This window comes from Pristis pectinata, chromosome 31 (genome assembly GCF_009764475.1).
Source record: "Pristis pectinata isolate sPriPec2 chromosome 31, sPriPec2.1.pri, whole genome shotgun sequence".
NCBI classification, from domain to species: Eukaryota; Metazoa; Chordata; class Chondrichthyes; order Rhinopristiformes; family Pristidae; genus Pristis; species Pristis pectinata.
This window is the reverse complement of record NC_067435.1, coordinates 7,815,818-7,959,996: the sequence shown is the minus strand read 5'-3', so window position 1 is coordinate 7,959,996 and position 144,179 is coordinate 7,815,818. Positions and strand designations below refer to the sequence as shown.

The window sequence follows — 144,179 nt, the reverse complement described above, 5'->3', positions numbered from 1 at the left end:
ACCGGAAGTTGGAGAAATCGACGTTCATGCCATCAGGTTGGAGACTACCACGATGGAATATGAAGTGCTGTTCCTCTAATCTGTGTCTGGCCTCCACTTGGCAGTAGAGGAGGCCGTGGACAGACATGTCGGTGTGAGAATAGGAAGTGGAATTAAAATGGCTGGCCACCAGGAGATCCCAGCTCATACGGCAGACGGAACGAAGCGATTCCCCTAGTCTGCGTCAGGTATCACCGGGAGCACCGGATGAAATAAACGGCACTGTTGGATTGTTGACTGGAGTTTTTTCTGCTGCTTTTTGTCCACAAGAACCTCGCACCTTTAAGTACTGTGACCAGGTGCCATGTTTCCTACCATATACCAAGGCTGGGGTGGCCACGGACCCCCATCACAGGCAGCTGAGCTCTGCCACAGTCCCAGCTGGTGAGCGAGATGATGCTGTCTGATCTGTAGAGGATGCTGAACAGATGTATTAAAATTGTACCAGGGATGAAAGGGTTCATTTTCATAAAGTAGTGGTCAGTTTGGAGATGAAATGAACACCAATCTGACCACAGCCAATTGAACCCAAACCAATCTTGAGGACTTATAGTTTACTAGATACTCAGAAGCAACGCATATGGTCAGTCGCACTGGGCTGACGTCAGGTAGCCCAGTAACACTGAGGGAGTGGAGGGACAGGAATTAATTCCCTTGAAACAGAAAATGTAAGCCAACATTTTCTGCTTCAAGGGAACATTTTCTGCAATGGTGCTCAAAATCTTAAAGGGCTGTGATTGAGGAAATAAAGAGAAACCATTTCTTTGTGATTGAAGATCAGAAACCAAGGAATTATCATGAACAACCAGCCTCCCCTCCATTGACTCTGTCTTCACCTTCCAGTTCCTTGGGAAAACATCCAACTTAACCAAGGACCCCTCCTACCCCAGTCATTCTCTCTTCTCCCCCCCTCCCATCAGGCAGAAGAATCAAGCTTGAGAACACACCACTGGACTCAAGGACAGCTTCTATCCCGCTGTTATAAGACTCTTGACTGGACCTCATATATGATAAAGGTGATCTCTCCTGATCTCTCAATCTACCTCATCACGGTCCTCGCACCTTACTGGTCTACCTGCACTGTACTTTCTCTGTAACTGTAACACTATATTCTGCATCCTGTGTTTTTTTTCTTTGTACTACCTCAATGTACTTACCTACAGAATGATCTGTCTTGGTGGCACGTGAACAAAAGTTTTTCACTGCATCTTGGTACATGTGACAATAATAAACCAATTACCAATTACTGGATTGCGTCAAAAAAATTAGGCATATTTTTCAAGACAAGTGTTTGTAAGATGGAATGTGCTGTCAGAAAAGGCATTGGATGCAAATTCAGAGGTAAATTTCAAAAGGGAATTTCAATGGAAAGTAAGGTTGCTGCCTCTCAGACCCAGAGATTCAATCCTGATCTATGGTCCTGTCTGCGTGGAGTTTCCATGTTCTCCCTGTGACCATTCCCCTCCACCCCCCCCCACCACCCCCCCCCCGGGTGCTCTGGATTCCCCCCACATCCCAAAGACATGCGGGTTGGTAGGTTAACTGGCCACAGTAAATTGCCCCTAGTGCGTAGGTGAATGGTAGAATCTGGGGGGATGGAGTTAATGAGAATATGGGGAGAATAAAAAAAAGCAAGACTAATACAGGATTAGTATAACTGGTTAATGATTGGTGCAGACCTAGTGTGGGTAAATGGGATTAATATAGATGCAATGAAGTTGTCATGAGCCTGGTGAGCTGCAGGTCCTGTTTCTGTGCTCTCTGACTCCATTACTCCATAATTCCATGAGTCCAGCTGGAATAAGTACGTCTGAGCATTTCTGCCGCACTCTGGTTTGACAGGTCAAAGTCAAAGACGAGTTTATTGTCATATGCACAAGTACATGTATGCCCAGGTGCAATGAAAGACTTATTTACAGCAGCATTACAGAAACATAGCATCAGAAAAGCAGCATTCACAAGAAAAACATAATTAGACATAAACACAATTTTTACACAAAAGGACACAATTAGAAAAAAATCCATTTTAGTGCAAATTGATCAAAATGGTCAGTGTTGCTAAACTGCAGTGATTAGGGTTGTGCAGGTTGGTTCAAGAACCGAATGGTTGAAGGGAAGTAGCTGTTCTTGAACCTGGTGGTGTGGGACTTCAGGCTTCTGTACCTCCTGCCCGATGGTAGCTACGAGAAGATGGCATGGCCTGGATGGTGGGGGTCTTTGATGATGGATGTTGCCTTCTTGCATGAGCAAATGTCTGAGGCTGAATTGCAAACACTTCCAGATATTATTAAAATGCACAGCAAGGTCCCAAAGCGGCAATTTAGCTCAGAAGATCTGTCCTGTAATGTTAGTCAGAAAGTTTGGAAGAAATCTCTACTTCTCTTTGAAATAGTGCTGTCAGATCTTTTATATCCAGGTGACAGGGCAGCCTTGTGCCTTGGATTGTTAGTTGCTTTTTGACTCTTCTCCATTCATTACAGGGCTGTTGGTACCATTGGGAAACCAGACAGATATGCTGGCTTCCTGCTGTGACATAAGTTTCTGTGACCGTAAACTGCATCAGAACTGGTTATTCTTTAGGTCACCAGCATCAACTCTGGTTCTTTCTCCCTATCTACTGACTGACCAGTTGAGTCTTTGCACTACTTTCAGCTTTTGATTCAGAGGTTTATAATATTTACTGGTGAGATGTGGATGTCACAGATATGGCCAGCATTTATCGCTCATCCCTAATTGCCCCTTGAGAAAAAGGTGGTGAATCCCTTTGGTCTGTTTGGTGAAAGTACTTCTATAGTGATAGTAGGTAGCTTTTAATATTTAATATACCCTGTGGGTCAGTTTCATTAACTGTTTATTAGGTGAACCAAAGCTTTATTGCACTGAGCTAAATTTTGATGGTGATTAAGTCTGCATCCACACTGTCAGTTTTGTTCAAGCTGCCTGAACAGAAAGTTAGTTGTCTATCAGAGCTCTGCAACTTCGCCTTATTCCTTCCGTCCTCAAACCTTTTTGCCTTCTTTAAGAGGTTATTATCTCTTGCCCGAAGATTGATTCATGTGGCCTCTGATCGATAATGGTCCTGTGCCTTTAATGCAACAGGTAACATATTGTGAATGGGACATTGTGTAGGCAGAAGGGATTATGTTAGTTAGGCATTTAATTACTAGTTTAATTAGTTCGGCACAACATCGTGGGCCGAAGGGCCTGATTCCTGTGCTGTAGTGTTCAATGTTCTAAATATGACTATTGTAGCATGCAACAAATACCACAAAACTGCCTTAAGTATATCAAATAAATTTGAATTCTTATTATGGTGAATAGGCAGCACCAGAGATCTGGGTTCAATCCTGACCTCAGCTGCTGTCTGCATGGAGTTTGCACATTCTTCCTGTGCCAGTTTGGGCTTCCTTCGGGTGCTCCAGTTTCCTGCCACATCCTAAAGATGTGCGGGTTGGTAGGTTAATTGGCTACTGTAAATTGCCTCTGATGTGTAGGTGAGAGGTAGAATCTGGGGGCAGTTGATGAGAATGTGGGGAGAATAAAAAATGTGATTAATGTAGAATTAATGTAGATGGGTGATTGATGGTTGGTATAGACTAGCTGGGCCGAAGGGCCTGTTTCTGTGCTCTCGCTGACTCTCTGAAAATGCCTGTGCTATATTTCTGTAAAGGGCCTTAGAATGTTGGACATCTCCAATTAATTCCTCTCCCAGGGCTGGTACTATGGTCTTCTTCTACTTTGAATGGTTGCCTGCACCTCAAACTCCTCCACCTCTAACTTCACTTGAACACTCAAGTCTAGTTGTCCCACTATGCACCTTCCAGATCTCCCACAGCTACACCCACCAGGTACTCCTTGACTAGATTGATGCTAGGACTGTGAGGCCGTCTAAGGATTGATTAAGAATGGTCCACACTCACTGGAGTTTAGAAAGAAGGCACTCTCATTGAGACCAACACAGGCATGGACAAGAGCAGATGCTGAAAGAACCTTTCTTTGGACTGGATAGCGTTGAAATGGAGTGTGGAGTCTCAGGATTTATGACTGAATTTAGGTTATTTTTACTCAAATTGTAAAGTTGTAAACCTTTGGAATTATCTAACTTTGGGGTATGGATGCTCAGTTACTGATTGTATTCAGTGCTGGGATCAATAGGTTTTTGGAATCAGGAAATGTGGGAATTAGGTGGGAAAATGGATGAGGCACAGCTTCAGCCAGGATCTATGAATTAGTAATTGGTTTATTATTGTCATATGTACTGAGATACAGTGAAAAGCTTTTGCTTGTGTGCCATCCAGACAGGTCATTCCATACGTAAGTACACTGAAGTAGTACAAAAGGAAACAAAACAGAATATAGTGCTACAAGTACAGAGAAAGCACAGTACAGGTAGACAAATAAAGTGCAAGGGCCATGACGAGGTAGATTGAGAGATCAAGAGTTCATCTTCAGCGTACAAGAGGTCCATTCAATAATCTTATAACAGTGGGATAGAAACTGGGGTGGGCGATCAAGATCTAGAGGACATAGGTTTAGGGGAAGATTTCATAGGAATCTGAGGGGCAACTTTGTCATCCAGAGTGTGGTCAGTATATGGAATGAGCTGCTAGAGGAAGTGGTTGAGACACCTTTAAAATACACATAGGAAGGATTGAGAGAGAGAGAGAGAGAGAGAGAGAGAGAGAGAGAGAGTCTGTTTGCATGTCTGTGTGTGTGTATTTGTTCAGGTGTGACTGTGTGTATATGTGTGTGTATGCTTATATCTGCCTCTGTGTGTGTATGCACGTGTGTATGTTGATGTGAGTGTGTGTATGTTTAAGTGTGAGTGTGTGTGTGTGTGTGTGTGTATATGTGTGTGTGTTTGTATGTTGATGTGAGTGTGTGTGTATGTGTGTATGATTATGTGTGTGTATAAGTGTGTGTGTTTGTATGTTGGGGTGTGTGTGTGTTTGTATGTTGACATGTGTGTAAGCGTGTGTGTTTGTATGTTGGTGTGTGTGTATGTGTGTGTATGTTGGTGTGAGTGTGTGTGTGTCTGCACGTCTCTGTGTGTGTGGAGGATGGAGGGTGTAGAGATGTGTGTTTCCCAGACACACTGAGCTGCACTGTTCCTCCCCACACAACTTCCAGCTGTTGTTTTCCCTCACACTGTAAAGAGGCTACCGGGGAGGAGGTCATTTAGCACTGCTCTTCATCAGCTGTTGAGCTGCTGCTTTAGCGTGTGGTCATGCTAAATTCTGTGGCACTAATCTTCACATACTTTTGTCCAATGTTGTGAATGTTTCACGAGGGAGATGAGACTTAGTTATAATGCACCATACAGCACACCCAAAGAGGATGAACTCCAATCTCTTTTCACCCTATCAATTCCCCTTTGTTTTTTGAAATCAATTAAATCGTTACTTAGTCCATTATAAACAGTTAGCGCATTGCTCAGTCCCAATTACTTCTTAAATCTCTAAACGCCCTACAGATTGACAGTAAGTGAGGTGCTTCATAGTAAAGCTCTGATAATCTGGCACACCACCCTTTGATAGCAGTGCATTTTCCAAATGCTGTTACTTCTTATTAATATTTTTAATTCATTTTTCAGATATTATACAGCATTATAATAAATTTTCTAATGAACCAGCTAAGTATGGGAACCAGGGCCCTGGTGAGTGGGAAGGGAGCGCAGCAATCATTCATGAAGAGGCCGTTGCTGAATCACCGGGATTTCCAAATAGCCCTATAATGGATTATTGGAGTTTTATTGTCATTCCATTGTAAAATGAGTACCGTTGCCTAGGTGCCCTCTGGTGGGAACCAGGAATAGGGTTGTGAACTAATAATTCCTGTGCAATTGCAGCCTCTGCTGGCCAAAGTATGAAATAACAAGGTATCTGATGTTCATGTGTTACTCGACTCTGAATCAGATTTATTATCATTGACTTATATGACATGAAATTTGTTGTTCTGTGGCATCAGTACAGCACAAAAACATAAAATTACCTTAAATTACAAAAAAATAAATAAATAATGCAATAAAAAAAGAATAACGAGGTAGTGTTCATGGGTTCACGGACCGTTCAGAAATCTGATGGCGGAGGGGAAGAAGCTGTTCCTGAATAGTTGAGTGCGGGTCTTCAAGCTCCTGTACCTCCTCCCCGGTGATAGTAACGAGAAGCAGGCATGTCCCGGATGGTGACGGTCCTTAGTGAGGGAGGCCGCCTTCTTGAGGCACTGTAAAAACAAAGATCGTGATTCATGGAAATGGACAATCAATGTTTTTTAGGACATGCTAGGAAATGTTGTGGAGTAGCTGCACCTTTCAAACACAAATGAGGTAGATCCAGCAAAGCCTAAAGTAATCCTTTACACGTTGGACAGACCTGTAACGTCAGCTATCCATTTCCCTCCACAGATGCTGCCTAATCCACTGAGTTCCTCCAGCGTTTTATGTGTTGCTCCTTTACACATGGGTCCTTTTTAGAAGGACAGTGAAGGATTAGAGATCAGACTGAGATCTTCAGTTTGCTGTTTAGAAAATAATCTGATGTGATGTTTAGCATACCATCTATCTCGGGACAGGGTCGGAAGATTCCTGAATCGATATCAATCTGGGCTAGGGTAATGGATTTGATAAAGGGTCTTTGATCTGAAACATTAACTCTGTTTCTCTTTCCATAGATGCTGCCAGACCTGCTGAGTGTTTCCAGCATTTTCTGTTTTTAATTTGCCAAGAGTTAGTTGATAGTAATCAGCTTCGACACACCAATGTCCGGCCATTTCGGGACATGTTGCTTCAGCTCTGGAGTGACACATAGGTCAGTAAACAGAAATGTTCTTCCCTGGATAGTACTAGTGATCCATTTGGGGATCTTACACCTGTTTGATTGTTACCAGCTTCTTTTTTCTTTAAATTCATGAATTTCTTTAACTAAATTCTCCAGTGAGTTTTAAACTTGTGTTAGGATTATTAGTGCAAAAAACTGGATTTCAAGTCCAGTAACTTTCACAGCACAACATTCTCCCCAACTTATTGGATTGTTCCATCCCTTGACGTCACTATTTACCACAAATTGAGGAATTGAATTTCCTCCACAAGACACTGCCTTGTTACTAAGAGTAAAGGACCTCCCATCATTTCATTCAAGGCATCTACACTTTAATCCTCTTCTTCATTTTCAAATGCTGACAGAACTTGTCATATATTTCCAGTGGTCTGTGCTAATTATTGACTGTCTGTTGCCCTGCACCACTGATAAACTTTGGCTCTCATTATCTTGGGATCAATAAGTGACAGAAAAATGTCCCTGCAGAAAAGTTTAAAGTCGAGTTTATTGTCATGTGCACAAGTACATGTATGCATAGTTGCAATGAAAAACTTACTTGCAGCAGGATCGCAGGCATATAGCATCGTATAAGCAGCATTCACAAAAAAGAAATAAATTGAACATAAAAATTTTTACAAAAAGGTCCATTTTAGTGCAAAGTTGTCAATGTGATCATAGTGATGTGAAATTCTACTGATTAGGGTTTTGTCGGTTGGTTCAAGAACTGAACGGTTGAAGGGAAGTTGCTGTTCTTGAACCTGGTGGTGTGGGACTTCAGGCTTCTGTACCTCCTGCCCGATGGTAGCTGAGAGAAGATGGCATCATCCGGATGCTGGGGATCTTTGATGATGGATGTTGCCTTCTTGAGAATGTGGTTGGTACGGGTCAGAACAAAATTCAAAAGCCAAAGATCAGTTTTGAGGATATCCTATATTGCACCTCTTTTAGGCTGCACCAGTTAAGGTGAAATATATGTTCCTTAATAGTGCCCGAGTACAGATCCCTGACTGCATACTATTATAATGTTATAATGACACAGAAGGAGGCCATTTGGGTCAATGCTGGTTCCCAGGGGAGAAACCCCTTCATTCATCCTCTCCTTGTTTCCTTGTACTCGGACAACATTTTCTCTCAAAACTGTCCTTTGTTTATTTTTGGCCCACACCAAGCAGTAATTCACCTCGATAACTAACCTACCATTCATCCCCACCCCAGGCACTGCACATCTCCACTCCAACACTAACATACCTTCAACTTCTTCCTGTGCCACAGATCCTCAAGTCAACTCAAGTTTATTGTCATGTGCACAAGTACAGCGAGGTACAGGTACAAAGAAAAACATGCTTACAGCAGCATCACAGGCATATAGGTACAGGCAACATAGACTATAAATTATACATAAAAAACATACCATACAGTGAAAATAATATGCAAAAGCAAGACCTTAGTGCAAAGAAAAACAAAGACACACTGGAAAACAAGTCCATGGTAGTGCGAGAGGTGGTCTGCAGTGTTCCATTGCTGAAGATATGGTTAAGGTTGTGCAGGTTGGTTCAAGAACCTGATGATTGTAGGATCCTCTTTGCATTCTGGCCTCTTGGACTCATCTAATTGTCACTATTCCATAATGTTGGACATTTCACTACATAAAATGGAATACATAAATTGTATGCAATTCTGGTCACCTCACTATAGGAAGGATGTCGAGGCTTTAGAGAGGGTGCAGAGGAGGTTTACTAGGATGCTGCCTGGATTAGAGGGCATGGGCTATCAGGAGAGGCTGGACAAACTTGGGCTCTTTTCTCTGGAGTGTTGGAGGCTGAGGGGTGATCTGTTGGAAGTGTATAAAATTATGAGGGGCATAAATAGGGTGGACAAGCAATATCTTTTTCCCATTATTGACCGATCCAATACCAGAGGGCATGAATTTAAGGTGAGAGGGGATAGGTTCAGAACAGACATGAGGGGTATGTTTTTACTGAATGACGGATGCCTGATAGGGTGGTGGAGGCAAATTCATTGGGGGCTTTTAAGAGGGGCTTGGATGGGCACATGAATGAGAGGAAAATAGAGGGATATGGACATTCTGTAGGCAGGAGGGAATAGCTGTGTCAGCACAACATTGTGGGCTGAAGGGTCTGTTCTGTGCTGTACTGTTATACGTTCTATGTTAAATACTGGTGGAAATCAGTATTTGTATAATACTGATAGTATTGCAGTATAATAAATGCTGATCTTGCCAGTGATGTCCAAATATGGATTATAAAAAGTGATAGATTAATTTTAGTTAAATATACCAATAATACATCAGTGGGTGGAGAGTTTGGGCAGAAAACCTTTGATAACCTTCAGTTAAGTGCATGGTAGTGTTTCAGTATTGGAGACTTTCTTTTGGATAAAACTTTTAAGCCAAGGCCCTGTCTACTCTCCTGGATGAGTGTACAGATCTCATTGCTCTATTTTGAAGAAGCAGAGGTGATCTCTCCCTGGTGCCTGCGCCAATATTCGTCACTCATCCAACGTCACTAGAACAAACTTCATTTGCTCATTGATCTCAGAGTTTGTGAAGTGGCTGCTATCTTTGAGTTGCTATGGCAACTCTTCAAAAGTAGCTCTTTGGGTTAAAGCACGTTGACCCATGCAGGCCAACATGAAAGGTGCTATATGGAAGCAATTCCTTTCTTAGCTCATGATCAAGAATCACACGTGACCAGTGGACACTGTGGAGAGGATGTTCACACACCACCAGCACGTGTGTCTCTTCAGATGAGATGGGAAGAAAGACTTAACCTGATTTGTCTTTGCTCTGTATCCTTACATCCTCTGAAAAATCAAATTGCAATCTTGGCTAAATCACTTACAGGTGAGAGGACAGGAAGGATCCCACCTTACACTAACATTATCCTCATCCAAAATCCACTGTCTGTCAGAAATCCCCAGATAATAACGTTGCATGAAAATAACTGGTTAAATTGGGATTGATGGGATTGCATTAAACGCCCAATAGATTCAGTGGGATGAATGAGCTCCTTCAAGGTCATAGGTAAATTTGAATAAAGTTAAGGAGGTTCAGCGTGTCACCAAACACTCTAACAGATTTCTACAGATGCACTGTTGAAAGTATCCTGACTGGTTGCATCATGGCCTGGTACAGTAATTTGAATGCACAGGAATGAAAGAATCTGTAGAGTAGAGGAATGCCAAAACATCACAGGCATAACCCTGCCCACCACTGAAAGTATCTACATGAGGTGCTGCCTCAAGAAGGCAACATCTATCATCAAAGATCCCCACTATCTGGGCCATGCCCTGTTCTCACAGCTACCATCGGGCAAGAGGTACAGAAGCCTGAAGTCCCACACCATCAGCTTCAGGAACAGCTACTTCCCTTCAACCATTCGGTTCTTGAACCAACTTGCACAATCCTAATCACGACCTCAGTAGTCACGACCTTTTTTTTCTCTAATTGTGTTCTTTCTTGTATACTTTTGTATAATTTATGTTCAATTTATGATGTTCTTGTGAATGTTGCATCTCTCACGCTATGTGCCTGTGATGCAGCTGGAAGTTTTTCATTGCACCTGTGCACACATGTACTTGTGCATATAACAATAAACTCAACTTTGACTTTTGACTTTGAAGAGACTCCACTCAGGATAATTTGCTTATTGTGGAAGCAGAAGGCACTCAGATCAGGTTTTTCAGCCTGTAAGGTGATATCAACTCTACAAAAACTAGCACACATGGGATCCCTTTTAGCTGAAGACATACTTTATCCACTGATACGAAAACATGAGGTCAGCACTCAGCTATGTAATGTTTCACTTTTAAATTTCCCACCCTCTCTATCTGCCTTCACCTCCCGTTCCTAAAACCCTCAGGACTCTCCACTCTCTTCCTATTCTAGTGTAGTTCACATCTCCAAATTGATCCAACATTGGTGTCTTCAGTTGCCTGCAGCCGTGGCTCTGGACATCTCTTGTTCTTTGAGGCTCCTAAAATCTACACTTTTAACCAAGCTTTTGCTCTGCTGCTCTGATATATAACATAGAGCACAGAACAGTGCAGCTCAGGAACAGGCCCTTCATGTCTGTGCCAAGCACAATGCTAAATTAAACTAATCCCTTCTGCCTGCCATATCCCTCCATTCCCTGCGTATTCACATGCCTACCTCGCCAACCAAGATGCTTGTCCAATTTGCCTGCCTTTGGCCTAAATCCCTCTAAACATTTCCTATCATAGAACATAGAACATAGAACACTACAGCACAGTACAGGCCCTTCGGCCCACAATGTTGTGCCGACATTTTATCCTGCTCTAAGATCTATCTAACCCTTCCCTCTCACATAGCTCCCCATTTTTCTATCATTCATGTGTCTATCTAAGTCTCCTAAATGTCCCTAATGTATCTGCCCCCACAACCTCTACCAGCAGTGTGTTCCACGCACCCGCCACTCTCTGTGTAAAAAACTTACCCCTGACATCCCCCTTATACCTTCCTCCAATCACCTTAAAATTATGTCCCCTCATGTCAGCCATTGTCGCCCTGGGAAAGTCTGTGACTGTCCACTCGATCTATGCCTCTTATCATCTTGTACACCTCTATCAAGTCACCTCTCATCCTCCTTCTCTCCAAAGAGAAAAGCCCCAGCTCACTCAGCCTATCCTCATAAGACATGCCAATCCAGGTAAATCTCTTCTGCACCCTCTCTAAAGCTTCCACATCCTTCCAATAATGAGGCGACCAGAACTAAACACAATACTCCAAGTGTGGTCTATCCATGTACCTCTCCAAGTTTTTCAATGTTGTTATTGTACCTGCCTCAACCACTTCCTCTGGCAGCTCGTTCCATATACAGACCACCCTCTATGTGAAGAAGTTGCCCCTCAAGTCCCTTGTAAATCTCTGCCCTCAAACCTATGCCCGCTAGTTTGTGATTCCCTTTACCTGGGAAAAAGAAAGTGTGCATTCACCCTGTCTATGCCCCTCATGATTTTATACACCTCCATAAGGTCACCCCTCAGTCTCCTACGCTCCAAAGAATAAAGTCCTAGCCTGCCCAACCTCTCCCTATAACTCAGGCCCTTGAGTCATAGAACCATAGAACAATACAGCACAATACAGGCCCTTCAGCCCACCATGTTGTGCCGATCTTTAAACTATCTAACCCCTTCCTCCCACATATCCCCCTATTTTAAATTCCTCCATATGCTTATCTAATAATCTCTTGAACTTGACCAGTGTACCTGCCTCCACCACTACCCCAGGCAGCGCATTCCATGCACCAACCACTCTCTGGGTGAAAAACCTCCCTCTGATATCTCCCTTGAACCTCCCACCCATTACTTTAAAGCCATGCCCTCTTGTATTGAGCATTGGTGCCCTGGGAAAGAGGCGCTGGCTGTCTACTCTATCTATTCCTCTTAATATTTTGTATACCTCTATCATGTCTGTCCTGGCAACATTCTTGTAAATCTTCTTTGCACTCTCTCCAGCTTAATGACTACAGTGGACCTGGAAAATAACTAATAAACAGATCAGTAGATGAACAGTGGCAGATATTCAAACAGCTGGTCCATAGCATTCAGCAGGAACTTATCCTAATTAGAAAGAGGGAGTCCCTGAGAAAGAGCTACAATCTGTGGTTAATAAAGGAGGTGAGGGATAAAGTTAAATTAAAATTAGTAGGGCAAACAAAGTGTCAAGGGCTGGTGGTAGACCAGAGCACTGAAAATATTTTTGGGATTCAGCAGCAAAAGACTAAAAAGCTCAAAAGAAAGGAGAAAATTGATTTTGAGAGAAACGTGCCTGTTATATCAAAACAAACAGTAAGAGTTTCTACGGATATGTAAACAGGAAGGGGGCAGCTAAGGTTGATCTGTGAACTCTAGAAAACAATGCTGGTGAATTAATAACAGGAAGTAAAGAACAGAGCTTACGTTAAATCAGTTTTTTTCCACCAGACTTCACCATGGAGGACTCTGCAAATATCCCCGAGATAACAGATGGGCTGATTTCAAATAACATGGAGCAACTTGTAAAGATCCCAATAACAATGGATAAAGAATTAGAAAAAGTCATGGGCTAAAGCAGACAAATCACTGGGACACAGTGGCCCACACCCAAGGGGTTTAAAGGAAGTGGCTGCAGAGATAGTGGACCCTTTGGTTGAAATGTTTGAAAACTTGCTAAATTCTGTCCGGGTGGCAGAAGATTGAAAAACAGCCAATGTGAGTCCCTTGTTCAAAAAGGGAGGAATTCAGAAGAAGGGGAACTATAGGCCAGTCAGTTTAACGTCTATTGTTGGGAAGGTGCTGGAGTCAGAAGTCAAAGAGGAAATAACTAATAATTTAAGAAATCTGAATATATTCAAACGTAGTTATGAAACTAACTCGCGTTTTTCAAATTTGCTCAAATTCTTTGATGATGTTGTTAGAGGGGATCCTGTTGATGTGCTGTGTTTGGATTTCCAAAAGACATTTGACAAGGTGCCACATAAGAGGCTGGTGCATAAATTAAAAGCCCATGTATTGGAGGAAGTGCATTAGTTGAAAAATTAGTTGCATGGGTTGAAAAATGGCTGTAAAATAGGAAACAGAGAGTTGGAATAAAAGGGTCCTTTTCAGGCTGGAGGGATGTAACTAGTGGAGTATCCCAGGGATTAGTTCTTGATCCTTAATTATTTACTATTTACATTAAAGAACTAAAGGAGGCAATGGATCTTGCGGCTACCATCAGGCAGGAGGTACAGAAGCCTGAAGTCCCACACCACCAGGTTCAGGAGCAGTTACTTCCCTTCAACCATTTGGTTCTTGAACCAACCATCACAACCCTAATCACTACAGTTTAGCAACACTAAGACCACTTTGAACAAAAATGGACTTTGTTTTCTTTTTGTTCTAATTGTGTTCTTGTAAAAATTGTGTGTATGTTTATCTTTTACTTGTGAATGCTGCTTATATGAGGCTATGTGCCTGTGATGTTGCTGCAAGTAAGTATCTCATTGCACCTGTGCACACATGGACTTGTGCAGATGACAATAAACTCAAATTTGACTTTGAATACAGTTTGCTGATGATACAAAAATGGGTGGAAGGGCATGTGACGAGGACATTGACTCTGCAACGGGATATAGATAGATATAGTGACTGGGTGCAAACCCGGCAAACAGAAGTTAATGTGGGGAAGTGTGAGGTCGTGCACTTTGGTAACATGAATCAAAAGCTAGATTATCTGAATGGAGAGAGGTAGAAAATGAGCAAAGTTCAGCAGGGCCTGGGTGTTCTACTGCATGAAACACAAGTGGTTAGCAGGCAGGTGCAAGTAGTCAAGAAGGCAAGCAGTATGTTGGTCTTTTTTTGCAAATGGATTGGAGTTTAAGAATGGGAAGGCTTTGGTACAGTTGCACAGGGCATTGGTGAGGCCACACCCAGAGTCCTGCATCCAGTTTGGTAGCTTTAGAGGCAGTCCAAAGGATAATCACCAGGATAATTCTTGGGAATGAAGGGGTTGCCCAATCAAGAGAGGCTAGACAGTTTGTGCCTGTGTTTAGGGCAGGCATGGTAGGGTAGCAGTGCCAGTGACCCAGGTTCAATTCCAGCCACTGTAAGGAGTTTGTACATTCTCTTTATGTCTGCATGGGTTTCTTCCAGGTGCTCCAGTTTCCTCCCACATTCCAAAGACATACAGGTTAGGAAGTTGTGGGTATGCTATGTTGGCACCAGAAGCATGGCAACACTTGCAGGCTGCCCCCGGAACACTATGTAAAAGATGTATTTCATGTGTTTTGATGTACGTGACTAAAAGATATCTTAAGACCCTAAGGGGGCTTGGCAGGGTAGATGCTGAGATGTTTTCACTTGTGGGAGAGACACAAACATGGACATAGCTACAAAATAAGGGGCTGGTTATTTAAAACAAGAGTACACAGAAATTTCCTCTCTCAATGGATGATGAATCTCTAAAATTCCCTAACCTCAATGTGGCAGAGGCCAGATCATTACATATAGTCAAGGTGGAGATAAATTTAAATGAGTGAGGAATTGAGTATGGGGAACTGGCACAACAGAGTTGATTACTCCATAGATCAGCTATGATCATATAGTGGGGCACTCAAGGGTCTGAATGATCTGTTCTTTTGTATTAATACCACAACACCACCCCTCAAACCATATGTTCTAGGCCAGGGACACAGACTAGGTCTGGGTGAGAATTAGCTGTTTTGGAAGTAATTGGTTTATTGTCATATGTGCCAAAGAACAGTGAAAACTGTTTTGCATGTCATCCATACAGGTCATTTTAAAACATAAGCACATTGAGGGAAAAGCAGTAACCGAATGCAGAAGTGATACATTTGCAGGAAAAGAGTGCAGCACAACTGGATAATAGGGTGTAAGGGCCACAATGAGGTAGATTGTGATAGAGTTCATCTTTCTTAGTGTTTATATTTCCAGGGTGCACAAGTCAGGCCAACTATGTACAAGTGTTTGGCCTTGCAGACTCCTTGACACTAGTTTCAAAACTTAAAGTAACTTGCTACACCAAAAAACCCACATGCTCAAAAATTATGCAATATTTGTAACCATGGTAACATGTTGCAGCAAATTGCACCAAGTAGCCAACATAATACTTAGTGCAGCAGTTCCAGAGCTGCTTTCACTTATTGAGCTCTGACTTGTATTGGTCCTGTACCTTTATTTGAAATGCCAGGGCACTACACCAGTTGCAAGTATTTTAGATATGTATTACTTAATGCAGGAAAAACAAGCCACAGTGCAGAAGCAAGCCTAAGAATTAAATACTCAAGAAATAACTAGTAATTCAGTCTAATTTGTAGTATGACAATTCTTGAAAAACAGGTGATTGGGAAAAGGAAGTTAATTTTAATTTTTCAGGGATCTGGAAGGCCAGTTTTTAAAACTTGTTCCTATTTCCTTTAAGAAATTTGAGCCATCACTTTGAACCACTGCAACGGAGTTCCTGATTTGGACCAAGTGAGAGAGCAGTAACATTTCCAAGCCAGGATTGCTTCAGCTGATGTCTCTGACAACAGCACTCCTGCTTGGGGAGTGTCATTGCCCATTCATGGAGTTACTCACTATTGATACTGATGATGAGCATGGTAGTTGAGTTTCAGAATTGACCAACCCAACAGGAGCAGGTGGAAAACCCAAGTAATTATGTGGCATTATTAGAAATGGGAAACCAGGAAACTGCCAGCTCACATTGGGTTATCAACAGCACTTAATCATTAGATGACCATTTCAGGTTTGACGGTGACAAATGGGAAGAAATCTTGCTGTTGCTAAATTAGCCCAAGGTAGCCATGATCAATTAAGGAAGGTACTGCCATTGCAGAGTTACAAGTGCAATGCTAACAGCTTGACAAATGGTTGCAACATGGAAAATATTTCACAAGTCAACCACCAACAGTCATTGTAGAGAAACTGGTGTATATTGGTGTCACTGTCAAACCTGAAATTCTAGGAATGATTAGGCACATTGACAAGTGCTCTTCATAACTACCCTTATAGGGTTGGTCTCAGGAAGGAGACCAAGAGCAGGGTTACCCTTGCAACAGTGTTCACAAAATCATGAAGTCTAGAGCCAAATTAAAAATCGGAGGTCCACATATGCAGATTTATTGATCACATTTCACAGCAATTCATAGTCCTGAGGACCAGCCCAACCCGAGTCCCAAAGCCCAACAGAGTCCTGACCCAAGAAACAATGTTCCATCCCAGTGATGGAGTCATAAGACCTGGCCTGATAAGCCCAACCCACAGGAGCCAAGTCCTGACCCAAGGAGATTGACTGAGGCCCAACCCAACACAAGGCTGAGTCCCAGGGTCTGACCTGGCATGAGGCCCGACCAGCAGAGTCCTCTGGATTGGAAGCCTGACCCTCTGGAGCACCCAAGGCAGAGTCCTGATGAGATGGACTGACCCCATGATCTACCTTGTGACCTTGCACCTTACTGTCTACCTGCACTGCACTCTGTAGCTGTGACACTTGTCTGTACTGTTATTGTTTTTACTTGTCTTACATACTGATTGTACAAGTCAATTCATTACACAGTGCAGTTACATTGAGGTAGTACAAGTGTTCCACTGTACTTTGGTACAAGTGACAATAATAAACCAATACATTAATCTATTTAATGGAATTACCAATGGAAAACCACTTGAACAGAAGCTTACTAGCTAGGCATGATTTCCTTCCATCTTTCAGGCAGTGAATGCCAGCAGCTTGGTCTCAAGTAAAACTGCATACAAATCAACTTTCAATCTTGTTTTATTCTGGCACAGTAAAAAAACATTTACAAGAGTTTGACTGGACCTTGCTACTTGCAGCACAGATGGACAAATACCAGTGATCCTGTGAGATAATCTTTACATTAACAAAATAACATTCAGTGCTCAGATCTGATCCAAAATGTGGGAGCCTAGGCCTGTTTCTCAAAGAACTTTTTGCTGCCCTCCACATCAGGCTTGATGGTATCACTACCAGGCTTCCATCCTGCAGGGCAAACTGGGAGAGAAAGTGGATGTTAGTTTCATACAATACACAATGTGCTTGGTATTTGTTCAGGATGAACACTGGACTAACAGTCATTTGACAGGTTACTATCTGCATTTCCAGGAACTCCTGGTGGCCATCTAGATCTAAGGACATATATTGGTGATGTTGAAGTCTTTGAGATCACCATGTTAAAGGCTGGGATAATGCAGTGGCATTTTGAACAGACTTGAAGGCAGATAATCTAATTAAAATGCCCAAATAGGTTTAAATGGTTTTTAAGAGCTAAAGTTTGCTCAGCAATTGAGCTTTAGGGTAACATGAACTAGCTAAAAGCTGGCACTGCAGAGAAGCTACAGGTCAAAACAAGTTGGAGGCAAAGTGACAGCAAACAGGCTGTTCCCAGGTTATGCAAGGGTTCTGTTTCAAGTTAGCAAGTAGATTTCTCTACAGTAATCCATATTGTATTGCTCAACATACATTTGCTACAATTCTTTTCCATTGAATAATCACCCCAACCCTACCCATAACTAATGGAATATACATTATCTAGTCATTAATGAATACCAGAAACATTACTAACTTGAATAATGCATGGGAGAATTTGCATGAAGGCAGATTTCTACAGGTCAGGTTATTCATAACCTGAGAAGCCCCTGAAGTAAAATTACATTGTTAATCCACCCCAGCAGCATTGTATTACCTTCTCCATGTTTGTCAGTGAATTGGAAGGCTTGCACCAGCCTAAGTGTCTCATCCACAGATCGACCAACTGGAAGATCATTGATTGTGATCTGACGCAGGATTCCTTTGTCATCAATAATAAATAGACCTCTAATACAAAGAGAAACATGTATTAAAGTCCAGTGGATACAGGGAATGATGGTAGGAAGCCAAATTAAGTTGAACAGCAAGTTGAAACATCTGGTTGAACACAAACCCAATTCTATAGTTTGAGACAAGACCAGATTGACCAGTCAGGGGTTCAATCCTGACTGCTGTGTACAGTTTGCACTCAGATAATTTCTGGGTACACCCACTTCCTCATGCCAAAAACCTGTGGGCTAATAGGTTAGTGGCCACTAAAGGCAATTTAGTGGCCATGATTGGTAGAATCTGGGTGTTTGAGAACTTTGGAAATAATGTAAATTGATGCTTGGTTACAGATTTAGTTTCCTCCCATGAGAGGAAGACATGCTGGTTAGTAGGTTAACTGATCACTGTAGACCATAGAGGAGTAGAATCTGAGAGTTGATGGCAGTGTACAGAGTAGGTAACAGAGTGGGATTACTGAGCTGGCAATAACCTCAATGGGCCAAATTGAATACTGTATGGAAATATGGAATAGTCTTAAGATTATGAACAGTCCTGTTGCACAAGATGGACTAATGTCAATCTACCTTATGGCCTTGCATCTTCTGTCTGCCTGTACTGTACCTGGAACACTATTCTGCATTATGGTTTTCCCCTGTACTGCCTCAATTACTAGTGATGAAATCTACAGATGGCATGCAAAGCAAAGTTTGGTACATATAAACCAGTCATTTCACAAGCATTGTATGCAGTTTACAGTCACCCATGCAGGTGGCTAGAGGCTCAGCTCAAGACCTAATCTCATGTTGCTGAATCAATGCATACAGCAGGGGTGGAGTCAAGGCCATGGATTCTATCCAAGTTTTTTTTTTACACTGACCTGTAAGATATTCCTTCATCTTCCTTTAGGACACCATAGTCTTTGGAGATGGAATGTGTCAAGTCAGCAACCAGTGGAACTTTCATGTGGCCAAGACCACCTTGTTTACGAGGAGTGTTGATCCTGAAAATACACATTTAAAACAATAGCTTTGAAAATTTGATGGCAATGAAATGTGAGTATCCAAGTTATAAATACACCATTTCCCCCCCAAGTTTCCTAGAATAAGATTGTCTGCATGCAGAATGGTTTTCATTTTGCAAGTTATAGATAACATTCTTACTGGAACAAGTTAAACCAGTAGAGTGGCTATTTGTGTAAACAGCTTGTCACTGATTAAATCAACTTGACTCAAGTAAACTAGTCAGCTGCAGCTGAAAACTTGGCCCCTTCAGCCCAGAGCCTGAGGAAGTACCATTCTTGCACTAATCCTACCCCAACTCATTTTATTCTCCCTATATGCCCATCAAATCCCCTGCAGATTCAAACTACTTAACTAGGTGCAATTCTTGCATCAATTAACCTACCAACCTGCACATCTTTGGTGCAGTGGGAGGAAACTGGAGCACCTGGGGAAACCCACAGCTCCAGCTGTACTACCCAGTCACTCAAAATAGTCACATCATGGGGCAAGAGTTCAACTCTGAACTAGAAAGCCAACAAACTTGTTTCTGGTTTGGCTTTAGGAAGTTTAATTTGAGAGTCAGGAGCACCTTTACCCATGTTAGGAGCTCATTGCTACTTGAGTGTCCCTTTAAGATGCCTGAATAGTGGTGTGTGGGGTTTTATCCGACTACTGCAAGTGACAAAAACAACTGCAACTGGAAGTGCTGGCAATTGCAGAGGGAGAGTTGGTAACAGACTGCTGTTATGTCTAAGTGACAGACTATTGTTGAGGGTCACTATACAAATCCATATGGATTTGGAGCAATCTGGAGTCTGTCATTAACCTGTACTGGAAAGCAGGTATCTGGGCAGCCACCTATCAAGTGCCCTCAGTGTGGCAGATACTTCAGAACAAAGCAACAGTTCTTTGGTGATTGAGGTGTCATATGGGTTCCATCATGGAACTTGTGGATTTTGTAAACTCCTATATTCTCTACATTGTGGTTTCAGAAGCCCTTGCTCATTCTACTTTACCATTTGCTGAACTGAACTTAGAACTGATCCTAGACTTGGGGTTTGGGAACTTGCCACACACACTTCAGGTTTATTTTGGGATCAATGTTTAATATCTAATGTTTTTATTTCTTATTACTAGTTAATAAATAGATTTTAACACTTACACATAGCTCATCATGTTTCTATTGTTGGTGCATAACACCCACAATTGGAAAACCTGGGGCAAGAAGTGGGATCAAGTTCCAGCATTTCATACAAGCCATTTTCCAATGTTAAACAAGGCAAAGGTAGCCCAAAGTTCCTGCTTACACTCAAATACATCAAAATGGAGGAAGCCTTACCAGGCTAAGTGACTGAAATGGGAATCTGTGGAGGCACCAATAACTTCACAGTTGATCTTGCGAAACTCATCTGCTCTGTCACTGAATGCAATGATCTCAGTAGGGCAGACAAAGGTGAAATCCAGTGGATAGAAAAACACCACAATGTACTTTCCTGGAATCAAGAGGTAGTTAGCATTAAACATGATCCCTCTACCCACTGGTCACTGATAGAAAGACTGAAGTCCAGAAGAAAAACAGACGAGTTGGAGAAAAATCATCCCATTCAAGGGATGAGTTTGCCTTGTACATGCAAAGGATCTAAAATTACATGCAATTAGATGAGTTACATTGCTAAAGAACAATTTGGGATTGTACCAGATGTCCAGGAACAAATGAGATCATTTTGGCACAATTCATTAGATTGTCATTCTATCAAAAATGAGTACTTGAATCACCTAGGCATTGAAGGCTGCAGCCAAGTACTGGAAGATGGGATTAATGTGGATGGTGTCTACTGGTCAGTGGATGTGGGCCACAGTGGCTCCATGCTGTATGACTGAAATGTCACTACTGGTTCAATGAAACTATGAACCCAAGATTTTCTAAAACTCAAATGTTACTTCCTATGTTGGCCAACCCAAGCACTTTGATGCCAAGACTCTCCTCTTCCACTACACCCCCCCCCCCAAAGACTATTTTAATAATAGTTTACTAGCTATCATAAAGGGCAGAGATTGGAGAGTTAAACTGGATTGTGGAAGCACTGAATACTTTGCAACAACTGAGATGGCCTTGGGAATTCAGGCCAACTGCATGTTATGAGATGTGAATTTCAGACACTATTCCTGTAATTTAGTAATTTTATGTCCACATTGTACTGTAGCCCCAAAACAACTTTCACATTTAATAAATCTGATGATAGTTTTTAACCTCTACATTGAGTGAAACTACATTTAATTCTCAACTCCTCAGCTATAGGCTGCATCACCAGCAATAGTTTCTTTTACCATATGTAAACTGACCTAGTGGAGAAAAATCTGTCACCATTACTTTCCATCACCTTTACTTCATTGCAAAATGTAGCATGAAAATGTCTGCACTGGATGTTTCCACAGCTATCCACCTCCAAATTGAGCACTTAGTCAATATCAGCACACATGCAGATGTTTTCCCCAAACTCAGTCCTTGATCAAGCAGTTTCTTAACCAACTCCACACATCCTTGGCAAGTCATACAGAAGCAGGCTGCCCACAATGATGTCATGATCTGCACTGGTCATTAAATCTGATTTGGTGCCACCCCTGCCTCAGCCAAAATCCTCAAGCAAGTTGTTTCCCTAATGCATTATTGGCATCCATTCTACTCAATCTTCATCTGAGAGCTCCAATTAAACAATCAACCTGCTACCTTTCTTGTTAGTTTGTGGATGCATGCCCTTAATGGGGCATGGTGCTGGTCAGGTCTGGCCTAAAAACAAGATCCAACTAGTTCCACTTTCTATTTGCTCCACCATGTCCAGCCTCCAGAGGTCTGCTCATGAAAACCCCCAAACATGTGAATCAGCAAACCTGATACCCAACCTCAGTTGTGTCCCATTGGCAATGAAGCTCTACAATCAATGTCACCCAGCATCCTCATTGCTTGACTTGTCCCTGGGCCCCAAAAGGTGTTCTGCATCTTAACTCTTTCCAGTTCTGGTTAAGCAAAGGCTTCCAGGGAGCAGTAGTCACTGAACCAGTGATTAGGTGTTAATCCCCACCTCTGACATCTGTGTCAAGTCAGCATAATCTTAGAGTTTCCTCAGATGCTCTAGTTGCCTCCCATATCCCAGATTGCAGGTTGATAGGTCAATTGCCTCCAGAATCTATACAAGTGGTAGAAACAAGGAAAAACAAGGTGAAATGGAGAGAATAAATGATTAGTGTAATGGGTGCTCAATTGGCAGATTTAATGGACCAGCAGCCTGCTTCAAAGTGCACATCTGTCTTCAAATAGTGAAACAACTTCCTGCCAGAGGAAGTAGCTTCCTTTAAACAGATTTCACTTTTTGCAAAACAAGAGACTATCACAAATGATTCTGTCATGCATGGAGACAAGACAGCAGATGTCAAAAACAAAGTGCTGGAGGAACTCAGCAGGCCAGGCAGCATCTGCTGAGGGAAATGGACAGTTGATGTTTTGGTTGAGACCATCTGGACCAGCATTTTTTGATCATGCATGTCAAATAAGCTGTTTTAGACATTGTCAGCAAGGCTTGTGCATGGGAAATCTTATGATTCAAGGAAACCACCAAGCTTATTTTGTATCCACTGGCTAGCTCACCCTAGATCCCATGTGATCCAACCTTCTGGACCATCTTACCATGCTAGACCTTGCCAAAAGCCCTGCTAGTCAACATCACTCTGCCCTCAATCACCTCTTCAAAAACATTTTTCTTTGAAGAGGTGAGCAAGGGACCAAGGGCAGGGCGGTAGATGTCGTCTACGTGGTCTTCAGCATTGCTTTTGACAACATGTACAAGCAAGCTGGTCCAGGAGTGTCAATCACATGGAATCCACGTTGAACAAGCCAATTGGATACAAAATTGGCTTGGAAAGAGTTGGGAGGGTTATAGTGAAGGGTAGATTTTTGCCAGATTGCAGACCTTGACTAACAGCATATGGGTCTCCTGTTTTATAATATTGATTTGGATGAGAATGTAGGTGGTATGATTAGCAAGTTTGCAGATTGTCCATCAATTTTGATGGACAGTCAGGGTTGTCCAAGGTTACCAACAGGATCTAGATCAACTGGGGAAGTGGACCAAGAATGGCAGATGGAATTTAACTGATGTGTGAAGTGAATCATTTTGGGAGCTTAAGCCAGGGCAGGATATAGTGAATGACAGGGCTCTGGGGAGTGTTGTAGAACAGAGACCCAAAGGTACAACTACATAGTGGTAACACAGGTAGATAAGGTGGTCAAGAAATATGGCATGCTTACCTTTATAGGATGGTGCATTGAGCACAGGAGCTGGAGGCATCATGTTACAGCTATACAAGCTGTTGATGAGACCTCACCCAGAATACTGGGTGCTTTTCTGATTACCATACTATAGGAAAGATGTGATTAAGCTAGAGGATGCAGAAAAGATTCACAAGGATACTGCTGAGGACTGAGGGCTTGAGTTACAAGGGAATATAGGCTGGGACCATTTTCCTGGAGCAAAGGCAACCAAGGGTGACTTTATAAACCTTTATGAAGTTGAGGGGCATAGGCAAGATATTGTTTCAGTTCCACCCACCCTCAGGGTACAAGAGTCCAAAACTGGAGGGCATAGGTTTAAGGCAAGGGGAAATTTAAAGCAAGTTTTTCCATAAAGCATGGTGGATATAGAATGAGCTGCCAGAGGAAATTTCAGAAGCAGATACAATTACAACATTTAAAAGACCAAGGGGTACATGGATAGGAAAAGGTTTAGAGGGATATGCAAGGAAATAGGACTAGCTCAGGGAGACAACTTGGACAAGTTGGGTCAAAGAACCCTTCATTCTGTGCAACTCTACAACATTAACTGTACCAACAGAAATCACTGCATCCCAAGAAGTTACTTTTAGCCAAAGGACTAAATGCTTCAGCTTAGGCAGCTACTTATTTAACAAGTTTGAAGACTTTGCTGGCATTTTCCTGAGCACTCAGCCCCTGGGCCACTCCCTTCAGCCATCAGTCCAACTCACAGCTGCCCCTCATTCCCATGTTCCTTATCGATTACAAATTCAGGAAGTGCTCTACTTGTATAGAGCATACACTGCCACAGTAATAGAGAAAAACCTACAAGGATCCAACCCGAGCAGATGTTTTTTGGGCTAGCAAATCCTGATAGTCAGGTCCCATGGCCAGGATCTGTGCTACATTAGCAATCATAGTCTGAGATTTCATTGAAAAACACCAGTGTGACAACTTTACCAACTAATCCATCAGCTTTGCTATTGAGGGTTTTCAATTGGATGCTCAGCAAGGGCAAGGAAAAAAAGTAGGAAGTGCATTGGAGCATTGACTAAGTGCTATCCTGTTCAAAGAACTGAGAATAGTTGAGTAATCTTCACCTCACTGTGACCCACACCAACACAAACTGCCCAAAATCTTGTTAAAGCAGCAAGAGCAGTTAATAGCATGACTGGATTTAAACTGCAGTTTGACAAGTCCATGCTCACTGCAAAGTATAGACAAGGCAAAACTGGAAATTTTGAACCAAATAGTAGAACATTTAAGGTTTATGAAAGGAAGAAACCTTAAACTACCTTACCTTTGTAACTGGACAGAGTCAAATCCTTGAATTCCCCATTAGGCATCACAGCCTTGGCTGTGAAATCAGGTGCAGGATGACCAATTTTAGCATTTCCTGCTGCCATCTTGAACAGGTGCTGTACAAAAATAGAGGCCAATATTAAGACAAATTAAAAGCAACTTTTGAATTACACTATGGACTGTTTCAAGTGACACCTTGGACTTGCACTTGTTTGTATTGTAGCTGGAATAAGAACATTCCAGAAAGCTGGGGCCAAAACTCAGGTTGAGTCACAACATCCAATACTAATTTTGCAACATCTGCAGTCAGGATCTGAAGTTGGACTAGCACTTTTGTTTATGCAGAATATTACCTGCATCAATTCCCAGTTTTGTTTAATCACAACCAAGGGGCATACATCAAATCAACTGTTGAGTATCAACACAAGTTGAGTATGACCCTTGCCAGAAGGGAAGTGTACTGGAAGCTGTATAATATACACATTGAGGTTAACTGCCATTTACAAGCTTTGTAAAAGGCAGTGAGTTATTTAGATATACAAATTGATAAGCAAAAACTAATTATATCCCATCAACACTAGAACTTGGCTTGTCACCACATTTAACATGAAGATTGAAAACTGGGAGAGTCATGCTAGGTTCAGTTAAACAGTTTCCAGTTCAGGTTTCAACATAACCACAAATTTATGAAAACAGATTTAAATCTTGGCACTCCTTTAGATAAAAAGTTCCATAATTAACCCATCAGTAGCAATAAGGAATACCAATTTAAAAATCTCTGGGGAGGAAGCTACAGCTGCTAGAGTCAAAACAAAATCAATTGCTGGATGCAGACCAAACCTTCAGGTTAGGCAATTGTCATGCAAATCCAGACAGGGGTACCAGTAATGCCATGCAGTTGAGAAAGGGCAGAATTCAAAAGCTTCATTTCCTTGTAATTAAGCCAAAAAACTGTTATGTTAAAAGGAACAACTTGCCTTTACTAATCAGAGGTCATTACCATTTAAATTTCCCATGGTAGATTGCAGCTAGATACATCTATAGCTGTTCATACCTAAATTCAGATTATGGATTAGTATTGATTTTATGGGTGCAGTTCCTATGGAGGAAGATTACTTGTTGACAATTGCAAAAAGGGCAAATTTCCACCCCTCACACAAACACTACTGAGTGACTTTGAAGAGGTGGGTGCTAAAGTGCATGGGAGTCATAAATCCACTGGGATAGAATAGATTTCCTTGACTTGTGTACACTACCAACTGAAGTCCATCATTCCGAGAACACGCCAGAGATTAAGCCTCCAACGCTCCATAAAACGAAGTCCAACCTAACACAAGGGTTACACTATGCCTCATGAAGTTAGACAAGCATCCAGCAAGGGCCGGGCTCGAAGAGCAAAACTTATCCCCGAAGTACTTGATCCGATACAATTTAGCAATAATTAAGTGTTGCAAGGTAAGTAGGGAATTCAGACCCAGCTAGAAACACAATGACACTTCAATGCGATAGATACACTTGAATAGGTTACGGATTAAAGTTGTTACAAGATCTGCAGTGAATGAATTCTTGAAGTACACAGGCTCAGGTTCTAAATATTAGAACCCAGCTACCCTACTTTTGTTAGAATTGCCAGCAAACCAGCCAACGTAAAGTCAAAAATAATTCTTTAGCAGAAGATTAACGGCACACGTGGTATGCCCTTTGTCACGACTCCATTTGAACGAGGATACAATGCACCAAAACAACCGCGGCAGGACGTTCAAGGGCAATCACATCAATAAAAAAATCGTGCAAATATTACGACAAATGCAAACCAACATAACTGACTTGTTTTAAAAAATGCAAAACGTAAAAAATAAACAGCAAAGCAGGATACACAACCTTAGATCAGCGCTTGCAGGGGACCGTACAAACCGACCACCACTTGCTCCGGCAGCCAATACCCCGCTGCCTCGCCCCCCTCCTCTTATTTATAGTCAGACCAAAGATCGCGAGAGTGAGACTCCCGCGGCGCCTGGCTCCAGGATGACTCAGCAGACAAAAAAAGGTCCCGCTCTTAAAGGGACAGGCAGAGAGCAGATGTCAGCATGACTTGGGAGTTTCATCTTCAAGTTGACGCAGCTGGTGATTTGCAGGGAGGAGGACGAGGAATGAATTGACTGAGGGCGGACAGGTTGGTGATGAGTGAGAAAGATGGGGGAGAGAGAGAGAGAATTGGTAGATAGAGTGAGTGTGAGAGAGATTGGTGAAGAGAGTGCTGGAGATTGGAGCAAAGAGAGAACATAAGAAGCAGGGATAAGCCATCACCCTCTTTGAACCTGTTCTGCCATTCACCAAGGTCAAGTTCAAGCTCATTTATTGTCATGGGCACGCATACCCAGGGTATAAATGCCATGAAAATTAGCTTTTTGCAGTACAGTACATTTCAAACATAAATTACATAAACTTAAATAAACATTAATTATGCATAACACACAATAAACAACAAAAAAAACATTTGTGCAAGTTGAGGGAAATATAGTCTGAGGTAGCATTAGGGTTTTTTTCAGATCAGTTCAAGAACCTGATGGCAGTGAGGTAGAAGCTGTTGTTGAACCTTGAGGTGTGGGTCTTCGTGCTCCTGTACCTCCTGCCTGATGGCAGCATTGAGAAGAGGACGTGGCTTGGATGGTGGGGGTCCTTAATGATGAATGTTGCCTTCCTGAGACATCACCACTTGTGGATGTCCTTGAGGTTGGGGAGAGTTGTTCTTAACACTGGTGCCCCACAAGGCTGTGCCCTCAGCCCTCTACTCCCTATACACTCATGACTGTGTGGCCAGATTCTGCTCTAACTCCATCTACAAGTTTGCAGATGATACCACCGTTGTAGGCCGTATCCCAAACAGCAATGAGTCGGAGTACAGGAAGGAGATAGAGAGCTTAGTGGAATGGTGTCATGACAACAACCTTTCCCTCAATGTCAGAACAAAACAAAAGAGCTGGTCATTGACTTCAGGAAAGGGGGCGGTGTACATGCACCTGTCTACATCAACGGTGCTGAGGTCGAGAGGGTTGAGAGCTTCAAGTTCCTGGGAATGAACATCACTAATAGCCTGTCCTGGTCAAATCACGTAGACGCCGCAGCCAAGAAAGCTCACCAGCGCCTCTACTTCCTCAGGAGGCTAAAGAAATTTGGTTTGTCCCCTTTGACTCTCACCAACTTTTACCGATGCACCATAGAAAGCATCCTATCTGGATGTATCACGGCTTGGTATGGCAACTGCTCTGCCCAGGACCGCAAGAAACTGCAGAGAGTTGTGGACACAGCCTAGTGCATCAGGGACACCAGCCTCCCCTCCATGGACTCTGTCTTTACCTCTCATTGTCTTGGTGAAGCAGCCAGCATAATCAAAGACCCCATCCGCCCGGGACATTCTCTTTTTTCTCCTCTTCCATCAGGTAGAAGATACAGGAGACTGAGGGCATGTACCACCAGACTTAAGGATAGCTTCTACCCCACTGTGATAAGACTATTGAATGGTTCCCTTATACGATGAGATGGACTATGACCTCACGATCTACCTTATTGTGACCTTGCACCTTATTGCACTGTACTTTCTCTGTAGCTGTGACACTTTACTCTGTACTGTTATTGATTTTACCTGTACGACATCAATGCACTCTGTACTAACTCAATGTAACTGCACTGTGTAATGAATTGGCCTGTACGATTGGTTTGTAAGACAAGCTTTTCACTGTACCTCAGTACAAGTGACAATAATAAACCAATACCAATACCAATACCATGATGGAATTGGTTGTCAACTACTCTTTGTGGTCTCTTGCATTCCTGTGCATTGGAGTTCCCCTATCAGACCATGTATGATTTCTCTCCTCCTCATTTTCCAATCTATGGATCTCTGTAATGAATGAACTCAGTGACTGAGCACCTACAGCTCACTGGGATAGAGAACACCAAAGGTTCACCATCTTCTTAGTGTAGTAATTTTTCATCATCTCAGATTTAAACAGCCTAGCCTTCATTCTGAAATTGTGCACCCTAAGTCCTAGATTTCTCGGTCAAGGGAAACATCCTTGGTAGCATAGTGATTAGCATAATGCTTTACAACGCCAGTGACCCGTGTTCCAATCCGGCCACTGTCTGTGAGGAGTTTGTACATTCTCCCCGTGTCTGTGTGGGTTTCCTCCGGGTGCTCCAGTTTCCTCCCACATTCCAAAGACGTACAGGTTAGGAAGTTGTGGGCATGCTATGTTGGCGCCAGAAGCGTGGCGACACTTGCGGACTGCCCCCCAAATCACTACGCAAAAGATGTATTTCACTGTGTGTTTCGATGTACATGTGACTAATAAAGAGATCTCATCTGCATCTAGCCTGTCAAATGCTCTAACCTTTTGTGTAAGTTTTGATGAGATCACCTCTCATTCTTCTAAACTCTAGAGCATACAGTCCTAGTCTCCCCACTCTCTGCTCATGCTGCACCCCCCCCATCCCTGGAACCTGTCCAGTGAATCTTTACTGGCAAGTACAGACTTTTATGGGTAAGGAGAACTAAACTGTACACAATACCTCGCGTGTAGTCTCACCAAGGCTTCATACTATTTGCAGTAAGACATAGAGTATAGAAGTTTGGATGTTATGTTGCAATTGTACAAGACATTGGTGATGCCACATTTGGAGTATTGTGTTCTGTTGTGGTCACCCTTCAATAGGAAAGATGCCAATAAGCTGCAAAGACTCCAAAAGAGATTTACAAGGATGTTGCCGGGACTCGAGAGGCTGAATATTGGAGAGGGGTTGAGCAGGTTGGCACTTTATTCATTGGAGCATAGGAAAATCAGGGGTGATCTTATAGGGGTGTATAAAATCATGTGGGTCATAGATAGGGTGAACGCACACGGTCTTTTCCCCAGGGCTGGGGACTCAAGAATTAGAGGACATAGGTTTAAAGTGAGAGAGAGGAGAGATTTAATAGGAACCTAATGGGCATCTTTTCACCCAGAGGGTGGTCCATATGTGGAATGAGCTGCCAGAGGAAGTGGTTGAGGCAGGTACATTAACAACATTTAAAAGGAACTTGGATGGGTACATGGATCGGAAAGACCTAGAGGGATATGGGCCAAATACGGGCAAATGGGACTAGCTTAGATGGGCATTTGGGTCAGCATGAACCAGTTGGGCAGAAGGGCCTGCTTCCGTACTCCATGACTCTATAAGTCTTCCATTCTCCTATAACCGAACCTTTTCACTATCAAGGCTAACATTCAACTGGCCTCCTAACTGCCTGCTGCACTTGCATGTTGGCCTTCAGTGACATATACAAACACACCCAGTTTCCTTTGAACCCCAACACTATCCAATTTCTCACCATACAACAAATAGAGTAAACCTCTGATAATCCAGTATTTGATTGTTCAGAATTCCAGACGATTTGGCATCTGGCTCACTCATTAGGTCGAGATCAGGATTATTATCACTGCACTGTACTGCTGCCACAAAAACAACAAATTTCATGTAATATAAGTCAAAGATAAAATTACCATATATTAAATAAATAAATAGTGCAAAAGTGAAAGGAATAACGAGGCAGTGTTCATGGTCATGGACCATTCAGAAATCTGACGGCGGAGGGAAAGAAGCTGTTCCCGAAACACTGAGTGTGGGTCTTCAGGCTCCTGTACCTCCTCCCTGATGGTGGTAATGAAAAGGAGGCATGTGCCGGATGGTGACGGTCCTTAGTGATATATGCCGCCTTCTTGAAGCATTGCCTCCTGAAGATGTCCTTGATGGTGGGGAGGGTTGTGCCCGTGATGGAGCTGGCTGAATCTACAACTCCCTGCAGCCTTTTGCGATCCTGTGCATTGGAGCATCCATACCAGGCTGTGATGCAACCAGAATGCTCTCCACCATGCATCTACAGAAATTTGCAAGAGTCTTGGGTGATATACTGAATCTCCTCAAACTCCTAACGAAGTAGAGCCACTGGCATGCCTTCTTCATGATTGCATCAATGTGTTGGGCCCAGGGTAGGTCCTTCGAGATGTTGACACCCAGGAACTTGAAGCTGTTCATCCTTTCCACCGTCAAAGTGCAAGTGGGGTGTGCAACTAGAGGCAGGGGTCTGTGTGTGGCCAGGGCTGGGGTCTGGAATGTGGATCAGTTCAGGAAAACACTGGGTTGGGAACATGGGTAGGTTTGCAACCGGAGCCTGAAATGCTGTAACTTGCAGACTGAAACTCACCAGGCTCTGTTTCCCATTCCCTTTAAATTCATCAGGTTTACTGAAAAATTTATCCTATTGTAAAATAAATGAAAGTGTGTTTGGATATTAACAGAACATCCAATAGTCCATAAAATCTGCTAGTCCGGCACCACCAAAGTGGCGAAGGTGCTGAATTATCTGACTGTACTTTTCTGTTATGTTCACCAAAGTGAATGACTTCACATTTTCCTACGTTATGTTCGTGCCCAGTTGTTCATCTTATTCATATTTCCCTGAAGCCGCTTTATACCCTCCTCCATACTCCCATGCTGCCAAGTTTAGAATCATTAGCAGACTCAGAAATACGACATTTTGCCCCCTCAGCCAAGTAGCTGATATAGCTAGTGAACAGCTGAGGCCCAATCACTAGACTATGGAGATCGTGATTGTGATCTTCCAAAATTCCATAGATGCTAGAATAGTTCCCACCGACTGAAAGGATGCAAACTAAATCCCACTGTTTAAGATAGGAGGGAGAAAGAAATTGGGGAATTAGAGCCTTGTCAACTTAACATCAATAGTAGGGAATATGTTGAAATATGTTATAAGAAATGGTAACAGAGCACTAGGGAAATAATAATAGTCAAAGTCGAGTTTATTGTCATATGCACAAGTACATGTATGCACAGGGGAAATAAAAACCTACTTGCAGCAGCATCACAGGCACATTGCAGCATATAAGCAGCATTCACAAGAAAAATGTAAATTAAACATAAATTAAACACAATTTTTACAAGAATAAAAACACAATTAGAACAAAAAAACAAAGTCTATTCTAGTGCAAAGTGATCAGAGTGGTCATAGTGTTGCTAAACTGTAGTGGTAATTAAGGTTTTGCCAGTTGGTTCAAGAACCAATAATAGGATTGGTCAGAATCAACAATAGATTTATGAAAGGGAAACCACGTTTGACAGATATGCTTTTTTTTAAAATAAAAGCGGAAAATGCTGTAAATACTTAGCAAGTCATGCCACGTGTGTGGGAAGAGAAACAGAATTAACATTTCAGGTCAATGACCCTTTGATTTTGAAGCTAGCAGGTTACATCAGGGTGAACCAGTTGACTTGGGGACTTGGACTTTGATAAGATGTCACAGAAGGGAACATTATTCAGAGTCAGGGTGCAGTGATCCCCTGTAGTTGAGCTGCAATATGTGAACAATGCATGTATTTGTTCATCGTTGTAGGCCAAGCTGCAGATTATTGTTGAGAAACAAAGGACTGCAGATGCTGGAATCTAGATGAAAAAACAGCAAGATGCTGGAGGAACTCAGCAAGCCAGGCAGCATCCGTGGAGAAAAGGAGGCGGTCAACGTTTCGGGTCAGGACCCTTCTTCAGGACTGAAAATAGGAAAAGGGGAAGCCCGATATATAGGAGGGAAAACCAGAGCAGTGATAGGTGGACAGAAGAGGGGAGGCGGGGTGGGCACAAGGTGGTGATGGATAGATGCAGTTAAGAGATAGTGATGGGCAGGTGCGGGGGAGGAGGGGAGAGCAGATCCACCGGGGGATGGGTCAAAGGTATGGAGGCAGGCAGCATGGGGAGAGGGGAGGAGAGAAAGCAGAGAGAAAGAAAATGGCGAGGAGACTAAAGAGAGATGGGCTGGGAAAAGGAAGAAAAGGCAAGTGGGGGGCGGTTGGCTTACTTAAAGTCGGAGAATTTGATGTACACGTCTATGTTCAACCTGCTCCCCCACCTGCCTTTTCTTCTTTTTCCCAACCTATATCTCATTTTTTTTGGAACATAGAACATAGACCAATTACAGCACAATTCAGGCCCTTCGGCCCACAAAGCTGTACCGAACGTGTCCCTACCCTAGAAATTACTAGGCTTACCCATAGCCCTCTATTTTACTCAGCTCCATATACCTATCTAACAGTCTCTTGAAAGACCTTATCGTATCAGCCTCCACCACCGTTTCCGGCAGCCCTCTCCTTGCCATTTTATTCTCTCTCCTTTCCCTCTCCTCCCCTCCCCCTGTACCACCTGCCTCCATACCTTTGACCCATCCCCCGGTAGATCGGCTCTCCCCTCCTCCCCTGCACCTGCCTATCACTATCTTTTACCTGCATCTACCTATCACCACCTTGTGCCCACCCCACCTCCCCTCTTTTGTCCACCTATCACTGCTCTGCTTTTCCCTCCTATATACTGGGCTTCCCCTTTTCCTATCTTCAGTCCTGAAGAAGGGTCCTGACTCGAAACGTTGACCGCCTGCTTTTCTCCACGGATGCTGCCTGCCTGCTGAGTTCCTCCAGCATCTTGTTGCAGGTTGTTGTGGACTCACTTCCGGAAGCAAATGAGAGGACAGGCCTTGGTTCAACATTTGCAAGACAGAAGTCCTCTACCAACCTCTGCCCAGTACACCATACTGCCCCCCCCCCCAACAAGTTCTCCACAAGACCCTGGAAAATGTGGACCACTTTTTGTATTTTGGGAGCCACCTCTCAGTGAAGGCATAAAGACATTCAGCACCATCAGTACAGTCTTTGGACGATTGAGGAATAAAAAGTTGTAATAGAAGAGCTAGACATCAGATCTCACACAAAACTCATGGTTTACCAGGGAGTAGTGATCCCTGCCCCTCCTAAATATTTTTGCAGCCTGGACTGCCTAAAGCAGGCACTCGAGGCACTATTATGAGTATTTGTTTATTTTAACAGGGACTGTATATTATCCTGCATTTCTGACGGTCATTAACCAGATACCAGCTCACCTGCTGGGTGTGTCCAGCATTTTCTGTTTTCATTACTTTTAGTAGTATGAATTTCTGTCGTTTGGTATGCAGATTCTCAAGAAAAGCCTGTTTTAATGTTGTTTTGCCACCTAAGTAACTGTGATCTTAAATTATTTGAATTGTGCTGAACAAACAAATATTTGCCAGAGCATTGGTGGAAGCAAAGCACGTACCTCTTTTGGAAAAGAGAAATAATCTGTTTGCAGTGGCTGTGTGGTGTGTGTGTTCTATAAAGATATGCTCAAATTTGGCTGAGGGTTGCATTTTCTCCAACCATGATCAAATAGCCTAACATGCCCTAAGACTAAGACCAGAATACGAAGCCAAGCAACAAACAATCTGCTGGAAGAACTCAGCAGGTCAAGCAGCATCTGTGGGAGGAAAGGAATGTTGATGTTTCGGGTCGAAACCCTGCATCAGGACCCTGCTCCTGGTCCAGATTCCAGCATCTGTTGTCTCTTATGTCTCCAATATGAAGCCAAGCCTCGACTAAGGTAGTGTCTTGTTGCCTGTGTCACTGGTATCATGCATTACTCAGTTTTTGAAGTGTATTAGTAGTGTGCCCGCTACTCTAAGACAGTCCTTAAACTCAACCTTTGACTGTAGCCCACCCAGTTAAACTTTGGAGCAACAAAAAAACTGCAGGAGGAACTCAGTCCAGTCCAGATGAAGGGTCTCGAACTGAAACGTCAACTGTCCATTTCCCTCCACGGATTCTGCCTGACCCACTGAGCTCCTCCAACACTTTGTTGCTCCAGAGTCCAGCATCTGCAGTCTCTTGTGTCTCTGTTAAACATTTGGTTGAGTATTCACTCTTGTCCTCAACTGCAAAGTGCCCTGGGGAAGGTTTGGTTTGTTAAAGACACCATAAAAATGTCTTAGTGGTTTCACAGGGGAATTAGCTAAATACAGAAAAGTGATGGAAATATCATTACAGTCGTGGCCAGATTCTGCTCTAACTCCATCTACAAGTTTGCAGGTGACACCACCGTAGTGGGCCAAATCTCAAATAACGATGAGTCGGTGTAAAGAAAGGAGATAGAGAGCCCAGTGACATGGTGTCATGACAACAGCTTTTCCCTCACTCCCAGCAAAACAAAATAGCAGGTCATTGACTACAGGAAGGGGGATGGTGCACATGCTCCAGTTATATCAACAGCGCTGAAGTCGAGAGGATTGAGAGCTTCAAGTTCTGAGGCATGTCCCCATTGACCCTATCCAAGTTTTATAGATGCACCATAGAAAACATCCTATCCAAATGCATCACGGCTTGGTATGGCAACTGCTCTGCCTGAGACCACAAGAAATGCAGTAAGTTGCGGACGCAGCTCAGCACATCACGAAAACCAGCCCCCCCTCCATAGCCTCTGTCTACATTTCTTGCTGCCTCGGTAAAGCAGCCAGCATTATCAAAGATCTCACTCACCTCAGACGTTCTCTCTTCTCCCCCCTCCCATTGGGCAGAAGATACAAAAGCCTGAAAGCATGTACCACCAGCCTCAAGAACAGCTTCTATCCTACTGGTATAAGACTATTCAATGGTCCCCTTGTACAATAAGATGTACTCTTGACCTCACAATCTACCTTATGATGGCTTTGCACATTGTTGTCTTTCTGCACTGCACTTTCTCTGTGATGAAATGATCTGTATTGATGGCATGCAAAACAAAGTTTTTCACTGTACCTAGTAATAAACCAATTTACCCATTTAATTTACCAGTTTTGAAATCATTACTTACAGTTTGCCAATGCTGTCTTTTTCAACAACTAATAAGTCTAATTGGCAGTTAAGGAATGTAGGGAATTTGCACACAACAATCAGAGGGAGGGTCTTCTGAATTACTGGCTGAAACCAAAAGGGATTGCAGGGCTGAAGGTCCAAGTTGTCAGAAATGGAATGAGTAAATCCAGTACCCACTTCACCTTATGGATCCCTGCAGGCACAAGGCCAGACCAAGACTGGGTCTGATCCCCATCCCGAAAGGTGGAATGTCTGCATCATCCCATATCCTGCAGTTTCTTCGAACCATTTTGTTTCATAAGAAATAAAATGACAGCTTACAAGAGGCTATAATAGGAACCATTTGTTAACCGAACTTCAGAGGCAAGTGGTGTGCCTTAAGTTTGTTACAGAGCCCAAAGTGTATTTGCAAAAATTTCCTCAGGCACCTCTACATAGAAGTTTGTAATTCTAAAGAAAAACCTATATCGCCACTTGTAGTGTCTCATAGATAAGAGTATTGATGCATTCTTGACTTGTTGTGATAAGCAGCTACAGTGCGTTACTGACAGTTACAGGAGAACTCCCTAGGGTGTGCTTGTGATTTTGGTTAATATTTCACTACGAATGCTTCTTTTGAAAACAGCTGGAAAATTGCTAGTCTTTTAGTATGGGCTTTTGCTTCTCCTTGCATTACTCATTTAATTTGTTTAATCGCACATAGTTTTCATAAAAGAGGATGTCGACAAACTGTGTTTAGTGGGAAGTTGCCACATGTGTGACTTGAGTTCCACTCTGGCGATGAGACTATGGTGACGATTTTGTTCCTGGAAAAAGATTAAACAGAGGATTTGCCAAGTCTGTATAGACAATGGGATACTTGAGATGCTCTAGATGGTACAGAGTGTTGCAGTCATTCACCAGGATTGGCAGCACATAATACTTTGGATATTGGATATACATTCAACCTAATGTTTGATTTGACTTTAATAGGGATACAATGGTGGGCCAAAGTGGTATCACGCACTGCCACTCAATATGCAAGGGGCAGCAAAGACACCTGGCAAATTCATTGGTATTGCACCCAGCGGGGAATAATTATCATTCTACTATGGTTTAGGTTCATCTTGAGTTGAATTATTAAAGCAGCATTGGGGCCATGATATCGAAGCAGATGTTGACATATTCTGGATGTGTGATGTGGGCAGACAATGGAATACAGAAACTGATAAAGTGGAAAGAAGGAGACTAAAGTGGATTAGAGGGATCAAAGAAATGACCAGTGTGTCTCTGCAGTCTTCTCAGTATGGTAAGTGGGAGATAATTGTTAGAAGAGGTGTCAAAACCTACTCAGTGATACCTGAGGGATGGTCTGGTCTTGCTCAATGCTGACAGGGTAAAGGGTACTTCTGATGCACATTGTGCAGTTGAATTAATGCATTTGCAATCTGTTCCCAGTGCTTATATTTGGGCCACATATCAATTGTGGAGGATTTCATGTGTCCGAGGAGGCACTGCATGGTCTTCCTCCAGGGTTACTCTGAGCACAAAGCCTGGAGGGGTCAAAGTTGAGTTTATTGTCATATGCACAAGCACATGTGTGCACAGGTGCAATGAAAAACTTCTTGCAGCAGCATCACAGGCACATAAGCATCATATAAGCAGCATTCACAAGAAAACCACAAACTAAACATAAATTATACACAGTTAGAACTAAAAAAAACAAAGTCCATTTTTGTGCAAAGCGGTCATAGTGTTGCTAAACTATAGTGATTATGGTTATACAGGTTGATTCAAGAACCAAGTAGTTGAAGGGAAGTAGCTGGTCTTGAACCTGGTGGTGTGGAACTTAAAGCTTCTGTACCTCCTGCCCGATGATAGCTGTGAGAAGATGGCATGGCCCGGATGGTGGGGATCTTTGATAGATTTTGTGCTCTTGAGGCAGCGCTTCCTGAAGATACTTCTGATGGTGGGGAGGGATATGCCCATGAGGTATTGGGCAGGTTTCCAGATCATTGCAGAAACATACCCTGTTTTGGCTAGGATGAGAATCAGATTAGTAGGAATAACCACTCCACCCATCCCTCTATGCACTGGGTGACTGAAGACGGGGCATGTAGGCACAAAAGGAGAAAGCTGTTGAGCATGAGGAGTAGCACTAACCAGTAACTCTATCAAAGAGCTAGCACATGCATGTGGACCAAAGGCATCCTTTTGATCTGTATCATTCTGTGTTTGTATGATGTAGCTAAACATTGAGGCATTATAGCCTGGGCTACAATGGGACAGGCTTATTAAAAAGAATGATTAATTGTAATGAACTTTGTTTTATGTAAGAAGAAACAGCATCCAAATACTCCTTGAAATAAATGTTGTTTAATCATGTGCCTAATGTTTAAATTTATTCAATTTCATAATAAAACTGGCATTGAAATTCAAATTTTTTCGTGAAAATTCAAAAGATTTTCACTGTGTTTAATTCAGTTCTCAGTTTTGTTGCAACCAGAAAGGAATGAATAAACAATGGCTTGCATTTACATAGCCTCTCTAATGTCCGTGAATAGCACAGAACCCCTTCACAAAGGTATAATAACAAAAGTGAATGCCAAGCAAACTAACCCAAAGAAGTGCACTGTACAGTGGTACAGGGTGATTTGGAGTGGGGGATGGGTTTAAGGAGGAAATCCACAGTATAGGGTGTAGATAATTGAAGACACCATCATAAAAGCTGAAGTAAAGATAACAGGAGAGGCGCAAGAGATCAGAATGGAAGTGGAGTTCGGAGAGTTCTGTAGATCTGGAGGAGTTCCAGAGAAAGAGAGGAGAGAGGCCATTAAAGGACTTAAACATGAGGATAAGAAACTTAAGGTGGAGACAGGAGGAGAGAGAATAGAGATCAGCATGGCTGAGCAGAATGGTGCAGGAGAGGACACGGGTAGCAGAGACTTGGTTATGCTGGAGGTCAGAGCGTTAGAATAGTCGAGCCTGGGGGCGACAAAGGGCTGGACAGGGTATTCAGTGGAAGACAGATGCGGAAGTGTGTCACGTTATGGAGGTAGGCTTTGTGATGGATAACATATGGAACTGGAAGCTTAATTGTTGGCTAGATAGGCAGCAAGGCTGGGAACAGCCAGAGCAAGTGGCTGGTGAGTGAGGGAGACCCGGTGGTTGTGTTACAACTTGTTGGCATCTTGTGAATGAGAACCATGGCTTTGTTCTTCCAAGAATTTTGATAAGGAAGCTCATCCAGAACTACACATAGAACAAGCAGTGTAGTCCCAGAGACAGTGAGGTAGCAACACCAATAATGCAGAGCTGCCGGTGAGAGCAGTCCCTGAGTGATCAGATTAAATTACTCGGAGTCAGCATGTCGATGAGGGAGAAGGAAGTGAGAAAAGCTTCTTAAAATATTCTTTGAGTTTGCCCAACAGAGATATTAGGATGACAGGACAGTCCATTAAATGATACACCTTTTATTGTACCCAGTCTGGGAGAACAAAATATTTGGAGAACTTCCCCATATATAGGAGAGCTTAAAAGTATGCAACTTGCTTTAGGGTCACGAAACAAATACAGATGGAGGCAAGTCACCCCATTGAGTCCATGCTGGTTCCCTACAGAACAGTTCCATTGGGCCCCACTGTGACAGTACAGGAGGCCATAGACCAATAGGTCAGAGTGAGAGTGGGATGAAGAATTAAAGTGGCAGGCAACTCAGGGTTGCCCCAGTGGAGTGAATACAGGTGTTCCGTAAAGTGATTGCCCAATCTACGTTTGGTTTCTCCAATGCAGAGGAGACCACATTGTGAACACTGAATGCGGTACACTAGAAGTGCGAGTAAATCACTGATTCACCTGGAAAGACTGTTTGGGTCCCTGGATGGTGGCAAGTGAAGAGGTGAAAGGACATGTGTTGGTTTGCAAGAGAAAGTGCCGTAAGAAGGGGATGGGAATGTACGAGTGGGACTAGGGAGTCATGAACAGTCACAAAGTTTGAGGAACAAGACCTCATTTTCCATCTGGGCAGGTTTCAGCCTTCTGGACTCAGTATTGAATTCTACAACTTCAGATAACTTGATTTCTCGGTCTGGATCTATCATCCATCAGCTTGTTTTGTTCTTCTCTCTGGGAGTAGAGGACATGCTCAGTCAGACCTGTAGGGATTGTCTTCTTGCTCTGCATTTTGCCACTCTCACATTCTTGTTCTATGTTTTCTCTCTCTCAAACTGCTCCCATTCCCTCATTGACCAGATAACCTTAATTACAGTTTATGCCCATGGTCATCCTGGTTTCACCCAATCAGAGACATCCCCCCTTCTCTCACCCTCCCTTCAGCTTTACAAGCTTCTTTTGTCTCCTTTTCAGTTCTGACAAAAGGTCCACCAACCTGAAACGTTGGCTGTGTCTCTTCCCACAGATGCAGCCTGGCCTGCTGAGTATTTCCAGCATTTTCTGTTTTTGTCAAGCTTCTGCAGTTTTTTTTGATCTTCTGTTCAGTTGAACGCATTCCTTAACTTTTCCCCATAACGCTGTAAATTCTTTTCCCTTGAGTACTTATCCAATTCCAATTTCAAGGCCCAGTTTGATTCTGTTTCCATCATCCATAAAATCTGCGTAACCTCAACTATACTCTCTGTGTAAGAAACAGGAGAAAAACTGCTGGCAATATTCAGCAAGCAAAATCTGTGGAGAAAGAAACAAGATTAAGGATTCAGGTCAGTAATCTTTCATTGATCTGAAATATTAACTCTGCTTTTCTCTCCAGAAATACCGCTTGACCTGCTGACTATTTCCACCATTTTCTGTGTTTATTGCAGATTTCCAACAATTAAAAAACATTGACGCAGCATAAGGAAGTTGTTCTCACCAGCCCCTTTCATCTCTCATCCTTCACTTTAAATCTGTGTGGCCAGGTCTTTCAACCCTGGGAACAGTTTCTCTCAATTTCCCCTGCCTAAACCCATCATGATCCTTTACACCTTTGTGGAATCTCCACACTCTGCTTTACTCCAGCTCCACGTAATGAGTTCACTTTTGAACGTTTAGGTGCTAGAAGCAGTGAGATCTTGCTGAAACCAAACTGCACCTAGATCAGGCTGGAACGTTCAAGTGGGATAAGCACGCACTTTAAGGATGCATGCTTAGCCCACTGCTCTACTATCTCTACACTCATGACTGTGTGGCAAGGCACAGCTCAAGTGCCATCTATAAATTCTCCGATGACACCACTGTTGTTGTCAAAATCTCAGATGGCACTGAGGAGGCGTACAGGAGTGAGATAGCTTGGCTGGTTGAGTGGTGCCGCAACAACAACTTTGGACTCAAGGTCAGCAAGATCAAGGAATTGATTGAGGACTTCAGGAAGGGGAAGTCGGTGAACACACACCAGTCTTCATTGAGGGATCAGTGGTGGAAAGGGTTGAGCAGCTTCAAGTTCCTGGGCATCAACATCTCAGAGGATCTATCTTGGGTCCAACACATTGATGAAATAATGAAGAAGGTACACCAACAGCTCTACTTCATTTGGAGGAGATTTGGTGTGACACCAAAGACTCTTGCAAATTTTTACAGATGTACAGTGGAGAGCATTCTTACTGGTTGCATCACCGCTTGGTATGGAGGCTCCAATGCACAGGATCGCAAGAGGCTGTGGAGGGTTGTAGACTCAGCCAGCTCCATCACAGGCACAACCCTCCCCACCATCGAGGACATCTTCAAGATGCGGTGCCTCAAGAAGGTGGCATCCATCATTAAGGACCCTCACCATCTGGGACATGCCCTCTTCTTGTTACTACCATCGGGGAGGAGGTACAGGAGCCTGAAGACCCACACTCAATGTGTCAGGAACAGCTTCTTCCCCTGTGCCATCAGATTTATGAACGGTCCATGAACCCATGAACACCACCTCATTATTCCTCTTTTGCACTGTTTATTTTTGTAACGTACAGTAATTTTTGAGTCTTTCACTGCACTGCTGCTGCAAAACAACAGACTTCACGACATATGTCAGTGATAATAAACCTGATTCTGATTCTGGATGTCAAATAAGTTGAGGTTGGTCTCTTGCTTGACTTCTGAGTAAATGTTCATAGTTGTCTACACCAGGGTAGATTGATTATCATTTCACTGGACCAGCAATCTAGAGGAACGAGCAAAGAAAGTTATTAAATTATCATACCAGTATGGACTGACAGTAGAGTTATGGACACAACTCAGCACATCACGGAAACCAGCCTCCCCTCCACGGACTCTGTCTACACTCCTCGCTGCCTCGGTAAATCAGCCGACATAATCAAAGACCCCACTCACCCCAGTCATTCTCTCTTCTCCCCCTCCCATCGGGCAGAAGATACAAAAGCCTGAAAGCACGTACCACCAGGCTCAAGGACAGCTTGTATTCCGCTGTTATAAGATTATTGAACGGTCCCCTAGTACAGTGAGGTGCTCTCTTGACTTCACAATCTACCTCATTATGGCCTTGCACCTTATTGTTTGCCTTCTGCATTCTGTTATTGTTTTCCTTTGTACTACTTCTATGCACTGTTGTAATGAAATGATATGTTTTTCACTGTACCTCCGTACATGTGATAATAATAAACCAATTTCCCAACTTACAACTGGGAAGTAATAGTTGTAGCACAAAAGTGCCAGGCAATCAGCAGCTCCAACGAGAAGATCTAACCACATACCTTGTATTTGTATTGGTTCATTATTGTCACATATACCACGATACTGTTGACCAGAAAATCTACAGATTTAAGAGAAGAGCATGTCTGTGAATGGAGGTAACCCGAGCCCAGCAACTGACAGGAGCTGGCTGAAACTGGTTTGAATCAACCTGACTTTGAGAAAAACAACGGAAGAGGCAGGAGGCACATCCTTATTTGGGAGAAAAGCAATGAGGTAATGCTGCCTGTAACCTTGGCCTAGATCCAATGGAGAGGGGACACAGCCTCGCCCGATAAGACAGAACCAATAGAATATGGGAGAGACTGCCCCACTCGATATTCACACGAGGGTGATCCCACTGAACCATAATCTTACCATGGCCATCATTACCTGATGGTTGTTCAATCAGTGGGCCTGGATAAATTTAATTTATACCTTTCCTTCCTACGTTCATCCTCCACATATACCCCACATCCAATTCTCCTCTCATTCTCTTGTACTGATGAGGAACCATCTGCAAACATTTTTAAATTGTGTTCTTTCTTTTCATTTGTGTCTTTGTTCTTGGGCATTGCTTTATCTGATCTACTTCTACCCCCTCTTTTTGTTTTGATACAAATGGTTCCTTGGGATCATTTGCCATCAGAACTTGACACTCGTGCTATTCACTAGTATAATTAAGATTATCTGCAAGGAAGGTAGGAATTTTACTATGGTTTACAAATATATCTCAACCCTGCAGTAGCAGTGTCTGAGAACCAGGCTGACTGACTGAACCATTTTAATTCGACCATCCTGCAGCAGCTGGATAGGTGTTTGCTTTGTTAAGATGGTGAGGGACTTAGGTCTGATGATGTAAGCAAAATGCTGAACTGCTGTTTGGACAAGCCCGTTATTTAAACTAAAGTCTTATTTGTATTTTACAGGACAAACGCTGTGATTACATCAAATCACAGTGATGGGATGCGGTGGGAGGTGAGGACCTCAATACAATTGCTGTCAGTAAAGAGGTAGTGACGAGCAAACTGGTGGGCCTAAAGGTAGACAAGTCCCCTGGTCCTGATGGGATGCATCCCAGGTACTGAAAGAAATGGCGGAAGTTATAGTAGAGGCGGTTGTGATAATTTATCAAAACTCTCTGGACTCTGGGCAGTTCCTGGCAGACTGGAAAACAGCGAATGTCAAGCCACTGTTTAAAAAAGGATGTGGGCAAAAGGCAGGTAACTATAGGCCAGTTAGCTTAACATCTGTAGTCCGGAAAATGCTTGAAGCTATCATTAAGGAAGGAATAGTGAGACATCTGGATAGAAGTGGTTTCTTCAGGCAGACACAGCATGGGTTCAGGAAGGGCAGGTCCTGTTTGACAAACTTACTGGAGTTCTTTGAGGATATAATGAGCGCAGTGGATGGAGGGGAAGATGTGGAAGTCGTATACTTGGATTTCCAGAAGGCGTTTGATAAGGTGCCGCATAAAAGACTTATCCATAAGGTAAGGACGCACGGAGTTGGGGATGAAGTATTAGCATGGATAGAGGATTGGTTAACCAATAGAAGCAGAGTGTTGGGATAAATGAGTGTTTCTCTGGTTGGCAATCAGGGGTGCCGCAGGGGTCGGTGCTGGGTCTGCAACTGTTCACGATATACATTAACGATTTGGAAGAGAGGACCAAGTGTAGCGTATCTAAGTTTGCTGATGACACTAAATTGAGTGAAAAAGCAAATTGTGCAGAGGATGTGGAGAGTCTGCAGAGAGATATAGATAGGTTAACTGAGTGGGCAAGGGTCTGGCAGATGGAGTACAATGTTGGTAAATGCGAGGTCATCACTTTGGAAGGAAAAATAGAAGATGAGATTATTATTTAAATGGTGAAAGGCTGCAGCATGCTGTTGTGCAGAAGGACTTGGGAGTGCTTGTGCACGAATCGCAAAAGGTCGGTTTGCAGGTGCAACAGGTTATCAAGAAGGCAAATGGAATGTTGGCCTTCATTGCTAGAGGGATTGAATTTAAGAGCAGGGAGGTTATGCTGCAACTGTACAGGGTACTGGTGAGGCCACACCTGGAGTACTGTGTGCAGTTCTGGTCTCCTTACTTGAGGAAGGATATATTGGCTTTGGAGGCGGTGCAGAGGAGGTTCACCAGGTTGATTCTGGAGATGAAGGGGTTAGCCTATGAGGAGAGATTGAGTCGTCTGGGACCATACTTGCTGGAATTCAGAAGAATGAGAGGGGATCTTATAGAAACGTATAAAATTATGAAAGGGATAGATACGATAGAGGCAGGGAGGTTGTTTCCTCTGGAGACTAGAACTAAGGGACATAGATTTAGGGGATTAGATTAAGGATGGAGATGAGGAGAAACTGCTTTTCCCAGAGGCTAGTGAATCTGTGGAATTCTCTGCCCAGGGAAGCAGTAGATGCTACCTCATTAAATATATTTAAGACACAATTAGATAGATTTTTGCATAGCAGGGGAATTAACGGTTATGGGGGAAAGGCAGGTAGGTGGATCTGAGTTCAGGGCCAGATCAGCCATGATCTTATTGAATGATGGAGCAGGCTCAATGGGCCAGATAGCCTCCTTCTGCTCTTAGTTCTTATGTTCTTAAAGCAATTTTTCCAAAGGAACTCCAAACTCAAAATCATTATGTCAAAAGTCTTGAGCACATCTTTTATGTTCTGGAAAAAGAAACCATTCTTGTTAACAAAAGTAACTTTTAGGATTGCTCCCCAAATGGTCAAATCTCTCAAAATACCAATTTTAGATTCCCAGTTCAAGTATACGCCAACTTTCCCAAATGCCAATGTCCCTCTGAAATGTGGGCCACTCATATCCAGAATAGAGACACTCACATTTCTATCAACTTAACCTGGATTCTGCATGGCCAGTGTGGATCCAGGTCTCTCTCTCAAATCAATTCTAATGGAACATTCTATAAAAACAAACTTAAAACACAGATAAGATAAAACAAAGATCCATGCTTGTACTTTTCTTCCTTCTGAACCTTTGCAAATAACTAGAAAACTTAGTATAAACAGTTAATTTCCGCAGTGAAAAACTCTAACAAAGAACAAAAGAAAAGAAAAGATGGATGGATGGGGCCCCCACACACTGACACATTCACACATCTTCTTAAGGATACATGGTTCTTAAAAGATAAGGTTCTGCAAATTCACTTCACAGGGTAGCAGAATTTTTCAATTAGTTGAATCCTATTCCTCCGAATCATAGGATTAATTCAGACATCCTCCCAATACAAATCTAACAAACACACAACAGCCTTCCACTCCCACACTTTCTCTCTCATATGAACTCACAAATGGCCACACCTCATGCACGATTTTAAACTCACTATCCATTCACACTTTAAACCATTTCATAAAATGACTTACCCTTAACAGTTAACAACATACCTGAAATTACAACCATACAAATTATGAGGAAAGATTTAAACTTTAAGACTTTAAGACAAAGGAATGCTGGAAGTTATGCATCATGCACAAGTAAGAATTCAACATGTTTAAAGCATGACATCCCCACGTCAACCAAAACTGCAACATCTTCCAAGCTTTCCCAAGAAGACTCTTCTTTAGGACTCTGATGCCTGTGTCCTGAAGGACGAAGGAACAGATGCACGGTAACACCATTTCCACTAGGTTCTCCTACAAGTTATTCACCATCCTGACTTGGAAATACTTCACCATTCTTTTATCCTCACTGGGTCTAGGTCCTGTAACCCCCTACCCAACATCACTGAGGGAATGCCTCAACCAGAAGGATAGCAGCAGTTTAAGAAGGCAGCTCACCACCACTTTCTCAAAGGCAATTTGGGATGGGCAATAAGTGTTGACCTTGCCAGCAATGTTCATGTCCAAAAGAATTAGAGTAAACAAAGCTGTAGAACAGCACTAGAAACTAAAGAGGGAGAAAGCTCTGGACAGCAATAAAATCTCAATAGATTCTTCGACAAGGAGAGCGTATTCTCACTATCTGGTCACTCAGTTATAAAGAAGAACAACAAACCTCTCAGGGAAACTGGGATAGGCATTAAATACAGGTCCAACCTGAGAACCAATGTTGTAAAAGAGTGAAAGGGAGCTCCTTTTAGCACAGAACTCTTCTGAGGAGAAGGAAAATGAATGAAATACTAAAGGGATAACTCTGTCAGGTAAATAACATTGTAGGATAGGATATCTTTATTAGTCACATGTAAATCGAAACACACAGTGAAATGCATCTTTTTGCGTAGAGTGTTCTGGGGGCAGCCCGCAAGTGTAGCCACACTTCCAGCGTCAACATAGCATGCCCACAACTTCCTAATCTATATGTCTTTAGAATGTGGGAGGAAACCGGAGCACCCGGAGGAAACCCACGCAGATATGGGGAGAACATACAAACTCCTTACAGACAGTGGCTGGATTTGAACTGGATTGCTGGCGCTGTAATAGCGTTAAGCTAACCGGTACACCTTGGGTTGTTTCTCTTTGTTGCTGAACAAATACATTGTTGTTTTAAATGCAAAGGCACATATCTTTAGGATGCAGGTGTCTTGCTGGAGTTTGGAAATCCAACAGCTTTCCAGTAGTAAAACTGTACATGGTTCATGCTGGTAAAACTGATTGATAAAAGGGAAATTTAGAGCAAAGGAAGAGATCAACTTTCATTATGAGTTAATAGCTAAAGCTGCTGGATGGAAGGTGTTTGGAAACAGTTCAACCAAAGGGTTGAGTAATGACTTTGGTAAATGGCCAGGAGGTGTGCCTGTTGAAGTGATCAGAAGCCAATCGTGATTGTAGCTCATAGTTTCAAAGGAATGTTACAATTGACTCAGAGCTTTAGCAAGAAATGTCGGAAGAATGACATGCAAAATTACGTAGACTTACCTTGGGTGTGCAACATAGAAACAGAGTGGTTGGCCCAACTAGTCCTTGCCAGTATATCAACCCGATTTAAAATAATTCCTACCTGTTTTCATCCAACCCTATCATGATCCTCTACAATACTGTTTTTAGATGAGTTAATTAAAGATAATCAAGGTCTCATCTACTCTCAGAGAGACTTAAAGATCTTATAGCATTATTATGAAGAAGAATAGGGAAACTTGGTAAATTGGTTCGTTATTGTAACATGTACTGAGGTCCAGTGAAAATCTTTGTTTTGCATATCATCCATACAGATCATTTCATTGCACAGTGCATTGAGGTAAAACAAGGGAAAACAATAACAGGATGCAGAATAAAGTGTTACAGTTACAGAAAAAGTGCAGTGCAGACAGACAATAAGGTGCAAAGCCATAATGAGGTAGATTGTGAGGTCAAGAGTCTATCCCATCTTATTGTACTGGGGGACCGTTCAGTAGTCTTACAACAGCGGGATAGAAGCTGTCCTTGAGCCTGGGGGTACATGCTTTGAGGCTTTTGTATCTCCTGCCCGATGGGAGGGGGGAGAAGAGAGAATGTCTGGGGTGGGCAGGGTCAACGTTGGCTGCTTTACCGAGGCAGCGAGAAGTGTAGACAGTGTCTATGGAGGGGAGGCTGGTTAAGTTGCCTGCCTTAATAATGGATTCCATCATATTGCCTCTACTGGTGATTGGTCTTAGGTTGGGTTGTTCTTGGTGCAGAAGCAGTAGGATTGTAAGTTTATCCAGGTGGTGATGACTTGCTCAGTATTAATGCATGTGTCCTGTGTTCTTGATCAACAGCAATGTTACATGCAGCAGAGTAAGTCTTTTTTCCCAAATGCCTCCATGTCAGATTAAGTTTGGGAAAAATAATATAAACTCATGGGCTTGGTTGGGGTTTGGATTTGCATTATCAGGTCAGGTTTTAATTTTATATCCAAGTAAACAACTACTTTCATCCTGTGTTCTTCAGCAGGACCTGACAGTGCAGTAGCTGAATGCAGATTGTCTGCAAGCTAACCTTTATCAGAGTAGCTCATGGAAAATTGAATGCAATGCCAATTGTTAATAGTGGTATAGTCTGGCTCTGCTATCATACTTTTGACCCTGCTTCAAAGGTTGTTGATTGATGCTTGTAACATGCATGAACACCTTCCAGCCACAAAATGGGAGAAACAATGGGAAAAAGGAGGCTAAGGCTGAAAACGCTGACACAGTCAGTCAAACCAAGAGTGAGGCAACAAGATTCTCCTGGATTTCAAAGTTGTTAAATCTAATCTGAAAAAGTAGCTTATACACTGGGTTTTATGGCACATTGAAAGCTATAAAAAGCAGTTGGAACTCATAAATCAGACAGCTGATTCTGACAGTAACCCAGATTCCAAAAGCTATTCTTGTTTGTAGACACAGGAGTGGCAGTGTGTCCTGCCCAGCTTAAAGCTGTTCTACTGAGAACATTGACTTCCCAGCCAGACAGGAACAAATAGTGGATACTTTGCAAAGCCTGAATTCAAATCCCAGGTTTTCTTTTATTATTTGGAACATCTAGAGATTTCTTGGTGGGACTGCTGAATGATTTAGTAGCTCAGCAGAACTGACAATCAGAGCCTTTCTTGGAAAATGCCATGTGTAACAAATTTAAGAGGCAAGAAGATCAAAGAGTCAAATTGCATAAAGCTTCTTGTTGTACGGAGGCTTGCTGGCAGTTTATAAACTGAAAGAGTGAATTTTGGTCATTTCAGTGACAATATTGTGTCTAAAGAGCTAACCCCTTACCTTCCTACTTATTGAGAATCCTACCACTGATCTAACTTTTACAATAATTATCTCCTAAAGAGGATAAATAGATTTCTCTTGCACTTTACAAAGGTGGCTCTTTGCAGTCATTGAAGCTATAATACTCTGGACACAGTGACATTGTGGTTAAGTGATTAGCATGAAATAGCCTGGGTCACCGATCGAAAGACAAGAATTCACTTTGCCAGCTGAGGAATTTAAGTTCAAGTAATTGAATAAATTACTGAAAGGCCTGTATATTGTGGACGTGGAGAGGATTTCCATTCAGTCTAGGATTTCAGTCTAGGATCTGAGGACACAGCCTCAGAATAAAGGGACGTCCCTTTGGAACTGAGATGAGGAGGAATTTCTTCAGCCAGAGGGTGATGAATCTGTGGAGTTCATTGTCACGGGGGCTGTGGAGGGCAAGTCATTGGGTGTATTTAAGGCAGAGATTGACAGGTTCTTGATTGGTAAATGGATTAAGGGTTATGGGGAGAAGGTGGGAGAATGGGGTTGAAAAAAAATCAGCCATGATTGAATGGTGGAGCAGACTCAATGGGCCAAATGGCCTAGTTCTGCTCCTATATCTTATGGTCTTATGGTCTAAATTTGGAATAAAATCTTAGGCAGCCGTTGTAAATTGGTTTATTATTGTCACATCTACAGAGGTGCAGTGAAAAACTTTGTTTGCCAGCCATACAGATCATTTTATCACATTAGTACGTCGACGTAGTACAAGGGAAAACAATAACAGAATGCAGAATATGGGGTTACAGTTACAGAGAAAGTGCAGTCCAGATAGTCAATGAGGTGCAACCTGTGTTGGGGTAGACTGTGAGGTCAAGAGTCCATCTTATCGTATAAGGGGGCTGTTCGATAGCCTATAAGAACGTATACGATTCACATACCTCCTTCGGTGGGTAGATCTGCCGTTCTTACCCACCCTACATGTGATTCCAGACCCACCAATTCAGTTGACTCTTCAGATCACCTCTCCCCACATTCCCATCAGCCTCCCAGTGGTAGAATCTGGGAGGAGTTGTCGGAAACGTGGAGAATAAAATGGGATTAGTGCAGGATTGCCACTGAACAAGCAAGAGGAAAGTGATCGCTAATATGTACACAAAAATCACCTTTGAAGTGCTATGGGATAATGGCCAGATCATTTACTGATGTTCTTTGAACAATAATTATTGGCAAGGAAATCAAAGAGAACACCCTGCCCTTTTGTTTTAGATCTTGCATCAAGATCCCTCTGTCTCTCTAAGATACTTGAGATCGCTGAGAAAGTAACAAAGGTATTTATAAAATAATATATTGTATAAAGCAGAATTTCTTCAAGACACAGCTTCTCCCCTTTCTGGAATGGTCTACAGCGTATCAACTACATATACACTAGCAGTTGGTCACATGCTTGAATTCTTAAAGTGGTAACAGCCACTATTACATGTGTTACAGTTTACCCATTGGGGCAGGGTTAACCTTCAGCATTGCAGCATTTCCTCAACATTGTAGTGGAGCATTGGCCTAGATTTTGTGGCTTTAATGCGCAAAGTTCCGACTTAGAGGCAAATGTGTTACCAATTGAGTCACACTGGAAGATCATTATGAAGGAAATGATATTGAAATTTTCCCCAACATCACCTCATTGTGTACTTCTGGTTTGTCTTTCAGTTTAGAGTCATAGAGAGAGATACAGCATGAAAACAGGCCCTTCAGCCCATCAAGTCTGTACCAACCACCACTTACACAAATCCTACATCCACCCCATTTTATTCCCCCACATTCTCTACCATTCACCTACACACTAGGAGTAATTTATAGCAGTCAATTAATCTACCAATCCACAGGTCTTTAGGACACAGGAGGAAACTGGGGAACCCTGTGAAACCCAGGTGATCAAATTCCACACATACAGTGCCTGAGGTTGGGATTGAACCAGGGTCTCTGGAGGTGTGAGGCAGTGGCTCTATTAGTTGTGCCATTGTGCCAATTAGGTTTAATTGAAGAGATTCATAGCTAATGTCTCATTACATAGTCATAATGAGTGGTACCACGAACTAGCAATCATCTTTCCCTTATCTATCGTTGTCGAAAAGGTTCTCAAAAGCAATGTCGTCTCTTTAATTTGGACAATTAAACCCCAGTTTACGGTGCCCAATTTTACCGACTATTATAGTCCCTGTGTTTCCACCATAATTTTGCAAAGGCAAGGTTTATGACATCCTTCCAAGTAAGCCACAGGGCGCAATGACAGTAAATTAGAAGCAATTAAAGAGCAGACCATTTACCACCTTGGGAAGTTCAAAGCAGTTTGCACAAAATAGTTTGTTCTAGAGGGCAACAACATTATATGGGACAAGGCAGCCATCTTGTGTCAGTGACATCCATGATATTCCTGGGGCGGGTTGGGGGCGGGTGGGCTGGCGTGGTTCCAGGTTCTTCAGAGAGACATCTGGGCCATTGCCCAGGTCCAGCGTCGTACTCTTAACCTCACAATCTACCTTGTTATGACCTTGCACTTTATTGTCTACCTGCAATGTACTTCCCTGTAGCTGTGACACTTTACTCTGTATTCTGTTATTGTTTTTACCCTGTACTACCTCAATGCACGGTGTAATGAATTGATCTGTACGAACGGTATGCAAGACAAGTTTTTCACTGTAGCTCGGTACAAGTGACAATAGTAAACCAATCCCAATACCATCCTCTAATGCCTGACATGTATGTGCCACTTGCAGCCTGTGACACACCACCTGGAAGGTTTTAAAGCCTACTTGCTGTGGAAGTTCAATATCACTAATTTACGTAACACCTTTAAATTGGAAAAATGCATCATGGGAACATTATCAGGTCATTTGAGGGATGGGGTTTGCCTTAAAGAGGAGGGAGCTCGAGAGGTAAAGGAAAAGGATTGCATAGCATGAGGTCTTGACGTCATGGTGGGCTTACAGGAAAATGGCGGTGTGTTCAAGAAGTAAGAAGGTGGGTGAATGGGGAGGTAGGGAGTAGGGCTAGATCAGGTCAATGGAAATACACAAGGAAGGGATGAGTCAAGGTGGCATGTATGCACAAGATCTGGGAGCAAATGTACAGCAGCAAATTTTGAGCAGAATTTGGGGTGGGTTATGATACAGACAACATCTTACTCTAAATATGCAGACGAAGAAGATAGGAAGTCATTCACAGAGTTTGTAGTGGTAAAGTATGGATTACAAACAAAATTATATGATGATTATCAATCGCTGTCAGTTTTTTGGTGATCACGGTTAAGAATGAATATTGGCTCTGTCACTCACAGACTATATTCCTGCTCTTCGTTGCACATTGTCATAAAGCTTTCACAACTGCTGGAACAAGCGGACGTGTCTCTTCCATGGCAACTTGTGAGGTAACTGATCTCATTGTCAAGATAAAAGGAAAACAAGTGCTGAACATCTGAAAGAGAAACGGAAATACAGAGCTAGCAATCAGCATTTGAAAGGGAAAGGTGGGCTGATGTTTTAGAGAGATTAATTCAGAAGGATAGGAAGCACAACATCAAGGTAATTAATTGAAGTGACATTACAGAATGGTTACAACATAAAAAAAACAGCCCCCTGAGGCCATACTGGCTCTATACAAGTGCAATCCAACTAATCACATTAGACCACTCTCTGCCCCTTAGCCCTTTCAGAAAGAAGGAGCTTACCACCATTTACTCAAAGGCAATTAGGAATTGGCAATAAATGCTGGCACACATCCCGAAATTAATTCTAAACAAAATATGTTTCTAGCTCCCTTCTCAACACTACAATTGAATCTGCCTCCATAACTATACTAGCAGTACCTGACCACTCTCTGTGTGAAACGTTTTTCCTTGTATCACTTTAGTTTCTTCTGACAATCACCTTCATTCTGTGTTGTTTTAAGTTTTTGATCTGTCCATCAATGGGAATAGTTTCTGCTTCAAGGAAAACAAACTAGATCCTCCAGTCTATCCACATAACTAAACCACATGATACTGGGCTAGGAATACAGAGGCCTGGATTATTAATCCAGAGATTGGAATTCAAACTGTGACAGCTGTGCAATTTAAATTGTTAACAATGTGGAATTTAAAAGCAATAGAAAATAGCTTGTTTTAGCAGTGGATACTGGCTTGTCATTAAAACCCCATTTGGTTCACTAATGCCTTGAAGTAAGAACTCTGCTGTCCCTACCTGCCCTGTCTATATGTGACTCCAAACCCATAGCCATGTATTTGCTCTTAAATGTCCCCTGAAATGGCCTAGGATGCCACTGTGTTCAGAGGCAATTAGAGATGGGTGATAAATGCTGGCCTTGCCGGTGATGGCTCCCTACACCCTGAAAAATATGAATACAGGTTCAAGTTCAAGTTTATTGTTGACCCCATCAACTGATACATTGAACGAAAGACTCTAAACCAAGGTTTAGTACAACTTAATCTTTATTAGCACTCAAATTACTTAAGTATGCATGTGTACCACTATCTTCTAACAACTTCACATTCAATTTACCATTCCAATTTATAATCTGTTTTGGCACAAATGATCCCTTGGGATCATTTACTGTCCCCACCCTTGACACTCATGCTTTTCTCCATTGTAACTAAGATTGTCTGCAAAGGAGATAGGGACTTTAATACGTTTTACCACTTTATCTCAACCCTGTAGTTACAGTGTCATGAAAGATGGGAATGAATAACTGAACAATTTTAATTCAACCATCCAACAGCAGCCGAATGGGTGTGTGCTCTGTTAAGGTGGTGAGGGGATTAGGGCTGATAATGCTGAACGGCCGTTTGGCCCAGTTTATGATTTAAACTGAACTCTATTTGCACTTTTACAGGACAAACACTATGATTACATTAAAACAAGCTTTCCAAGGGAAATCCAAAACTCAAAATCAGCATGTTAAATGCCTTGAGCAACATCTTTTAGCCCTCTGGAAAAAGAAAACATTCTTGTTAGCAAAATCAACCCTTAGGATTGCTCCCCAAATGTTCCAGTCTCTCAAAACAATTTCAAATTCTCAATTTAATTTTCCCAATCACCAATTTTCCCAAATTCTCTGAAATGCGGGCATCTCATATCTGGAATAGAGACCCTCAATTTCTAACACCTTCACCTGGATTCCACACGGCCAGTGTGGAATCCGGGTCTCACTCTCACTCTCGAATCAATTCTGAAAAGAAACTTTAAGCAGAGATAAGACAGAAGTCCCCGCTCGCTCGTACTTTTCTTCATTTAGCATCTTCACAAATAACTGAAAGCATAAACTAAACAATTAACTTCCACAGTGAAAAACTTTTAACACACGTTCCAAAGAACAAAGGAAAAGAAAAGATAAATGGGTGGGACTCCCACACACTCTGACACATTCACACATCTTCTTAAAGAGACATGGGCTCTTTAATAGATGAGGTCCTGAAAATTTATTTTATATAATTAGAATTTTTCAATTAGTCACATCCTATTCCTTTTAAACACAGGATTAATTCAAACATCCTCCCAAAACAAATTTAACAAACACCTGACAGCCTTCCACTCACTCACACACATATTCTCTCTTTCTCTCTCAGGGGAACTCACAAGAGGCCATACCTCATGCAACTCATAAACCATTCACTCCTTTAGTCCACATCAGAAAATAACCATATGACAAGATATAGGAGCTGAATTAGGCCATTTGGCCCATCGAGTCTGCTCCACCATTCAATCATGGCTGATGATTTTTAACCCCCATTCTCCCGCCTTCTCCTCGTAACCCTTAACCCCCTGACCAATCAAGAACCTATCAATCTCTGCCTTAAATACACCCAATGACTTGGCCTTCACAGCCCTCTGTGGCAATGAATTCCACAGATGCACCACCGTTTGGTTGAAGAAATTCCTCCTCATCTAGTTTTAAAGGAACGTCCCTTTATTCTGAGGCTGTGCCCTCGGATCCTAGACCCTCCTACTAATAGAAACATCCTCTCCACATCCGCTCTATCCAGGCCTTTCAGTATCCGGTGGATTTCAATAAAATCCCCCCTCTTAAGGGTTAAACTGTTAACAAAACATCTTAAACTACATTCGCACAAGCTTTGAGGAAATATTTAAACTTTAAGGCTTTAAAACAAAAGGATGCTGTAAGTTATCGATCGTACATGAGTAAACATTCAACGTGTTTAAACTGTGACATCCCCACATCGACCAAAGCTCCCAACAATTTCCAAGATTTCTCACATTCCAAACTCTGATAGGGCTCGGATTATAAGACTTGTTTATTATACCACAAGCCTGTTGGGACTTTTCAGGAATGTGAGACTAAGGCATGAGTCTAGCACTATCTCATTAATTCAGATAGGCTTTATCTATTTTTGGTTTGAACCATAAACTCCTTCAAAATTAAGCCGTAAGTAGTTTGCAAAAGCTGTCGGGTGTTCTCCGTGTCTCTGTGTACACTTATTTAAAACTAACACAGGGTCTCCCCCGTTAAATCCTACAACTGCTAAAATGGCATATTTCATATTGTCTAAGGAACCTCCACCCTCGTTTGGGCGTGGGGTAAAGCTGAAAGAACTGCTGAACTAAGACAAGCCATTATCAATTTTACTTCCTCCCTGTCATTTAACCCATGTAGCATTTGCTGTTGGTGGACTGCTTCAAATAATTCACGTGGATTATTGTGCAGCTCAAAGACAGGGATTTTCTTTGCTATTCCAGACAACTGTGCCACCGTGAACGGTGTGCTATATGGGTTCAGCTGTGCCTCAAGCTCTTCTTGGTGGGTGGTGAAAAACTCATAGGGGCAGGTAAAAAACTAATTTGGTAAATTGGTTTATTATTGTCACATGTACGGAGGTACAGTGAAAACTTGTATCCCACCCATACAGATCATTTCATTGCATCAGTACATTGAGGTAGTACAAGGGAAAACCAATAATAGAATGCAGAATATAGTGTTAAGATTAAAGAGAAGTGCAGTGCAGGTAGACAATAAGGTGCAAATCCATGTCAAGGTAGATTGTGAGGTCAACAGTCCATCTTATCATACAAGAGGTCTGTTCCAGAATCTTATAACAGATGGATGAAAGTTGTCCTTGAGCCTGGTGGTACGTGCTTTTAGGCTTTTGTATTTTCTGCCTGATGAAAGGGGAGAGAAGAGAAAATGTCCTTGGTGGAAAGGGTGTTTGACTATGTTGGCTGCTTTACCAAGGCAGCGAAAAGTGTAGACAAAAGTCTGTGGAGGGGAGGCTGGTTTCTGTGTTGTGCTGAGCCGTATCCACAACTTCCTGCAGTTTCTTGTGGTCTCAGGCAGAGCAGTTGCCATACCAAGCCGTGGTGCATCTGGATAGGATAATTTCTGTAGTGTATTGAACAAAATTGGCGAGGGTCAAAAGGGACATGCTGAATTTCAATGATTCAATGGGTGTGGATTGTGTTACACCTTGAGTTTCGCTCCAAGGGGCTGGTGGTCTCCAATTCCTCTCTCTCTCTCTCTCTCTCTCTCACTCACATATGACAATAAACTCAACGTTGACTTGTTTAAAGAGGAAACATGAATGGCAGAGATGCAGTATAACAGAATGTATTGAATTGATAGTACAATTAATGTAGAGAGGCATACCAATTATATCCACTGTATATTTTGAATAAAGTATATCTTTGACATAAAAACTAATTACGACATAACAGATCTACACTCAACATCCAACAATGATGATCTTTTGAGTCCTCCCTGGCCACAGGAGTGGTACTGGAGGATTGGAGGATGGCAAATGTTGTTCCATTGTGCAAAATAGGTAAAAGGGATATTCCCAGGAATTATAGACCAGTGAGTCTTACATCAGTGGTGGGAAAACTATTGGAGAGGATTCTTAGGGACAGGATTTATGAACATTTGGAGAAGCATAGTCTTATTAGGGATAATCAACATGGCTTTGTGAAGGGCAGGTCGTGTCTCACGAACCTAACAGAGTTTTTTGAGGAAGTGACAAGACAAATTGGTGAAGGTAGTGTGGTGGATGTGGTATATATGGATTTTAGCAAGGTGTTTGACAATGTTCCCCAAGGTAGGGTCATTCAGAAAGTCATGAGGTATGGGACCCATGGAAAATTGGCCGTATGGATTCGAAATTGGCTTGCCCACAGATGGCAGAGGGTAGTTGTAGAAGGAAAGTATTTGACCTGGTGGTTGGTGACTAGTAGTGTTCCAGGGATCTGTTCTGGGACCTCTGCTCTTTATGATTTTTATACGTGACTTGGATGAGGAAGTGGAAAGATGCATTGGTAAGTTTGCAGATGACATGAAGGTTGGTGGTGTAGTAGATAGTGAAGAAGGTTATCGTAGCTTGCAATGGGATTTAGACAGGATGCAGGGCTGGGCGGAGAAGTGACGGATGGAGTTCAATCTGGAGAAGTGTGAAGTGATACACTTTGGAAGAACGAACTTGAAGGCAGAGTACATGGTTAATAGCAGGATTCTTAGCAGTGTGGAGGAACAGAGAGATCTTCAGGTCCAAGTACATAGATCTCTCAAAGTTGCTGCACAAGTGGACAGGACGGTTAAGAAGGTGTATAGTGTGCTGGCCTTCATTAGCTGGGGGACTGAGTTCAGGAGCTGAGGGATAATGTTGCAGTTCTAAAAGACTCTGGTTAGACCACACTTGGAACATTGTGTTCAGTTCTGGTCACCACATGGTCACCAGAAGAATGTGGAAGCTTTGGAGAGGATGCAGAGGACATTTATAAGGATGCTATCTGGGTTGGAGAGCATGAGGGTTTTTTATATCAAAATAAATTTTATTCATAATAAAAGACAGACTGTATACAATAATAAAACAGTGCAAACCTTTACATTCATGTATGGATCAATCATTAGTGTTACTCTTTATAAAAAACACAGCACCGATGCCACTCTGTGGCTCCCTGGGGTGATACCCCAATCCCATGTTTGAGCAAGTTAGGGCTTTTCTCTTTGGAGCGACAGAGGATGAGACTTGATAGAGGTGTATAAGATTATGAGAGGACACCCAGCACTGCTCCGTTCAAGGTGCATGGAGGAGAGTTCAGGGAAGATGTCAGAGGCAGGGTTTTTTTACACAGAGAGTGGTGGGTGCCTGGAATGCACTGCCGGGGGTGGTGGTAGGGGCCAATACCATAGGGTCATTCAAGAGACTATTGGATGGGCACATGGACAAAAGAAAAATAGAGGGTTATGGGAGGTGGAGAGGGGAATAGATTGAATGGGAATAAGGTTTATATAGGTCGGCACAACATTGTGGGCTGAAGGGCCCGTACTGTGCTGCACTGTTCCATGTTTAACACAAAAACCCTCTTCCAACTTGTCTCTGCAGCGCCCTGGGTAATAAGACTACAACTCCCAGAAGGTATTGCGGCACCCGCGCATGCGCAAACGCATATTTCCCCCTTCATCGTCACTACTTTTACTAATTAAAGTAAATAAAACGTGCTGTGAAATCTCCTTGTTGAATCTTCAGTCCTCTGCAATAGAGAATTTCTAAGAAAATGTCTATAATCGTCTCTAACCATTAGCGAGCCATGGGTCAGAGGTCGTGGGAAAGGGCGGGAAGCGGGTGTCGGACTTTCCCTGGACCGGCGGCCGATGGACCTGAGCGAGTGGCGGCGGGACCCGGGCAGCAGCTGCCGCCTCAGCTCGGCCGTGGCGGCCGCTTGTCGCAGAGAGCCGTGCAGCCTGGGGGTGGACGAGGCAGGGAGGGGGCCGGTGCTGGGTGAGTGACGGGGGGGGGGGGGGGGAATGGGGAGGGTGAGTGACCGGGGAAGGGGGGGGGGTGGGAATGGGGAGGGTGAGTGACCGGGGAAGTGGGGGGGTGGGGAGGGTGAGTGACAGGGGGGGGGAATGGGGAGGATGAGTGACTGGGGAGGGGGGGGTGGGAATGGGGAGGGTGAGTGACCGGGGAAGTGGGGGGGTGGGGAGGGTGAGTGACAGGGGGGGGGAATGGGGAGGATGAGTGACTGGGGAAGGGGGGGGTGGGAATGGGGAGGGTGAGTGACCGGGGAAGTGGGGGGGGAATGGGGAGGGTGAGTGACCGGGGAAGGGGGGAGGGGAATGGGGAGGATGAGTGACTGGGGAAGGGGGGGGGGTGGGAATTGGGAGGGTGAGTGACCGGGGAAGGGGGGGTGGTGGGAATGGGGAGGGTGAGTGACCGGGGAAGGGGGGGGGGTGGGGAGGGTGAGTGACGGGGGGGGGGGGAATGGGGAGGATGAGTGACCTGGGAAGGGGGGGGGTGGGAATGGGGAGGGTGAGTGACCGGGGAAGTGGGGGGGTGGGGAGGGTGAGTGACGGGGGGGGGGAATGGGGAGGGTGAGTGACCGGGGAAGGGGCGGGGGGGAATGGGGAGGGTGAGTGACCGGGGAAGGGGGGGGGGGTGGGGAGGGTGAGTGACGGGGGGGGGGGAATGGGGAGGATGAGTGACGGGGGGGAGGGAATAGGGAGGATGAGTGACCGGGGAAGGGGGGGGGTGGGAATGGGGAGGGTGAGTGACCGGGGAAGTGGGGGGGTGGGGAGGGTGAGTGACGGGGGGGGGGGAATGGGGAGGGTGAGTGACCGGGGAAGGGGCGGGGGGGAATGGGGAGGGTGAGTGACCGGGGAAGGGGTGGGGGGGAATGGGGAGGGTGAGTGACAGGGAGGGGGGAGTGGGCGGTCAAGATGGGGGGATGGGCAGAGGGGGGAGTGTTTGAGTTGGAGGTTTCGTAAGTGCCTGTCAGGGTTGGGGGGTGGGAGGAAACGGAATGAATGCCTGGAGGGGTGTGGGGTTGGTCAGTGCCTGAGTATGGGGCGGGAGGGTGGGGGAGAAGTGAATGCCTGGGGGGAGGTTGTTTGGTAAATGCCTAATGCCTGGGGTGTGGGAGTTACACAGCAGGGAAATTGGCCTTTTGGCCTATCAAACTTGCGTTGTTTCCCCTGGAGCATGACGGGACACCTGATGAAAGTTTATGAATTTTATGATGATAGGTATAGATAGGGTAGGTGGTCAGAGTTGTTTTCCCATGGTAGAACTATCAATACTAGGAGACATGCAGTTAAGGTGAGAGGGGGAAAGTTTAAAGGAGATGTGTGGGGCAAGTGTTTTTACACACGGTGGTGGGTGACTGAAACAGGCTGCCACAGGCATTGGTGGAAGCAGATATGATAGTGGTGTTTAAGATGCTTTTAGATAGGCACATGAATATGCAGAGGATGGAGGGATATGGATCATGTGAGGGTAGATGGGATTAGTTTAATTTTACATCATGGTTGGCACAGAGATTGTGTACTGTCCTGACCATCTAACACCCATTAACAATAATCCTACATTAATCCCATTTTATTCTCCTCACATTCTCATCAACTTCCTCAGATTCTACCCCTCACCTGCACACTAGGGACAATTTACATCTGCCAGTTAATCTACCAACCTCTGTGTCTTTAAGATGTTGGAGGAAACTGGAGCACCTGGGGCAAACTCACGCGTCCACAGAGAGAACATGCAAACTCCTCACAGACAGCAGCGGAGGTCAGGATTGAACCCTGGACATTAGTGCTGTGAGACAGCAGCTCTTCTAGGTGTGCCACTTGGCTGCTCTAAAGGTTCTGAAAGGAGTTGGAGGGATTAAGGTGTAGATGGAGGGGGTGCCCACTTGTGCCCCTTCCTCTTGTCTGCATAAAACATGAAGGGGCCTGATGAAAGCGTGGGCATCTGTATTAAGATCCATGGATCACCTATAATCATGTGAATGGTGGTACAAATTCAAAGGGCTGCATGTTTTGCTTTTATCCCTGTTCTTCAATAATTCTACATCATTTTTGCTCTCTTCCATTGTATGTTGTGATCTAGGTCTCTCTTTGCTGACTACCTCTCTGATCATTAAACAGCTGTCAGCTCTTACTGTCCAGTACAACTGTGTGCTGCATGCTTGCCCTTTTTTCTTGATATCCTATTCGCCTTTGCAGAACCCATGGGGAGGAAAAAAAACTATGCCCTTGCTAACCAATGTAATATATAACCAACCAAAGGAGTGTAGCACCCTCTACATGCATCTGTGAGTACAGTGCTGTGTAAAAGTGGAGCTTTATTAGGCCTTTGTTATATAAAATATTGTGTGCGTATGCAGGTATTTGTACATGGTGCAGTGAATTGAGATGAGGTGGATTAATTCGCCAAGATAACAGGATGGCTCTTTGAAAGTTGCCTACAATTTATTTGAAAAATGATGCCTCAGTACTTCCCTGATGCTGGCTTAGATCTGTGATCAAATCCAGGATTGGGTTTGAATACTCTCGCCTCTTGCTTAGAGATAGGAAACACTGGCAAGCTGTCCTTATGTCAAGCAAGAAATTAAAAACTGGAGTGAACGCTCCTGATTGCAAGAAGGTTTTTGTTGAATGATAACGGAAAATGCTGGGTAAATTAATGGACATTTGCCTTTCTTGGCAGTAATGTTTACTATTCTGTTCAGGCAGCCAAAACTGAAGATCCTATGAAACTTTTACAAGCACTCTGCACTCTTGCTTTGTTTTGCACTGGAAATATACATTTGGTTTAAAAAATAATCTATGGACACAACCTATTAAGTGACATTTATTTTTCCCTCATCTGCATTTATACCTTTTCCATCCAGTTTATGGTCAGCCCTGAGGGCATGGTTTTAGAATAATTCCAGTGACACAGAGCTGCTAGTTTGCTTTTTGAGGATAGCGCTTTATAGAGGTGGAAAAATTAATCTTGTCATACGTGGAGCTTTAAATTGCTTCTGACACTACACCCTCATCATATCACTGTGGGGAAGCAATTAATAGTATTTGGTACTGTTTTAATGCCCACATTAATCCATTTATATTTAAAAATAGATTTGTTTAAGAATAAATAAAGATAAACTGTCAGGATTGGATTGAAATTTAAGATAAGTGGCAAAAAAAATCAAAGATGAACTGAGGAGAAATATTCTTGCATAGTCTGCTGTTTAGTGTGAAATGGATTGAAAGGATGGTGGGAGGCAATGCACTAATAACTTGCAAAAAGGATTTGCATAAATATTAAGTTTATGTGAAAAGAACCTTTGCATCAAACTAATTGGATAGATCTTCCAAAGAGCCGGCACAGAGATGATCGAATGCATAGTTTTCGGCACTTTCTGATTTGTACTGGGAGGGAAGAAAGGAAAGAACATCATCACCACTGAGTAGTAGAATATTGAGCAGTTATTTACCATGTTTTACCCCAAAGATTTGGCAACAGGTGGCGTACCACACTCTGCAATGCTCATTAGTGTTGTGACAGCTAATTATAGCGCTAGAAGGAAGGTGCATGATATACTTTAACATAGGTGTACTGAGAAATATTTGGCAGATAATGATTGGTAGAAACCAGTGGAGCCATCATTGTATTTCTGACAACTTGGGGAAAATAGCCCAGTTGAAATCTAATGTGGCATCAAATAACTACCATTACACATTCCATGGTTTATAACACAATATAGAACATAGAGCACTACAGTACAATACAGGCCCTTTGGCCCACAATGTTGTGCAGACGTTTCATCCTGTTCTAAGATCTATCTAACCCTTCCCTCCCACATAGTCCCCTATTTTTCCATCATTCATGTGTCTATCTAAGTCTCTTAAATGTCCCTAATGTATCTGCCCCCAGTACAACATATAAGTACAATGAGTACAATTACCTGTGTTTTAAGGTATATCCTGGGCTAAATGCTGAGGATATACCTGGTCTCCCAGAACAATATCAAGTAACATTAAACTGTAGTGAATAAATAAGAGCCTCCTTGCTTTTCTTTTGTAAGCTACTTCCTTGCTGCTTTCCTAAGTGATTGTGAACAGGGCAGATTAAGAGTTTTAAACTGTTTCACTCAGCAGTTAATTGCTTATGGCTTTTGAAACAACGGACTAGCAACAGAATTAAATTTTGGGGTCTTGTTTCTGAACTGTTAAATTTTGAACCTTGGTTTAATGGAGCTATGCTTTGTAAGTTTAGGACTATTATTTGAAATATAATGAGCTCCAGTTTAATAATCTTCAAGGCTGTCCTGATTTATGTGCATAGAACTTCTTCACCAGTGTTTGGTGTCAGTGACTGTTGTGCTTAATGCCTACTGTTTTCCTGTTTTTCAGGGCCAATGGTGTATGCAATCTGCTTTTGTCCTCTTTCCAAGCAACAACAACTGGAAGAGCTCAAGGTTGCAGGTATGGAAGTCTAAACATCAAGCACTACTGATAATGCAGTCAAACTGTGACAGTGCTAAAACCCAAACAGAGATGCCAAACAAACAAAAGCTTGCTTACGTGAACAGTTAAATCTTTTTTTCTTTTTCATCGAATTGATAGTGGAGACTTCACTGTTCACCCCTGTCTTTGGGATGCTACTGTTTGTACTAATGCTGTTGCTGGTTTTCCAAAGAAGTTCTGATAAATTCTGAATCTGAACAGAATCTGGAGTGTGAATTTCAGATTAAATGAATGCATTTGAGTGCTGCTTATGGAAGGCATATAAAGGGCAAAGATCACTACTGTCTTGAATGGGCAAGGTTAAAATCTGTTAGGAATGGGAGCCATTCGCTATATAGATTTTAGTTCCATTATCATTGTTGTCAGTCTATTTAATAGTCATTTTTTTCACAATGAGTTACTGTTCATAACTGTTTCCAAAAGGGTTCTGCAATTCGTGCTCCATTCTGATTTTCTTTCACTCCTGCAGAAAATGTTGTAATCTTGTACCACCTTGTAAGGGTAGTTTGGATGGATAATGAATGGGATATTTTAGAAAACAATTGCAAAAATGTGCAGTACACAAGGAGGCCACAGTCTGTTGTGTTCATGTAGAATCCTACAACCCAAAGCCTTCCAATCATTTCAAGAGCCCTATTGCCCATTATCTTGCATCTTGTCACTGAGTCAGTTTTGGATCCCTGCTACTTTCTCTTGGGCTCCCATGGGCTTTGACCTTTGTCATTATTCTGTCGCTGGGACTTTGTCAAACACTGCTAAATTGCTTCTGCACTGTTATCCCTCTTAGCACTGACACCATGCACCCATTTACACTAATCCCTTTTTATTCTTCTCACATTCCCATCAACTGTAAATTCAACCACTCACCTACAGTAAGGGCAATTTACGGTGGCCGATTAACTTACCAACCCACCAACAGGGATGTGGGAGGAAGCTGAAGCACCCAGAAGAAACGCACAGAGTAATGACTACTATTGTGCTCCTGGTCCTCCACTCTGAATGCTCACAGCTGTGTACCCCCTCAATACATTTATTTGAAAGAAAGATGCACATTTGGGCTATGTGCTCCATTCTGCAGTGCAATGAACCTGGCACTGAACCCAGACCTTGCTGCTGGGAACTTGGTGTGAATCCCTGCCCTACACTGGCACTCCTGCAGCAATACGTTGCCCATGGCAGGGTGTGGGAAGGCTGCTTCAGTGGGCTGCTCTGCACTGAGACATGGACTCTTGCACAGTGGGTGTGAGCCGTTGCTGCTACACATGTTAGCAGATTACTCAGATCTTACTGGATCTCCCACCATTTCTTTTTGGATATGATGGAAGCTACTATCTCCCCCTTTCTTTGTTTTGCCACACAACTCTCCCCAGCCCTGAGATTTCTCTTTGGTAGGGAACTTATTGGCCAGCAACCACCACTGAGCTTGTAACCATAGAGAAATCTTCAGACTGGGGCAGGCAGTGCAGCCAAACAAAGAGGGAGAAATAGCAACTTTCATCGCATATAGAAGGGGTGATGAGAGAGACGTGGATCCAGGTAGTTGACAGCCCTCTTTTGCTTACTTTGCACATTGACTCCATGACTTACTCTAGACCATGCTGTATGGCATAGAGATTACTATAACTGTTGAGTGCCATTAGAGGGTTGAGCCCTCAACCATATTCTTGGTGCATCAGCAAGGAGGGCAGTGGTTCACGCCAGCTTTCCAGCACAGTAGTGCTTTAGGTAAAATATTTACCTTTCCTTGTTGAAATCTTCAGGCTTTTAAAATTCCAGCATAGGTGCTGCCTAATCATTACCTTCTGATGAATTCTTTTTGTTTACTCCTTCTTCATTTTTTTTGTGGTTTTAGACACTTTTCACCCTTCACCATGGTAGCATTGGACCAGAAGTTCCGATGGCTGATGTGGAGACGAGTTAAAATCTCACCACAATAGCTGTTATTTAAATGTATAATAAAACTGAAGAATTAGTAATGTTGACCATAAATGTAGATTTTTTTATTTTTTTAATCTAGGTTCCTAAACGTTCTATAAGGAAAGAATTCTACTACCCTTGTGTCGTATGCTCTGTATGTGATTCTTTGCCCACAGCAATATGGTTGACTTTTACTTGGCTTCTCAAGTGGCCCAGCAAGATACTTGAGTTGAAGAGAGATTAGGAATGAGCTGATCTTGCCAGAGTTAAGAATATCATGGGAATTAAATGAATCTTGCTTTCACAGATCTTTATTTAAAGAAAAGTGAAGTGGGGATCCTTGCTGTCTTGGGCAATACAAATTCCCCTGCCAAAAAAAGTTTCCCATTTAATATGGTGTCTTTTCTGGGTCAACACCATGTAGTCGTGGTTGCCAACAACTACTATTATCTACTACTATCACATTAGCAATGTGATTGATAATGTTTCACTGGTATTTATTGAGAGAGGAATATTGGCTTTAGAAGCAATATTGTTATTGGAAGCAAATGTGTGAGGTTTTTCAGTATTTTCCCAGCATTTTTCTGCTAGGTTACCTATCTGGTTTTAATTTTATTAGTTGCTTGTGCCCTATCAGGTACCAGTTCCTTCTGTTAATGCTGACATCAAAGATGTTTCCCTTTTGATTTGCTTTCTGCAGACTCCAAGACACTGACAGAGAAAGAGAGGGAGAAATTGTTTGCCAAACTAGATGAAGCAAAAGATTTTATTGGCTGGGCTCTGGAGGTCCTCTCACCCAACATAATTTCAACAAGTATGCAGCAAAGGTACTTCTCAACATACTGACTTAACAGGAGGGATATATTAATGCACAAGGGAACAGCAGCACAGTTATTATTTACCTGACTAGTAGTCAGAGATAAGAGTTTTCAAATTCTATAGTGGTTAGGGAATTTATTAACCCAGGAGAGCGGTGGGTTGGGGGGGGCGTGGGGGAAGGGGGGAGGAGCTAGTACAGTATTGTAATGAAGCTGTAAACTAGTGGATTGTCATTTTAAAAACTCATCTAATTTTCTATATTGTTTAGGGGATTAAATCTATCCTTGCCTGGTCTGACTATAGATTGATTCTTGACCATTCTTTGATTATGGCTTCTTGAACCACTGTTCTGTCAACTTCCATACAAAACACAAAATGAATACTGGACTGACCACTTGGTATTAACTTGGGTACTGAATTTGTATGTGACAGTCTCATGTAACCTTGTAGACCTTCTCGGTCTACATCTGGGTTTATGTCTACATTGGGAGTGTTTCCTCACAGTCTGGTCAAGCAAAGCTTGGCATAGTTATGCATACAGAATCAGACCCTATTTTATCAATGTTCCAGGATCCTCCTGATGATCCTGGCTATATCTGCCCAGCAACGAACCTGCCAGAGATGGTGGCATGGTGGTCCATAGCTGAAGGCGGGAAAAGTGAGGCCTATTAATTTTGTTGGCATCTTGTCAATTTGTAAGTGATAAAATCAGTTGATAACTTCCTATTACCTTCCGCTGGAGTCATGCTGATTCATCAGCCGTGTTGAATACCATTTGGATGAAGCACTTAAAGTAACAAAGGCACAGAATGTGCTGTAGGTGAGGCTTGTGGTTTTTGTTTTGGAGGTCAATGCTTTAGCCCCAGGGCATTGCTGCAGGAGTCCTTGGGTTGGAATCCTCAACCTGACTATAGAAATCGTAGAAAATTTATGACACAGAAGGCAGCCATTCAGTCTATTATGTCTGTGCTGATTGAGAAAAGACCTGCTCTGTCTAATCCATCTTCTAGCACATCATCTTTAACCCTGCAGGGCACTTCTTCAAGTGAATGTTGAAGTGTTTTGTTTTTACACGTGATAATGTTTGCTTCCTTCCCCCTTTTGTTCCATAAACCCACAACTCCGGTGAAAATGTTTGTGCTCTCCCCTACCAATTACTTAAATCTATGCCCACTTGCTTTTGAACCTCCTGCTAAGTCATGTTTAAAGGCAGCTCTTTTAAAATTGCTATGCAATAGCTGCAACAAATCTAATCTGGTCAGTTACAGTGGAATTGCGTTCAGTGGTACAGAGTCAACTGTGTATGTATGATAAGTCACTGAATTCTGTGTTATTTTTTAAGTAACTTCCTATAAGTGTCTGGGTGTGTGATCCTAAAAGCATGTCATTGTAATTTTGTGTCCTATATGGTGCTGTGCAATGGAGCTTTCTTTCTTTCTTATTTTTATTTCTCTCATACTTAAGACACTGGAGACTTTTCAGTTTATCAATTCCATGCAGGGTCAGCAACTAATCCCATTCCCCCATATTTCCCTGTAGCCTATTTTGTCTCAGATGCCCATCAACAGCAGTCCTCCCTTGATTCTCCTGCCACCCTCCTCCTCTGTGGATAATTTACAATAACTAGTTAACCTACTAACTAACACTACTTTGGGATATTAGAGGATATCAGAGCACCTGAAGTAAACTCGCACAACCACAGAGAACAGATGAGCTCCACAACAGCAACCGAACCCAGCTATCCAGTAGCAGCACTAACTGCTGCACCACTGTGCTGTCCCATTTTCACATGCCTAGTTATTATTAGGAATGTGGATATCTGTAGACTGTTTGTGAATTTAAAAACCTTCCTTTAACTCAAAAGCAGCAGCAAGTGTGGAATAAAGTAAATGGAATTTATTGACTTAACAGTTTCGAAGAGCAGCATGCACATTCAAGTGCTGAAACCTTGTGGCTTTCAAAGTCCACTACAATTTAAAATAAAACATCAGGTTTAATCCCATTAATTGAATTGTCCATTGGGGGCTGTTTCTCAGAGCATGGTTGCTTAGAGCCATTTTATGATTTTAGTTTTAAAAATGTGTTGTTTAAGTTGTTTATTCAGGTTTTAAAAAAAAGTGGAAGCTTTGTTTGCTGTGGCAGTGTTAGAGCAATGGGAAAATATTCCCATTCTTTTGTACAATGCCCAAAATTTCACCACATGATTTCAGACTTGAGCAGGCTCAACACCAATGCTGACCATGCTTGATTCTTGTTTCCAAAACAGAACCAAGTGCAATCTGAATACGTTGTCTCATGATGCTGCCATTGGCCTCATCCAGTATGCATTGGATAGTGGTGTTCAAGTCAAAGAGGTGAGTTGGAGAAATTTATTGCTGAAATCTCCCAAGATCATTCTGCAAAAAGTCAAGTGATACTGTTGATGGAAATGTGCAATCAAAGCAGAAAATGATGGAAATACCCTGGAGCAACAAACAATATGCTGCAGGAACTCGGGGTTGAGCAGCATCTGTGGGAGGAAAGGAAACATCGGCAATTACTTTCCTCCCACAGACGCTGAGTTCTTCTAGCATCTGCAGTCTGTTATGTCTCTATGGAAATACCCTGCCTGCCAGCTAGCATGTGCAGAAAGAGTTGGTATTTATGCTTTACAATCTTCATCTGTGACCCTACTACTCTTTTACAATTTACCCACCTATAAATGTTAACTTTCTACCTGTATCCATTACGTTTTACATTGGGGAACAGTGGTGTAGTGATCAGGAATAGTAGACTAGCAATGCAAGAGCTTATTAATCTGGAGACCTGAGTTCATATTCCACAATGGGAATTCAAATTTAGTTAAGCAATCGAGAGGGGAAAATGAGCCTTATTAATGGTGACCGTAAAATTTCTGAATTGTTGTAAAAGATCATCAGTTCACTAATGTCCTTTTGTGACTCCAGCTCCATAGAAATGTGGTGGATTCGTATGGCTTTATATCATTCCTTCTCTGTTAATGACTGCCAGATTTACCAATTCCTTGGGAAGCTGTGATCTTTCTTGATCTGCTTGGGATCCCGATGCTGGACGTTTTAAACTGCACTTAAAAAGTCTATTTAAAAAAAAATCAATAGAAAATGAACTCTGTGCTCAAGTACATTGAGTCAAGGGTGCTAAGTAGCCTGAAAGGGGTGATTGATGTTTGCAAAGAAAGGGAAAATTGCTTTAAACCAAGGGTTTGGATAAATATTAATTTTCTATGACATTCATTATAGGGTGACAAATATGATTGGGTAGAATTTTGGGGGATTATTTAATTGAGTTATTTGCTGTTGTGATTATATTCTACTCTTGCTCATCGTGATAAAAACAAAAGATTTAAAGTGCCAGGTTGAGACTTTTAATCTTGTGAAAGGTCATCAACCTGAAATATTAACTCTCTACCTCTCTGGGCTCCCCTCGTTGATGTCTAACCTGCTGAGTATTTCTGTTGTTTTATGTCAGATTTCTGGCATGTGCTTTTACTTTTGTATAATGCCTTTTCTAAAGTAAGTGGTGTATGAGTTTAAAGAAATGGGATTAAGAAAACATTATATCAAGCACAACTTCGATTGTAGTGACAAGGAATCTCTAACATAGGAAATCATACTTGCATGCAATAATTAACCACGGTAGATGTCATAGTGACAACATGATCTTCGTTATTACTGTCAGTATGGATCCAAAACTGTCTTTTTAGTGTTGCTGCATACTCTGACTCATTTTTTTGCAATATCCTGTTCAGCTGGTCTTCACAAAATCGTATTGTTAAGATTCAGCAGCTTTAATTTCCTTTTATCTTAAGTTATTACAAAGCCATGTTTGTAGTGTCTAGACAAGATTGTCTCCAAAATCTCCACTTGGATAATTGCTCATCTCTGCAGAAATATGGCAAAATTACTATGGCAACAGTGCCTTTTTTTAACAGAGAAAGTAAGGATTTATTTTAGTCTTTTAGTTCAAGACCTTTCCATTTCCAATGCTATCTTATGCACTCTCGATGAATTACTATACTAGCCCTGATGATTCATTTTTGAGCGCTGTTTGACCAGCTAATTTTCCATGAGCAGGACACATTATTAGGTCTCTGCCATTTAAATTTTGGAACCTGGGTGTGTTTTTGCTGCTTGTACAAACAAAATTGTATAGTTCCCTTGTGTCTGAATCAATGTAATTGATTACCCTAGAGCACTTTCATTAATAACTGCAATTAGATTATAATTTTTCCGTGAATATTTATAATAAATTAACATGTATGCTTTTACTGGAAACCCATAATTTTATAGCAACTGAAATGAGTGCTACATTATATTTAAAATTTACTTTCATTTACTGTAAAACAATTTGGCTATCCACATATGTATAGTAGCAGACTGTAGTTTCCTTTGTCTTTCTTTGCATGAGGCATCCTCAATTTGACTGGATTGCATGCTTTTAATGATAAAAATAAAAGTGGTTCATCATGTCCATGCTACAGAAAAAGGAGCTGTTTGGGTTAATTGCACTTCCCACCTTACAGCACTTTGGCTATCTCTAAATATGATGAAGGTTTCTGCCTTCATAACTCTTTCAGGAAGTGGGGTTCCAGAGTCCTTGCTATTCTTTGGATGGGGAAAATATGAGGTTCCTCAACTCCCCTGTAATCTTTTAAACAACTCCCTAAATCTATGCCCCCTACTTATTGACCTTTTTGTTTTTTTTAAATGGAAATGGGTTCTTCCTATTAACACTGCCAGATCTTTTATCATTTTGTGTAAGTTAATCATACCTCCCCTCAGTGTGGTCTATTCTAAGGAAAACAATACAACTCCAATCAATTTCTGCTCTTAACCAAAATTCACCAATCCTGAGAATACCTTTACAAATTTCCTCTGCACCCTCTCTTCTGCTGTCATGTTTTCCTGTGTTGACCAGAGCTCTCTTTCAGAAGCTCTGCTGGAATTTTAAACCATAGTCTCTGTGCCACATGATTAAAATCTTTCTACGAAAATGCACTCCCATGTACTTTCGGTTATCCTTAGGTTTATGTAGACACTGTTGGACCTGCTGAAAAATACGAGGCCAAGCTGAAGGAGCGTTTCCCAGAGCTTGAGGTTACAGTCAGAGCCAAGGCTGATTCCTTGTTCCCAATCGTCAGTGCAGCCAGTATTTGTGCTAAGGTGAGTGCTGAAGATGTGCAGTCTGTACTGTTTTTTCCTTCCAATCTGGGCAATGTAGAATGTTGTGTCTCAAGGAGAAGGTCTTATCACAACCTTCTCCAAGGCAGATGAGGACAAGCAATTTGTTACAGCCACCCCACACCCTGAGAAACAATAATAACACTTGAAACTACCATCACAGTTGAAATTGAGGTTTAATTTGTCCAGGATAACATGCCCGGTAAATGTTTGGCATATTAATATTACAGCATTTTAATTCTCCAGGCATACTCTAATCATCACACCATATTAAGATGACCATTTTTAAAAAAAAATCCTCTCCACCAAGCAAAATTTCTTTTTGTTCCTTAGTATGCTTTTACAAATGAACTCGAGCTTTTTTTTTCCTTTTTAACAGTTTACATTAATCACCGTGCGATTCAAAAAGAAAAAAAATTGGGGGGGAAAATTGCAATACTATGTTTTAATCCAGCTATCCAATATCCTATTAATACAAGTGGATCATGCATTAATGCTGCATGGACAGCAGTGCTGTTCTATACTTGCCCACGTTGAAATGTTGCTTAGATTGGGTGGGTTCTAGAAGCATATGAAGGGGAAATTTAAATTGGCCCATGTCAATGTAAAAATTGCATTTTTAAATATACAACTTAACTACTGCATTTATAGATGGTGTAATTATATATTTAAAAAAATGACTACCATTTGGATAGGGAAATATAGGGAGCTTTAGTGGTGACTTAGCATTGAGGCATTTGAGAAGCAGTGGTCAAAAGTTACTTCCTAGACACATCACGTGCATGATCTACACAAATCCCTCACCAAACTATAATATGAACAGAAATGTTGCCAACCTGTTTGTATTCACGAGTAGGGCGTGGCAATGTCCCTTTCCTTGATCCCAGATCCCCAACCTGTTGGGTCGGAATGTAAAGCAATGCATCTTTCTTTTGCATGGTAAAGTGTGACCATTGGGTGTCAGTATTGGGTTGTTGTCTTCAAATTAAAAAAATAATGTTAAAATTTACCATTTAATGTTTTAAGTTTAGGCAATACGATGACATTTCTTGCATATATTTTGCTGTAAAACAGATGTAAAAAAAATGGAAGGATATATTTTGTAATATTTCGATAAATGATATTTTAAAAAATGCAATTCAGGCTAGGATTCGGAAGTTGTATGTATGAAAAGATATTATGGTTTGTTATTAATTATCTTCTGTTATATTTCTGAATATATTACTGGAATCCTTGGAGCTATTGATTCTGACCTTTAACTTGCATCTCCTCTTCAGGTTGCAAGAGACCATGCCATTCAGTCTTGGAAGTTTGTGGAAGATTTAGAAGACATAAGCCCAGATTATGGTTCAGGATATCCTAATGGTGAGAATCAGATGTAGATGGAGGTTCAGTAGAGCGGGAAGTGGTTTGTTTCTTTATTACCAGGCTGATTTGGAAAGGGATGATAAGATTGGAAAGCAGTTGAGCATGCCATTTTTTTTCTACTCAGTCTGAGTTGCTTTTGCTTCTGTTTTGCTGTTGATATCTGAATTTTATTGATTACCATTGAAACCTTTTAAGCAGAATAATAGTTTTATCTAGCCGTACAATTCATTATTTTGGATATTTTTGAGGTTGGTAGGTAGTGGGGTATTGAGAACTGCTTGTTTTTCTATGACCTTCCCTATTCTCTCTCAGAGTACATTGCTCCCCTTTTGGCTCTGTCCATTTTTGTACCTTGATGTTACTCTTTTTTGAACATTTTTTATTTGAGAGCCCATGCAAACAATGAGTCATTGGGAATGGTTGACTCAGGGATGCTCTTGGCATTTTTGAGAAAACAATTCCGAATATTAATTCACAATATTCTCTGGAAATTGAAGCTGTTGTAAAAGGTTGGAATATCAGATGAAAGATGGACCTTTTAATTGTGACCTGGTATTGAACCTAATTGTGATGGATAATAAAAGGTAATTCTAATTCTGTTATTGTGCATCTTGCTGTATTAGGTTATGTGATAACTAATAATTTTTAAAAATTCATCTGAGGAATAGTACGTTCAAAAGCCAAAATTTGTTGCCCTTTCCTAATTAGCCCAAAGAAAGTGGCAGTGAGCCATTTTTTATGGAACCATATCTGTTGCCTTTAGTGATGAGTATTAGACAAATTTTGAGTAGAACATGTATTTGTTTATCAATGGAGGCATAAGCAATGGAGGTTTTTCCTTGTTTCTACATTTTTGTTCACTTGTTAAGTAGGTGATGAGTTAGTACAGGTAATTTGTTCATCAACAGATTGGCTGAATTTAACTACCGGCTTTTCCTTGTGTATGTTATTTAGAGGTTTTGTCATGTTCAGTTGCTTTTGATAACTACCTTTTATAGTAATTTTGTGTAGTTCCTTTCTAGTCATCCCTTGGGATTTTTGCTGTCCAAGTAATTTATAGGCCATCTGACACATTTAAACATTAAACTTTGGGTGAATGGAGTTGGATCAGTGGCACAAACCATTGTTGAATCAATCACACCTTGCATAACAGGGATTTATATTGGAAACTGCTAGTGAGGAGTTCCTACACTTTTATTTTAATTGTTTTTGAAGATTTAATTGTCTTTGTTTTCTACAGATCCCAAAACAAAGGAGTGGATGGAGAGCCACGTAGACCCAATTTTTGGTTATCCACAGTTTGTGCGTTTTAGTTGGAGCACAGCTCAGACAATTCTGGATAACCGAGCAGTACCTGTCCACTGGTACGTAATGAATGACTCGCTTTGTTCACCCATGGTTGTAGTCCTCTGTTTAAGGAGCAGACTTGTTAGCAATGCCTTGTGCATACTGAATCTCATCATCACAAGATCACAAGACAAGGGAGCAGAAGCAGGCCATTCGGCCCATCGAGTCTGCTCCAAGGAAAGGGAAATAGAAATGGGGAATGGGGGAAGAAGAAGAAGAAAAAAAACTATTCTAATCCCAATTACCGGCCTTATCCCCATATCCCTTGATATCCTGACTATTTAGATATCTATCTATCTCCTCCTTGAACGCCCACACTGATCTGGCTTCCACTGCTGTATGTGGCAAGGAGTTCCACAAATTCACCACCCTCTGGCTAGAGAAATTTTTCCTCATCTCTGTTTTGAAACTATACCCTCTAATTCTAAGATTGTGCCCTCTGGTCCTGGACTCACCCACCAAGGGAAACAGCCTAGCCACATTTACTCTGTCCTTTCCTATCAATATTTTAAATGTCGCTATGAGGTCCCCTCTCATTCTTCTGTACTCCAGCGAGTACAGTCCAAGAGCCGACAAACGCTCCTCATACTTAAGCCCTTTCATTCCTGGAATCATCCTCGTAAATCTCCTCTGAACCCTCTCCAACGTCAACACATCCTTCCTAAGATGTGGGGCCCAAAACGGCGCACAATATTCCAAATGAGGCCTCACTAGTGCCCCGTAGAGCCTCATTAACACTTCCTTACTTTTATACACTATACCTCTCGAAATGAATGCCAACATAGCATTCGCTTTCTTTACCACGGATCCGACCTGTGGTTAACCTTTAAGGTATCCTGCACGAGTACCCCCAAGTCCCTTTGTACTTCCGTGCTTTGGATTTTCTCTCCTCCTAGATAATAATCTGCCCGCTTATTTCTGCTTCCAAAGTGTACAACTGCACATTTCCCTACATTGAATCTCATCTGCCATTTCCTTGCCCATTCTCCTAAACTGTCTAGGTCCCTCTGCAACCTTCCTATCTCTTCAATACTCCCTACTCCTCCCCCTATCTTGGTGTCATCCGCAAACTTAGCCACGAAACCATTTATTCCATCATCCAAATCGTTAATGTACAAGGTAAGAAGAGGCGGTCCCAACACCGACCCCTGTGGCACACCACTAGTAACCGGTAACCAGCCAGAACGAGATCCTTTTATTTCCGCTCTTTGCTTCCTGTCAACCAGCCAATGCTCCATCCATTCTGTTATCCTACCCGTAATTCCATGACTTCTCATCTTATTAATCAGTCTCTTGTGAGGCACCTTATCAAAGGCCTTTTGAAAGTCTAAATACACAACATCTACCGCCTCTCCCTTATCCACCTTGCCTGTGATTTCTTCAAAAAACTCCAATAGGTTGGTCAGGCAGGATCTTCCCTTCACAAAACCATGCTGGCTAGGACCTATCCTGCCCTGCACCTCTAGGTATTCCGTAACCCCGTCTTTGAGGATAGATTCCAATAACTTTCCCACCACTGATGTCAGACTAATAGGTCTGTAATTACCTTTATGCTGCCTCCCTCCTTTCTTATACAACGGAACTACATTTGCGACCCTCCAGTCCTCCGGAACCACGCCTGAATCTATCGATTTCTGGAAAATAATCGCCAATGCCTCCGCTATCTCTAAAGCCACCTCCTTCAGAACCCGGGGATGCACCTCATCATTGGTAGCAAATTTTAAAATCAATCTTACTGATGACAATCCCTAATTAAAAATCACCTGTTCTGCTGGTCTTAACCCACAATGAGCTGTCTCAAGCTAGAATGTGACTCCATAAGCAGCCATTCCTTTTTGGGGGAATTGGCTTTAGTGGAGGCCCTGCATTATTACAGTAAATGTTGACATTGTTAGAGGACGTTAAGCACAATGCTGTGGCTGAAGCTGCCTGGATGACTGATTCCTGTCTCTGAGAGAAGTGAGCTAAGTGGGATTTGCACACTAATCTTAGAACCATAGAACCATACAACACAAAACAGGCCCTTCGGCCCACCATGTTGTGCTGTCCATCAAACCACCCTCACACTATCTAAACCTTTCCTCCCGCATATCTCTCTATCTCACATTCCTCCATGTGCCTATCCAACAAACTCTTGAACCTGTTCAATGTATCTGCCTCCACCACCACCCCAGGTAGTGCATTCCATGCACCAACCACTCTCTGGGTGAAAAACCTCCCCCGACATCTCCCCTGAACCTCCCACCCATAACCTTAAAGCCATGCCCTCTCGTCTTGAGCATTGATGCCCTGGGAAGGAGGCGCTGGCTGTCTACTCTATCTATTCCTCTCAACATTTTATATACCTCTATCATGTCTCCTCTCATCCTCCTCCTTTCCAGTGAATAAAGCCCTAGCACCTTAAGCCTCTCCTCATATTCCATATGCTCTAATCCAGGCAGCATCCTGGTAAATCTCCTCTGCACCCTCTCCAATGCCTCCACATCCTTCCTATAATGCGGCAACCAAAACTGAACACAGTACTCTAAGTGTGGTCTAACTAGAGTTTTGTAAAGCTGCATCATTACTTCGTGGCTCTTAAACTCAATCCCACGATTTATGAAAGCTAACATCCCATAGGCCTTCTTAACTGCTCTATCCACCTGTGAGGCAACTTTCAGTGAACTGTGAATATGAACCCCCAGATCCCTCTGCTCTTCTACACTGCCAAGTACCTTGCCATTTACCTTGTACTCTGCCCTGGAGTTTGTCCTTCCAAAGCGTACCACCTCACACTTCTCCGGATTGAACTCCATCTGCCACTTGTCAGCCCAGCTCTGCATCCTATCAATATCCCTCTGTAAATTCTGACAGCCCTCCACACTATCCACGACACCGCCGATCTTAGTGTCATCCGCAAACTTACTAACCCAGCCTTCCACCCCCTCATCTAAGTCATCTATAAATATCACAAAAAGTAGAGGTCCCAAAACCGATCCCTGCGGGACACCATTAGTCACTGCCCTCCAATCCTAGGGCACTCCTTCCACCACAACCCTCTGCTTTCTACAGGCAAGCCAATTCCTAATCCATACAGCCAAGCTTCCTTGGATCCCTTGGCCTCTGACCTTCTGAAGAAGCCTACCATGAGGTACCTTATCAAACGCCTTACTAGAATCCATATAGACCACATCCACTGCACTACCCTCATCAATCTTCCTCGTCACCTCCTCAAAGAACTCTATCAGGCTTGTGAGGCAAGATCTTCCCTTCACAAATCCATGCTGGCTGTTCCTAATCAGTCCATTATTCTCCAGGTGTTCATAGATCCTATCCCTTAGAATCCTTTCTAACAGCTTACCCACCACAGACGTAAGGCTCACCGGTCTGTAATTCCCTGGACTATCCCTACTACCTTTTTTGAACAAGGGGACAACATTCGCCACCCTCCAATCCTCCGGCACCATCCCTGTAGACAACGAGGACTCAAAGATCCTTACCAGCGGTTCAGCAATCTCCTCCCTCGCCTCTCGAAGCAGCCTGGGGAAAGTCCCGTCAGGCCCCGGAGATTTATCCGTCTTGATATTATTTAACAACTTCAACACATCCTCTCTCTTGATATCTACAACTTAGAGAACATTACATTACCCTTACCAGCACTCCCTTCCGCGTCATCAAGACCCCTCTCCTTGGTGAATACCGAAGAGAAGTATTCATTGAGAACTTGTTCCACTTCCGCCACCTCCAGGCACATTCTCCCACCTTTGTCCTTAATCGGACCTACCTTTACCCTAGCCATCTTCCTACCTTTCACGTAGGTGAAAAAGGCCTTGGGATTTTCCTTAACCTTACTAGCCAATGCCTTTTCATGTCCCCTTCTAGCTCTCCTCAGCCCTTTCTTAAGTTCCTTCCTCGCTACTCTATATTCTTCACGGGCCCTGTCTGAACTTTGCTGCTTATACCTGATGTATGCTACCACCTTCTCCCTAACTAGTTGTTCAACCTCTCTTGTCACCCACGGCTCCTGCACCCTGCCATTCCTTCTCTGCCTCACTGGGACATATTAATCCCTAACATCCTGCATAAGATCCCTGAACATCGACCGCATCTCCATGATACATTTCCCTTCAAAAAGGACATCCCACCTTACACTCCCAAGTTCTCTCCTTATAGCCTCATAGTTCGCCCTTCCCCAATTAAATATCTTCTTGTCCTCTCTGCACCTGTCCCTGTCCATGACAATTTTAAAGGTTATGGAGCAAAGGTCACTGTCCTCCAAATGCTCACCCACCAATAGATCCTTCACCTGTCCCAGTTCATTTCCTAAAACTGGATCTAGCATGGCATTCCCTCTAGTTGGCCTGTCGACATACTGCATCAGGAATCCCTCCTGGACACATTTAACAAATTCCGTCCCATCTAAACCTTTGGCACTAAGCAGGTTTTGAATAGTAGATTTTAATTCTACATTTATTTAAATCCCCCCAGCCATCTTGTTGGATTCAAACTTAATAATCCACACCACTTGATTCTCAGTGCATTTTGGAGCACTGTACCAAGTAATACAATGGCTTTTTAAATTAGATACTTGTGTGGTTTTATTGGTACTTGTAGTTAAAATGTTAAACGTGGCCTTCACAGGACCAGACCTGGTTATGAAACGTGATGCTTGGATCCTCCCACAAGTGAAGCCCTTGAAAGATTTTCACCACCCATCCTTGCCTATCAGTACATCCACCCTATCCCCAGCCTATGGACTCTATGTGGCTCCCTGCCGCTGAACATCAGCTAGATCATAAGCTCAAACATCACTCCATCTACTCCTTCAGCCAATTGTGCCCCAACCTCCCCTGTCCTTCCCTCCAACCCATGCTCAAACCCAGAGTGTCGTTGATCCTTAAGATCTCCTTTTTGTATTTTCTGTTATGCTTTCATCCTATAATTAACACTCTCTATCAATCCTGACCCGTGCCCTCTTCCCTCCTTCATGACCCTCTCAACCAGTGTTCGCCAAAGTCTGAACACTCCTACCAGCTCTGGAAGGAAAAGGCCTTAGTGTACACTTTACTGGGTAACGTCAATACTTCTATTGTGCACAGTTCCTTGAATGTTCTGTGCAAAAGCATCTCCTCCGAATCCCCATTCACAAAACACCATAGTTCCCTAACAACCTCGAAAGCCCATGGTTTATCCTGACTTTCAAGAGATTTGTATGACAGTGACTGTAACAAAGTTTTTATTAGCTGTCCTTCCCTGTACAACTTGACCTGCTGGAATACAGTCCGGCAGACACTGTCCACTTTTCAGTATGTCTAAGCGACCATTGGCTGTTTGGACACTAAGCTGTGATCATGCTGGTTTACTTCACCACCACCCATGCACTCCAGTCTAGAAGTACCAAGGCTTTAGTATCCCATACAAAAACAGAAAATGCTGGAAATACTCAGGCCATGCTGCATCTGTGGGAAGAGAAACAGAGTCAACGTTTCAGGTTGGAGATCTTTGTCAGAACTGCCGGGCTTATCCTCCTCTGCATTTCACAACTCCCACATTCTTTTGTTTAGGTTCTTTTGCCTACGTTCTCGCCTTCTAACTGCTCCCATTCTCTCATTGACCAGATAACCTTGTTTGCAGCTTATCCCCATGGTCACCCCACTTTTACCCTATCACTTTTTCCACCTCCTTTCCTGCAGCTTTACACAAGCAGCTTTTGTCTCTGAACTGAAACATTGACTCTGTTTTTCTTCCCAAGGATGAGGCCTGACCTGCGGAGTATTTCCAGCATTTTCTGATTTTTGTTTTGGATTTGCAGCTGCTGAAGTTTTTTTTTGATTTTAGTATCCCAAATTTTGCTTTGGGTGGTTGCAACAAATTATGAACAAACCAGGAGTCAAGCTTTAGATTTGTTTGTCTCTGTGATGCAGCATTTGCCCAGTATACTATTAATGGAGCTTTTAACATTAATGCAATGAATGTATAAATTATTTGTATTTTTGCACTATTTCTAAACTCTGCAGTGATCCCAAAATTTCAGCAGATGGCTCTGTTGGGCAATCAGGAACTGTTCGGTCAAGTGATATGTTACATTGAGATGTAAAGCCAATAAGGTGGTACAGATAATTCCTTACAGTAGAGGGTGGAATTTGCAAATGGTTTTATCATATATTTTAGAAAGAAAAATAAATGCTTGTGGCAGCTGATTAAGTGCATCATTGAAACAACCTCAAATGTTTGATGCAAAGAATTGCTTTTGCAGTGGAGTCGGCCTTGTGTTGTGGAGAATGGCAATTCACATAAATTAGATGCTATCAACCGTAATGAGATGGACAAGCACCTATTTGTGGTTGAATAAGTTTGAAAAAGTAACAATGGTGTAAATTCAACCATGAAGTATTATCGTAAACCCTTTTACTATCTCCTTGACCAGATGGATAAGACCACAATTGATTTTGCCTGAAGAAAGGCAAATTAGTTAATACATGCTCTTTCATCACTGCCCTAGGATGCTGGCTTAGATTATACACTTAAATCATGCTTTTGAAGTGAATTGACAACAAAATTACAGCAGTTGACCCCATTTCTGTAGTTCATTTGTACATTCCCAGGCAGATTATTGCTTGAGTTGCTATTGTTGGTACTCCTGTCTAATCCATTATGTAAAGGGTGCCATCACTGCCCATCAGTGGCAAAAAAAAAACCACAGCTAAATTTTTTTGGAATAGTATTGTTTGAATTGTAGTTGACTGTAATGTTGATTGTTACAGAGTACATTACATGATGGACAAAATGGGTAAGGGACAGAGGAATGTTACAGCTAAGTTAATCAATAGAGGGTGGGAATTTCATTTGTGGCAGTATGTTGAAATTAAGCTCGTTCATTAGGAAGCTTGAGCTCCCTTGAACTGTGTGGGAGTCTATGTGTAAAATCAGTGATCTGACTGATGTCTTCCTACTGCCAGTGCAGCTGGTTGATAAATGATCTGTTCTCCCTGCTTTCACCTTGTCTGCTTTGACTGAAATCCTTCAGCTGATCGGTTTACTAAGTGATTTGCATCAATTTTATTCATTTTTGGTATCCCCTTTTCCAGCTCTTAACAAGCAGTTTGTCTTAGCCTGGCAGGAGCAAAAGCAACGCTGCCACCTTTGTTTTTAACCTTTCGTTTTTGACTTACACAGCAGTGATTCCTGCTGCTGCTTTCCTGTAATGTGAAAAGAGATTGAAGCCTTGTTTAGTATAAGCTATGCAATAGCAGTTCCATAGCAAAATGTTTTTTTTCCCCCCCTCAAGTGAACAGACAGCTCCTACTTGAACAATTCCAGACTTGATTCTCCTTCCCCCTCCCTCTCAAACTTGCTACTGACCCTAATCGATCTGGTCATCCCATATCTTTGCTCTTACAGGGGCAGAGAAAATAGCTTTGACTTATCATCAAACATACCTGTTCAGATATGGACTGTTTGGCCCGTTAGGTTTACAACAGGATATTTCTCTGCACCCATTAGTTTAACTTCAACTTGCAGTCCATGTGCTTTTCAGAATTTTTTTTTCAGTAGTCTTGTTAAATATTGCTATTGATTTCTTTGTTCTGTTTGCTTGTTCATGGGATGTGAATATCGTTGGCAATGGTGGCATTTATTCTCCATCCCTAATTGCCTCTGAACTGAGGAGGTAGTTGAGAGTTAACCAAGTTGATGGGGTTAAATTAACATCTGGGTCAATCAGGGTAGGAACAGCAGATTTCCTTCCCTGAAGGACAGTAGTTATCCAGATGAGTTTTCAAAGACAAAATGGTTGTTTTATCTTTACTGTCAATAAACAAGCCTTTTTCTTAAAATTACAAGTTTTTTTTGATTCCTTGATTCTAAATTCCCTGCCAGCCATGGTGGGAGTCAAACTCTTGTCTTTGGATCAATAGTCTAGGACTCATGGTTGCTAGACCAGTAAATTAAAGCGTTGTACTAGTAAAGTCTGCATAAGGTCTTCAATAAAATCTGCATTCTAACTCTGCTTTCAATGCTTATCTTAAGTTTGTGCTCTTGCTGATATGGAAACTTGCAAGTTTATAATGTTTTTGTGTAACTCCAACTGCTGATGCCTAGTTACAAGCTGGTAAATCTTGTTCTGCCTTTTCCATTACTTTTATGTCCTTTGTGTCAAAGGGCATGAAAAAGTATGCACAGGACTGCAACCACAGCCTAACCAAGATTTCTGTAATTATTAACTACTTGTATTCTAATAACCAATGTATATACAGAAAATATTCTTTTTACTCCTAATTTAATCCTTCAAAATACAAAAATGTATTTTATTTGCATTCAAAATGATTATTTTGTCTTCACTAAGTTGCATAAGGTGCTTATAAACCTATGGATTGGATCTGTTGTTAGAGCCAACACTCTGACTGGGCACTTGAGATCCTGGCAACAATCCTCCTCCATGCAGTCTGGGCTTGGATGTTATGAGGTTAGTTGAGTTGCTTTGCATGATAGGTGATTCTTCTGGTGGAGTGACATGCGAGTGCTGCCATATCCAGATATGGAAGGTGATAGCTCACAGAGCTCATTTACCCTTGTCTATTTTAATTCTGCTGGAGGTTCATCCACACTCAGCTTATGTGAGCTGTTTCCCATAACCCCAACACTGTTTATAAATTTAATTCTGTAGGTTCTGTATAAGGGCTTTAAAACAAATGCCTACCTTTGTTGAAGTTTTGTACTTGATGAGAAAAGTGGCTCAAAAAGGCAGAGGAATCCGGAATAAAGCTCATCAATAACCTTACTGTGATGGTATTCGTTATGCCTTGGCTGTAGTAGCACTTTCCACATTTCAAATTGTTTGGGTTCAATGCCTTCTCATGAGAGTTGAGCATGTGATCATGTTGGCTCTGCTCTGAAGAACAACATCTTTTGAGCAAGGTATTAAATTGAACTGCCTTCTAAAGTGGATTCCAAAGGTCCTGTGGATCTCTTGAAGACTAGTTCTCCCACTGTCCAAACTTGTCAATCTCACTGCATCCCCTAAAATAGATTGCCATTCATTAATTTTGTAACTGTCATAACTGTTTATGGTATTTGTGCTATGCACAATTTAGTTGCCACATTCCCCAGCATAACAATACCAGCTGAGCTTCCAAATAACTTTGACTGAAATTCTTTGGGATATTTTGAGCTCGCAGCATTTCTCCCTATCAAATGCTGATGGTTCTCCATAAAGCATTAGGAATTGGGTTAATTGGTCGTAAAGAGTGGAAAGTGGCAGCAATGACTGCAAAATTGCATCCCCTTGAAAATTTGGGCCCCATGCCTTCTGAGTTTTTATGGTGTCAAGCATGTGTCAATTTAAGAGGTCCACCATACCCAATGTTCTGTATTCTTCACTGATGATCTATTGTTGGGGCAAATCATAAAAATGTGAATTTCAAAGGTGTTTCAAAGGCAATTTTAAACTTTGGATTTGCATTTAGAATTACCAAAGCAAATGATTTGGAAAATTATGTGTGTTTTACACCTTATCTTAAGTTCTCTCTCATCTTCCAAATGGAATTGTCATACTGCCCAGCTGGTGATGCAGTAACAAGGAGTGGAATTTGCCCATTCCTATTTCAGTCACAAAATATTGGGTGTCTGTCTTCTGCCAGTTTTTCTTTAGCCTCTTTATTAGTGATTGCTGTACATTCCCCCTCTGTTCTTTTCAATCTAGTTGAAGATGGATGTTAGTGTCCATTTTGACTATACAGGTCAACAGTTCTTTCCTCTTCTGTTTCTAGGGTTTTAAGTTGTTTGATGTTGCAAGTGATTGCAAGTCATTGGCCACTACTGCATGACTTCAAATGTTCAGCATATTGACATTCTGTGTTAAGTACATTGTTCTGCTTGAGGTTTTATAGTGCCTTTTTTTAAATTTATCTTTTTGGTTTCGTTCTATAATTGATACCCCAGTATATTCAGAATCTCTTCTCTTGCGCCCATTTCTGCCTTTGCTTCTGCAGGTGAAAATATTTGCTGGGGATACCATTGTGCTGGCAGGACTTCACTTCCTATGACACGGTCAAGGTGAAGATGTTAGCATTCAGCAATGATGTTGTCCCGGTCTTGACACTGTTGCTTGCACTATGTATTGCCAGATCAGAGCCAAGATAAATCTTCCTCGACAATGTCTTTCAAACTCAATGTGAAATGAACATTGCTATTTATCCAGTGTGTTATTTATCTTCCATTTCCCATTCCATCCCGCAGGCTTCAGTCAGATTTTGCATTAATGGAGGATTAGGGACAATATTTGTGTTGAGATGAATTGAAACTATGCACACTCACTTTGCACAGGACACTGGCAGACGAGCACTTTTAATTTCTTTTTTAAAAAATGTGATAGAGTTGTGGTGTTGCTGACAAGGCTGATTGTTATTGCTCCATTCCTAGTTACTCTTGAAAGCAGGGATGATCTGAATGAATTGCTGCAGCCTGTGTGATGCAGGTACTCCTATAGTGTTGGTGGGTGCAGAGATCAGGGATTTAGACCCAGCAACAATGAAGGAATGACAATATATGTCCAAGTCAGGATGATGTGCTGAAGTGGAGCTGATTAGTAATGAAGTCCTCATGTACCTACTGCCTAGGCAGTACACATATGGAGGGTCTGGGAGTTACTGCAGTACAACCACTGTTGTCAATCATTAAGACATTTAATGAGCTGCCATTTGACTGAGTTGCTTTGTCTGTGATGATGTCAAACACATGTATAGTTGGAGCTGCATACGACCAGGAAAGGGGAATGAACTCCATCACACTCCTGATTTTGGGGGGAGGGGGGGAGAGGAGGAGTCGGGGTGGTGGGTGTTGGTTGGTTGGGGGGAGGAGAACTTGGAGTTGGGATGGAAGTCACAACACAGAATATTCAGTCTCTGATCTTCTCCTGTAACTGCAGTTTTATGTAGCTGGTCTCTAGTTGAGATATTGGTCCCTCAATCATCAAAATCCATCGAATGATGAGGGCAGTCGTTGAGACCTCATTGATTTTTTTTTTGGATCTATTATCAGCTTGCCCATTTTGGTAAAACAAACTGTTTTATGCCACCCCTTCCAGTTCGTCAAGTCTGTATTGGTGAGGCTCAGCCTTACTCCTCACTTGTTATGAAACTTTCTGCTGTTGGAAATGAAGTAAGAACTCCTGAAGTTTTCTTCCTGTTCTCCAGCCTGCTGATCTGATACTTGTTTTATCTGTACAGGGATGATGATGAGGAGGACGGCAACAAGGACAACACTCCCTCAGTGCTGACCTACTTTCAAAGAAAGACGGAAGACCCAAAAGTTCAGCCGCACCGATTCTTCACTGAGAGGAAGCTGGTCTCTCTTGTGAACCTATGAACCTACCATTATTTTGGTGGGGTGGGGGTGTTGGTGCAGACTCAAAACATGTATAAAATAGCTCTGCAGGGGAAAAACAGCAGGTGGAGAGAAGAGGAGCATGGGGCTTTTCCAAAATGCTGCATTGGGTACTGCAGGTCAGTCAGTGAGCAGTGATACAGTGTAGGTGTGTCGAAGGCTAAATTAACCCTGGAGTGAATGCGTCATATAGATGCTAGTCCCTGTAGGATCAAAAGGTATCTGAAGTGTGACAGTAGTTTGGGATGAGCTACTTGCTTTTTCTAACCCAAGCTGCTGGGCTGCTTACCTGTCCACCCCGAGCTGCCTGTTGCATTATATTGTTGAATATACAGTTTTGTCTCTTTAATTAAGATTCATCCTCCCTTTCTAATGCTCTTTTAAAAAAAAATGGCCCAAAGTCTTGCTCCTCAGCTTTGGTCTGTGCCTCAGTGACTGGGAGGCAGGTGTTGCTTGGAATAAATTTTCACTGTTCTTTCAAACCACGCCAAGCTTCCTCCCTCCCAGATGGGAGATGCCTGTCTGCCTTCACTTAATGAATAGCCTTTCCAAGGAATAGTGAACTTGTCACTGAACTCTATATTGCAATGTGCTAGAATGCCAGAGCTGAGAGCTCTGCAGAGTTCTGACCTACTGAACATAATTTACAACTGACTTTCTGTGAGAACTTGGAAATTATACCAATAAAACATTGCCTTTTGGAACCCATAGACTGTTGTCCTGAACTCTCAATATCCTGAGTGTTGATGAATTGAGTAGATGCCACAGGATTTCATTTCATTAACAGCTGTCCTGTCATGGTGCTGACAGGTTTATAATGGTGAGGAGAGAATTTGCAAGTGACAATTTATAATACTGCCTGAAATGTATTACAGGTGAAATTTGAGCCTTGAATGTCGCTATAGCAACGTCTTGTCATTGTAATAATCGCTCAGCATGAACAAGTTTTTACTCAATTGTGGCTACCCTTTTCCTTGCTATCACTGCCCCGTTCCATTTTAGTTTGTTTTTTTTTAATTTAGCCATATATGTAAATAAAAGATACTTTTCATCAATTATGGTCCATGATTAATTGTTCACACTGCATTATATGTGAATGACAAGTTGGTGTTCTAACTGTAAGATGCTAGAGTGTCAGTGTTTTAGGCTGAATGCGAAGGATGCTGTCAAGGTTGAAAAAGGAACAGGACTGAGTTAAAACAAGTAAGTGATAATTCTTTATGTTGCACAGAAAAGTGAGGCTAGTCAATTACTGAAGTCCGAGATTAGAGGTCCAACCACACCTGCTTCAGAGGTAAGACCATTTGTACCAAACTAGGGCTGAGTTGCACATGGTGGTGAGTGGGTGTACAGGCAGTTTTCTGTCACTTTGTATAGTGTAATAGTGGCCTGTATCAATCACTTTCATCCCATCCTTTGGCACTTTGATGACATTCATCGGATTATTGCTGTAATGGAATATTACTGTAACATTGAGTGATAGTGAATTAGCACCTAGATTGAGGAATATTTGTGTGGTCAAATAAATAGGCAGTTAAATTGTGCACCACAGCCTAATGATTCAAGTATGTTTAAACAAAATTGGCAAGCTCTCAGCTGAAAATGAAATCTCATGTTACACAAAGTAAATGCTATTTGGAAAGCTTTCCAAATATAATAAAGTGAAATTATAATATTCTAGGAATACACTTTTCAGATAAGTTTCCATTTCCCATTCAAAATAAAATCAGTCATACAAAACCAAATTTAACTAGTCATTGCATCCTGTTCCGTGAATTCTGTATTTATTCTTAATTGCTTTGTGAGTGTACTTTCTTGTTTGGCTGGCAGTATAATCATATGGCCCCTTGGGTCACTGGGACATTTCGTTCCCCAGTTAATAATTAAAAGTAATGGATGTCACTAGTGAACAGATGGTTCTTTGATCGGTGCCTGAAACTTCGGACAGGTATGCTGAACCTAACCCAACCCTGGGTGACAATACTCGCACAGCCTTGCAAACTGACGTGTTAATGTTATGCTGAGCCTTCACTTACTCAGGTGATGTTTCATGGGCACTGCACTGGTCAGTCCCTCCTGCTGCTAACAAACCTTGCTTTTGTTTCTGTTACCCGAGCAACTTTGCCAGCATAGTAGTGCAGCTAGTAGAGCTGCTACCTCACAGCTCCAGTGCTGTCCTCCAGTGGAACTTGCATGTTTACAAGGAGATCGTGTGGATTTCCTCCGGGTGCACTGGTTTCCACCCATGTCCCAAAAATATGCAGAATAATAAGGCTAATTGGCTCCAGTGTATACGTTGGTGGTAGCAAATGGAGGGTAAGGGGAATTAGTGGGGGAAATGTGGGGAGAATAAAATGGGTTATTGGAGCGTTAGTGTAAAAACGGGTGCTTGATGGTCAGTGTCCACTGTGTGCTGAAGGGCCTCTTTCCATGTTGTGTCTCTCAATGCCTCTAACATTCCCACATTGCAAAGACGTACGGGTAGGTTAATTTGGGTTTAAAATGGGCGGCGGGGACTTGTTGGGCCAGAAGGGCCTGTTACCACGCTGTAAATAAAATGTAATTTAAATTTAATTTAAAACGATAGGATGTTGCCTTAAAATGAGGGCTATGTTATTGTGATCTCTGGTAGCACTCATGCAAAGTCAAGTGGAAATCTCGAATGAAAACAAGATGCTGAATATACTCAGCAGGTCAGCTGTTGACTGTGACACACCTCGTCTGTGGGTGGAAAATGGAAATATTTGCACTACTCTATCTGGTACATGGAATGGTTAAGTTACCGATATATTGTCCCACCACACAAACAGTGGAATTTGTACATTTGCAACTAAAATAATAGCAAGTTTTTGTAACAGTAGTAAAAGAGATGGTCATTGACTTCAGGAAGGGGGGTGGGGGATGGTGCACATGCTCCTGTTAACATCAGTGGTGCTGAGGTTGAGAGGGTTGAAAGCTTCAAGTACCTAAGGGAGAACATCACCAAGAATCTGTCCTGGTCCAACTATGTGGATACCATGGCCAAGAAAATTCAAGAGAGCCTCTACTTAGGAGGCTAAAGAAATTTGGCATGTTCCCTTTGACCCTCACCAATTTTTATCAATGAACCATAGAACTCATCCTATCCAGATGCATCATGACTGCAAGAAACTGCAGAAAGTTATGGACACTGCTCAGCACATCGTGGAAACCAGCCTCCCCTTCATGGACTCTGTCTACTCGCTGCCTCGGTAAAGCAGCCAACATAATGAAAGACACAACCCACGTCTAGACATGCTCTCTTCACCCCATTCCCATCAAGCAGAAGATGATAAAGCCTGAAAGCATGTACTATCAGGCTCAAGGGCAGCTTCTATCCTGCTGTTGTAAGACTATTGAACAGTCCGCTAGTATAATAAGATGGACTCTTGACCTCGCAATCTACCCTGTTATGACCTTGCACTTTATTGTCTGCCTGCACTGCACTTTCTCTGCATTTGTAACTCTTTATTCTGCATTCTGTTATTGTTTTCCCTTGTACTACCTCAATATACTGTTGTAATGAAATGATCTGTACGGACAGCATGCTAAACAAAGATTTTCACTGTACCTTAGTACATGTGACAATAATAAACTAATTTAAACTGTCACAGTTTTGATCATCATTGACCTGAAATATCAACTTTTTCTCCACAGATGCTGGCTGACCTGTTGATTATTTCCAGCATTTTCTGTCTCTGTATTTCTGATTTGCAACATCTGCTGTATTTTGCATGAAATGATGAAAGTTTACAATGTGAAAGCGAGCCAAGGATATTTAAGGATCTCAGAATCAAGGCAGGTAGATCAGCTACAAGGTGAATGATGAACATGTTCTTGCTGGTACTTTGAGAAACTTGTCTCAAAATCTATGTCATTTCTATTTTTTTTTTGTATTTGTTTTGTGCCCATAAAAATCAAAAGTTTTTTTTTTAATTCAGAGCACATGGACTTCACTGGCAATGCTGACATGCATTGACTATGCCTAATTGCTCTTAAACTGAGGTAGTTAAGTCAGCCATATTGGTGGGTTTGGAACCACATAAGCCATGCCAGATTTATTTTCCTCAAGGACATTAGTGAACCAGATGGTGGTTTGGTGGCAGTGTGATAGTTTCATGGTTACTGTGACCGAAACTTTTATTTAAGTTGGACGTATAAATTCCACAGTGACAATGTTTCAGTAACTTAACCATTCTATTCACCTGGTGAGGAGTGCAGATTTTTCCACCCACAGTCCATGAGTAGCACAGTTACTTACAGAGTGAATCTTCCTGTGCTACAGCTGAGACAAGCTCCCTGAATCCCTAGCCTTGAGACCACCTTGTGTTGTGCTAAATTTTGATTCCCTTTCTGAAGCAATAGTGTCCTATGGGCTTGTACTGTCTTTTGCTGTTAACCCACTTCTGGAGGCAATAGATTAAGCTGACCTGAACTCATTTAGTTTTCATCTGTTTAAATCGATAATCCAAGGAACTTCTTTCAGTCTGTTGTGTATCCTTTGGCATTTTCTATTTGAGAAGGCTGTGGATACTGAGTCATTAATCATATTTAAAGCTGAGACAGATTTTTGATTGAAGCTCTCCTGCTGACTCAGTGCATCTGGACAAGAGTTGATTTCCTTAATTTCTAAGGTAACAGTCCACAGTGTGTCCTAGGGACAGTCATGTCCAAAGATTCAAGCGGGTAAAATAAGTGTTCAAGAAGTACTTTGTAGGATATTATTTGATTTCCTCCTCAAGTGCATTCTCAATGGTAGCTTATAGATTAGCGTTAAAGCATATTCAATTTAGCAAAAGCAATATTTTAAGCAAATCTTTAAGATATATAATTCTGGGGAGAGATTTGAGAATTTGCAAGCTATTTCACAATAATAACACTTTGTGACATTGAGATTTTTTTATCACCATGTTTCCCATTTTTATTAGTAAATCTCACAGTTCTGTAGAATTGCACAACATCAGTAGTACAGGGACAGATACCTGGTTAAGAAAAATATAGTAGGAGCAGAAACAAGAAAATGCACTATTCATTTATACAAGGACAACTATTTCTTAAGGTTCCTGCCTACAGCACACTCTGCACAGGGCTGGAATCCACAGCAGGTGGCCCAAATAGGTAAATAGACTTTATAACCAACAATTACTAGACATTACAGCAGGTACTTAGTCTAAAATACAAAAAAAGGCTGCAAGAAACTTTCATCTTTAATTTTGAAAGCACTAGATTGAGGCTTGATGCTAGTGTATCATGTGAAGAGTAGGATGCTGATAATCTAGTCCAAAGCAAACAGCTGCAACACAAGAACCACCTTCACCTATTGGGCAGGAGACACCATTGACTTAGTCTGAAGTTGAAGGAGGTTAAGCTGTTGTGGGGAAAATTGGTATTTTGTATATTAGCTGTACAGAACAAGGACGATCAGAACAAGATGGGGAAATAATCATTTTTATTGTGTCCAGCCAAGCTAGGATAAGTTATCAACCTATTCCATGTCCAAAAATCTAATTGGGAATTCTATATGGAAGGGAAAATTGACAAAGTTTGTAGCTTTGCTCCAGGATAGATTGTGTAACTACTAAATCAAGCAGAAAACTTAACTGCATTAAGCTATCTCAGCCAAGATATTTCAGAGCTCGCTCTCAAATGGTGTATGTTAATGCATATTACTGGATTTACTGCATAAACTATACACTTGACTGTATTTCTGGTTGTTTTTATTTTATCATTTACCTTATAATAGGAGGAATTTCCAACAGAAAAGAATGGTAGCTCTTTGGGATGGGATGCATTTTACTAAATTTACCCTACAATTATTTCTTGCAGGATTGAAAATTAAGATTAGGGAAAGTTATTTAAACACTCTGCCAAAATAATGGCACTGGACCTATACTAGTTATGTCAATGTAGGTCACAGCTGTGAGATTGATACTGTCCTGCAGTTGTATTTGAGTTTAGGGAGAAGTTCAGGAATTTTTAGATGCTTACTAGTTTTATCAACATCAAGTCACTACGTGGATTAAGTTGTGTGCTTGGTAAGGGAAATTGCCCAAGCTGTGTGGACAGAAAGGACTTGGTGAAAAAGCTACAGAAATTAGTAAATGATTTGGGCATGGGGAAGGGCTCATTTGATCCATCTAACCTCCTTTTGGTGGAATAATCCATAGTTCAGCTTGTTACAACTGTTTTCTCAGTCCATCTCTTCTGTGGGTAACATTGTAAACAGTGATTAACATAGGCATAGCTAGGTGGAGCTTAGAAGAAATAAATATCTAACCATCTCTTGATAGACCTGAGGCCACTGGAGTGTCATGGAAGGGTATTGCATCCCATTGTACCCCTCAGCTTGTTATGTTGGAATTTTTAAACTAATTAATGACCTAACTGAATTGATTCGACTGTGAGAGGGGAAACTGACCCAGGAAAGATGGGATGGAGCAGGGACCACAGGGATCGGGAGATACTTTTCCTTCCCTGGTCTCTCATCAGTGGCTCTCTGCTGAATAGTGGGCTTGGAAGAGAAGGGTGTTCATGAAGATGTGACTAAGTTTCCTGCTAGGATGAAAATGATTGGTGTTTGGGAAAGGGTGGGTAACTGTCAGTGCAGCAGTGAGTGATACCTTTGGAGCTTTTTATCAGCGCAAGATAGCGAGGGGGGAGATTTTGTTAACAGGAATAGCAACTATGCAAAAAAAATTAGTGACTGTGGTTCAACTAGTCAGTTGGTGCGAACCCACTTCCACTGCCATCAATGTCTTCCACAAAGAGGGAGCGCTTACGGATGGAGAGCTTCAGCTTGTTCATGATGCTGCGCTTCTCTCTGCATGGGAGTTTTCCATTAGCACCAACCTTGGTGCTGTCCTCCAGTGTCAGCGCTTTAATCACTTGCTCGTCGTTCTTGTCCATGTTCAAGCAGTTGCAGGATCTGACCTTGAAAGAGTCTCCATCCGTGCTCTCGCACAAATCCCTTCCGTTCCTGTACATCTTGTGACACAAGTGAGAAAAAGAGATGTTAATGTGTGTGTGTGGGGGCTCCTTTTAATAGCATTTAATTTAAGGTCATGTTCGATCACTGATCTCTAGTGTGCAACATTCACAGTGACAGGCTGTACATAAAGGAACAATAGGATAGGAGGGGTTTAGAGGGATATGAGCCAACCACGGGTAAATGGGACAAGCTTGGTGGGCACCATGGTCAGCATGGACGAGCTGGGCCGAAGGCCTGTTTCTGTGCTGTATTACTTTATGAGTCTCTAAACAATGGACTTGAACCAGAAAATAAACTATTGGACGAATTCAGTGGGTCAGGCAGCATCGGAGGGAAATGGGCAGTCGAGACCCAAAACGTCAACTGTCCATCTCCCCCCCCAACAGATGCTGCCTGACCTGCTGAATTCCTCCAATTGATTTTTTTTTTTGCTCCAGATTCCAGCATCTGCGGTCTCTTGCAACTTCAATAGGCTGGGCCCAGATGTGTTTAGAAATTCATACAATGGAATTGTTTTGCCATTAAATGATCAAATGTATCTAATTTTTCCCAGAATGAAATGTGTTAATGGCCATTGCCAGGTCATTTCATGTCCCTCTGGAATTTCGACCGGGCCTTTCCAGTTGTGACTCACCAGTGAAATCTCTGTGCAAGGGACGATGTTAACCCATGACATGTTCCTTTTGGAGTACTGCAGGAGAAGGTAGACTATGTTGGGCTTTCCCATGACATCTGGGTCCTCCCAGATCTACAATGAGTTTGCATCTCTATCAAGTAATCCCCAGGTTTCCCTACTGGTTCTGAAACATGAGCCCTGCCCATTGTAGCTCCCCACCAATGTTGTTTCCAATTTCTGACCATCACACCCAGACCATCCTGACTTCCCTGAGGCCAGTGCCCTGACCCAACATTCTCCACTGCCCACCCTTGCCCTCAATCCTCCAATTTGCTGATCATATATCCCCGAACCTAATCCTCAGGCAATTTACTCCCAAGCCACCAGTTTGCTGCCCACCCAACCATTGCCCTTAATCAAAGGACAATCCCCATATTGTTCCCTCACCTCAACCCAGTCCCCATTACTCCCTTCTACCTTCCCATCCCATAACCACAGCTGACAAGGATCCAATGCCTTCCCTCAGTACAAGGCTCCAGTCCCAACCAAGAGAGAGTGCAAAGCTCCAGTGCTTCCCACCCCTATCGACTGGATAGGTCTGATTGAGCTTCAGGTCAATGGTCGTTTGTGATCACTGGACAACGAACTGGCGTTTAGACACTCAAGTATCCAAAGTGAGTTAACTGGTTTCTGTGCAAGCAAATTAGCTGTGTTTTCAATTTCTGACCAATTTTATCTTTCAACCATAAAATATACTGTTGTACAAACTGGGTAAGGCATTATCTTCATTCACTGTACCAAATATATAATTGTATTTGCTTGCATTATGTCAACATGCCACTAATGGTTCATCCCCAATCATTCCATTAGTGAAATATTTGATCGCTTTTATTCGGGGCCCAGCCTCTGAGTATCCAGTGGCTGTAGGACCCTGGACTGTGGTCCAGCCCAGTTCAATGTGTCCCTCAGCACATACTCCTACATCTTGGAATGTGCCAGTCCGAAGCATTTGGCTGTGGACAACTCCTGGAAGACCAACGAATTTCAGGCAGACCAAAGTGCATCTCCTGTTGAGTTGATGACCTTTCAGCAGCAGATTTTTCATGTTTGTCTCAGTGCGCTCCAGGGAACATTTGGCAGCTGCTCTGAATAAACATTGACAAAGACCACTGCATTCCTTTCCAGATCTTCTTGGTAAATACACAGTTCATAAGGAGATGGATGGCCTTCTCATCGGCACTGCAGCCACCTCAAGGGCAATGTGTGGTAGGATTGCGATCCAATTGTATGGGAAGGATCAGTCGCGAAGGGCCTTTCTCATCACCAGCCAAGTGAGGTCTTGGTGCTGAGTTGAGAGTTCTGATGATGAGGCAATCTGCTCCATCATCTCTGACAGTTTCAAGATCTACGGTCTCTTTCTCCTGCTGGGCCTGTCTCCTGGACAATTTGTGCAGAACACTGCCTAACTGACCTGTGGTTAGAGGTGTTTGTCGGCAGAAATGTTCTTACTCAGAACAAGTGGTATGGCATGGCCCTGCTGAATGGAGCGTTCAATAATAAGGTGGCCAGGCCCATCCTTCTCAACACCTGGGGACAGCTAGAACCTCAGCGCATGGTGACACTTAATGTTTGCTTACATTAATTCAGCCACACAAAGGTGGTCACAGGATGAGGCCATGTAGGGTACATATTTTCCCCTTTCTCTGGAGACTTGCACATCACATCCCTGCAGACAATATGCATTTTGGATCTCCAAATGAAGGTGGAAGCTAGCTCGGGTGACTGCCATGATGCAGGAGGGGGGTATGGGCCACAGCTGTGTCTCACACACACAAACACTGAGAGCACCTTGTATCTAATGACCAGGTTCCTTCACACTATGGAGAGGGAGTGCTGTTCCCACGTACCCAGCTTCTGTTTCACCTTGGATGCTGCAGATGCTTAGGAATCTGGAACAACGCACAAAGGCGCTGGAGGAACTGAGTGGGTCAGGCAGCATCTATGGAGGGAAACATTGACTATCCATTTCCCTCCATTGATGCTGCCCGGTCCACTGAGTTCCTCCAGTGCCTTTGTGTGCCGCTTTTGTTTCACCTTCGCTCTTTACTCCGGTCGCTGCCCGACTGATAAAGAAGGGATCGAAGGATCAGTTCAACCAAATGGTCTCTCTTTTACGGCCAGTTCAAACTGGTCACAAATGCTGATAATCTACTGACCAGAGACTCTTTCCCAGGGCGACAATGGCTAAAATGAGGGGACATAATTTTAAGGTGATTGGAGGAAGGTATAAGGGGGATGTCAGGGGTAAGTTTTTTTACACAGAGAAAAGTGGGTGCGTGGAACGCACTGCCTCAGAGGTTTTGGGGGCAGATACATTGGGGACATTTAAGAGACTCTTAGATAGACACATGATAGAGAAATGGGGAGCTATGTAGGAGGGAAGGGTTAGATAGATCTTAGAGCAGGATAAAATGTCGGCACAACATTGTGGGCCAAAGGGCCTGTACTGTGCTGTAATGTTCTAATAGTCACTTGCCAATACCCAGTACCTGATAGACAAGTGCATATAGACCATGGGCCAGATAAGGCTCAGTTGCGATATATTACACTGGTCAAGTAACCTCTCACTAAGGAAGGCTTCAGTTTTGTACTCCAACGTGCATTAAGATTTTTGTGGTGGAGAAAAATGAGGAGGATAAAGGTGGCAAATATGTTAGAACAGCAAGAAAATGTGTTGATCTTTATGATTTTATGACCAAGACAGCCTGTCCAACAGATCACGGTAAGCAGTTCATCCTTCTTGACAACTACTCAGCACTAGCAGCCACATTCCCATAAATTTCCAGCTGGCTGCAGAATTTTTCCCTGAGGCCCAGCATCCTCAGAAAGCCGAAGCTTATCAATGCGACATAATTCAAAGACAACTGTGACTATTTGTCATGCATGCCACAATCTTTCAGCTGACAGATCGCAGAGTCCTCATTCAGCCAGAAGTGGGCCCGAGATGAATCTCTAACACAAGGAACGGAGCGTTGTTATGATCAGAGGTTGGTGCACGAATACTGAGAAGCAATGAAGCCCCCACACGTTAATGTGAATGCTAAGCTAGTATTGGCAACGGTGAACATAAAATTAGTGGATTGCCATAAAATTCATCTAGTGCACCAATGGGAAGAAATCTGCCCTCAACTGTCCGTCTCACTTCATGTCACCATTGTGGTTGACCCTTCCCTCCAAAATGGAGCAACAGGACACAATTTTAGGATAATTAGCAAAGTGCCAGTGATGAACCTGAATGAATTTTATAAGTTCCTTGCATCCAGTCATCTTCCAGTTATATGTGAAGAGGACACTGACACATATATGGCTTCTCCTATGACTTGGAACAAGTGGCTCAGTGTTAGCATTACTGCTGCCAGATTGTTGGACTGGGAGGCTTTGTGGTCTCAAGTCCTGTTCTAAAGGCTTCAGCACAAGATCTAAACTTGAGACTATGTGATGTGACCTTGTAGTTCTTTGAGGTCATCCAGAATTGGTGCTTGTGCCACACTCTGTCCCACTTAGCAATCATCTCTATGTTCATTGATTTACACTGTCTCCTGTTTAAACGAGACCTTGTCTTAAAACTCTCGTCCTAGTTAAATCCTTCTTGGAGTTTTAAGAGACATAGGGACATACAGTACAGAAAATGGCCTTTTGGCCCATCAAGTCCATGCCTACCATCAAGTACTCACCTATACTAATCCTACGATAATCCCATTTTATTCTCCCACTTTCCAATCAACTTCCCCTAGTTTCTATCACTCACAAAGAAACATTACAAAGCCAATTAACCCGAATCCACATGTCTTTGGGATGTGGGAAGAAACCAGAGCACCTGGGGGAAACTTACGCAGCCATTGCGAGAACGTTGCAAATTCCATAGACACTGGTAAATGGGATTACTGTCGGTAGGTACCATGGACGGCATGAACCTGTTTCTGTGCTGTATGATTCTGTGTTGCATCTAAGTGCAATTCTTCCCAAAACAAAGAAAGCATCATATGCTCTATTTATATGAACCTTGAAACCCAACAGTCTCAATCCTTGCTCAACGTTGATCATTTGTAGGAACCCCATTTCCTAACGATATCAGTTTGCTTGTTATCCAGTTCTGCTTGCACCAAACTTTTCTCTGAACCCAGCTTGCTGGCAGCGACTCAGTTATTTAAAAGAAAGAACTTGGATGACCTCAGCCTGCCCGCAATGTCCTTCATAGCAAATGAATTACTTTGGAGTGTTGTCAATGTCGTCAAGTGAGCAAATAACGGCAGCCAATTTATGCTCCAAAGGGGGGGAGAGATGAATGGTGAATTAAATTGTTCTGTAGGAGCACTCAAGGGGAAAATGTTTGTCAGGACACTAGGAGAATATCCCCATTCTGCTATGAATCATTCCATGGGAACTTTTATGGCCCTTGAATAGATAGACCAGGCTCTATATGGTAATGGCAGCACTCCCCTGGTTCTGCATTGACATCTCAGCCAAGGTCATACACTCACATCCAGGAAGGGAGTCAGCCCTTTCAACTCAAAGGGGAGGGAGGGGCTCCATCAAACAGATCAAATGCAAGGGCGCAAGAAAACCGTGTTAGAATGTGACACATGTAGATAGAAGTAAGCGGACTTCCGAAAGCATTTGGCCAAATTGGGACAGTATATGCTCCTGGGTGTACTTGTTTGCTCAGCCCAATAAGTGACTCAAAAAGCTCTGCTGTTGCTGTTCCATTTCATGCATCACGTGTACAAGATACATGAACGGCAGCTTCCCCATATCAAATAATAATGACAAATGAAGGGTTTACTAGCAACTAGTACAGCAAATCACCATCAGTACAGCACACACAGTACTTTGGTGATTCCAGATTTGCAGATTCTCTGGGCTGTCGGATGTTATTCCAACTCACTTTTTTAAAGATGTTACATGGAAAATCCAGTAAGTTTGAGGGGAACTCAGCCAATAGAACCAGGAGAATTTAAAGGGAGCACGGGAACCAGGGCCCCTGCAAGTTGACGGGGAAGGTGGGAACCAGGTTGGTGGTGAGTTGAAGGGGAGTGTAGGATATATCCCGTGGCGAGTCAGATGCAAAACCATTGATATCCAAATGTTTGGAGAACAAATTACCAGACTTCTGTAGATTGCTTAATCTACAAATAATTCAATATGCTTCACTATAATAGAATCATACAATTGTAATAGCACAGAAGGAGGCCATTCAGCCCACTGACTCTGTGATGGCTCCTGGCAGAACAATCTGGCCAGTCCCATTTCCTCCCACTCTTTCTCCAAAGCCCTGTAAATTATTTTCCCTCCAGTGCCTATTCAATTATTTTAAAGGTTATGATTATGCTCTACCATCCTTACTTGTAGGTGGAAATTAGAGTTTTAATTTCAATTTAATAATGTAAATAACACTGCAAAATGGGAATCTAATGGTAAAGATTTAACTGAAGTGATTGATTAATTTGAATTGGGAACAGATTGTTATATCCTTAATGTCGTAACATAACTTCCCAACTCCTGTACTCAATGCCCTGACAGGTGAAGGCCAGCGTGCCAAACACCTTCTTCGCCGTCCTATCTACCTGTGATGCCTCTTTCAGCGAACTATGCACTTGCACTCCTAGGTCCCTCTGTTCCATAACGTTGGAAATACTCAGCAGGTCAGGCAGCAATCTGTGGGAATAGACACGGAGCTAACGTTTCAGGTTGATGACCGGGGGAAAAATAGTAGAAAATTTTTTTTAGTGGTCGAGGGCAGGAGACGACAAAAGAGAAGGCCTGTGATGGGGTGGACGGCAATGAGATGAGATGACAAAAAATGAACCTAGCAGGTTCTATCATCTTTCACCGTTCAACCTATCCTGCCCTCCACCCTATCACAGATCTTACCTTTTGCTCTCTCTGAGGCTTCATTTCTCTGCACCATTTACCTCAACTTTTCCCAGCTCTGATCATAGGTCAATGTCACCCTCCTCCATGGATGCTGCCTTACCTGCTGAGTATTTCAGATATCCAGCATCCGCAGCATTTTGTTTTTAAAATAGTATCGTGTCCAGATAAGGCAGCAGTGAATATTCATAAGGTGTAAGCCAGTGGGTAAATTTCATGTCTCGTTCTCTCAGTAGATAATGTGATCTGACAGATCTTTGCGGACGAGTCGGACTTTCAAAGTTGTGCGCTGAAGCTCAAGGGCACGTGAATGAATAATGTAGACATTGCTTTTCATTCCTCCCTGTACGTTAGGTCTTTCCATGCCATGTACTCCACACACTAGCATTTGCAAGTAAAAAGCAGAGTTGCTTGTGGTCTTTCAGCTGCTGGGTTACCTGAAAGAACCCACAGCAAGCTGGGCATTGACCATTTCCTCACTGGTTAATCATATTATTTGTTCACCTTTTTACCAGCACGTCACTGATAAGTCAGAGTTCTACAGCACAGAAATGGGCTCTGTGACCCACCATGTCCATAACAACCTTTTTGCCTATCTATGCTAATCCCATTTGCTTGCATTAGGACCATATCCTATGCCTTTTTGTGTCTGCTTAAACTCCTCTTAAATGAACCTAATTCTACCACTTCCACTGGCAGCGAGTTCCAGATATCAACCACTCCCTGTGTAAAAGAAAAACCCTCAGATCCCCTTTAAAACTCGTTCCTGTCACCTTAAACCTATAACCTCTTGTTCTTCATACCCCATACTATGGGAAAAAGATTGTAACTATCTGTCCTATCTCTGCGTCTCATAATCGTATATGTTTCTGTCAGGTCACCCATCATCCTCCATTGTTCCCATAACTAAAGTCGTCCAATCCAGGCAATATCCTGGTGAATCTCCTCTGCACCCTCTCCAGCACAATCACATTCTTCCTATTTTATGACGACCAGAACTTCACTGAATAGCCCCAAGTGCAACCTAGCCAATGTTTTGTAAAATAGTTAAAATTTATTGCTTGTCCCTAAGTTAACTGAGTGGCTTGTTGGGGCATTCCAGAGTCAGCTCCTTTGATGGATGTGGAGTAACACACAGACCAGAGTGAGTAAGGATGGCAGATTTACCCCCGAAGGAGAACAGAGAATCAGATGGGGTTTTTATGACAGTCGAGTAGTTTTGTGGCCTCAATACTAATGCCTAGATTTTTTAAAAATGCCAGATTATTAACAGAATTTAAATTAAACAAGTAGGATTTGAATTCACGTCTCTGAATTAACAGTCTGGTAACATAATCACTGTACTGCCATTATACCAAACACATTAAATACTTTCAAACTCAACTGTGGAGGAAACTATGGTCATTAACTCATGCTGCAATCATGCAATATCAAAATTCCCACTTTTCAAGCCTTTCCCAGCAGAGAAAGCAAATGAAAAGACATTAAATATTTCATCTGCAATGAACTACATGGCTTGTGTTTGCTGTTATGGACGTGTTCTTGTGCACAGCCAGATCACACGATATAATAAGGAATCTTTGATTTGTTGTCTTTGGTTGCGGATGCAATGTTGGATGGCACATCAGGTGAGCTACCTGCTCTGACAATACAGTTTTATTCAGGATGACTAGATGATGTGGTAATGGCCTAGAGTGGAGCTCAATCTCATCAACTGAGCCAAACTGACAAAGTGTATTAATTTGATAATGACTGTTGCAATTCCAGGAATTCCATCATTCCTACCTTACTATAAGGAATACATTCTGAGGTACAGTTGGTCTGAGTGGCATTTGATGACTTTAAACCAGAATTCCAGTTCCTAGTGCAGGTCAGATCATTCTTGCAAGCTTTGTACCTGGAAAAGCAGAGGGTAACTGTTTTAACATTCCTGTCACACTTGTTTAAAAGTGAGTTAAGCAATGTCACGAATACCGACCAGTGAGTCTGTTTCTACAATGATACTTTCATCTGAAAGGTGGTCAGGAAACTACCTTTCTTGGTGGAAGTTCTCTGTTCGATGAGTCTAACTGCCCACCTTTTCTACAATCATTCACTAATTGGGTGGCTCAGATCCATCTGTGCCTCATACCCTCCTGAACCTTTCCCAAACGGCCTTTGGTTTTGTGTTGGAAAGCTCCTTGACTTTTGGAAGCACACACCTCTGAAGACAGGCTTCATCTCACCCGTTGGTGACTGCCATTGGTAATTTTAAGACAACTGGCGAAAAGAAATACGAGCAACTTAAGGGGAAAATGACAATGATCAGAATGCACCATCTGAAAGAGCACTGGGAGAAGATTCAGCAGTAACTCCAAAAAGGCAATTGGATGAATATTTGTAAAAGGAAAATTTGTGGGATTGTGGTGACAACAGGACAACAGTGGACCAATTGGATCACTCTTCGAAAGAGCCGACACAGACTTAATGGGCTCCATCTGTGCTACAATTTATGCAAGGCTGGAGAGATGTCAGGACGTGGGCCATTCTGAAGGAGACCCAGCTGCTGATCAGTTCTCCAAGCCACAGTATTTATATGTGTTGAGATTCTGGTCATAAGATGTCGGTGAGGGCCTCAACTTCTCAACTAGTCAGTCCCTGAAAAGTTCCATGAGCCTTGATCTACTTACCACTGGTCACAGAAGCTGTGGCAGAGAGGTACATTCAGAAGGTGATTGGAAAGAGTCGGATTTGCCCAAATTGTGGTGTCCGGGGAGCAGTGGTAGAAACACGATAGCTGCTTGAAGAACTGCTCGCATCTGGAGGGAAAGAAAATCCATTAACATTGTGCAGCAACTACCTGGCATTCTTGTCAAAACAGCGGTTATCCATGTGTCTACACAGAGTGTTCAGTCATGGAAATGCACTTACAGCAGAAATCACTAGACATCAATGAGTAGCTCAAGACAGGGCTCCATCCACCAGCTTCCACCCTGACCTAAGGTGAGGTGGTTTTATCCTGATAGAGGAATCTCACCTGAAATTTTCCCATTGGAACAGTAGCACAAGGATGAGTTAGCTCTGGACCATCAATATAGAGTCGCAGAGTGATGATCGAGAAACATTGATTCCCTGCCAGCTGGTCAATTTAAATTCAGCTAATTGTAAGTGGGAATAAATGGAGCATTATCCTATTGAGAGGTTGTGAGTAGATGTGTGCTGTTCATCATCTCGTTTGGATGACAGTATCAAAATGAAATTTACAAAATTCTTATCAGGGTAGCTGTGGGGATGATGTTTCCCTGGGCTGCAATATCTAGAACAATTTCAAATTAGGCAGTTGGCTATTCAGGAGCAACACAGAAAGGAGCTGGAGGAACTCAGCGGGTCAGGCAGCATCTATGGAGGGAAATGGACAGTCGACGTTTCAGGTCAAGACCCTTCATCACCTATCACCCGCCAGCTCTTTCTCCACCCCTTCCCCCCCCCCATCTTTTTATACTGGCCATCTCCCCTCATTCTTTCCAGTCCTGACGAAGGGTCTCGACCTGAAACATCAACTGTCCATTTCCCTCCATAGATGCTGCCTGACCCACTTAGAGTTCCTCCAGCTCCTTTGTGTGTAGCTCTAGATTTCCAGTATCTGTAGTCTCGTGTGTGTCCAGTTGGCTACTTAGGGCCGAAACAAGAAATTTCTTTACCCAGATAGTGGTGGATCTTTGGATTTCTCCACCCAAGAGCGCTGTGGAGGCTCAGTCACTGAGCGTATTGTTAGAGATTAATGTATCTACATTTGCTAATGTTATAAAGTTGGTGGTAGAGGAGGATGCAGAGAGATTTAGGCAAATTAGGTGAATGGGCAAGGAGATGGTAGATTGAATATAATGTGGAAAAATGTGAGCTCATCCAATTTGGTCTTAAAAATAAAAATCCAGAGTATTATTTTAAATGTTGAGAGGATGAAAGGTATTGGTGTTCAGAGGGACCTGGGTTTCCTTCTGCACAGATCACTGAAAGTTAATATGCAGGTGGAGCAAGCAACTAGGAAGACAAACATTATGTTGGCCTTTATTACAAGAGGATTTGAGTACAAGAATAGCGACACTTTTTCCAATTATATAGGGCACTAGCAGGACCACATCTGGAATTTTATGTACAGTTCTGATCTCCCTACCTTGGGAAGGATTGAGTTATGATGGGGGGAGTTCAGTGAAGGTTCAACAGGTTCATTCCTGAGATGGCAGGTTTGGTGTATGAGCAGACATGAAGCCATTGGGTCTGCTTTCTCTAAAGTTTGGACGATTGAAGTTTGGTCTCATTGAAATGTACAAAATTCTTTTGGGACTTGACAGGGTGGATAAAGGTATATGAAAATAGAAAATGCTGGAAAAACTCAGCAGGTCAGGCAGCATCTGTGGAAAGAGAAACGGTTAACATTTCAGGTCCAAGATCCTTCATCAGAACTGGGAAAGAAAGAAAACAAATTAATTCACAGTAACAAAGAAAGTGGGGGATCGATGGTAGGTTCAAGGGGAATATCTCTGATAGGATGAGACCAAATGACCCAGTGAGGCAGTTAAGCAGCTGTTAAGATCAGATTATACTTCTCTGCCAGCATTTTCTGTTTTTATTTCAGATTTCCAGAATCTGCAGTAGATTTAAATACGGGGATGATGTTTTTCCCAGGGTGGGATACCTAGAACACAAGGTTATATTCTCAAAATAAGAAGTTGGGTTTTTAGCACAGAAATATGAAGAACTTCCTTCACTCAGATGACAATGAATCTTTGGAATTCTTTACCTAAGAGGGCTGTGGAGACTCAATCACTGAGATCAATGGATTTTTAGAATTAAGGCACATGGGCAAAAGTGGTGCAAAGATAAAAGAACAATAGATTGGAGTTGGGGGAGAGCATATAACATATAGTAGAAAATGCATAAAGCAAAAAAAACAAAGTCAGCTTACATAAAGAAAAGTTTTCAATTTGGAATGGAAGAAATAGGAATCGCACATTATTGAATGGCAGGGCAAACACCAGAGGCTGAACGGGCTACTCCTGCATCCAATTCTTTCGTTCTTATGGAACTGTGCTCCACACACTGCATTTTTATGGAGTGATGAAGAGCCTGTACTGCGCTGCAATGTTCTACGTTCTATGTCAATAACATTGCTCTTATCGAGAGAGTTTGCTGAAATTTCTATTTCTTCCATTCTAAACTCAAAACTTGTCTTTATGTAAGCTGACTTGTTTTTTTTGCTTTATGCATTGTCTACTATACATTATATGCTCTATCCCAACTCCAATCTATTGGCTCATGCAGTATTGCCACTTTTTAAATTAAAAAAAAGCTAGCTTTCAAAATGGTGACATTGAAACAACGGATTGGTTGTAAAACACGTGAACGTACAGGAATATATGACTTTGGACCCACAGCGAGGTGGTTGATTCTTAACTGTTCTCTGAGATTGCCCTGCAAGCCATCAATTCAGTGGCAACGTGTGGGTGGTTTTGCAGGGAAATCTGCTGTACATCCTGTGAATGCATAGAGAGGAAATCTCTTGTTACAGTGGACAGTGTCTCTGCTGATTATTCAATAGGGTAGGTTCCTATGTTTCATATACAATGGAAAGTACCTCTTTAGGGATTTTCCTAAGAAGTAGTGAATAGACTATGATTTTAAAAAATCACTATGCAGATTGAGGGTCAACACCACTGGATCAAAACCATAGTCTTCTATTTCAGTAAGGGCAATTACAGTGGCATGAAAGTAGGATTGTCTAAAATTGACTAGGAAAATAAGCTAAGAGACAGGTCAGTAGATGAACAGTGGTAGATATTCAAGCAGCTGGTCCATAACACTCAGCGGGGAATTTATCCCAATTGGAGAGAAGGATTCCATGACAAAGAAGTTAACAAAGAAGGTCAAGCATAATGTTAAATTGAAAAATAGGGCAAACAAAGTAGCAGGAACTGGGAAGTCATTACGATCCAACAGGCAAAACACTGAAAAGATCATAAGAAAGGAGAAAATTGACTTTGAGAGAAAGCTTGCATGTAATATCAGAAGCAAACAGTAATGGCTATATAAATAGGAAGGAGGAGGCTAAAGTAGCCACAGTAGAGAAGAAAATGAGGCTGTTGAATTAATAATTGGAAACTAAGAAATGGTGCTTATGTTAAAGCAATTTTTTTGCATCAGACTTCACCATGGAGGACACTGCAAATATTTCTATGATAACAGATGGGCTGATTTCAAATAACACAAATGTAAAAAATCGTAATCACAAGGAATGAAGAATGAGAAACTCACGGGGCTAAAGGCAGAGGAATTGCTGGGACCCAATGGCCTCCATTCAAGGGCTTTAAAGGAAATGGCTGCAAAAATAGTGGACCTATTGGTTGAAAATTTTCAGAACTCATTAAATTCCTGGAGGGTACCAGTAATCTGGAAAACAGCCGATGTGATGGGAGGAAAACAGGAGAGGGGGAACTACAGGCCAGTCAGTTTAACATCTATTGTTGGCTAGATGATAGAATCAATAATCAAAGAGGAAATAACTAATCATTTAGCAAAGTTGAGTATAATCAAACCTAGTCAACATTGTTATAGAACATAGAACAGTAGAGCACTGGAACAGGCCCTTCAGCCCCTGATATTGTGCTGAACTAATTAAGCAGGTGATTTACAAAATGTGGATCATGTTTGACAAATTTGTTCAAATTCATTGAAGATGTGGCAGAGAGAGTTGACAGAGGGGAACCTGTAGATGTAGTGTATTTAGATTTCCAAAAGGCATTTGACAAAGTTCCACATAAGAGGCTGATGCATTAATTAAAATAGCAGGGTATTTGGAGGAAGTGTGTCCGAATGGATTGAAAACTGGAATCACATAGAAAACAGAGAGTTGGAATAAATGAGGCTGGTGAGATTTAACTTGCAGAGTACCCCAGGGATTGGTTCTTGGCCCTCATTTGTTTTCTACTCATATTAGTGACCTGGCGGAAGGAACAAAATGTAAGGTTTCCAAATTTGCCAATAATACGAAAATAGCTGGAAGAGCATGTTGTGGTGAGGACGTTCTGCAATGGGATATAGATAGTTTGAGTGATTTGGTAAAAACCTGGCAAATGGAGTTTAATGTGGGGAAGTGTGATGTCATGCACTTCGGTAAGAGAAACCTAAAGGCAGGGATCAAAACGGAGAGAGACTGCAAATGAGCATAGTTCAGTGCGATCTAGCTGTTCTTGTCCATGAATCATTAAAAAGTCCAATGTAGTTAAGATGACAAACGGCATGTTGGCCTTTTTTGCATAAGGGTTAGAGTTTAAGAATAGGGAGATTTTGTTACACTTGTACAGGGTGTTAGTGAAGCCACATCTGGAATACTGAGTTTTCATTGTCTTACCTAAAAGAAAGGATACAGAAGCATTGGAGGCAGTCCAAAGGAGATTCATTAAGCTAATTCCAGGGATGAGAGAGTTGTCTGATTAAGAGGGACTGGACAGTTTGGGTTCAGAAGAAAGTGTGAAGTCCTTATTCAAACATATATGATCCTAAGGCGGCTTGACAGGGTCGATGTTAAGATGTTTTCACTAGTGGGAGAGTCACGAACGAGGGGACAGAGCTACAAAATAAGGGGCCGATCATTTGAAACTGAGGTACATAGAAATGTCTTCTCAGAGAATGGTGAATCTCAGGAGTTCTCTGCCCCTGAGGGAGGTGGAGGCCAGATCATTAGATATATTTAAAGTTAAGGTCAAAAAATATTTGAAAGATCAAGGAATTGAGGGTTACGGGGAACTGGCGCAGAAGATGAGTTGAGACCAGCATAGATCAGCCATGATCATATTAAACAGTGGAACAGACAAGGGATCTGGTGGCTTACTCCTGCTCCTATCTTCTTGGATTCTCTCTCCACTTAAACAGGAAGTTACTTGAAAGCAATACTTCCTCACCTAAATGATATTTTAATTGTGAGTCACAAAGATCGCGCTCTGGTTATATTAAACAGTTATTGCCGAGAAAACTAAAAGGATGGTTAAGTTCTGTAGTGCAGCACAAGATCATGGGAATAAAACCTGATTAATTCAGATCTCTGCATTAAGAGACACCAATTTTAGGTTTCAAAAGCCAAAAGAGAATACTGAGGTACATAAGAGTCTTCACAAGCTCAAGACTTCAAAAAGCACATTACTACCAGGAAATTTGATCACCCAAGGGTTGTAAAGTGGTTTTCTAGGGGATCTTTCCTTGTTTGTCCTTGGAAGTGTTTGGCTCCATTGCCCAAGCCATCATGTGTGTGGCAGGTTTACCAGCTGTGATGACTGTACGTTCTAAAACTGTTAGTTGAACACCCATGGAAATGCATCGAGATTTCAGGAATGAGACCAAGAGAGGAAAGTATCCCTTTGGGGATACTGCAAGGACTGGTAAAATGCAGAAGACATGAAAAAATCAACGCAGAAAAGCAAAAAAATTGCTGAAATAAAAACAGAAAGTAGTGGAAATACTCAGTAGGTCCAGCAGCATCTGTAAAGAAAGAGAAAGATTAATCTTTCTGTTCGATGACATTTCATCTCCTTTTCCATGAAAGACCATCAGCCTGAAATATTAACTCCGTTTCTCTCTCCACAGCTGCGTTGTGACCTGCTGAGGGTTTCAAGCATTTTCTGCTTTTATTGTGGGTTGGCAGTTTGTGTTGTCTGGTTTGGGAAGGGAAAGACATACTGAGCTGGCAAAAACAGCTGCAAGATATCATTCAGATACAGGACCTTTCACAACACCAACCATTTTATAGCTACTGACGTATATTTGAAATGCAGTCACTGTTCTAACAAAAATACAGCAGCCAAATTGCGCATAGGAAGCTCCACAAACAGCAGTGAGATAAATGGCCAGATGAGCTTTCTTTTAGGCTTTGGCATGTGGTATTAACCAATGCACAGGGAAGAACTCCTATACTCCTTGCCAGTATAATGCAGAGGGATCCTTTACTTCCACTGAGGGCAGTGGGGCTCCAGTTTAACATCCTGCCTGAAACTTAGTGTCTCTGATAGTGTGGCATCCCTCCTGTAGTGCACTGGAACAAACAGTCTAGATTATGTGATGAAGTCTCAGAGTGAAATTTGACCCCTGATTTTCTGCAGTCGAGATAAGACTGCTGCCCATTAAGTCAAGGCCAACTCCAAAACATGTAAAATTCACTGAATTTACACAGAAACATAGAAAACCTACAGCACAATACAGGCCCTTCGGCCCACAAAGTTGTGCTGAACATGTCCCTACCTTAGAAATTACTAGGCTTACCCACAGCCCTCTATTTTTCTCAGCTCCATGTACCTATCCAAAAGTCTCTTAAATGACCCTATCGTATCCGCCTCCTCCACCGTTGCCGGCAGCCCATTCCACACACTCACCACTCTCTGAGTAAAAGACTTACCCCTGACATCTCCTCTGTACCTACTCCCCAGCACCTTAAACCTGTGTCCTCTTGTGGCAACCATTTCAGCCCTGGGAAGAAGCCTCTGACTATCCACACGATCAATGCCTCTTATCATCTTATACACCTCTATCAGGTCACCTCTCATCCTCCATCGCTCCAAGGAGAAAAGGCCGAGTTCACTCAACCTGTTTTCATAAGGCATGCTCCCCAATCCAGGTAACATCCTTGTAAATCTCTTCTGCACCCTTTCTATGGCTTCCACATCCTTCCTGTAGTGAGGTGACCAGAACTAAGCACAGTACTCCAAGTGGGGTCTGACCAGGGTCACATATATAGCTGCAACATTACCTCTCGGCTCCTAAATTCAATTCCACGATTGATGAAGGACAATACACCATATGCCTTCTTAACCACAGAGTCAACCTGTGCAGCTGCTTTGAGTGTCCTATGGACTCGGACCCCAAGATCCCTCTGATCCTCCACACTGCCAAGACTCTTACTATTAATACTATATTCATAGTTAAACATCTAGGAGCATGTATGTAAATTAATTCCCATTTCATCTAAGTGTACCTTGAATTCAATTTTCATTGATAGATTGAGCACTATTTGATCACACTGTTTAACATGCTAAAGGTAATTAACCTTTAACCACTCCAGTTAAAGAGCTGGACCCGGAACTCATTGCAAGACTATTTTATACCCTATGAACTATTGTTGGAACTAGATTAGTGCCTCCTGAGAAATGACGCTCATTATGAGGATTCTACCGAAGATTGTACACAACCAAAATGTCACAGGTTATGACTAACACATCTCCCAATTTTTGAGCCTTTGTACAGTATTTAGAAGTTAGAATTCTCAAATGAATCTCCACAATCTTCTGAAACAACAGCAAATCTTTTAAGCATCACTGTGGGCTTTGCTGAAAAACAGCAGCAACTTGTTTTTATATAATATCCATGAACATAATAAAATAGCCCGCAATTCTTCACAGGAACATGATCAAACAAAGTTTGACATTGAGTCACATCTATAGATATTAGGTAGAGTAGGTGAAGTTTAGCTCAAAGATGGATTTTAATGAAGGAGGATTCTGCCCAAGATAAGGCCCAGGACAGCTGAAGTTGGGCTCCAAGTGCTGTTGCAATGAAAACTGATTGATGTTCCCATTGATCGGAATTGGAGGGAAGCAGGGATCTTGGAAGGGTGTATGACTGGAGGAAAGTATAGGGAAAGTTAAGGATAAGGTCATGTAGGGATGAAACAATGAAGAACAAAAGCAGTGCCCAGTGAGTCGAGCCTTTGGTAGCTTATTCCCTTCAGCTGGAAGAGTGGTTGCATTGGCTGCAGTGTTCCTAAACTTTCCATGACTCTCGTGTCTGATCAGTGTTGAGAAGTGAAGGCCGACATCCGGACATGGCTCAAGTATCCCCATCACCCAAAAGTATTCTCCCAACTCTTCACGGAGACTTGCAAAGAATGGCACAGTGGCACAGCCAGTGGAGCCACTTCCTAACAGTGCCAGAAGTTCCCATGACTGTGTGGGTTTCCTCTGGTTTCCTCCCATATCCCAAAAGGGTTGTGGGTCGGTAGATTAATTGGCCACTGTAAATTGCCCCTAATGTGTAGCTGAGTGATAGAATCTGGAGAAATTGATGAGAATATGGAGAGAATAAAAAAAAAGTGGGATTAATGTCAGATTAGTGTAAATGAGCACTTGATAGTTGGTGCAGACTCAGTGGGCGCAAGTGCCTGTTTCTGTGCTGACTCCAACTCTATGGCATTTAGAGCAAAGTGCTGAGAGGTACAGACACTTGTGAACATGAAGCATTCATGGTTTCAGAAGCAGAATAAGAACAAAAAGGTAAACTGGAATCCTGACAAAGTCATTCTTGCTCCCAACACAAGAGCAGGAGTTGGATTTATCCACTTCAAAGCAGTTCCACCATTCAGTGAGATCGTGGCTGATCTCTGTCCTAACTCCCTTCATATTGTCGTGGTTTAGTTTCCCTCACATCCTCTGTGTGACTAAACATCATAATCTTGAAACTTTTAATTTACACCCCACCTCAGTAGATTTTTGGGAAGAAGATTCCTGCTGTGAAGATGTGCTTCTTGACTGCCCCCTAAATTTTACAATATACCTTCTTGTTCTGGAGTCTAATTCGGCGGAAATCGTTTCTCATTTTCTACCCTATTAGGTCCTTTGATCATTATAAGTACGCGCAATAAATCACCTCATGTTCAAGGGAATACAAGCTTAGTTGGTACAACCTATAATTAACCTTGTTAGGCTAGTAAATTAGTGTTGCACCCCTTCAAGATTGAATTAAAATACAAAGTCACTTGGCCTTGCAGCTCAGGATTCGAATTCAGTTCATATCAAAGGGATGGAGGTTCTCTGTCATGCTGGTGTGAGATTTTGACCAAGACTTTGATCTGGGCCATTTTGTTTCTGGTTCTGAATATAGTCACAGTAAATAATGTTGCTCTAAAAAGCAGTAAGCCTGAGGAATGAGAATAGTTCAGAATTCAGCAAAGGAGGACTGATGTAGTAATATGGGAAGGGAAGCACAAGAGACATAACAAGAAATATAAAAGCAGACTGTAAGAGCTTGCGTAGATATGTAAATAGAAAAACATCAGCTTAAATTAATGTGGGTTATTTACAGATTGAGACAGGAGAAAATATTTTGGGGAATAAGGAAATTGCAGAAAAATTAACATCTCACTTACTCAATATATCGTGGGCAAATGGGACTAACTTGGAAGGGTATCTTGGTCAGCATGGACAAGTTGGCCTGAAGGGCACGTTTCTGCGCCATATTTACGATTCTAAATATGACCCATTTTTTTTGCAGTAAGTTCTACTACTTTACAATCTTGTAAAGTAGCAGACCATATTGCAAAACAATGGGTCATATTTACAGGCCAGGATATTTTAATTTAAAAGAAAAAGCATGTCACACAGAATATGGCAGTTATTGAATTGTGAGCCCCAAGTTGAAAATGCTCTGAACTTAATTCTACTGTGCTTGACCTGGGTGTACCTCGTAGTGACGTTATATGCATTGCAATGGGTTCATTCCCTGGTAAATATTAATCAACACAAAGAGAAGCTCATTAAATCCACCTCAGCCAACCCATTCAAGAGTTCCTTTTAAAGCAATTTTTCTTTTTTAAATGCACTCACCTTGGGCTTAAGGGTCCACATCTGTTCCAGGATGCGGTCTCTGGCGAGATACTCATCTTGTTGTTTGTATCCACTGAGCAGCAAGCATCTATAATTCAAACAAAACAGCCGATGTTACCTGCTTAAAATTCATGAAGTAGCAATCAGATGTCCGAGTACCCATGCTTGATTTGCTGGCCACATTAGTAAAAGAAGCCCCACAGTTGGTGTTGGGCCTTTCCCAATTGACTACATTCTTCCTCCTAAATCTCCAGCACCCAAAGAAACAGGAAGCTCAAATTTGGGATATATTTATCCATCTGGGAACATAGGAATAATGATGCAGTTCACTAGTCAGGCCACCGTGATTAAACTCGGACAGTTAAGATAGATGAATAGCAACTAAAACTCCCACACTGTCCAAGATAATAGAGCCACTCTATCTTGAGCCAGAATGGCTTGGGAAATGGATCAGTCCCAAATGTCATCTCTTTGAGTTACAAGGCGACTGGGAGGACAAGTTTTCCAACAACGAATCTGCTGGAGGAACTCAGCAGGTCGACCAGCTTCTGTGTGGGGGAAAGGAACTGTCAACGTTTTGTGTCAAGATCCTGCATTAGGTCCAGGTGCAGGGTTTCAACCTGAAATGTTGACAATTCCTTTCCCCTCACAGGTGCTGCTCGACTCAGTGAGTTCCTCCAGCAGATTGTTTGTTGCTTCAGATTCCAGCATCTGCAGTCTCTTGTGTCGGCAGGTTTTACAACGAGGCTATATGATGAGCAAGAACTGGGAAGGGTGCTCGAGCATATTGCATACAAAATCTTTATAGGCATTGGGGGAGACTGGACTCAAGCACGTGTCCCAGGGACAATGATTGGGTTAATCCTCAACTCCCAACAGTTTCCATAACGTTCAGACATTTCCACAGAAGAGCTTGCAATTTTTAGTGACTTTTCTAACCTCAGGTTCTCCCAAAATCCATTATATCCAGCTAATTCCATATGAAATATAGTTACTGTAATGATGGCAGCCATTTGTGCACAGCAAGAGTCCACAACATCAACACCAAATGATACTATTTCTATTTTAATTGACATTAATTTGAGGAGAAATATTCAGTAGGACAACTAACAGAATCTCATTCACAGTTCATGAATTGAACCACAGCACAGCACAGGAAGAGACTGTTCAGCCCTTTGAACCACTGCTGGCTCTTCGCAAGAACAATGCAACTGGTCCTATTCCCCACCCTTCCTGAACGAGATGGGTGTTTGCAACAATCCGCCGGCTTTGTGCTTATCATTACTTCTAGCAGAAGGAAAAAACAGATAAAGATTTTGTGATATCCCACAGGTCCTGGAAGCTCAAACCTACCCACTGAATACTGGCGCAGCCTACACTTTCTTGAAAGTTCTATCTGGATTGATGTTTTGCATCCTCTTCTTGGCTGAGAATTTGAGCAACACCGCCCTAGGGCGGACATTTTGTTCAATATCATCACATCTACGGGGCTTGAATTCATGACATCTCTCATGACAATCCCTGGACATTTCTTTCTGCAACAACCCACTCATATTCCTTCTATGCTTAATTTGCCGTGAACTTTACTCAGTTAATGCTGCTTCAGTAGTTTCCTGTGCACTGTCTTCTCTCATTATTTTTAATTACAGTAATCATTGGTTACAAATAACAAAATGTCAGCATTGTCCCCTTCCAAATCTGTTTTGCTGCTGTTGCCAGGTTTAATTCCTGCTTGTCGCTGCACAGCTGCATTAAAAATAAGACTTTTTATGTAATGGAACCTTTGAAAGTTGTGTTTAAAAATAATCCTTTCTGAACGTTGGCTTTGTGCTGTGCTCTGCTCAGAACATTTTAAACTTCCTCTTCTCTCATCCACATTGTTATAAGTTTCTAATAAAGGTTCAGATCCGAAATTATCCCCAATTAGTGTGAAGAGAACTCTTCTTCCCCTTCTTGCACCTGGTGTGACAACTGTCAATTGAAGAGCAGCAAGGCTACACCAGTGCTCTGCCCCAACTCCAGGTTTCAGAGTGGGATTAAGGTAGGCACTAGTGTGAGCTCTTTCGGGGCACTTGACATCAAGATCCCTTTTGCTCACTTTGTTGCATGAAATTCATCCACTTGTAATACTAGAGTCATAGATACAGCACAGAAACAGACACTTCAGCCCACCAAGTCCATGCTGACCATCAGGCACTCATTTCCACTCTACTCCTATCCATGGTAGTGTAGCGGTTAGCGTGATGCTTTACTGCGCCAGCGACCCGGGTTCAATTCTGGCCACTGTCTGTAAGGAGTTTGTACGTTCTCCCTGTGTCTGCATGGGTTTCCTCCGGGTGCTCCGGTTTCCTCCCACATTCCAAAGACGTACGTGTTAGGAAGTTGTGGGCATACTATGTTGGCGCCGGAAGCGTGGCGACACTTGCGGGCTGCCCCCAGAACACTCTACGCAAAAGATGTATTTCACTGTGTGTTTCAATGTACATGTGACTAATAAAAATATCTTATTTTATCTTATCTAACCCATTTTATTCTACCTCGTCAGCTCCCCCTAGATTCTACCACCCACCCACATACTAGGAATGATTTACAGTGGTTAATTAACCTTTATTCCAAGGAATAAAGTCCTAGCCTGCCCAATCTCTCCCTGTAACTCAGGGCCTCGAGTCCTGGCGGCATCCTCGTAATTCTTGCTCACTTGAGCATTTTACCTTTTGGAAGACTGTTCTTCTTGCTTTACTTTTAAGCCAAAATTCTGTCCATGTCATGGTTCCATGTGCTAGCCCTCAATTCGGCTCTATTGATGGTGCCTCGTTGTGCAGCACATGGAGTCCATGAACTACTAATAGCATAATGACACACACCTGAGTCCCATCAGGAGACTAGCATAAGAACCCTGGTTTCACTAGCTCTAGTTGCTAGAGTATTGGTCAACCTTTGGGTATATATCACCTTATGGCTGCTTAGAGCTGGCAACTCTTGAGTCTTGAGCAGTCCTGGTTTTGCTGTTTTCCCCTAGGATATCCAGTTTCTGTGTTGGGACGCTGCCTGTGTTCAGTTCTGAGGAAGCATCCTGACTGCAGTCTCATACTGGTGTGCTGCATCTGGGTTCTCCATGAGCTTGCTCTTTGCTTGATATTGACAGTCCAGGTCAATATGTTGCCAACTACAGAATGAATTCTTTCTTTTAGTATTTTTGATGTAGCACCTCATCAAATACCTTCCAGAAATGTAAGTATGTTCATCTACTGGTTCCCCTTTATTCATGGCTTGCTACTTAGAGCCATATAGTGTAATCTACTTTGGGTTGTGGGAGGAAGCAGGCACCCAGAGGGTGTGCAAACTCCTGATAAGGCATCGGAGGTCAGGTTCAACCCTGGAGCTGTTGATGTGTCTAAATCCAAATCTGCATTGAGATAGTTGGGACTCAATGCTTTTCATTTCCCTTGTAACCTTCCTGCTAACACACTTGGGTATAGAGAAGACTGAGTTTAAATGCCCCACATAGTTGAATAACCTGCTTGAGTTCTTTAGTTTTATGAATGAGAAAGTACCCATTTGGATTGGGTGCAAATGTGCCCCAGACAGAGCTGAGAAAATGAATTGGGATAGAAAAGGCAAAGACTAAGCAGAAATAGGGTGGCTCAGTGAGTAGAGCCACTGCCTCGCAGCACCGGAGACCCAGGTTCAATCTTGACCTTGGGTGCTGTTTGTGTGGAGTCTGCACATTTTCTCTGTGACCATGTGGGTTTCTCCTGGGTGCTCTGGTTTCCTCCCATGTCCTGAAGGCGTGTGGGTTGGTGGGTTAGTTAACTGCTGTAAATTGCCTTTAGTGTGAGGGGTAGGATCTTGGAGGGTGAATTGACAAAAATGAAGAAAAAAATTGATTAATGTAGGATTAGTGTAGATTGATTATCAGCACAGAACCAGAGGTCCTGTTTCCATGCTGTTTTACTCCATGACAATGAAAATGAGCAGACACACTGAAGCACTTGAAGATTGTGTCACATGTAATGCTAACATTTGTCTGCGAAGGTCAGCATTGGCATGTACTGGACCCAAGGAATGGCCCTGTTAACCTCTGAGTTTTTGAAAGAACTTGATGTTTTGATTTTTTTTTAACCAATCCTCTTGTTTAAGAGCAGGACTGGATTTGTTTAATGACCTTTATCCTTGTAACCATATGTAGTGAGCTGAATGAATGGGGGGGGGGGAAAATGAGCTTTGCCACCTCTGCGGTACAGGGTGATCTTCATCACTGGGTTCCAGCCACGATGTTCAGCAAAATGCAATCTGTCCCAGCTCAGATCCATCCTTTGCTTTACGGTGCGGTGGACGTACCCTCTTCCCTCCTCTGCTGCATTCAGACTGGGGGGGGGGTAAGTGAGCCAGCAGAGAAGGTGACTGCTCAGTGGCTCAGAGCGTTAGGTGTACAGAGCCTGTCGCCTGCACTACCTTGGGTGCAGCTTCACTGGGGTTTAGCGAGCCTGCAGATTAAATCTGTTGTGACAGGCAGTGCAAGTCCAAGAGGAGCCCAGGAGGGAAGCAGCAGCCTGGCTACTTTGCTCAGTGACCGCACAAGTCACCCAGCCCTTGGGTTTCTGTTTTCTAGAACTGGCTGATCCATGTGACAAAGCTTCTCATCCCATATTGCTGGAAATCAGACAACTCTTCAAAGCATCGAGAGCTTAGACTTGTAGAGTTACTGCACAAAAACAGGCCCTTCAGCCCATTTACGTCAGTCCTACAGTGATTCCATTTTTGTTCATCCTGAATTCTTAACTTATTCTACCCCTCACCTACACACGAGAGGCAATCTACAGTGGTGAATTAACTTACTAACCCACCTGTCTTCTGAGGGGAAACTGGAGCACCTGGAGGAAACCCATGCGGTCACAGGGAGTACATCCAACCTCCACACCAACAGCACTGGAGGTCGGGATTGAACCCAGGTCTCCGGCGCTATGAGGTGGTGGCTCTACTAGCTCTGCTCGTGACCAGACCCAAAAACCTCAGTTACTCCAAACACAGTGCCAAAGAATTTCTTTGGGATAGGGAAGCTTCTGACTCTGATAAAATCTGTTACAGTAGCCAGCTTGATTTTTCAGAAGAGATTTTTCTGATGGTTGTACTGTGCAGTTAATTTTATAGACCAAAGTTTCTTTCCTTGAAATCTTTGTGTCATAGGCAGGAACTCTCAGATGTTTTATGTTAGCTACTGACAGATTTTGGTATTTGGTAGTGTTAATTTGAAGTTGAAGAACAATAACAAGCTAATCAGCTAAGAGGGGCATCACTTTTAGAGTTTTCTCTTTGAGCATCTCACTAGAAAAGTTACAACGAGTATCAGTGGCTGATGACTCCTCCCTTCAGCACCCACACTTCTCGACCCTCCCACCCCAACCAGAGAGCATTCAGTCCTCAGCTACAGTTGAATTGTCTGGGGGATGGGAGTCACTCAGTTCCTTCCATGAACTCTAACTCTTGGAGATATTTTACATTAGACACTGTAGGTCAAGAGCTTATTTCCTCTTTTGGTAGTGCCCAAAACAATGGCTTAAAATAAGAATTTACCACATGGTTTGAGGAAGGACTACTTCACAAAATTGATGGTGGAAATTTAGACTTGCTTCTCTTTCCTCGTCCTCCAACCTCCACAGCTCCCCCCTCATCACAACCCCCCAAAATGCAGGTCCAGTGAAAAATTTTGTAAGTTTTTTTGAGTATCAAGAGTTACAGAACATGTGAGTCAGATGGAGTTAAGATCGATAGGCGATCTAAATGAAGAGCTGAACGAGGCAAAGGGGCTGAATTTCCACGAAACTCGAATGGTGGGAAATCTGGGCCCAAAAGTTCTTCAAGTGATGCTTGCGTCAGTTGCCAAAAAGGTGAAACCTTGTGTGCATAGCCATTCAGTCCTTGATGAACACACGTGAAACTACACTTTTCAGTTTGGCTCAACAACAGCCAAGTGGTTTGGTGAGGCAGCTAATTCTGCATATGTTTGGTTGGTGCTTGCTTACACTCAAAAATGGAACTCCATAAAGTGGCTGGTGCTTAATATGTCACCCACCTGGAATTAATTCAATGTTACTGCACCCCAGAGTACTATGCCCACCTATATATTCCTGTCTTTCAAATACATGTGGAAGGGCAGTATAGGAGGGGGCCAGTGTCACGATTCAGATTTTTCTTTTTATCCTCCATAACCAATTCCAAGGACAACTCCAGTTATTCCTGAGCACTGTCCTGTTGAAATCTGGCATTATAAACTCAACGAGACTGGTAGGAGTTAAGAGTTCATGGAAAGAACTGAGTGACTCGCATCCCTCAGACAATTCAGTTGTTTTTCTAAACTGTAGCTGAGGACTGAATGCTCTCTGGTTGGGGGTGGGAGGGTGGAGAAGTGTGGGGTGCTGGTGCTGAAGGGAGGAGTAATCAGCCACTTACATTCCTTGTAACTTTACTGATGAGACAAGCAAAGGGTACAGAGAAAACTATCTAAAAATGATGCCCCTCTTAGCTGATTAGCTTGCTATCATTCTTTAACTTCAAATTAACACTGCCAAATACCAAAATCTGTCAGTAGCATAAAGTGTCGTGTTCTGTGTGCCTTCTAGGTTTGTACTGGCTATAGCAGAAACCCTGGACTGGATTTCTTGCAAAATTCTTTTATTTATAACTTTTTTTCCCACACAGGTCTATAATTTTTTTTTTACAGTGACAGTGCATTGTGCTTGCTTTTGATTTCTAAAATCACGAGAAAGGCTACTTTCCCTAGCTCGAGAGTCCAGAATCAGGTTCATGAGGATAAGAGTTTGGTCATGTAGGACAGAGGAGAACTTTTCTTCACTATTGTAAATCTTTGGAGTTCTTTCTTCCCTCTCTGAAAGTCCTGAGCATATTCAAGGCCAAAATCAATAGTTCTTTTGATGTTAAGGGAATTGAGAGACATGGGGATTTGAGAATGAAAGTAAACAAGGTAATGAATCAGCCATAATCTTGTTGAATATCAGAATAGGCTCAAGGAGAAAAAAAGACCTATTTCCTTTGTTCTTGCTATCTGCGTTTTAAGAAATTAATACATGTTTTCATCTTTGCAACCTTTTCTTCCTCTTCTCCTGACACACAGTTATGACCATCATTTATACTAGAAACCAAACAGATTGCCTGAACACTTATTTCAGAGAGATCTTACTGGGTGTAAATTGACTACCAAGTTTTAAATGGTGGCCCTACTTCACTAGCTGTAAAGTGCTTTGCCATGTTGAGGTTGTGACATGCTCTGTATAATTACCAGTTTATTTTCCATTTGCTGTGCTATTTAATATTATAGTTCCCTGCATTCATTGTGAAGTCATGAATTGTTCTGGGATATGACTGCACTGTGATGGTCAGTTCTCTGCTGCTGTGCAGCAGTGGTCAATTCACGTGCAACTGCAGACTGTGAGTGGTGCCAGACTATTCAGAATTGGAAGGCATCACTACCTTGCCAACCACACCCTCCTAACCGATCCTATTGCACTTACGAGCTTGCAAATGGTGCAGGGGAGAGGTTTATCACTAGATAATAGTTGGATGTAGGAACCCCAATTGACATCTCCTTGACCCATACCAACACCACCCCTACTGTATCTCTGGCTGGGAATCCAAGCGTGATCCACACAATCGCCAGCAGGGAAGTGTTAACAGTCACCAGTACAGGGGCAGTAGCTGGATGTCTTGTGATTGGCACTGCACCTTGTTGACTGAGAATCAGGTCAAAGTATAGCGCTGGGAAACTTGATGAGAAATTGGGTAAGTTGCCTCATGCTCCTTGCTGTTACAGCAAATGCAGTCTGTCTGTTGCTTGCATTGGGCAGTACCAGAAGCCAATGTTCTTTTGAGAAAGATTGTGTTCAGCCTCTCCACCTTCGTTCTCAAGCCCTTCATTCTGTTGGCTGGCTGCACCATGAAGGTCAACAAGAGTACAGTTTAGTGCTGATGGACAGGAGTTGGGCTCATGCCTATTATTCTTGGCACAGTAATGTAAGCTGTGCAGTGCCATAGACACCACAGGACAGACACACAACGCAGGCTGTTTATACGTGTCATAACAGCTGGATATATGGCAGCCCTGCCAAGTGCTGGGAACAGCTGGATCCATTACCAACTTAGTATGGAGTTTCTTGAAGATACCAAGGGATATGTATCAGTTTTTAGGGAGTGAAACTGACCATTTCTCAACATCCTTTGAAACTCAGGATGTCCCAAAATTCTATGTATCAGTCATGTACTCTTGAAATATGATCACTCCTGCCTTTGAAGAAAAAATGGGTCCCAAGGTGACTGATGAGACCAATTTAGAAACTGTATGACACTTCCATAGATGGAGGAGGAGGTGCCTGAAGGGGTGGGTGTGTGGTTTGAGGTGCTGTGCTCTTTCCACTATTTACACAGGGCTTCTCTGTGCTCCTGTTCAATGACCTCGAGGTTGTAAATGCCACCCTGAATATTCCTTCTCCACTTTGGTCGTGGGTCAGGGAATATGTTGCATTCTTTCTCAAGCAGACTTTGAGCACATGCTTAAATCATGATCCATCTGGTAATCACTTCTTATGACAAAGCTCAGAACAGAGGGTCAGTTGAGTCTGGCATCTGGTTTGTGAATGATGTAAGGAACAAGATACTGGAGGAACTCAGCAGACCAGGCAGCATCTATGGCGCAAAATGGACAGTTGACATTTCAGCTCAATTCTTCATCTGGACTGAGAGGGAAGATAGGCAGTATAAAGAGGTGAGGGGAAGGGCTGAAGCAAAAGCTGGCAGGCGATAGGTGGATCCAGGTGAGGAGGGATGATTGGCAGATGGAGGAGGGGAGACTAGAAATAGTGGCAGAGGCAGGGAGGTGATAGGTGGAGTTGACAGAGGGCTGAAGGTGACGGAATCTGATAGGAGAGGAAGGTGGCGCATGGAATCAAGTGAGGGAGGTGGTGTTGGCAGAGCGGAACAGTGGGGCATGTAGCCTGTGAATGACGTAGCCTGCCCAATGGAATCGACTCATTGCAATTTGGGCCTAACTGCTGGGAAATGACACTGACATTTTGTTCACTTGGTGCTTCCAATGATTTTAGAGGACTTTGCAGAGAATTCGTGATACTTCTCCAATGCCCTGGGGTGCCTGCTGTAGGTAGCCAAGGTCTTAAAAGCGCATAGGAGGGCAGGGATCACTGCTGCCCAGCAGACTGGGTTTTGTGCCAGATCCTGGACTCTTGATCTTCAAACATCCTGTTGCTCATTTGACCAAAGGCTATGCTGACGGCAGTGGGGAACTTCAACGTCAATGTTTGCCTTCTCTGAAAATGTGATGTGGTCCACATTTTTCAGGTACTAGTCATGAATCTCTAGTGGAGTTAAGGTGCAAGTATTGTTCCATCCACATTGAAGATGGATTCCTGGGTTCAATATCCAGTAGATGGCTTCTCCTACAGTTTTCCCCCTTCTTTGTTATACCTTGGACTTAGTGCTAATGTTCTGGAATGGGATTCAAAACAAATAACTTTCTAGTACAGAAATGAGAGAAGGTTTAGTGTCTTAATCATGAAGCACAAGGAATAATGACCAGCATTGTCTCCCTGTTATGGATTTCCATATGTTGCTATTGGGTCTGCAGCCATCAATGACTTGTGTTCCCATCAGTCACAGGTAAAATCAGGTTTATTATCACTGACGTATGTCATGAAATTTGTTTTGCAGCAGCAGTACAGTGCAAAACATAAAAATTACTATGATACAAAATATAAATAAATAGTGCAAAATAGGAATAATGAGGTAGTGTTTATGGGTTCATGGACCATTTAGAACTCTGATGTCAGGGAGGGTTGTGCCTGTGATGGAGTTGGCTGAGTCTACAACTCTCTGCATCCTCTTTTGACTCTGCGCATTGAAGCATCCATACCAGGACAGTATTAAAAGACATTTTAGTGAAACGGTACCAGTCCCCAGTAATTAACTAGTTTAACCTTGCAAACAGCTTTCCTTTTGCAGTTTCTTCCTCAGCTGGCCTCTGAATCTTTACATCGTAGCTGGCTCTAATCACAGGCTTAAACCTTTTGCCTGCTAATCCCTGTTTAAAGGGATTCAAGCACTTCTCCTCAGAACAACAAATCCTTGTTTACGCAATCACTGGATAATAAAACCCATTCTCCTGAGGATGGAGGATTTAATATCTGCTGCTATTTTGCATTCCGTTTGGTTTACTGCACTGGAATCACAGGTCTGAGAATGACAGCTCAGTACACCGACTCTTGAAAGAGTTATCTGACTAGTCTCCCTACCCTGCCTTAGTTAGATCGTACAATTGTTTTCACTTATTGTTCATGGGATGTGGACATTGCTGGCAACACCAGTGTTTATTGCCCACCCGGGTCATTCTCTCCTTTTCTCTTCCATCAGGTAGAAGATACAGGAGCCTGAGGGCACGTACCACCAGACTTAAGGACAGCTTCTACCCCACTGTGATAAGACTATTGAACGGTTCCCTTATATGATGAGATGGACTCTGACCGCACGATTTACCTTATTGTGACCTTGCACCTTATTGCACTGCACTTCCTCTGTCACTGTGACACTTTACTCTGTACTGTTATTGTTTTTACCTGTACTACCTCAATGCACTCTGTACTAACCCAATGTAACTGCACTATGTTAATGAATTGATCTGTAAGATCGGTATGCAAGACGAGTTTTTCACTGTACCTCGGTACAAGTGACAATAATAAACCAAAATCGGTACCAATACCTCCTTCTGGCCCCTTGTAATGAAAAGGCCATTAAGAGTCATCCACATAGCTGTTGGTCTGGAGTCACATACAGACCAGAGTGGGTAAGGACAGTAGATTCCCTTCCTCGAAGGACATTAATGAACCTAATGGGTCTTTATGACAATCCAATCATTTCATCTAGATTTAATTACTGGAATTTGTTCCCTGGCCGAGAAGATCAATGATCCAGGCCTCTGAATGCTAGTTTACTAATGTTCATAAACGTTTCTTTGCTACTATATAGTCATCTGTCTTTCAGTGGAAGTTAATGTTGAATCTGCTTCTACTTTGAAAGTGCTTTCCTTCTCTATTCTTGATCATTTCTTCTATGGGACATAGGCATCTATTGGTGAGTGACCTACTGGACCATTCAGCAGGAAGTTAAGAATCAACTACTCTTCAGAGGAAGTCATATGTAGGCCAGACTGGGTAAGGACAGTGGATTACCTTCCCTAGTGGACATTACAACCATAGTTTCCTGGTCAACATTTTTGATGTTAGCTTTTTATTCCAGATTAATTGAATTCTTAAATTTTAGTGGTGGGTTTTGAATTCATGTCATTAGGTCATAGTACAGGTCACTAGATTGTGATCTGATAACATTACAATAATGTGTCATCTACCTAATGATAACTGAGTGGCTGGCTAGGCCAGTTTAGAGGGTATGTGATGTGGTACTGGAGTCACCTATTGGCAGATTTACTCCCCAGAAATGTTTTCCTGGTAAATCTATCAGCCTGCAGTTCAAATCCTGCCCCCCTGCCCCCCCCCCACCTTCCCATGGTTAGATTTGAACCTGAATATCTGAGTTATATTTTCAGTAACATAACCACCACACTGATATACGCACCATTTACTGACTAGAGAAGTCTCGGATACCAAGCCTTTTGTGAAATAAGTTGCTGGTCACAGTTCTGCTGGGACTGAGGAGTTAACAGTGGTCTTAGTACCTGAGATGGAAGTCTTCCTGCCCTGAATACTACCCATTAACTCCTGCTGAAAAGGCCTTTGTGCAGCTACTGTGTGAAGCAAAGTTTAGGTGTTAATGAGAGGTCTCATGGTTTGGTAGGTCCTCAGGGTGCACAGCTCTTTCTGAGCCTTGTGTTGCCTGTTTCAGTGGGCAGCACTGTCACCTCAGAAGGCCACTAGTTCAAGTCCAGAGGGTTGCATTCAAAACCTAGGCTGATGTTCCAGTGGAGTGCTGCAATGTCAAAGGTGCCATATTTCACAAGTAAACCTGACATTCTCAGGCTGATCCTGTGCACTTTCAGAGAAAAAGAAGTTCAAGATGGCATAAAAACCTTAAGATGTTCATGAACATGTCATGCCCAACAATCTTCATCCTTTAACAAGCTGTTTATAAAGGCATTGAGTTTTGTGGGAGCTAGCTGTGCACAATTTGATGCCCAGATTTCCAGAAGTGACCACACTGCAGAAGTACGTAATTGCCTGTAAATCCTTTTCTAACATCCCAGAGTCATACAGCATAGAAACAGGCCCTTCATGCCTGTGGCAACCATCAGACATCTAAGACACAAGAGATTCTGCAGATACTGGAATCTGGAGCAGCAACACACAAAATGCTGGAGGAACTCAGCAGGTCCGGCAGCATCTATGGAGGGAAATAAACAGGACTGATGAAGGGTCTCGACCCAAAATGTTGACTGTTTATTTCCCTCCATAGATGCTGCCTGACCTGCTGAGTTCCTCCAGCATTTTGTGTGTTGCTCCATCTACACTAATCCCATTTTGTTCTTCGCATTTGTCATCGTGACCCTCCTCCTCAGTTCTACCATGAACCAACAGACACCAGGACCAATTAATCTATCAACTGCATGTCTATGAAATGTGGTAGGAACACATCCCGGAGGAAACCCATGCAATCACAGGGAGAACATGCAAACTCCACACAGACAACATCAGAGGTCAGGATTGAACCTGGGTCACTGGAGCTGTGAAGCAGAGTCTCTACTAGCTGCAGCACTGTGTCACTCCACAGGGGTGATTATAAATGCAAGTTTCTTGTCTGAAAATTGGAAGAGGTCTGTGCATTGTTGACTGGAAATAGATTAAATCAAATGACAAACTGACCTTGCTCTTGATTCAGACAGACTTACTGAGTATTTGCAGCAAGCTCATCTCTTATTTTATCCATCAGGTTGTATTGCAATTCAAATACTCTACCCTCCAGCTACCGCTCCCACTAATCTTCCTCTCTCCAGCTCTTGAGCAGTGTTAAGTCTTTCAAGCAAGTTAAAGAGACGAGCAAAACAAAACCTATAAACGCAGGTCATTTATAAAGAATTCATATCTGACCAATAAATTACAGATCACAGGATCATTGAGGTTATAAACTAATGGAATTGCTTGAGCAATCCATGTCCATCAGCGGGATATGGGCATTGATTTTACTGCTTTAAACACATTGCCAGCTACTTGTTATTCATTACACTGTACCATCCGCAGGCTCAGAACAAAATATTTCTTTCAGCCCAATAGGTCATCAGCTTGTGCAATGTGCCAGAGAACAATTCAAGGGGTAAGTGTCCTTGGTGATCCAGATACATGTCAAGAGGGTGGGTATGGATGATGGATGTAAAACTTGCAACTTTTAAGTGGGAAGCAAGGGAGTGATGATGATTGTAGCAACATTTGAGGAGTTGGCCATGGAAAGACACTAATTTAATGGAGATGTTCAAATGGCATTTAAACCCATGGGGAGGAGGGGTTGATTGAGTGCATAGGAAAGAAACTGCTTACTCTACCAGGAGGCTTAGTGCCTGCACTCAAGAAGTGGTGCTTGAAAGGGGCTACGTGATTCTATGAAATTCATTAGCACAGAAGGATCCCATTGTGGAGACACATTATCAGCTCCCTTATCAGAATCCAGGACTGGTGGCCTTTGTGTTCCTGCTTATCACCCTCCAGCAGCTGTCTCCATCTTCACCCCTCTCATCCCCTACCACACTCCATTCGCCTCATTTTTTTCCCCCTCTGCCTCCATCTATCATCCACCTGTCTCTTGTCTCTCAACTCACCCCTCCCCCTCATCCATCTGCCTCTGTCTCTCAACTCCACCCCTCCCCGTTCCTGCCTGGCTGGACCTGCCCGTCATCCTTTACCCTTCCTCTGTCCACCAATCACCTCAGGCTCTTCCCCCACTCCTCTATACTGGCCCATGTCCCCTCCCCACTCTCTGTCCTGATGCTCCAGAACTCCATTGTGCCCCCGTCAGCCAAAACCAGCGGTGACTGGGTGACCTCCACTTCCTACCTCTCGGTTTGTAGCCCTATAGGTTACAGCCTTTCCAGCCCCATCCAATTACCTGGTAAAGGGTTCATGGGATTCTGCCTCCACCACCCTTTCAGGCAGTGAATTAGACACAAGAGACTGCGGATGCTGGAATCTGGAGCAAGAAACAATCTGCTGGAAGAACTCAGCGGGTCAAGCAGCATCTGTGGGAGGAAAGGAACTGTCGACATTTCAGGTCGAAACCCTGCATCAGGACCTCAGGTTTTTACAGGGTTTTGACCTCGTTATCCACCTTGTAGGTGCTTTCTCTTCATTGCATTGACAATTTCTTTCCTCCCACAGATGCTGCTCGACCCTCTGAGTTCCTCCAGCAGATTTTGTTGCAGTGAATTCCAGACCCTCACCATTCTCTGGGCGGGAAGATCGTCCTTTAACTCCCCAGCGATGCTTCCACCATTTAACTTAAACCCTTGTTGCCTCGTTATCCACCTTGCAGGTTCTTTCTCTACACTGCCCATCCCTCCTATAATCTTGTATGCCTCAATTATACACCACAAACAGAAAAGCAACACACTGCAGATGCTAGATATCTGAAATTAAAACAGACAACACTACGGCACATTTTCCTTCCAACTCTGTATTCGTCAGATGACTCTGAAAGGAGAAGAAAGCAGTTTATGCATGTTAATGAGCTTAGCCCTGGGTGAGTGGCCTGCGGTCTAACATTCGATTCTTCCAGGAGGTCAACTGGAAGCAGAAGATTTAAATAAAAATAGTCCCTTAATTCCAGTTATTTAACACCATGTCTGCTTGGTAATTCACTGATTATAGCCTTCCGTCATTCATGTGATGCGATTATTCTATGGTATTGTAGCTTCCTAAATGTCAACCTGCACACCGTAACCACCTCCTCTACAACACACAGATTCCCTTTCTAAATGGAAGCATGAGTGTGCCAGACTCAGGCTAAACTAACTCAAATTTCTTACTTATCACTAACAATAACCCATTTGCGATGGCTACTACCTTACTGCACTGTACGTTTACCAGTATTGGCTTCACAGAGCTGGAGACCCGGGTTCAATCCTGATCTCGGGTGCTGTCTGTGTGGAGTTTCTGCATTCGCAGAATCAGAGTCAGTTTTACTATCACTGATCTGTTGTGAAATTTGTTGTTTAGTGGCAGCAGTACAGTGCAAGACATAAAAATTACTATAAGTTACAAAAATAAATAAATAGTGCAAAAGAGGAACACTGAGGTAGTGTTCATGGACTGTTCAGAAATCTGATGGCAGAGGGGAAGAGTGGGGGTGGGGAACATTGAGTGTGGGTCTTCAGGCTCCTGTACCTGGGATTCTCTCTGTAAGTTTCCTCCAGGTGCTCCGTTTTCCTCCCACATCCCAAAGTCGTTCGGGTTGGTAGATTAATTGGCCACTGTAAATTGCCCCTGGTGTGTGGGTGAGTGGTGAAATCTGGGGGGAGTTGATGAAGATAAGAAAATGGGATTGACTCAGAATTAATGGTTGATGGACGGTGAGGATTCTTACTTTCACATTCATTCAGACCAGAAGTCTGTTCAGATGTGAAACTAAAACCTGACTTGTGCCAAGCCAGACCAACAGGGAGGTGTTTGCAAAAGGGCAGTAAAAACATATGCCATGCTGCACACATTTTTCTGTTGATCAAGGGCAAAGGGGTAACACTAAGCAAAGCATCCTATTCAGGATAACGTACTGAACACTGGAGGAACTCAGCAGGTCAGGCAGCATCTATGGAGGGAAATAGACAGTTGATATTTTGGGTCGAGACCCTTCAACTGTACTGAATGAAAGGTCTTGACCTGAAACATGGACTGTCCATTTCCGCTGAGTTCCTCCAGCTTTTTGTGTGTTGCTCCAAATTCCAGCATCTGCAGTCTCTCTTGTGTCTGCAGAACAGGACAACATACTGAGCTGGGTTGGACCAGCTTGATCTAAATCTTAAAATTTCAATAGAATGTATGCCCAACCCAACCTATATAGCCGGGTCCCACAGGACTGGAGTCAGGTAGCCATGGTCTAGCCCTGACTTGTTTTCCCTCATGCTCTTTGCAGGTGCCTGTTTCCCTCAGACCAAATGCTTCTGCCTGTGACAGAAAGACACAGCATGGAAACAGGCCATTCAGCCCACTGAACCCATGCTGACCATCATCCACCTAATTCTATCCTAACCCATTATATTCTCCTTGACTCCCCCCAAGATTCTACCACTCATTTACACACCAGAGGCAACTAACCTACCAACATGCACGTCTTTGGGATGTGGGAGGAAACCCACACAGCCAACAACTATGTTGTGAGTAATATTTAACATAGGACTTTATTCATTGGCGCATAAGAGAATGAGAGGTGGTCTTAATAGAGGTGTGTAAGTTCATGAGAGGCATAGAGTGAATGCACATAGTCTTTTCCCAGGGTTGGGAAATCAAGAACTATAGGTTTACGGTGAGAGGGTAGAGATTTAATAGGAGCCCGAGGGGCAGCTTTTTCACCCAGAGGGTGGTCAGTATGTGGAATGAGCTGAGGCAGGTATGTTAACAATATTTAAAAGGCACTTGGACAGGTACATGGATACCATGGTCAAGAAAAAGCACCAGCATCTCTACTTCCTCAGGAGGCTAAAGAAATTTGGCATGTCCCCTTTGGCCCTCACCAATTTTTATCGATGCACCATAGAAAGCATCCTATCTGGACTTGGTAAGGCAACTGCTCTGCCAGAGACCGCAAGAAACTGCAGGGAGTTGTGGACACAGCTCAGCAAATCACGGAAACCAGCCTCCCCTCCATGGACTCTATCTATACCCCTCGGTGCCTCCATAAAGTGCCGACATAATCAAAGACCCCTCCCACCCCAGTCATTCTCTCTTCTCCCCCCTCCTATCGGGCAGAAGATACAAAAACCTGAAAGTACGTACCAGCAGGTTCAAGGACAGCTCCTATTCCACTGTTATAAGACTACTGAACGGTCCCCTACCTTGTTATGGCCTTGCACCTTATTGTCTGCCTGCACTTTCTCTGTAACTATAACACTTTATTCTGCTTTCTGTTATCGTTTTCCCTTGTACTACCTCGATGTACTGATGTGATGAAATGATCGGTATGGATGGTATGCAAAACAAAGTGTTTTTTATTGCACCTCAGTACATGTGACAATAATAAACCAATGTAGTATTCCATCAGACTCCTGAGTTTTGTAGGTGGTGGACTGTAAGAGAATTTAATGTTTTTCTCTCATGAATTTTTCTTTTGGGATTCAGAATGGATAAGTTAAAGTGGATAGAAATTCACAGAATCAGAGAGGATCAAACATGGAAGGAGACCACTCATCCCATCAGGTCTGTGCTAGCTCTGTGTAAGAATGATCAGCTATTTCCCATTCCTTGCCATCTCCTCACGGGCTCTACAGTTTGATTTTCTTTTCAGACACTTGTTCCCTTTTGAATGCCATGATTGACTCTGTGTCCACCACTCACCCTGGCAATGCACACCAGACCCCAAGCAATCGCTGTCCATAAAGGGTTTTCATCACGTCATCTTTGGTCCTTTTTCCAATTACCTTCAATTCAATGTCCCAAGATTCTTCAACTTTCTGCAAACACTTTTTCTGTATCTACTCTCTATTATATGGCCCATAATCATTTTAAACACTATCAGATTCCCTCTCAACCTCTTCTGTTCCAAGGAGAACAAACCCAGTTCTTCCTGTCTATCTGTGGAACTAAAGTCCCTTATTTCTCAGATCATTTTAGTAAATCTTTCTTTGCATCCTCTCTAAGCCCTTCACATCCTTTCCACACCAATAGCAAAATCACCCCCTGTGCGCTTCTCAGCTGAACAGGACAGAACCTCCGCACTGATTCCATTCCCGATCAACCTCATCCATTAAAAGGAGACAACATCTGCCTTCACTATCATTGTCCTTTTGTCATAAGTTCTACCAGGCTTGGTGAATCCCTTTTAATCTCAGTAATTTACACTACTGATGGAATTATTGTTGCATCCATTTAGAAGGATATCCATCAATAATGGGCAGCCACTGACTCAATATTTGAAGTGGGTTGTTGCGAGCTGTGCATTTAGAGATGGGTGTTGTAAATGCCCTGTGGAGTCCACTCCAATCCATGTACTGTCGGAGCATCGGGAGGACACAATGAGAAGGTCCCATGACGAAGCTCCTTGCACAGTTCAATCCACAGTTGGCTACACAAAATAGATTTCAAAGCAATACTTGCATTTTTATAGAGCCTTTCACAATCTTTGGACATCCCACTTTATTGCCAATGAGGTACTTCTAAACTGCACTGTGTGATGTAGGAAATATTAGCGTATACAGCAAACTCCCATCAGCAATATTGTTGTGACATGATCTGCTTTAAATGACTTGAGTGCTAAATTTTGACTAGACACCTAAGTGGGGTGCGGGAATGTTGGTTGGGGGGGGGGGGGGTGGGGGTGGGGTGGTGAGGTGGAAGACTCTCTGTACTTCACCAAATAGTGCTCTTCCTGTCCCCTAGTGATAGAACATCTGGTCTGAACAATCCTTGATTTACTGACTGTGTTACTATAGTGATCGAGTTCTCTTCAGTAAACAAAATGAAAGTATATTCAGGCTGTGAGCATCAGTCAGAGAAAGTTGTCCATTGTTGTTGAATTCTTGGACTTAAAGCCAGTTCTTGTCAGAAGGATTTAACCCTCCACATCCTCATTACTCACACTATTGAGATTAATGTCTTAGGGCATGTAATCAACAGCGATAATGCTCCCTTCAGAAGGGAAGGCAAAAGACTTCCCAATGTTAATAACAGCCATTCCCTGTTCCTCTGCTAGCTGAGCAGAGACCACAAGGGCAAACCTTCTGAAGTACACTTCTCTCAAGCAGCTGCTGCTCACCTTGCAGACACAGTCCAATGAAACTGCTTTCAGCAATGGCCCTCGCCTGTATAATAGTGATGAATTTATTTGGGAACTGAGAAAAAAAAAACGATTGTGCACAAAAACCTAAAACTTTGAAGAAGTTCTAAACAGATGTGTTTAAAACCTTTCACATCACGAAGTCTGCAAATGCTCTTTAATTATTTCTGAAACAGAATATCTCTGGGCACAGTAGTTAAGAGGGCTCTCCCGTGATTTGTGATAGCTTCTGATCCTCACATCTAAGCTTTAGGAGGGTCTTTTGATACGTTTCCTTTACAAAATGTATTAGGAGATCCATATGAATCCAGACTCCAATCTATAAGGATGGTTGAAATTTTTTTTTTAGCCCTTTCATTGGATCTATGTAAAGCCATGATATATTTAATTGAATGTCTGAATTATTTAACAGTGGATCACTTAGAGTCACACAGCATGGAAACAGATCCTTTGGCCACTAAGTCCACATCAGCACCTATTTATACTAATCCTACACTAATCCTCTTAACTTCATTCTTCCCTCATTCCCATCAACTCAACCCAATTTTTACCACTCACCTTTACACTAGGGGCAATTTATAATGACCCACTGACCTGTGCATCTTTGGGATGTGGGAAGAAACCAGAGCAGCCAGAGGAAACCCATACAGTCACAGAAAGAACATGCAAACTCCACATGGACAAGCATGGAGGTCAGGATTGAACCTGGGTCACTGGAGCTGTGGAGCAGCAGTTCTACCAGCTACATCACCAACTACGACGATAAATACAGAAAGGACCATAGAATAGACCCGGAATGGCCACCCACCTTTTACTGAGAAGGTCGCTGTTAATGCAGGGTCTTTGCAAAAGGTAGGCTGTCCCAAATTGCTTCAAAACCAATAGGATGGTTTTCTTGTTATGTAAGAACACACAGCAAACATAATCCCACAAACTGAAAATGAGATGAACTGTCAGCTACTCTGAGCTCTTGGGGGATCTTGCATGATTCTGATGAACAGTGCTAAAGATTCTGTGTTTAAGCTGATGCATCATCTCTTGCAATATTTATGTTGATGTTTTACTAGACCTGAAGGCACACAGGGGCACTGACTACCTGAGGCTAGAAGAGCGTTACATTCTTTCACACTGAACCTCCAAATACTTATTTGGCTGTATAACCCAGCCACCCCAGTTCATGGTACGAGGTAGTATCAGGACACAAACAGGCAGAGGAGAATGAATATCTCATACTTCTCGGATCTCAATGATTAAACAAAAAAATATAGGTCATAAAGTGGCACTTTGCTCATTAAACACGTTCATTTCCAAAACCATAACACAAAGCTCAAAGGCCTTAGGTAAAGTATATAGACCATATACTTTAGCTCAATCTTATCCCTTGCCTTCATTGTGGGTCTTTTTCTGATTAAGAATGGCTTTAATAAAAGCAGAGAAAATGTTTCCAGGCAGAATACCAGGAACAGCAAATACAGATAGGACCATAGAATAGACCCAGAATGGCCAACCACCAACTCCGGCAAGGTGATGCACTCAAGGTAGGCCGGTCTTCCTGAAAATACAACACCTAATGCAATCAGTGTAAAAATAACACACACCCTATCCATTCCTCCCAATTATATGTGATATCGGCCACTGTCTGTAAGGAGTTTGTATGTCCTTCCCGTGTCTGATACATTAGGAACATTTAAGAGACTCTTAGATAGCCACATGAATGATAGAGAAATGGTGGGAGGGAAGGGTTAGATAAATATTAGAGCAGGATAAAATGTCGGCACAACATCGTGGGCCGAAGGGCCTGTACTGTGCTGTAATGTTCTATGTTCTATGTCTGCATGGATTTCCTCCGGGTGCTCCGGTTTCCTCCCACATTCCAAAGATGTATGGGTTAGGAAGTTGTGGGCATGCTATGCGTGGTAACACTTGTGGGCTGCCCCCAGAACACTCTACACAAAAGATGCATTTCACTGTGTGTTTCGATGTACATCTGACTAATAAAGATATCTTATCTTATCTCTGCATTGCCTAATCATGTGAAACCTCAGCTTTCAACATCCCTGACTTGGGTTTTAGGTGCCAGGACCGATTTTTAGTCCCAGTCCATTATAGGGTACGGTCTAAGTTCTCATAAACACCTCTCCATATAATTGTTTGTTCATTTATTTCCCAATGATAAAATTCTGTGCCAGTAATAAATGTCAGCCTTGCAGAATTTACATCCTTATTCACTTTACTTTATGAATGTTGCATCTGACTTTCAAAACACCAAATGCATGTTACGGTGGTTAAAAAAAAGGCCAGAAGGGTAAAATCAAGATTGAAAATGAAACAAAAAATAGAATTTCACAATTATATGAAAGAAACTTAAACATTTATTGAAGAAAGAATTAAAGTAGACCAGAAACTATCCCATAATTGTTATTACTGATTTTGATTTAGTTGTTCTTTACAGAGACCAAAAGTCGATGCCGTGACTGTTTTTTTTAATATCTGGAAATAACTGGTGTTGCTGAGCAGAGATAAAAACCAAAAGGACTTCTTGAACTGACCCAAAAAAAAAGATCAAAAGATTTCGGTGCTAAATATAGTACAGTTACCAATGAGGAGAGATGTCTTTATTCAGAGCAGAGTGAGAAAGAGGAGTTCAGTGAGGGAGACAATTAATGCACGCAGTATTGGGAGGGGCAGTGCAGTGTGCAGCAAGTAACACTGCTGCCTTTCAGCGACGGAGACTTAGGTTCGATCCTGATCTCCGGTGCTGTCTGAGTGAAATTTGCACGTTCTCCCTGTGAGTGTGTGGGTTACCCCCAGGTGCTCTGGTTTCCTCCCACAACCAAAAGACGTGCAGGTTGGTAGGTTAAATGGCCAGTGTAAATTGCCCCCTAGTGTGCAGGTGAGGGGGGAGTTGTTGGGAGTGTCAGGAGAATAAAAATGAGGTTAGCATAAGTAGGTGCTTGATGGTCAGCCCCAATCTGGTGGGCCAAAGGGCCTTGTTCTGTGCTGTATGATCCTAGCATTGAATGTATACCAGGTAAGCACACCAGGAGAAATGAAATAGAGTGTTCTTTTCCTGAAAAATTAGATTCACGAGCAGCATAAAAACACAGGCATAGAGCATTTGGGTTGCATGGTCTCTATCCATGCTACATACAATCTGTAATCACTTACTCTTCGCATATAATGGGCAGTCATGAAGTTCTGGTTCAGGGCTTGGGGAAGCTTTGTGGCTCCCAGTTGCCTGGCAGGTTGCATCCAGCTGTTTAACAGTCCCACATAACAAAACAATGGCAATCCACAGCATTTTGGCACTCCCGTTGAACCTGGAAGAGAAAGAAGGAAAGTTGAGAACATTTAAAGAGAAAGGTGCCCCTCAGCATGTAGTGTTTCACTTTAATAGGGAATGTCTCCAGGAGGAACAGAACTGGCAGTGACAGAAGAGTACAGCACCGGAACAGGCCCTTTGGCCCACAATCTCTGTGCCGAACATGATGCCAAATTCAACAAAATCCCTTCTGCCTGCACATGGTCCGTATCCCTCCATTCCCTGTATATTCATGTGCCTATTTAAAAGCCCCTTAAACACCACTATTGTATCTGCTTCCCCTGGCAGCCTGTTCCAGGCACCCACCACTCTCTGTATAAAAAACTGGCTAAACAAATCCCTTTTAAACATTCCCCCTCGCACCTTAAATACATGTCCCCTAGTATTTGACATTTCTACCTTGGGGAAGTTATTCTGACTCCCCATCATGATTTTTTAAACTTCTGTCAGGAAGTTTTATAAACTTCTATCAGTAATGGGGTGGGGATCAGACAGTGAGGTCACTCTAAAACTTGAGGCTTATTGTGTTCTGATGTTATAACCAGAAGTAAACAAGCATCCCCAATCTGACTGGCTATGAAACATGTTTGTTTCCAACAGATCAAACCGCACTACTGTGCGACAGATTAGTAAAATGTTTATTTATTACAATTCTTCTCTGGCACTAATTTTGAAATTCGGCATTAGTTCCAGGAAAAGGGCATTGAGTAAGAGAAAATGCAGTTACATTTTTAAAGCAGTTAAAAGCACATAGCGTCCGGCGCCAACATAGCATGCCCACATTTTGTGCATTTTTAAAGCAATACTCAGCAGGACAGGTGGTATCTGTAAAGAGTGAAGCAGTGTATCATCGTCTACCTGAAACTATTAACTCCTCTGTCTCTCTCCACAGATGCTACCTGACTTGCTAAGTATTTCCAAAATTTCCTGTATGTTAGCTTTCCTTTGTTCTCCAAATGCACTCAATGGATAGCTGTTCATTTTTGATACCAAGCTCCAACACAGACCTGATAAGGTGAACTTGTTGAGAGGTAAGACCCTCTTGTGAAATATGCACAGACACTCTTATTCCAAGAAAACTGCACAGGGAATGTCTCAAACCTGAAGGTAAGATGGAAGAATGTCACACTGGTGTGGGAGACAGCCACCTTGTGAAGTTGGTAGAACAGAGGAAGTTTCATTCTTTATCTAACAATACTATATTTGATCTGGGAGCGCTTGATGTGGAGACTGAACGTCTCCTGTCTTATGTACAATATTTCACCTTAAAATTACCGAAATTATCAGAGCATATTTAGCAAGAGACAACTTTTTATCTTGGTTGTTCCAAGATTTAATGTGCTCAACTCATGCTTCTTTCCCTGATTGAACAGTTTATGAATTTTAAAAAGGCAGACATTGCCCAACTAACTGGTCCAACCTCACTCTGACCTGTCTGAGCTTTGTGCTGTTTGGATGATAATGAACACTTCTAACAAATTATAAGATGGTAATCCAATTAAGAGTTTCACTGACGTCACGACTTGTAAGAATAAAGCTTGAGAGGTTTAGGTTCATCAGTAGTTAGGAACTGGATTACACCCTTAACCCTTTATAATGCCTCTAGTCCCCACCACTGTTGAATTCCTAGTCCATGCTTTTGCTACCTCTATAAGCAACTATTCATGTCAACTTCCACCTTGTGCCTTCTTTAAGCTTAAACTCATAACTCTACTGCCTGAAGCTAACTTGTATCTAGCCTTGTTTACCAATGTCTCAGTGGGTAGCACCCTTGTTTCTGAGTCAGATGGTTCTATCCCCATTCCAAAGACTCAAGCACTTAAATCTAGGCTGAGCGTTGCAGTGATGGGACCTTTTACCTCCTCTTAGGTAGTCCTTTGGTGTTGAGCGTGACTTGTTTCTAATATAGCTCTGTGAGTTTTGAGGTGGATAGTGAGTCATGTGGTTGCGCAGATGGTTCTGTACTCATGCTCTTGTGCTTTGTCTTCACATGCATTTAAACAGACTGTGTACTCCAGTCTAGTTGTCCATCTTTTAATCATCCCTGGGCCAGGGATTCCCATGAGTCAGTGATGATGTTAATTTTCTTTAAGGAGGTTTGAGAATGCCCTTGACGCATTTTCTTTGACCTCCTGGGATCACTTGCCGTGACTGAACTCAAGAGTTGTGTGATTGTTGCGGGAATCTAGTCTCAGCCAGGTGGACAATGTGAAGACCATTGCACCGTGTTCAGATCCTCAATGCCAGGGATATTGCCCCGAGAGAAGTTCACCTATCCTGCCGATGGATTAGGAGGATCTTGTGGAGACATCATAAGACAAAGAAGCAGAAGTCAGCCATTCGGCCCATCGAGTCTGCTCCGCCATTCTATCATGAGCTGATCCATTCTCCCATTTAGCCCCACTCCCCCGCCTTCTCACCATAACCTTTGATGCCCTGGCTACTCAGATACCTATCAATCTCTGCCTTAAATACACCCAATGACTTTGCCTCCACAGCTGCCCGTGGCAACAAATTCCACAGATTCACCACTTTCTGGCTAAAGAAATTTCTCCACATCTCTGTTCTGAATGGGCGCCCTTCAATCCTGAAGTTGTGCCCTCTTGTACTAGACTCCCCTGCCACGGGAAACAACTTTGCCACATCTACTCTGTCCAGGCCTTTTAACATTCGAAATGTTTCTATGAGGTTCCCCCCTCATTCTTCTGAACTCCAAGGAGTACAGCCCAAGAGCCGTGGTACGTCTCCAGTGGTATGTCTCCAGTGCTTTGGGGCACCTGCTACAGGTTATCCCCAGTTACCATAGTTACAGGTGGGCAAGGAGTGCTGCTGTTTGGTCGACCATTTACATCATGCTGTGGTTGACATCTTTGTCTCCAAATGCTCTTTTCCTTGGGACATCACTGACTATGGGTGCACTGCAGTCAGAGTTAATTTTGTCACCAATGTCTGGTGAGAGATGATTTTGACAGGCTGACAAGTCCACTCACTTTGTGGTTGTTGGCTCGTTCTTGAATCTCCAGTGCTCTTTCCACTCACCACTAGTACATGTTTATTTGTTGGACCTCAGCCTTCAGATGCCTATTGGCTGCTTTATACCCTTCAGTAGCGATGGAGCAGCTTATGTTTATGAATTATTGGCTCCTGTATCTCGTGATCATTCTCATCAAACCAGCCTCTGTGTTCCCTGGTGGAAAGTTTCTTCACAGTTGAGGATACAAATGAGGCATGAATCTCATCTCTGCTCTCTCTCTCTCGCTCTCTCTCTCCCCCTCTCTTCCTCTCTCTCTTTCTCCCTCTCTCTCACATACAAAGGGATATGAAATTTCCCATGGCTATTTCCAACAAGAGCTGAGGACTTAATCCTGATGGTTTGGTTAATATTTATGTTTCATTTAACATTACTAGAGAACAGTGCTGTCTGTCTGTGTGGAGTTTGCATGTTCTCCCTGTCACTATGTGTGTTTCCCCTGGGTCTCTGCTTTCTTTCTACATTGCAAAGATATGCATGGGGTTGGTTAAATGGCCATCGTAAGTTGCCCCGAGTGTGTAGGTGCCTGGTAGAACCTGGCGGGTGTTGTTGGGAATGTCGGGAGAATAAAAACAGGATTAGTGTAAATAGGTGCTTGATGATCAGAACAGAGTGGGCCAAAGGGCTTGTTTCCATGCTGTGTGATTCTACATATGAACTCAGCATCATTTGGTCATTATCTCATTCCTACACGGGAGAGTCTCTCCACTGCTGGGTCTCAAATGCTACGACAGTGGCTGCTCTTTGGATTAAATGTAAAGCTCCTTGGACTTCCTGAGGTGAGCTATTCAAGTGCAAGCCTTTCTCTTACCTGTCACCTCTGTGTACCTAGTATTACAATTCCCATTCTTATTTTCAAATCCCTCCATGGCCTCAGCACTTCTTTACTATCTTCCTTAAGCCCTCAGAGGTTTCTGCACTCAACCCAAGGCCAATTTTTTGTTGCTCCACCATTGGTGGCTGTGCCTTCAGCCAGCGAGCTTACGCTCTGAAGGTACTTCCAACCCTCCCCACATCTTTTTCTCTCCTTAACTCCAACTCTTCGACCAAGCTTTATTCCATCTTAATGAGGCCGAGTCTCACTTTCTTTGATAAAGTTCCTGGGACATGTCTTGGGGCATGTCTAATATAAAAGGCACCATACAAATGCAAGATTTCATTATTGCTCCGTAGACCATCTCAGTTAACCAAATATTAGTTACCAACAGTAGCCACTGCATTGAATTTTCCCCAGGTGCAGTTTTTTTTTACTGATATACTTGTCCCTGCAATGTTTGACAGAAGCCACTGGGTTAATAAAAATAATTGGCAGTCGATTTAGTTACATCTGCTGTTATGACCAGGCTAAAGTTCTAAGTCTATGCTTCAGTCTGAAGGGCTTTGTCTAGCTCCAGTTTCCCCTCTTTACTTTTACTTCCTAAATAAACAATACAATCCCAGATACTTACTTTCAATATTGTTCTATTTGTAACTGCACCTAAGTTTAGACACCAGCCCCCTCGCAAGTGGAAACATACTCTGGATTGTGGCTTAAAGCCCAGAAAGTGAAGGAAGGCTGCAGTGCATCCTTCAGATGAGACATTACAACAAGGTCCCTTCTCTACATCCGGAAGACTCAAGAGACTTGGCATTATTTCAAGAAAAGCTGGGAACTCTCCCTATGATCCCATCTAACTCATGTCAACGCTACAGAGACAGCAGCTGAATAGGTCATTCATCACCACACTGGCTGTGCTGTGCTGCTGTCTCCATCCACTGAAAAACAACAAAAACTCTGCAGACAATTCTTGTGTGAAAGTTGCTACATGATTTTAGTATTTATTTTAATTCTTCCGGGTTAGTATCACAGCAATAAAATTGTTGTTTGTACATTGTTACAAAACAACTTTATCTCATCAGAGTTCAAAACTGGTAAACGTCTACCATTCAAAGACAGATGACTGAATGACATTTAACAAATCCTGCCTGGAATCTAAGGCTGGTGAATTTTTCCAAAACCTCCATCTTTCTTACAGACATGTTTTTGGCTGCAGTGTAGTGCAAATCATGAAGGAAGAGCAGATAAAACGTGGAGATTATTTTCTTAAACCAGTAAATTCAGAACCCTTTATAGAATGGGGAGCAAGTAAGCTTGCAATAATATATAGAGAGCTCCTCAGCCTCAATTTCCCAAAACATTTTACGGCAATGGTCAGTGTTGTAACTGGGCGGCCGGTTTGCAGACTCTTAAGGTGAAAATGGCCAGATGGTCTTGTTCAGAAAAGTGCAATGGGACTTTTACATCACCAAAGAGGTAGATGGGGCAATTGGTTTAACATCTGAAACGCAGAACCACTGACAAGTGCAGCACCCTTTTTATACTGAAGGGTCAGCCTAGAGACTAGAACACACAACCTTCCTAATGGGAGCTGGGCTTACTGGCTAATTAAGCCAAGAAAGATCATAGAGCAGTTCTGACATAGAAGGAAGCCATCCAGTCTGTGCACACTCCAATAGAACAAATCCATCTGTTCCATTCCCTTTTCTTTCTCTATATCCCTCCGATTTGTTTTCTCCTAAGTGTTAATCCAATTCCCTTCTGAAGGTACTGATAGATTCTGCTTCCACCACCGCTACTGGCAGCAAGTTCCAGATCGTAACAACTCTCTGTGTGTGAGAGTTTTTCCTCACAACCCTCTTGTATCTTATGCCCGTATTTTAAATGTGTCTCCTTGAATTGTCCACTAGTGTAAACGGTCTCTCTAAGGCAGCCATTTATTGCACATAAACACCAGTGTCTATACTCTCACAGAAACAGAGCAGTGCTCAGCTCACCTGAGCACGTCGACTGCTCCATCAATACACCGGCGTCCAAAAGGTTGCATAAAAAAATGCTTAATGGCAGTTACTGGCATCAGACAGCATCTCTAAATCCTCTGACCTTGACACCAACAAGGACAAGAGCTTCTGGCACATAGGAATACCACCACTTTCAGGTTCCCCTCCAAGTCACACACTACCCTGATTTGGAAATGTATCACCGTTCCTTCATGATTGCTGGATCTGAATCCTGGAACTCCCTACCCAAAAGCACTTTGGGAACACTTTCACCAGGAGGACTGCAGTGGTTTAAGAAGGAGGCTCACCACCACCTTCTCAAGGGCAGTTAGGGAAAGGCAACAAATGCCCACCTTGCCAACGATTCCCAGATCTTGAATAGCGAATAATAAAATTATCTGCAGCACACCCCACACTATACACTGTGCAACATGCCCTGTACAGGAACCATAGTTACGACATCTTCTACTACCAACTTTTTGAAACATTTTGGACAGCTTGCATTATATTTTGCAAGCTAGGAAGACTGAGTTGGTGATACCTTTAGAACAAAAAGTTCACTTCTTTCAGACTGTATAATCAATGTAACTTCAAAGAGTCTCTTACATTTAAATTGTCTGGTGACTCGACTAAGTGATTCAACCTTCTTGCTGATGGTACTGACGGGTTGGGTAACTGGTTTGTTGTGTTGCCTGAGGTACTCTCCTCAGGAAACTCCATTGCCCCTACTTTTGGGGTGGCTGTATTTAAAGCAAATATGTGATACACAGGCAGCATATGACTGTAAGTGGGTCACTAAGCAGTAGACACATATTTAAACTAACTGGTAAAAAGAGGTGAACATTTATGCACTGCCCATTCCTGAAATATAGTGCCCAAAAAGGTGAGGTCAGATTTACCAGTCACTTTCTAAAGGAAATTGGATAAATAATTGACTGTGGTTCTGGTGAAAGAACTGGGAAGTGGGACTAATTGGAGATGGATGTGATGGGTACTTTGGTTTTCAATGTCCTCGATCCCACATTATACTGATGGAGCACAATGTTAGTCAGCAGCTGTAGAGAGAAGACGAATAGTTAAGGCTTTTGGATTTTGTGCCACCTTAACATCTTCCTCTTTTCTGTGCTGCACAGTTGTCTTAATGTAAAATCCAGAGTAAAATTCAGCCCCCTCCCTTTCTGTCCATTCCCCACCCTTTTGGGGACTTCAGTTTTATAAAAAAAACACCTTTCTTGGGTTTAAAATAATATAACCTTCTCCCATAAACCATTGATCTATAATATTAAAAAAATATTTTAAAACACACTTTGTTCCATTAATAACGCAGTGTTGTTTCACAATTTCATTGCTGAGAGTGAAAATTTGAATAAAGATGAAAATGCCAAATAAATAATGTTTTGAAAAGTATATGTTACATTTGGCCACTCATTCCCCATCTAATCATTATTTTCACCCAAACCGACTCTACATCACTATCCACTGCATTTATATTGGTATTGGTATTGGTTTATTATTGTCATGTACCGAGGTACAGTGAAAAACTTGTCTTGCATACCAATCATACAGGTCAATTCATTACACAGTGCAGCCTCCGCCTCACTATTCAGCACTGTGCTGATACCTCCCTTGATTAACAAAGCTACCCCAACCTCCTTTTCCTTTTTGCCTGTTCTTTTGGAATCGTGGCATATTAGGTTCCCAGCCCTGGTCGTCCTGCAACCACATCTCTGTAATAGCTGAACGGCACAGAAGGACACTCAGATCATCAAACCAGTGCTGGCTCTCTTCCCAATTCCATCAATTTCACTCCTCCACTTATTTCCCTGCACTAAGCCCAACAACACTTCTCCAAATAAAAAAGTCCAGAAAGTAGACTTATACACCAGTTTTTACAGTAACACAGAACTTGATGGTCAGGTCATGTAAATCATATTAAAGGACATTTATCACAGCAGTCACACATGGATCCTAGTCTAATAGCTGCAGTCACACATGGATCCTAGTCTAATAGCTGCAGTCACACAGCAGTCACACATGGATCCTAGTCTAGTCGCTGCAGTCACACAGCATTCACACAGCAGTCACACATGGATCCTAGTCTAATAGCTGCAGTCACACAGCAGTCACACATGGATCCTAGACTAATAGCTGGAGGTTAGACTTTAAACATGGTTCAGCAGTTCAGCCTAGTAACAGTAAAGGAATTAAAGATTATTCCTCTGCAGAGTAAAACCCACAGTCCAGGAGTCCAAGGTCCGACTTGTCCAATAGTACAAAAGGTTGAAAGTCTTTCACCTCTCTTGTATCCCCTAATGGTATAAGTAACCCTTCTCCCCAAAACACTCAATCGTTCTGCTCCCAAACCCAATCTCCCTTTTCACATAAATCAGTCAAGTGTAGGTCTTACAATGGAAGGTGGCAATCTACCACAACAGCCGAGTTATTTCTCTCACTGGTCCAGATATAAAGTCAGAAAATTTCCCCCAAAATAACCAACTGTAGTGTACAGCTTTCAGCCCAAACAATACAAATCATTTAAAGGATTTTTTAAAAAATACTAAATAAAAGCCACCACAATTTTAACTTGGGAGAGAATTACTTAATTTGTCAGGTGAGATTCTTAACCTAGTTTTATTTTGCCCCACTGTAGTCTATTAGAAACAACCTTTGTCCAAATGAGTCTGACTGGTTGGCTTCCGTGGATGTTCGGAGTCCTCGGTCACTGTAAATCTCACCGAGAACAAATCCTTTCTATTATTATTGTTCACTGGTTTCAAAAGGGATTAACTCTTTCCTGCAACAGTCCCCCAACCGCATCTCCACACCTACGCTGAATGACACCAGCTTCAAGAACTTAACCTTGCGCCCCATTCCCGAGCACCTTCACCTAGTAGAAGAAAATAAAACACAAATAAATGAATGCGGAAAGGAATTTTGCTTAATGGCTGATGCTGTGAGAATTGAATGTCCTGTTACCTTCCGTCCATTGCAAGGTTGAGTACTTTCTCGCATCTGTAATCCCTCAACCCGTTACATTGCAAATAAAAGCGAGCGGAGCAATAATCAGAACCAGTTAAAAATCGCATTTCTTAGACAGAAACTTTTTTAGACCTCCTTAAGCAACACACCGCATTTCTGTTGGTATTCGGTGAGTCTCTGCACTAGGATACCAATAAATTATTAAATATTCCAGCTATAAAAAGATTAAACATAGCGTGATTTTCAAATCGGTGATGTGGTGAGATTTAATATTACAAATGACCCAGGCGAACGTTTTCCAAAAAGCATGTATTATTTGTGAAATGTTGCATTTAACATTCCCGTTAACTGTTAAACTTGGTATGTTTTATTTCCCCCCTCGTTATAACATGTTGAAAAGAATACCTGCGATGGAGTCGCTGTTTCTGTGGTTGGGCTTCTGGGTTAGAAAGACACTGGCGCTTCTTTCGTTGTTGGATCTCTTGTCGAGGTGAGGCTGCCGCGTCTCTGTGCCGGTCAGTTCGCGGAAAGCCAGTCCTTGTTGCACTCTGTCGCCAGCATCTCCCGCTACCTGCCCCACCTCTGCTGCCTGCGCGCACCACCACGGCAATGTACCGAGGCTGAGGGAGGAGCGCTGCTCTTAACGTGGCGGCCAGGGGGCAGCTCATAAAACCACCCCCGTCACCCCCTCCCCCCCCCCCCCCCCCCCAAGTAGAGTTCACTAAACAAGTTGGGACGGTGACAGAGCGAGATAGGGGGAGATCAAATGAGTCCTCGAATCTCACAGGAGGGATAAGCCATTTGGAAATGTGAATCATCGTGAAAATCTTACATTGCACCGGTTTTGACTGTGTGCTTTTGAGTGAGGTGGAGATTTACAAAGTACTGTACACACCCTTGTTACGGCGGGACAAGGAATGTCGGCGGGGATCAGCCATTAGAGGCTACACTCCTGATCTCCACCCTGTTGGACAGAACGCTGGAAGGGGTTGCATGATCTTGAGATGGTCTTCAGGGATATTCATCATCTGGGATGAATAGTGTTCACGGCAGGCCAGCAGTTCTGAGGGAGCTGAACCCCACTCTGATTTCAAGTCCTTCATCATCTCATCCATCGCTAACCTCTTCCAACCCTACCATAAACTAGCAATCAACAGCTCCCTCCACATCTCCATAACATCTTCCAACCCTATGGCCAACTAACGTTCTGTGTTCCACTAATTCTGGCCTCTTGCACACCTCGGGTTCTTTGATCCACAACTGGCAGTCACGGGCTCAGCCATGAAGGCCCCAAGCTCTGGAATACTCTCCCCAAAGATCCCTGCCACTGTCTCCACTTTTGAGCTGCCTCATGTCTTTGACCAAGTTTTTGACCTAATATTTCCTCATGTGACTTGGTATGGAAAGTACTCCCATGAAGTACATTTTAAATGCACAGGGTTGTTGTTATCTAATGTTTCAGGGCTGTTTGGATGTGTCTGTACTGAAGGCACTCCAGAGAGCTTCTCACCATTGTCTTTGGATAGTAAGTTGGTTTTTATTACTGTCACGTGTACTGAGGTACAGCAAAAAACTTTAATTTGCATGCCATCCATACAGATCATTTTATCACATCAGTACATCGAGGTAGTACAAGGGAAAAGCAATAACAGAATGCAGAATATAGTGTTACAGTTACAAAGAAAGTGCAGTGCAGGCAGACAATAAGGTGCAAGGCCATGACGAGGTA

The 144,179-nt window shown here is 42.6% G+C and overlaps 3 protein-coding genes across 3 annotated transcripts; 1 reads left to right on the top strand and 2 right to left on the bottom strand.

Moving 5' to 3' along the window:
* Nucleotides 1–17,130: 17,130 nt before the first annotated feature.
* On the bottom strand, nucleotides 17,131–26,826 carry LOC127584927 (peroxiredoxin-1-like). The gene is made up of 6 exons (XM_052041946.1): nucleotides 26,680–26,826; nucleotides 24,797–24,914; nucleotides 20,530–20,683; nucleotides 19,067–19,189; nucleotides 18,077–18,207; nucleotides 17,131–17,385 (listed from the first exon to the last, which is right to left on the bottom strand). Exons 2-6 carry the CDS (start codon nucleotides 24,900–24,902, stop codon nucleotides 17,300–17,302), a joined length of 600 nt encoding a protein of 199 aa, XP_051897906.1. The 5' UTR covers nucleotides 24,903–24,914; nucleotides 26,680–26,826; the 3' UTR covers nucleotides 17,131–17,299.
* Nucleotides 26,827–58,343: 31,517 nt separating this feature from the next.
* Nucleotides 58,344–86,181, top strand: rnaseh2a (ribonuclease H2, subunit A). Its single transcript, XM_052042005.1, has 8 exons — nucleotides 58,344–58,605; nucleotides 63,003–63,074; nucleotides 65,734–65,860; nucleotides 68,119–68,206; nucleotides 70,895–71,032; nucleotides 72,328–72,415; nucleotides 73,659–73,782; nucleotides 84,970–86,181. The coding sequence occupies exons 1-8, from the start codon at nucleotides 58,479–58,481 to the stop codon at nucleotides 85,106–85,108; spliced, it is 903 nt and encodes a 300-aa protein (XP_051897965.1). The 5' UTR covers nucleotides 58,344–58,478; the 3' UTR covers nucleotides 85,109–86,181.
* A 3,858-nt stretch (nucleotides 86,182–90,039) lies between these two features.
* Nucleotides 90,040–143,113, bottom strand: LOC127585081 (riboflavin-binding protein-like). Its single transcript, XM_052042241.1, has 6 exons — nucleotides 142,856–143,113; nucleotides 133,470–133,621; nucleotides 111,300–111,387; nucleotides 101,349–101,477; nucleotides 100,465–100,576; nucleotides 90,040–92,128 (listed from the first exon to the last, which is right to left on the bottom strand). The coding sequence occupies exons 2-6, from the start codon at nucleotides 133,600–133,602 to the stop codon at nucleotides 91,859–91,861; spliced, it is 732 nt and encodes a 243-aa protein (XP_051898201.1). The 5' UTR covers nucleotides 133,603–133,621; nucleotides 142,856–143,113; the 3' UTR covers nucleotides 90,040–91,858.
* Nucleotides 143,114–144,179: the final 1,066 nt, after the last annotated feature.

Bases quoted from the DNA above. Each gene is read 5' to 3' on its own strand.
- LOC127584927 (XM_052041946.1), bottom strand. From the start codon at position 24,902: ATGGCAGCAGGAAATGCTAAAATTGGTCATCCTGCACCTGATTTCACA. The intron at 19,190-20,529 runs GTAAGGCTTCCT...GTGTATTTTCAG, and splicing joins CATTTCAGTCACTTAGCCTG to GATCAACACTCCTCGTAAAC. The intron at 18,208-19,066 runs GTCAGTGTAAAA...TCTTTGTATTAG, and splicing joins GATGAAGGAATATCTTACAG to AGGTCTATTTATTATTGATG.
- rnaseh2a (XM_052042005.1), top strand. From the start codon at position 58,479: ATGGACCTGAGCGAGTGGCGGCGGGACCCGGGCAGCAGCTGCCGCCTC. The intron at 63,075-65,733 runs GTATGGAAGTCT...TGCTTTCTGCAG, and splicing joins GGAAGAGCTCAAGGTTGCAG to ACTCCAAGACACTGACAGAG. The intron at 73,783-84,969 runs GTACGTAATGAA...TTATCTGTACAG, and splicing joins CGAGCAGTACCTGTCCACTG to GGATGATGATGAGGAGGACG.
- LOC127585081 (XM_052042241.1), bottom strand. From the start codon at position 133,602: ATGCTGTGGATTGCCATTGTTTTGTTATGTGGGACTGTTAAACAGCTG. The intron at 101,478-111,299 runs GTGAGTGCATTT...CTTTCCCTCCAG, and splicing joins TGTGGACCCTTAAGCCCAAG to ATGCGAGCAGTTCTTCAAGC. The intron at 92,129-100,464 runs GTAGGAATGATG...TTGTGTCACAAG, and splicing joins AATGTATTCCTTATAGTAAG to ATGTACAGGAACGGAAGGGA.